Source organism: Amphibalanus amphitrite, unplaced genomic scaffold (genome assembly GCF_019059575.1).
Source record: "Amphibalanus amphitrite isolate SeventyFive unplaced genomic scaffold, NRLGWU_Aamphi_draft 001067F_arrow, whole genome shotgun sequence".
In the NCBI taxonomy this organism is placed as follows: Eukaryota; Metazoa; Arthropoda; class Thecostraca; order Balanomorpha; family Balanidae; genus Amphibalanus; species Amphibalanus amphitrite.
The window spans coordinates 70,253-212,586 of NW_024882561.1; the positions used below are offsets into that span (position 1 = coordinate 70,253).

General features: G+C 50.5%; 7 protein-coding genes, 1 long non-coding RNA gene and 1 other non-coding gene across 15 annotated transcripts in view; 5 read left to right on the forward strand and 4 right to left on the reverse strand.

Moving 5' to 3' along the window:
* The first annotated feature begins 2,159 nt into the window (after window positions 1-2,159).
* LOC122369738 (golgin subfamily A member 6C-like) lies at window positions 2,160-7,936 on the forward strand. The gene is made up of 2 exons (XM_043344698.1): window positions 2,160-2,265; window positions 6,415-7,936. Exon 2 carries the CDS (start codon window positions 6,423-6,425, stop codon window positions 7,770-7,772), a length of 1,350 nt encoding a protein of 449 aa, XP_043200633.1. The 5' UTR covers window positions 2,160-2,265; window positions 6,415-6,422; the 3' UTR covers window positions 7,773-7,936.
* A 2,684-nt stretch (window positions 7,937-10,620) lies between these two features.
* LOC122369739 (rab3 GTPase-activating protein catalytic subunit-like) lies at window positions 10,621-67,071 on the reverse strand. Of its 2 annotated transcripts, none has more exons than XM_043344699.1 (19): window positions 66,917-67,071; window positions 66,555-66,750; window positions 65,887-66,259; window positions 65,326-65,462; window positions 64,971-65,181; window positions 64,446-64,564; window positions 64,128-64,241; window positions 63,610-63,773; window positions 63,264-63,320; window positions 61,603-61,772; window positions 22,344-22,398; window positions 15,805-15,883; window positions 15,370-15,551; window positions 14,949-15,086; window positions 14,593-14,686; window positions 13,140-13,309; window positions 12,811-12,960; window positions 12,367-12,558; window positions 10,621-11,686 (listed from the first exon to the last, which is right to left on the reverse strand). In XM_043344699.1, the coding sequence occupies exons 1-19, from the start codon at window positions 66,929-66,931 to the stop codon at window positions 11,519-11,521; spliced, it is 2,784 nt and encodes a 927-aa protein (XP_043200634.1). In that variant the 5' UTR covers window positions 66,932-67,071; the 3' UTR covers window positions 10,621-11,518. The 2 variants fall into 2 exon arrangements, with proteins under 2 accessions (XP_043200634.1, XP_043200635.1); XM_043344700.1 differs by having other exon boundaries at window positions 63,264-63,317; window positions 66,917-67,048.
* Trnae-cuc lies at window positions 17,102-17,173 on the reverse strand. Its single transcript has one exon. It is a non-coding gene; the product is annotated as a tRNA-Glu (tRNA).
* Window positions 24,926-40,482, forward strand: LOC122369740 (vasorin-like). Of its 2 annotated transcripts, XM_043344702.1 has the most exons (7): window positions 24,945-25,090; window positions 34,182-35,047; window positions 35,815-36,130; window positions 36,641-37,582; window positions 37,809-37,976; window positions 38,466-38,573; window positions 39,000-39,112. In XM_043344702.1, the coding sequence occupies exons 2-6, from the start codon at window positions 34,190-34,192 to the stop codon at window positions 38,546-38,548; spliced, it is 2,367 nt and encodes a 788-aa protein (XP_043200637.1). In that variant the 5' UTR covers window positions 24,945-25,090; window positions 34,182-34,189; the 3' UTR covers window positions 38,549-38,573; window positions 39,000-39,112. The 2 variants fall into 2 exon arrangements, with proteins under 2 accessions (XP_043200636.1, XP_043200637.1); XM_043344701.1 differs by lacking the exon at window positions 38,466-38,573 and having other exon boundaries at window positions 24,926-25,090; window positions 39,000-40,482.
* Window positions 67,072-98,719: 31,648 nt separating the features above from the next.
* On the forward strand, window positions 98,720-109,812 carry LOC122369745 (ganglioside-induced differentiation-associated protein 1-like). The gene is made up of 5 exons (XM_043344712.1): window positions 98,720-98,958; window positions 107,531-107,723; window positions 108,052-108,231; window positions 108,529-108,735; window positions 109,041-109,812. Exons 1-5 carry the CDS (start codon window positions 98,899-98,901, stop codon window positions 109,346-109,348), a joined length of 948 nt encoding a protein of 315 aa, XP_043200647.1. The 5' UTR covers window positions 98,720-98,898; the 3' UTR covers window positions 109,349-109,812.
* Window positions 99,459-101,660, forward strand: LOC122369746. Its single transcript, XR_006254464.1, has 2 exons — window positions 99,459-99,747; window positions 100,722-101,660. It is a non-coding gene; the product is annotated as an uncharacterized LOC122369746 (long non-coding RNA).
* Window positions 109,813-113,273: 3,461 nt separating the features above from the next.
* LOC122369743 lies at window positions 113,274-140,844 on the forward strand. Its single transcript, XM_043344706.1, has 7 exons — window positions 113,274-113,469; window positions 121,385-121,528; window positions 123,712-123,791; window positions 131,875-132,004; window positions 137,684-137,791; window positions 138,470-138,646; window positions 138,960-140,844. The coding sequence occupies exons 1-7, from the start codon at window positions 113,388-113,390 to the stop codon at window positions 139,439-139,441; spliced, it is 1,203 nt and encodes a 400-aa protein (XP_043200641.1). The 5' UTR covers window positions 113,274-113,387; the 3' UTR covers window positions 139,442-140,844.
* On the reverse strand, window positions 128,599-130,632 carry LOC122369741 (carboxypeptidase N subunit 2-like). Its single transcript, XM_043344703.1, has one exon. The coding sequence runs from the start codon at window positions 130,457-130,459 to the stop codon at window positions 128,975-128,977; it is 1,485 nt and encodes a 494-aa protein (XP_043200638.1). The 5' UTR covers window positions 130,460-130,632; the 3' UTR covers window positions 128,599-128,974.
* Window positions 140,776-142,334, reverse strand: part of LOC122369744 (anamorsin homolog) — a 6,056-nt gene continuing 4,497 nt past the window's right edge. For all 5 annotated transcript variants that reach the window (XM_043344709.1, XM_043344711.1, XM_043344710.1 and 2 more), the window contains exon 7: window positions 140,776-141,189. The gene's annotated coding sequence lies outside the window, so the exon portion shown is untranslated. The remainder of the gene's footprint in view (window positions 141,190-142,334) is intronic.

The following is a 142,334-nucleotide window of genomic DNA, read 5'->3' on the forward strand; positions in this document are numbered from 1 at the left end:
AAAATAGGGAGGAAAAAGTCCCAGATTTTTTTCTTTTCGCTACGTTACGTTGAACGGCCCTTGCGACTGTATCTGGTATGCGACGGCCGTATTTGGCACACAAAAATATCTCTAGAATTATCTAGCTAGTGTTAAACCTATAGGCTTATGGAGAATTTTTTCGTGTAGACCGTCAGAAGAGGCGGCTGGCAGTCGAATTGAACTTTGGAGGGCCATCATGTGAAAATTAGGCAATTTTGAGACGAATGGTCTCCGATTGGGTCCTCAACCACCTACGTGTTTCACTGCATAACTCTAAATTTTTGAGGAAAAAACTAATAATACCTTGAAGGACCCCAAGCCCGCCTCTAACGGATCGGGGTCCTAGTAACGGCCGCAAATCTATACATCTAAGGGGTCACGTGGGCCTCGGGATCCACATTTATCAGCTGAGGGCACCAAACCGCATTAGCAGGGCGAACTGATTGACTGAAGCGTTTTCCACTTTTTCTGAGTGAGGATCAGGAGCATCTGCACAGCGGCCCGTCTGAAGGGGGTCCACCAGACCCAATGTGTCCTCCTCATGAGAAGGCTTTGCCCATTGCCCTGCTTAAGCGGGCGTAACATCAATGACTGATTTTACCGGTCAATTTTTCTGTTTAAAATACGTTGTTACATTTCATTGCAAGAAGAACAATTTAATCACCACCGCATTCCTCGCTCCCTGGCACGCCGAATGACTCATAAAACGAGGGAATAACAATTTGAGAAAGGCAGGATTAAACACAAAATTTGATTCCCCCCCCCCCCACCTAAAATGTCTGACGACGCCTATGAACACGTTAGCTCCATACGGGGACCCTTCAATCGGGAGGACCAGAGGCACGTCGAAAGGGTTCGGAGGAAAGACACCGAGCTAGTCGCCACCATCCGAAATCAGCCGTACGAGGAAAGGCAATTCGGATTCTCGACGTGCCGTCTCTTTACCGTCGCCGTCGGCGCGGCGACTGATAACTGTCTATCAGGTGCTGAGGTAGGGGGGATCGATCTCGAGGCGGACAGCTCTTCACGGCGGCAGCGGCAGGCAACAACTGCGGACACCAAGGGAAGCTGTCGAAACCGAGGGCCGTCTCCCGAGTGCATCCCAATGTCTTCTCCGTCTGCGTCACTAACGATTGGAACGCACTACCGCCATCAGTTGTCGACGCCCCCAGCCTGAACGCCCTCAAAGCCAGACTGGACAAACACTGGGCACGCTTGAAATACACACACAACTTACCGTAACGACTAAGTCAGGACACAGCGAGGAGCTCGGTAGGACCGATCCTTGAGGCCAAGTGGTCTTTCGAAATTCCGCACTTAAAGGTATAAGTATAAGCATGGGTGTCGATTTCTGCCGAGTTGCGGGTGTCCGAGCCTCTCCCAATGCCACGCCGGCTTGGCTTTGGAGACGTAACAGATAGCTCGGGTCAAGGTCAACGCTAGGGTCGCGGCGGATTTGTAGTGCTCGTGCACCCGCAACTCAATAGAAATCGACACCCATGAGTCTAAGTATACACTATATGCAAGTATAAGCGAAGAAGGTTGTCATTAGCTGTTTTCACGACGGCCATCTGGTACACATTTGGTGCACATTTGGTGCATATTAGGTGCAGATTTGGTCAAATTAAGTTCAGTGTGTTTCAAGTAGCTATCAGCTAGGGTTGCACTTATTGCTTATATGTCTGCTTTGTCAAATTATCAGACATTATCATCGATTAAAACACTGAAAAAATCATAAAATGAAGATATTTGCTGTAAAAGAGGTTAGGTGCAGATTTGGTCAGATTGGGTGCATTCGCCGGATAGCCCGTCGTGAAAACGGCTATAAGGGGCAGTTGGAGTGACTTAACTCGCTGATGACGGATATAAAAAGACACTCATAGTTTGCCAAAGCAATTGTTTTTGTGGCGTGACGAATTTATTACAAACCATCTAAAGTCGCACAAATGATGCATTCAGGCTACCAAGATAATATAAGCACTATCTACACCAGCTGTAGTATCTTTCAGAAGGCTGTAGAAAATAAAGGACTCACTGTCTACCTCCTACAGAGCGATATGCAATCTGACAGGCCAAGTGCAGTGACAAAGAAGAGTCGATTATTTCTGATTCATGCACTGAAGGCCGTCAAAGATAACCACTTGATAGCGCGATACGACATCTCTGCTCTCCGGAGTGGCGTCAGGTGGCTGCGACCCGGCCTGACCGATCCCCGGCACTCCGGCCGGCCTCAACGTAAAAACGGTGAGTAGACGCAACTGAGCTGCTGCACAGTGTTTTCCCTAGCTAGTGTCGGTGTAAGAGGCCAGGAAGTGGTGTGGTGGCCTAAAAATAGTTGTGTGAGGGCATTGGGTGAGAAAATGATAGGGATCAGAGAGGGAAATGTCATTGGAAAATAGTCGAAGGTTGAGCTTGCAATGTATATTTGTCACGGTTTTAATGTTTCAAATGAATGAACGGATTTTACAACATTTTAAATCCAAATACACAAGTCGTTATGTAACAGACCGGTATTTGTTTGCGGTGTTTTGGCGGCGGGCGGGCGTTTTTTTTTTTTAATAATTCAAAGTTCCAACCTTCGGGCCGCAGCGCTCCTAGGTAACGGAGCGGTAAATCGTCATTGAACCCTATAATACTATGAACTACATACCATAAAGTCGGGATGACACACCGGTGTTTGATATAAATTGTACGTAATGAGTGACTCACTCAAATCGTGATACGTCATATGAAATGTTAGCTGTGAGTGGGCACATCTCTAAACACAAATGTACGTTTGGTAAAAGTTTACCGTGATATTTGATACGAGAGTTTATTTATTGTTTGGATAAATTCGTTGCATTTATTTAAGAAGAAGCATGCACAAGTAAACGAATCGGTTCACAACATAGGTAATTGCTTTAAGTATAACTGATTTCGGTTTGTTAAAATGCTTTTATACATATTTGAACATTTTTTAAATATCAATAAATTATTTTGTAGTCACCTATGACGTATCCATTGATAGTCACATGCCATCATTTGATATCTGATGTCTGATGGAGCTAAAATTGTTGTTCCTGGAAAGTTTTTTGAAACTTACCAATCCACTGACTTGATATCGAGTTGGTATATGTACTGTTTTTTTCGACCGTGTTAATTATTTGGCACGCCACTAACTTGCTAGGAACTAGTCACGGAAGTAGGTAAGTCATAAAAAAACATTCGTATATGGCTTCAGTTTTCAACAACAGTCTAAAATAGTGCAAAAATATAAAATATGAATTCATAAAGCTAATCTAAATCTAATCTAAAATACACATACCAATAAAATCAAGTTATGTAAAACATTAAGCACCAAGTGCACATCTTTCCTTATCGTCATATGCCTTCAGGCCACTGTATCGTCACTACTCGGGAACTGCGACATCTAAGCGATACCCGAGTCCCTTGTTTGCTGCGACAAGCCTATCGTTGAACGAATCAATTTGAATTGCGTGTCATGAATATTATGATGTTAGAAAATGACCTTATGCTCATGATACAATGAAATGATAGTGAAATAGGTCCAAAAAGTATTATAATACTTTTTGGACCTATTTCACTAGGGGAAGTTGGGGCAATGCCGGAGTTGGGGCAAAGCCGAAATTCGAGATATTTCGAAAACTGTACGACATGAATGCCACCTGTCAGTGATGCTCTGAATCTTAAGTGACTACAATTATCGCATGTTTGTTACGAGTCGTCATTCGGAAAACTTCGGCTGTCAGGGCGCCAAGAGCGTTTTCAAGATACGTTTCCCTTGTACTACATGCGCCTTTGAAGCTGCATTTGTTATTCATTATGCTACCGTTTGTCTGGCCAATTCGGTCAAGTAATCTTCAGCATGTCTTTGCATAAGTGTGCTGCCTATTTGAAATTTATACAGCATGTTGAAAAGTAATGGGCCTGCAAATGAAAGTATGGCTGGCTGGGGTAATGCCGAAAACGTGCAATTACGCACGTTAAAGCACGCTACGTGGACTTTACTGCTGTAGAATAGCAACGCGTATTTTTAGCCACACAAATTACACTTTCAACCGACACAACGGCCTGTTACCTATAAGGAATGATTTACCTGGCATTTTCTTATTATATCACACAATTATAACTTCCAGTGTGCACCAAGCGTCCTCAAGATCTTAAACGCGTGTCAGCTTTGATGAATTCTGGATAAAGTTTGAGATAAAATGGCAAAACATCAATGTCGGCATTCCCCGTAGATCATTTTTTCCCATTTTCGGCTTTCCCCGCAGTCCGGGGCAACGCCGAAAAAGTCACTTCTTTGATATTCTTAGTTTGTGTGCTTAACGGTATGCGAATTCATCAAATGCGCCCGGTATGTTTGAAAGGCAAACGACTGGCCTCTCGAATGACGCCAACAAGAATAGCTTATGTTGTCTACGTTGCGTGCTACAGGCGTCAGAAAAAAAGTATTCGGCGTTCCCCCAACTTCCCCTATCATTTTATTGTATCATGAGCATACCTAAAATCATTTTCCAACATCATAATATTCATAATAATGCTCAAACTAGCCATAGCTCACCTTCAACGAATCGAACAAGACTTTGCGTGTCATGAGCCTAATCTTCTTTTTCAACTATATCATGTCGCAAAGTGGAAAGCCATCTGGTAAGTGAAAAGGATATCGGCCTTAGGTACTATTGCCCTCCAATGCCGTTATTTGGTATTTTCAGACGGATGGCCCCGGATCATAAGATTTTAAACGATGAGGAACGGTCTGCCTACCACGCTTGCAGAAGAATTCGCAGTTCAAAAAGTTCCCCCCCCCCCAAAAAAAAAACAAACAAAGAGTTTTGTGATATACAGGGTGTCCCATAAGTTCGTTCTCACATTTTATTTGCATGTGAAACAGAGTACATTGCGTTTTGATATATTCATGACCCCTCAATGTGCTCCCCATTTAATAGGCAAACACATGAACACATGCTGCGGCATGCCAACCGGCATGTTTGGCTGCATAGCAGGCTTAAAGTTAACCCAGACTGACTTGACATGCGCCGTGAACTCCTCGAGGCTGGAACAGCGCTACGCTTCGATGAGCCTAAATTTCAGCATAACCAACAATTTTTTATGAAATTTTGATCCGATCAGGTGCTTGGCATGTGGTCTTGCCACAAACGCCTGTCACAGTCTCCTTGCACCGCTTTTAAGCTTTGCTTGACCTGTGCACTGATGCATTGTCTTGCCTGAAGATGGGCCTACGACCTCTCGGATGCCATTTTCTCCTCTATAAATGTGTTCATACTCGCGTTTCGAGTTCAGCTTGAGGGCTGAAACTCCTCCTAGATTTTCTTGAAAAGGTATCATGCTTCCCAAAGCTGTTTCTGGGACACCAATCGCAACCTGGTCAGCGTCTGGACGCCTATAACCCCACAATACCGTGACCTTGGCCTTTCGCATACGAACATAACGGGACGAAACGGAGGCCTCCTCCTTCGCCCTTATGGGGTTGTTTTCGGGTTTGGACGGGTGTTTCATCTCGAACGTGGACTAGTTAGTCCAGATGACCTGGTTGATGTCCTCAGCCCTTTAGTTTTTTAGCCTCAGGCATAACGAAACTCATGTTTGGCCATTTTAAGACGTTTTTGACTGTTTTGAGCCCTCCGGTAAGCAAAGCTTAAGTCACCTTGAGTTATATACCCCATAAGAACAATTTTAGACAGCTGGTAATCCATCCTGAAAAGTCTGCTTACCAACTTTCTAACCCTTTGACCTTTTTGATGGCCACTTTGGCGCCACACAGTTTTGGCCACATGGCTCACTCCTGAGAGCTGACAAAAAAAAAAGAGGATAAACTTGCAGTGATTGACTCCCGACAAATCATCGGTGTCACTTGCTGACTGTACGTCCAGTTAGCGATGGACATTGTCTACAGACTGGTAGGCCTCAATCACCCTCAATCGTCGCGAATGGTCACGTGCTGACTAAATACCGAGACGTACCCGTATTGGAGACCTCTAAGTTCCGGCGTTAGCCGTCTGTGTAGGAAACGGGCTCTCTAGCAAAAACTATTTTGTCTACAGAAATTAGTTACTGTGGAGCATATTTCTACCAGCCATGGCAACCACGTAAGCTCAGTAACGAGCCAATTTCAGCGTGCCTTTAAGCAAGAGAGCCTAAAAACGTAAAATTTAGGTGAGAACGAACTTATGGGACACCCTGTATGTGTTGTATACAGGCATTCTTTTCCTTCGCCAATACTTAATCATTAGCATATTCTGAATGCAATCTACTGCAATGCAAAGCAAATCTACTAGCAATGCAAATCTACTAGCCACCGCATCAGCCGGTCAGTAGGCGTCGGCTAACAAAAAAGAATACATTTTCCGATCACGCTCCTGTATGTTGCAGACATCACGATGAACTTCCCACCACCTGAAAGATCGCGGAGTGGACAGCAGACACCCAGACAACTCCCTCGCATGTGCAACGACTACAACCGTAGGGGAGGATGTACCCGCGCCAATTGCCAGGAGCTGCACTTGTGCACATACTTCCTTCAAAACAGATGCACCGCCGAGCGATGCAACAAGGCCCACGCCCTGGAGACGCCCAGAAACATCCTGCTGCTAGATGGTCTGGGATGGAGAGGTTCGGACGATCTGGCTCTGGCGCTGGACATCCTGCGCCGGCGGGCTCGAGGTCAGGCAGTCAGCGTCTGCGTCATGTACAACGTGGGCAGTTGTTCTGTCCCCAACTGTGGCCGGCTTCACGTCTGCTACCGTTGTGTAGTGGATGCCTGTCCGCTGGACGACTGTGGCCTCAGTCACGACCTGCTGGACGGCGGGCACAATACCGACCTTCTGGCCAGTGCCGGTCTGACCGATACCCCTGTGACAGAGCTCCTCAGGCGACTGCAGGAGCAGGTGCGCCGCCGGCCGCCCCAGCCGGCGCTCTGCAGAGCTGTGTATGGCCGACAGGGCTGCCAGAGACACTGTCTGAGGCTACACTACTGCGAGGCATTCCTCCACAGTCGCTGCAGGTTCGGAGACAGGTGCTCCAAGAGTCACAGCCTGAAGGAGCCGCACAACCAGCGGGTGCTGGCATTCTTTGGCTGGACGGAAGACCAAGTGCTGAAAGAGCTGAGGAAGGTTCGAGTGAGCAGGTCAGTTTCTCGGCCAGCCAGAGCTCAAACTCCGACAGAACGGGACGACGACAAGGAAAGGTCCGACCGACAGGATCCCGACCTCTGTGAAGAATCGCAGCCGGGCCACAGTGCCGAGACCCGCGTCAAAAGGGTCGACAGCACTGAGGAGGTCGCGAATCATGTGAACGATTCACTTGACTCGTCGAGCAAATATCCAAAGAGACATTACAAGATGTGTGAGCAAACAGCAAGAGTGCGCCCGAAGGCACAAGAAGAAAGCGCCTCGAGCCAGGTGAAGGAGGCAGAGAGACGGAAATGGAAGGAAAAGGTGAGGGAATTGGAGGAAAAGGAGAGAGAATGGAAAAACAAAGAAGCTGAATGGCAGAACAAGGAGACAGAATGGCAGCAAAAGGAGGAAGAGTGGCAAGAAAAGGAAAGGAAGAATGCAAGGGAAACACAACAAAGGGAAAAAGAAATACACAAGACAGAGGAACGAGTGCGGAAAGAATCCGAGGATAAACTAAAAGAAGAAAATGAGCGTGAGAGGCAAAGATATGAGCGGGAAAAAGAGGGCCATTTGAGAGCAATGGCAGAAACAGAATCGCAAAAAAAAAAGAGTTAATGCAAAACTATGCAAAACTGATTATCGATCACGAAAGCAGCGAGAAAACCATAGCCACCATTCAGCAAATGAACGCTGATTACCAACGGCAGATCGCCAGTATGCAGACTCTGGTAAAAGAGCTGAAGGATAAAGATCAAGGGCGAGAGATCAAAGCAAAAACGGAAGAGGAGGACATGAAAAAGAAAATCGAAGAGCTGACAGAACTCCGAGAACTGGTTAGAAAGCAGAAAGAGTACGTGGAATGCAGCGTCTGCCTCGGCACCTTCGTTGAGCCAATGACTCTGGAGTGTGCCCACACATTCTGTAAGAACTGCATAGAAAACACACCGAGACCTGCCGGAGGAATGTACCACTTCGATTACCCGCACCCTCTAAATCGATTTCACTGTCGCCAGTGTCCGCTCTGCCGCCAAGTGTCAAACATACAGGTCCCCAATCTGGCTCTCAAAAACATATCCGGCACCTTTTCTGGCGATCAGCAGCGAGGGGTCGCCAGTGGGTCCAGCGGCGCCGACACTGGAACAGCGGCACGGAGATCAGGACTTGGACAGTATCATCGAGGCGGATGGTCTAGTGTTTACCCGGGGACTGGCAGGGTTTGATAGAGGGCGTTACGACCCTACATAGATGGGAGACGTTTACCATGGACACTGATGGGTAGACATAAGAATGGAATATCTGTCACTGGGTGATTTTATGCTTATTGTTCATACAGGGTGACACAAAAAAGCGGTCATCACCAAAATTCAAATAACTTCGTAAGTTTTATTCAGATCATCACCAAACTTCGGCCACTTTAGGTCACACCTATGTAGCAGACATCCACCAAGTTTCAAGTCTTTACTACGAATACTTTTAGTACAGTGTGTGTTTTACGGACGCTCCACAATGTGCTCCAGGTGAGCGCCCCGGCGCTGCAGGGCGTAGGCACACCTGCATCCGGCGGGCAAAGTTGCCGATAACCCGATAAGAATAACGTTTCAGGGGTAGCACACCCCCTGAGCACTGTCTCCAGAGGCCATTGCACTCTGTATAAAGTGCACAGCCATCGGGTTATCGACAACTTTGCCCGCCGGATGCAAGTGTGCCTACGCCTTGCAGCGCCGTGGCGCTCACCTGGAGCACATTGTGGAGCGTCAGTAAAACACACACTGTACTAAAAGTATTCGTAGTGAAGACTTGAAACTTGGTGGATGTATGCTACATAGGTGTGACCTTAAGTGGCCGAAGTTTGGTTATTCGAAATTTGGTGATGACCGTTTTTTTGTGTCACCCTGTATGTGTGTATTTAGTGAGGTGATGTTGGCTGTGCATATGCATTTCAAAATCATCTGTAGGTACTCTTAAGTTTTAAGCGGCGGATTCAATAAAGTTTACAGAAACAAGTAGGCACGTACTATCAAAATAGGTAGATGATTCATATTCGGCGATTTACAATTACGCTAACAGTCGGCATTCACTACAATTACGTTCAAAATAATCATCCAAGCATTCCTAGAGGCGAGAAAAATTATAGCTTCTGAAAAAACTTTATGCGACGTCAAAAGCCTGGCTAGGTCTGCGTTAACCGCAAGGCTTTCCAATTCCTGATCGTACCCTTTTTCCATAACTTCCATTTCATTTATAATTCCCTTTTAAAACTTCTTTTCACATTTAACCTTCGCCCATGTAGGGGGGGGTTGGTGCAACCCCCCCTAAGGTTTTTCGGAAATAATGCAAAAACGGCGGCGTGCAGCGCCGCCAAATTTTGGGTACCTTATGGGGCAAACCTTGCGCATCTTTTGATAAAAAAAAATTTGACCGGGTCATGTCAGGTCACGGAGTTATGACGTCACAAAGGGAACAGCCTCCGGCCGGATTTTCACAAACTGAGTGCCAACGCCCGAGGTTTCCTGCCGGTGGTACGGACATCGGTTGATGGATCGTGATGAAACTTCCCATGCATGTTGGGGCAAGTATTGGCTATCATATGGTATAAGAAACTTGACCGGGTCAGGTCAGGTCACGGAGCTATGACGTCACAAGAGGAACAGCGTCCGGTACTATTTTTGAAAAGCGCCCGAACCACTATTTTGCTAATTCTTGTCACCTCAATGGGAATATGCAGCAATATTAGCTTCTATAGGGAGCAAATGGACCTCCCAAATCCAAAAATACAATCAGATTTCAAAAATTTAAATTTTGATTTTTCGAATTTCTGCCGCCGACTGTGACCTTGCCGACTTCCGGCGCTCCCAACGCGCCATTTTTAGAGCTAGGGAAACGAAATACATACCAAACGATAGAGAATTGATCAAGGAACACGATAGTGAAGGTTTCAAGTCGATATCTCCCACCGTTTTGCCGCAATCGCCGCGGAAAATTTGAAAAAAGTCTATTTTTCCGAAAATTTGACCTTTGACCGGTCAAAAGTAGGTCAAATGTTGACCTAGGACCAAAAAATATACCACCAATCGCGAGATCTCGGCAAGAGCAATCCGTTGGTCTTTTCCGCTAAGCTCTACGACGCTCCGTTTTCAAACGCCAAGGGGGGGGTCGCACCAACCCCCCCCCTGCATGGGCGAAGGTGGCAGATCGCCGTTTACGGGCGAGGGTTAAGTCGTCAGTCATTTCAAACATCTTTATCTGCGTATTGTAATAACTAACACAAACTTTACCTAGGGTGAGTTTTCAATGAAAAAAAAAAAATATGGGCATGAAAACTTTTCATGCCCATATTTTATTTTACCTGCTAGTGTTTAGCATGGCTTAAAAGACCAAGGACGAAATACAGCTGCCCCTACACTTTATCAATTTTTCGATAATTTTTAATCTCACCTTACCTACGAAAATAAAACAATTGAAGTACGATTAACCTGATTTTAAGTTGCATCCATAGCCACACAAACCACCATGACAGCGCACAAATTAACCAGAAACAACTATCCACAAGACACAGTTCTCACTACGAAACACAGCTTCCAAAGTCGCACATGACGGCATCACTGAAATAACACGAACAATCAGTCACCAGATGACACCCAGCCTTCACCCCAAACGCTGGTAGTTACCGAGCGTACCGTCAGTAGATGCGGCGGCGGCCGCTCGAGCCGGCCTGTCCGGCGCCGCAGCTGCCGGTGGCGGCTAAGGACGGGCCGTGCCGCTCTCGCTCGGTCCGCCCTACACCGCAGGGGACGGACGGACCGAGCCGCTAGCAGCAGAGCTACACTAGCATCAGAGCTACGCTAGCATCAGTGATAGCATAAGGTGCTTCGCTAGCCTATTCAGCACTACGCACTACGCACAAAGCCAACGCTCGATGTCAAGGACGCCAAAGCAGCGGCAAAGCAAAGAAAGCCAATGCACAAAGAGAAAGACATGCTTTCTCCCGAAGCTATTGGATATCACTACCGGAAGACATTTCAGCCCCGGTATCAGCTCGTCCATAGACCTCTGCGTACCGCTATGCCTATCTATTAAATGTGGTCTATGACTGGTCTTTTTCAGTCCGAGGTTCACCCAACACGGGCGTCGCGTCGCGGGGCACAACCACGGGACTGATCCGCTGGGAACAGGTCGTATTTCTCGCATCCCCACAGCTCCTATCCCTGTTCCCCAGAACAACGGTGGGCCCGCGCGACCCGCTCCGTCCCCGTCCCTGATATACCAAACCAATATATAATTCATTTCGCCCACCGCACAGCACTAGCTACCCAAGGCGAGGTCGTCTGGCGCTCTGCGTGGCACCCACCGGACCGGGCCGCTCAGCTGAACACACTGTCCTGACTGAGAGAGGCCGACAGACGGAACGTGTCCTCCGAGACCCGGCAGTGCAGGCGCTGCGGCAGCGGCCGCGACGCCGCGCCCGGCCGCCGGCACGGCACGCGCAGAATGTACTCCTTAGAGGCCGGCGGAGGCAGTCGCTGGTCAGCCTGTGAAGGGGAAACGGGAGATCACATGGAGATCGTTATAGTTAGAGTATGGACATTCGTAATTCGTACTTGCTATTTGTACGAGCGAGCGGTGAGCACCGCTGATCTCCTGGCCTGGAAGCCCGTTAAACCTTTTCTTTTACCTTTTCTTTTACCTTAAACCTCTTTTTTTTAAACCCCTTTCACGCACACTCACCGGTTCCGGACCACAAACAACAACCGACCTCCGGCCGACCGCCGTGTACGGCCGCCGACGCGGCGCGACACGCACACATCACCAGCGGAACAAACAGTACGGATATAGTGTCTCCAGACGAACTGTGCCTTGGGGCGCACTGACTACAGAGCGAGTATACTCCGAAGACAGCCACGCCGCAGCATAACGAAGGGCGCGACGTAGCATCAAAATGTCAAAATTGTTACTCGGGGCAAATCAATCGCGCTGATTTGTAGGGTAACACTATCGACGACCGTTAACCATCGTATTATTTTGTGTGTGTGTGGTGTTGGCTGATTTGTTTATGGCGTTTTTTTCACACAACCTGCGGTCCGGCGATGCCCAGCACTGCCCGACAAAAATACGAGCCCATACTGCGTCCGCCATAACTGTACGCAAGCAAAGGTATTTTCTATCATATCTAGCACCCGATGCATATTTAAGTTGGAGACTAAACTCTCACCTGGTCTCCAGTCAACAGCCTTTCCAGTCGCCTCGCCGCGTCGCCATTAGGGCCTCCGGGCACCGGCACCTCAACGCCACCTATCAGCAGCTGCACGAACTTGTCTTTCTCTGGGACGCCGTCCAGTTTCAGCGCCAGGGAGCGCCGTCGGAGCACGTAGTGTTCACATGTGGCGATAAGCTGACCGACCCCCTGCCGAGGGCACGGAGGGCACGAGGTGAGAGGGGATGGGGAATAGCGATAGCTAAGAGAGTGAGACGAGTACCCCTGCGCACGCGTGGTTGATTTAAACACGGGGCCGAGACCAACCGAGCCCTGCGGTGTGGCTACATAATATCATATCCATGGTGCATAACGTGCCAGCAAAGCTTAAACATTGGTGAATTGGAATCAAGCAATAAATGACTAGAACAAAATATAGCCTGGATTAAAACCACGACTCACATCGTAGGATTTGTCGTCCCAGTCGGCCTTGGCTGCAGAGTGGAGGCGGCGTACGGCCTCCTCCAGCTGCTGTCCAATGGCGGGCAGATCGGCAGGCTCTAGTTCCTCCACCAGTCGATAGATGGCAGCGTGGTAGATCATCGGCGACAGCTGCAACATCGCAAAGCATATCACTCGTAACAGTCAACAGCCCAAGGACTGGGTTCGCTATGCTGAACTTAATGCTAGTGTGGTGAGCGTTACGTCAAGACAGCAGCAGCAGAGACAAACACGTTTTATAAGGTAATGCAAGTATAGCTGAGGACGCCGGGTGTTGTAAAGCCGCTCACCATCTGGACGAGCTGCGCCGGACGCAGCGTCACCAGCTGGTGAAACAGCCGCTCCGCCTCGCGAGTCTCATCGAACAGACGTCGCTGGCGGCGCGCCGGGACCGGCTTGGAGCCGGACCACGCTTCCAGCCAAAGGTTGTCGGCGATCTGCATCCGCGCACTCAGCGACCCTGGCGGACGGCGAGGGAACTATCAGACAGCGAGCCAGCGCACCTGAGCGCTCCTCGCGGACCGATGCAGAACTAGCAGAAAGAATATCGAGCCCGGTATGGCGGGAAAACAGCGTAGCCAAACTGAGTCCAATGGGTAAAACAAGCAATACATGAAATAAGATAAAAATAACCAGTAAAACGCCTTTTGGGCGAAGAACGAGCGAGCGATATAGTGAGCCCTGCACGTGCGGAAGGGCGAGAGAGTACTTCCAACGGGCTTGTGGAAAGCACCCTTCTGACCGGTCGCTAGCGGTGTGCCAAATTTGAACGCAATCGGCCCAGCCGTTCCTGAGATCTGGAAGCGGCATTCTGCACGTGCGCACGTGCAAACGGGGTCCAAACTGACTTTTGCACGGCACCCTATTAACTGGTCCCCAACCGTGTACCAAATTTGAACGCAATCGGCGATCTGCATCCGCGCACTCAGCTATACCCAGCCGTTCCTGAGATCTGGAAGCGCCCCCTGCACGTGCGCACGTGCAGTAGCACCCTAACCGCAACACATGGCAATGCATTGCTTGGTGGGTGCCTACCTGTACGCCAAGTTTCAAGCGAAATCGCCCCAGTAATTACCGAGTTATTGAAATGGGAACAAATTTGGCACGTCTTCTTTTTGTATTTTGCAAGTGCAGTGGGGGTCACTCACATAGATCAAGAGTATCCGACCTTTGGTAGAAGGGATGCAGCTACCCTACAAAAATTACCGCAAGACAATCGCCCAAGCGGCTGCTGAGATATGAGCCTCTCAAAATCACTACTTTTGCAAAACAGCTTGAACACCCTTGACTTTTCACGTGGCACGTGCCACGACGGTCACTGAGATGTATCAAAAGTAGTTACGGGGTAGAAGGAATGGGGCTACCCAGCAAAAAAAGACCGCAGGCCAATCGGTCTAGCGGTTGCTGAGATATAAGCCTCTCAAAAGCGTTACAGGCCGGGCCGGGCCAGGCCGCTCATACTGAGATTTTTCCGTTATATTGAAAAGACTTCGCTTCGCTCACTGCGCTCGCTCGCTCGTAATTAAAGCCCTCAGCGTGTGTTCGTTAATTTCGTGCGTAAATGAACGAATTATGCATACATTATCTAGCAAAGAATGTCAGATGCTGGGGGCGCCACACATCAAAACACATTCCCTCCTTCTTTAGGGGTGCTTACGGGATCCGTCGTGGCCCCTGGGACCTGCCCACCAGTTTGGCTTGTGAGGGTACCGACGGTGGGTGGCAGTGCGGGGCGGCTCTTACCCGATTTACCGGAGTCATCTGACTCCTCCTGGATCCAGTCACGGGGCGAGTACCAGCGGACAAAGTCGCCCAGCGTGCTGCCCGGGTTGGCGGCCTGGAGAGGGAGGGAGGGAGAGGGACGGTCTGTCTGTACTACACTATACACTATACAGCTCTGTGCAGAAAAAAAGCTAAAAGCCTGAATCAGACGACCAGGAAATATAACTATACCAAAATAATCGATATTAAAGCCGCAAACGATCAACATGACCAATTACGTTTAAACTTTTTCATTCTGCATATTCTTTCAATAGCCCTACCATCCTGAAGGCTGAATCTGGTCAGTTAATGTTCCCGCTCCCCGTTGAGCGCCGCACCTTGAACGCCTCCATGTCGGATGTGAGTGACGCGGCCATCATTCGCGCCCGCAGCTGACATCCTTCTGAGTCTGTACCCAGGCTGACGAGAACCTCCGACTGCTCCTGGAGCCGGTCCTCGGTCATCGGCGCCACGTCCTGGCCGGGAGGGCGAGAGGGCGGTTGTATGGAGGGTCAGGCCTGGAACACTGCGTTCAATCGTGCAAAACACGTCTCCGCACCAATACGGTACAGACAGTGGCACACAGCGTCATACAGTCTCAAATAGCGACAGTGGCATGCAAAGGGTAGAAAGTGTCACAGAGACTGAGATACATACAATCTTGGCACATACGAGCAACGCAACGCATCATACAGCGTCGCACAACGTCACAGTCGCACACGGTAGCGGCACCTCACCCGCCGCGGAGGCACTCCCCACCTGAGTGACGGGGATGTAGAGCCGCTCCCCCGTCTCCAGCAGCCGCAGGGAGCCGCACGGCTTCAGACGCCCCTCGGGCTGGTTCCAGGGCAGCCGCTGCTGCCGCGCACAGTCCGCCTCCTCCGACGGGCCCTCGTCGGGAGCGTCGAAAAACTCGTCGTCGTCCTCAGTCTCATCCTCCGCTGACGAGGTCAGATAATGTCAACCAAACAGCACAGAAACGAACATTGAATGTTACCCCGAAACATGTCCCGCTAAATGCGCATTCAAAGCAAAATTTGCATCATCCATTGGCCGCAAGTAGTTTATAATAATTCGTCTTTTCTTATAAATTTTTGCTTTTATACTTATGGCAATGGCATTTACTATGATAATTTGACGGAGCATACAAAATTCAAATAAGAGAGCGCGATCCCAGCGATGTCCTCGAATTACCTTTGGCCTCTCCGCTATCCAGAGCGTCCTGAGAGCTCTTCATTCCCTGAGCACGTTTCTGGATACAGCAGTTGAGCATCTAAAGCAGAACGGACGGAGTCCGGAGGTGAGGTCGGTATGCGGATGAGTCACCACATGCGCACAAACCCGCTAACATTCGCCTCCGCGCCACCATTCCAATTAACGAGCCCCGTAATTCGTTACACTCCCGTGTCCAGTGAATCAGCTAGGTGAGGATGCAGATGTGAGGTGCGGGGAGGTGCACCGCGGCACAGCGGCAGGGGGTCGGGTAGAGGTCAGATCAGCACTGCGCCCAACGACGGTCTGCCGTCGGACGGTACTCATCACTCAAGCAAAGCTCAGCGCCATCCCAAAGTGTCTGCATTGTGACGAGGCAAGTAGGCTTCCCAAAAAGCTTCTGGTAATGATTTGCTGGAATGTATGCAAGGTAGGTTCGAAATCTCCTTTATCATATACCTATCCCCCTTGACCTCATCAGCTAGTACATACAAGTTTCAACAACTTATCCCGCATAGCCAATGTTATTAGCACTCATAAACGCACTCTGCGCACTCATGTGCTAGATACACAGGGCTAGTTTTTGGCCTAGCTTCACCTTCCCTCCCCTCCCCCCCCCCCACACACACACTGATCGCCCATCGGCAGTCTAGTGTGTGTTATCGACACCACATCGGGCTTCCGCCGCCCGATAACCAAACAGGGTCAGCACAGGACGTCTTTTTACATCCGGACACCCCGGCTGGCCCAATTCTACAGCACCCCATACCACTGTCAGCTACCCGGGTCTGCGGGAGAGTGCAGCGGTCACAGCTGTTCGCAGGACAACGACATCCTATACCAACCGCGGTAAAACTCAACGCGACGATTCACCGCCAGGCACGATAGGGTCGTGGACATCTTCAGGGGAATAATTTGTCATGAGTTTCCGTTAATGAATGTCTTTGGAGGCAAGCAACACACGCAACACATACCATGTGCATTAGAGTGCACACCGCACACCGCACACTGCAAAGCACAAGCACGAAGTTAGAACAACGGATGTGGAGAAAATACGGAGGGGAAGAAAGGATGACTGAGGAGAGAGAAAGAGACAGAGGAAATGAGGGAGGGAGGGAGGAATGACTCGGAAAAAAGGTGTGTGGAGCCGGGGCGCATCACCCAAGTTGGCACGTCTGACGTAGGGTTTGCGCCTCGCTTTTACAGCAGCCCGAAGGGTCAGAGTAAGAACAAGGTGCTTACTGCTTACTGAAGAGTGAAGGGGTTGGCACAAAACGTGTTCCCGCACCGGGAATCGAACCCGGGCCTCACGGGTGAGAGCCGTGTATCCTAGCCACTAGACCATGCGGGAGGTTGACGCTCGTCGGCTCGGTCTCGAATTAAGTCAAACAGGACTTGTGGCGGAGGGCATGCTGTGAAAAAAAAAACTGGAATCTCGAAGCATGCATGCATCGTAAGTAAAGACAACGTAACTCATGAGCTATGAAATTGAGCATCCCAAAAAATAAGCCCCCCCCCCCCGAAAAAAACACATGACACACGTTTAACGTGAAATCCTAACCGGCAGGCTCCGCACCCAGAAAATCTTCACAACATTTTGGCAGTCTACAATCGAGTCTGGAGACCAAAAGAGGTAGAAAACAATACACTCTGTGGGACGGCTCTTCTATGGTCGGACTTTTTATTTGTTTGAGTAGAAATCATCGGGACATTATTCAAGCAAAGTCAGTTGCGACAGTGTCCACTTCCAGCAGCCTGCAATCCATCATAAATGACGCGTTATTTTTCTATGCACGATCGAAGTCTCCGTTGTTTACTTGATGATATTTTCCAACCCATCAATGCAGTCTCCGCATTATAAAATGCGTGCGTCGGCGAGGAAGCGCCTGTCTTTCACACTGTGCCGCAGGACATACTGTCCCGCGGTACAGCATAGCGCACCAGGCGGCTGCGCGATAGCGGCGGCCGGATTTATCTCTGGAGACTGCATCGCCCGCGTGATACTAGCACCACACGGGAGGCGCAGGGCAGGTGCGCCATGAACGAATTGATAATGCAAGAGAGAAAGGAACCGGGCTGCGAATCGATCTGACGTGATAATGAGGTTACTTAAAAGCCCATATCAACTAAGAAATAGAAACTTGGTGGCAATTCATCAAACCTGTTGCTTTCTTTGGGTGTATCAAATATTTCACGGTGATTTAAAGGGACAGTATCACCATTTTGATGAAATTTGACATTGCATAGGCCCCACCTTTCTGGTCCGGGAACTGAAGACCGATCCTCGAAGCTCCACACCGTTATCCCGCTATCGCCGCTCAAAGTACGAAAGGTGTACTACACTTTGAATCGTGCTTCACTATCTTCACTGTTTAAATGTTTGCGCCGTTTTGAATTGACCGCCAGTAATAAAACTTTTACCCTGGTCATTTCATCAAATTTTATAAAGCCAAAACGTTTTTCGCACTTATTCATCACCGTTAAATTCATTAAATAGTCGTAGGCAATTTCCGCTGTTTCCTTCGGATTCTAGCGGCTCAACAAAGGAATTCCTCCAGCTTGAATCACAATCTCCCTCCAATGTATGACGTTTATCACGTGATTGTCACGTGATATTTTCTCCCATTGTCAATTGTCACGTCCAATTGTCACTCCCTCCAATTGTCACGTGATATTTTTATAGGCAATACCTAAGGCTACCTCTCCCTAAGGACAACTCAATCAGAAGAACGACCGCGTAAGCGTAGCGTCAATAATGTATTATCTGCGCCAGCTCTGTAGTAATTTTGCATGCTTCCAAACTGGCGGCCATGCTTGTATAGTGGTGGTTCGCTCATGAAAATGAATCATGAAAATGAAATGTGGTTGCAATATTTTTCACCGAGTTCGGTCCTCAAACTATGTTTTTCTGATTCAGAAAAATAAGAAATGCTAGTAAAAAAAAAATCAGCTCCATACATTGATTTTTTTCGATGATACTGTCCCTTTAAAGGAAATAGATCACTTTTTAACATGGGTTTTGAACTGGAATAGCAGTTCCGTAGCTTGCGCTGAGACGAGCATAAATCAGGAGCTTTTACAGCCCAACGATCACCCTAGGCAAAGATATTCTATTTCTCGTCCCGAAAAAGGTGTCTTGCGTTGAGGATGTGTGCCTTGCATATATTTGCATCCAGTATGAAAAGAGCATGGGTACCGAAAATTCTTCAGAAACTAGAGAAATTATCTGCGAGAACTCTAGAGAAATTCTCGTACTGATCAATAAGGACATTCAGGGGAACATTATCGCCCTTGCCAGTAAAACTAGTAAAAGGTAAAAGGGATAACTTTGCATGGTTCTTTAATCTTTAATGCATTATTTCACGCACTGGCGGATCCAGGGTTTCAGCGCGGGGGGGGGGGGCATACCAGGTCACGGAGCCAAACCTACTCCTAGGGTACCCCCAAATCCTGTCTTCTCATCGGATTTAGGCCACTTATTTTTCGTCATAGCCCTGATCAGGGCTGCGGAGTCGATGGATTTTCGGCGACTCCGACTCCGACTCCGACTCCGACTTTAAAAAACCAGCTCCGACTCCGACTCCGGGCAGCATTGTCGACTCCGACCGACTCCAACTCCCGACTCCGACTCTGCAGACCTAGCAGGGCTGCGGAGTCGACAGATTTTCGGTGACTCCGACTCCAACTCCGGCTCGGGTTTCTAAAATCGACTCCGACTCCGACTCCGACTCCGGTCACAACTGTCGACTCCGACCGACTCCGACTCCGACTCCGACTCCGACTCCGCAGCCCTGCCTGATACGATAGTTTTTTTTTCTAAAAAAAAAATGGTAGGCCACCTGGGCCCTGTTTTACCGGTGATAGCAACACGCTGCTATTACACGTGTCAAATTGGGTTTCCATGGAAACATCAACAAACCATAGCGTCGTCAAACTGTGTGATGTCATGAAATATTCATGCTAACATCTTCACGGCCGTGCGATCAAACAAATGTATCAAACGCATTCAACATGGGTGTCGTTTTGTATGTATAGGCCTGGTAGGGCCGGAGCCCTACCAATAATTTAAAAACTTTAACATTATGCCTATGGAGTTGCATGGTAAGAATGGCTTTGAAGTTGCGAAAATTAACATTAGAGCCCTACCAATCATTTTCAGAAAAAGACGCCCCTGGCATTCAACGAGACAGCAACTCTGTTCCAAACGTAGCTATGCAGCGTGCTGCTATCACTGGTGAAACAGGGCCAATACCCCACTGGCAGATCCAGGAGGAGGGGGTTTTTGGGACAAATAACCCGGCAGCGCCAGAAATCGACGGAAATTTACTTTTCGTTTCAGGAATAAGACGAAAACTTAACTTATATTACGAAAAGTTTGCTTTAAAGTGCACAGTAACGCGTAAGGAATACAAATTCGATCAGTTTTTGGAATTTGGAGAGACTTCTTTGAGTGTATGCACTTCCCGCAGCGTCGCCTTTCTGGATCCGCAGTGCCTGGCCCATGTTTTTATATTAGTTTGTTGCCCCCTCACATTGCCCTACTAGACGATTAAACAAATAGAAAATACAAACCTCCAGCCTCAATGCTACCTAGCACAAAATTTCGCGGATGGGGTCTGGGGAGACAGACGGACGGACGAACATACGGAGAGACGGATGGACGGACGGACGGAGAATGGAGAAACGGACGGATGGATGGATGGACGGACTGAGAGACGGAAGGGCGGACGGACGGACGGAGAGACGGACAAAGAGATGGACAGACGGACGGGTAGAGAGAGAGAGAGAGAGAGAGAGAGAGAGAGAGAGAGAGAGAGAGAGAGAGAGAGAGAGAGAGAGAGAGAGAGAGAGAGGGAGGGAGAGACTGAGAGACTGAGAGAGAGAGAGAGAGAGAGAGAGAGAGAGAGAGAGAGAGAGAGAGAGAGAGAGAGAGAGAGAGAGAGAGAGAGAGAGAGAGAGAGAGAGAGACTGAGAGAGAGAGACTGAGAGAGAGAGAGAGGGGGAGAGAGAGAGAGAGAGAGAGAGAGAGAGAGAGAGAGAGAGAGAGAGAGAGAGAGAGAGAGAGAGAGAGAGAGAGAGAGAGAGAGAGAGAGACTGAGAGAGAAAGAGAGACTGAGAGAGAAAGAGAGACTGAGAGAGAGAGAGAGAGAGAGAGAGAGAGAGAGAGAGAGAGAGAGAGAGAGAGAGAGAGAGAGAGAGAGAGAGAGACTGAGAGAGAGAGAGAGAGGGAGAGAGGGAGAGAGAGAGAGAGAGAGAGAGAGAGAGAGAGAGAGAGAGAGAGAGAGAGAGAGAGAGAGAGAGAGAGAGAGAGAGAGAGAGAGAGAGAGAGACTGAGAGAGAAAGAGAGACTGAGAGAGAAAGAGAGACTGAGAGAGAAGAGAGAGAGAGAGAGAGAGAGAGAGAGAGAGAGAGAGAGAGAGAGAGAGAGAGAGAGAGAGAGAGAGAGAGAGAGAGAGAGAGAGAGAGAGCGAAAGAGAGAGGGTGGTGAGAGAAAGGAGGATAAGTATGAAGGAAAAGACTAACAGAGACTTCAGGGAGGACGGCAAGGAGACTGATACCTACAGAGAGGAACAGTAGCGGCGGAACACCTTCAATTAAGGGGGGGGGGCACTGCCAACTTTTGGTCCCATTCTTTCCATGCAACGCCCATAGGGCTAATGTTAAAATGCCAAAATCAAAGGGAGGGACGGTGCCCCGGTGCCCTCCCCGTTCCGCCGCCTATGGAGAGGAAAGATGAGTGAGCAAGGGATTTGAGAGATAGGTAAAGAGACAGGGGAGAAATGAGATTTTATTGCTCCGCTCCTAATAACACTTCCTAAAATAAAATATAATTGGCCGTAATTTTTATCCGCAATATACTAGCACGCGTCCAGACTGACCCGGCGAGCGGTCGGGTCACCGCCGCTCGCCGGGCCAGCGCCGCCCGTGGCGGGCGCCGCAACTACGGATAAGAATCGGAAATTGTCAATTGAACGTCTGATTCGCTTACATCAATCGACAATCCGCCCTATACCATGTTTGACATGTTTGCAGTTTGCACCAAAGCCAGCTTGCAGGCTATAGCCTATACATCGAGGCAGTGGTATATACTATACATCCCGGTGAATTCCTGCATATAGCCGAGACCTCCGGCGGTATTTTCCCACGATCAGCCGGATTTCAAAGTCGTGTATTTTTCGTCCATGGCAGGCGGCCGGCGCAATCTCGGGGAAAGAGGCGCTCCAGTAACAAAAGCACGAGCAGATCGCCCAAATGCCGGTGGCCGCGATAATTTCTCTAGTTTCTGAAGAATTTTCGGGACCCATGCTCTTTTCATACTGGATCGCGTGTGCCTTACAGAAACTGAAAAGTTCTTCCTATATCAAAATATAGAAAATAATCTTTTGTTATAAAAAGGTTTTATTTTCTTTGCTGATCATTTTGAACATAAATAATCATAAATCCCTTGCAAAAAAAATAATTTCGTGAAAGTGAACTATTTCCTTTAAACACATTTACTAGGATAACTTTCGGCAGCTTACCTGAAGCTTCTGATGGAGCAGCGATGTATTGTAGCTCGGACTCCCCTCCTCCACCCTGTAAACGATGAAAATCATCAACAGGGTAAATACGAGTACAAACAATCTACAAGTACACATGACCTGGTGCTTATTGCACACAAACGTAATTCCAATAGTTCTAAATGTCAACAAATTTTCACTTGCGCCCACCGGTCACCGGCCATCATATGCGTTATCAATCCTCGACAACATCAATCTGTCATCGTTTCACGTCATTGTCGCTGAGAGAAATTAAAATTCATTGGAAAAAAAAACAGTTGCTGTAATTCTCGCGCACTGCTCCAGTGCTCCATATTAGTCACGATTTACAAACAAGGCCCTATAGCCTATCCCAATGTCGAATAACTTTGTCACCAACAAAAATGACGAAACTCGAATTCCGCTCTCAGTAGGGGACTGAGGTGAGTAATAGGAAAACGACTCAACATGGGCCTATCAGTCATCGACACAATACAAACTGCGTGACAAAGCATCTGAATTTAACAGACGCCTCCGCACAGGAAACTCAGAGAGCTGAATGAAGCCAGTGTCATAAACCACGCAGCGCCAGCGCGTCTAACCAGCTCTGACTCATCGTTGTTTTTCAATGCACCCCGCCGCTAACGCCGTAAAACCCGACACTACTTTGCATAACAACCATTACGGCGGTGGACCACTCGATGACGTCACTGGCACTACCTGCTTCCCTTCCCCACACAGCCGCCCCCCCCCCCCCCGCTATCTGTCCAGGATAGTGCCCACTGCGTCGTTGGGGCCCCCAGCCCTCGGAGCGTGGTGTTAGCGACCGCCGAGCTGTTTTCTGAGCTCAGTCTCCCCCGGTCTCAGTTCTATGTTAATTACGGTTTCAGAGTATGGGGATGATTCACCTGTCTGGCGCACGTGTGGCGTTCGGATAGAGGGGAGACCCAGCTCTGACCTGAGAGGCCGGCTGGGGAGGTGCAACTCTGGTCAGGGGGCCCAGCTGCAATCTTGGAGACTTGGTCCGGACAGCAGCACAGTCAGAGGAGGGGTGGAGGGGAGAACAGACTAAACAGATCAGCGGCAACACAAACGTATCACGAACAAGACCCGAGGCAATCGCGATGTTCTCCAGACAAAGAAGCTAGCGATGAGGTTAGGGCGCTGCTCCGGAAACACTCGCAGAGCTGTTAGCGTTAGCGCTCATACAACTCACCGTACACTGACCAGGAAAATACGTCATTTAGTGGCGGAACAGTCACCTACAGACAGACTTGACCCTTCGGCGGCGGAATCCGGGTCTACGGTGACCAGAAATTCCCAGTCTCGGGATAGAAACACAAAGAGCGCCGGGGATCACGACCCAACCAACAGTGCAACGAACTAATCACGAAGCGTTGCTTCAGACGCAGTTAAGGAGTCGATGGAGCAATGGTTACACAAGCAAAAACAGACAGCTTTATATCATGAGGAGGAAAACGGAATAAAGAGTTCATGCGTATTCAGTTAAAACACAATAAATCAGATAAGATAGTTAATAGGCAAAGTTTAGTAGACGGACTACCTCTGAGGGGATAATTCGAACTGCAATCCATAGATCGGCACGGTCCAAGGATGATTCTCATTTAAAAAAGCAATACAAACCCAGATTGGCGCCATGTTTGATACTGGGTGCCAACGGCTTTTAATTCGAAAACGTGCACCATGGGAATGCGATTCAGTTGTCTTAACACACATCTCAGCAGATATTTTATTACTTCGGCAAGAGGAGTAACTTCCCATACGCAGCTACAATGAAACAGATCGTAACCATACAGCCCACCAAATTCGGTCATACGAGGCAGCGAGCATCCTTTCCTGTGAACACGGACCGACTGTCCTGCCCATGGCACGCAGCATTGGTCATACCTCAAATGCGAGCACGTGGGGTGATTGGTCATGTCAGAAACGCGAGCACGTGCAGAGGGTCGAGCGCACGCGACATACCGGATGTGTCTGACGACAGGAAACAGCGACCGATCTTCATGCGAGGACGATGCTACTGTTATTTCCAGATATTTGGCAACGGGAAAATTAATGACTAATCAGGTTTCAGCGTGGCAATGCCAAGGTGATGTCGGTGACGTCACAGTTCCACGGAGCAGAGATCATACGGAAAGATGTGTTTTATGAATCTAGAAAGTCTAATAGCAATACGACAACTCGTACGCCATCAAACATAGAATAAATGCAAACATTTAGGAAGGATAAATTGAAGAACCATGAAGAGATAGACTCGAAGTCTGAGAATCACCATCATAAGTACATAGCTGAAGAACGCATTATCCAGTAACTATACCGACACCTTCGTCTCACTTCCCTTCATAGTTCATTGTCATCAGCATTCACCAGCATCACCTCTACGTTTAGAAGAAGCCAACTCCAGAGCATCCCACAGCGTCGCCGTGTGGTGCGGATTCACCATGGCACTCCATCACCTGCCGCTGACGTCACCGACTGACGACATCACCAATGTGACGTCACACGGCGGTGTCGGCCGCCTCCTGGGCAGCGGCGGCGCGGAGGCGGCGGTCGACCTGCCGGCCAGTTTACGGTGAACGGCGCTCAGGTACGGACGGCGCGCGTGGCGACTGGTCAGTGCGGTCACGTGGTCGGTAGGTCATGTGTCAGCAGTGAGAGACGCTCCCGAAGCCGTTAACACAGACACGGAAGTACAGAGAAAGCCCGGAGAGACAGAGGAGCAAAACCAGGTGAGTTCACGGCCAGCGGCCACGGAACACGAGCTACGGGTGGTGCTGACATAAAAATTAAAACTCAAGAAATTGAGCCTGAGAATCGCCTGAGAAACGTGGAGTCACAAATAGCTTCTTCCTCTAGGAGTGAGCCCATCGGGTTTAACCCATGAAGGCCGATGATATAATTCAGGGAAAGCGATCGTCGTACAGAATTAGCATCGCTCCATTCAAGCATAGAATACCAATCGGCAGGTTCAGCCATCCCAGAGAAGCTTCCTATGTCGACCAAAGGCGCACCGATCTCCCCGCTCAGTCACACCAGTATCTCGGAAAAGAGCTGAACGAGCTATCTCAACGACAGTTGCTGCACACGCAGTCTCTGTCAGACTCCAGAAAGCCCAGAGAGATGCATTAGCCCACGGGACAGCCAGATGGCAGGTGGCTGACATTAGCCGTCAGGTCGTAAAGGACTGTCTGTGACCCGAAGGAGATAGTAGCATCGCTCGGGTGTAAGGCCGGAGTCAGACAATAGAGTTAGGAGTCTGGTTGAACACAGACCTAGCAGCAGGAAATGGGCAGCTCTGTCAAATGTCCTCGGTTATGAGTCATAAGTGGAAAGTCAAAAACCCATCGTGAGTCAGGAGTCAAATTCGAGAGAATTACTTCTCTCGAATTTGACTCGAGTGATTTGACTCTCGAGTGAGTTCGCGGCCACGCAACAGGAGAGAGCCAGTGGTGCTGCTAACTTGATAACTTGAGAAGTTAAGAATTTAAGAACATGAACATGAGAACTTAAAGCCCTTGAGAGTCAGAGTCAGGTGTGAGACCTGTAACTTGTGAACTCCGCCGTTGGCCCGTGCCAGCGAAAGGCACCCAGCCCGACCGCGGCGGCGACGCGGACTCGCTGGGTGGTGGGAGGTGCCCGGTGCTGCCGGGTCGTCATGATGTAACCGTGGCCAGCTTTCCAGCGGCAGTGCCGCGCCGACCGTGAGAGCCGAGAAACCGGCACCGATCCCAGCGTCCCGAGCCGGGGCACCTCCCTTCGTGATCACTTATCGCCGAGGTGTCCAATGTTAATAGTATACCATTCTTACAGTTTCGTGGTCAAGAAACAAGGCTAGCGCGGAAAGCTGAAACCACCCAGTCCCTAAATCACCTCAGATCCGAACGAAACGAACCGCCGTCCGAACTCCCTACCGGAAATTATCGGACGTATCTGCCCCGCCGCAGGCCGGGACTATAATAACTGTACACCTGCTGTCAGGAGGACGCTTCGCTCTCCCCTGGGGCCAGACTGCCTCGTGTCCAGCCCCAGCCGCAGGCATGTCGGACCGCAAGGGCCTTCACCTCTGGCCGTATAAAAACACCGCCACACGCCGGAACAGGCGGCGTCCGTGCGGCGGGAGTCGACTGCCTCTCTCCCTCTCCCCCCTCTCTCTCTCTCTCTCTCTCTCTCTCTCTCTCTCTTTCTCTCTCTCTCTCCCTCTCTCTCTCTCCCTCTCTCTCTCTCTCTCCCTCCCTTCCTCCCTTTCCCCCTCTCTCTCTCTCTCTACCATGTCTGTGAAGGCTCACTCATCTCTTCCGATCCGACAAATCGAGACCATTGTCTGATATCCTTTCCGACGTTCTCGTAAACTCGAGTTAGCTAACTCCAGTTACGTTTCTAGTACTCCTTGACATCCGCCAGCAAAGACTGCACTCACCGGGTTCAAAGAGTGATTCGCCGATGTACCGTCAGGTCCACACCGTGAGGTCCGATCACACCGTTCGTGACCGGACAGCGGCGTCTCCTGTGGAGCGGCGTGACAGCGGGAAGTGTCCGGCCCGACCTCTACCCTCCCCTCCTTCCGCCGGTGACCCCTCACTCCGCTGTCATCCTCTGAATCCGGGAGTGAGCGCAGCGCATCCCTCCCCGTCTCCACACGGCACCGTTTCACGACAGCTCATCGACCACCTACGGTCGGCAGAAAAACCATGCAGCCGTCTCCTCGGCGGCGCGTTCCCATCTCCACGCCGGAGTGAGTCGGTCACTGCTCTCGACGGAGCGTCGGCGACGGCGGATATCGGGGACGACAGCACACTGGCAGTGGTTGTGTCGACCGCAGTGACCTGTCCGACTGACCGCGGGTCTCGATAGGTCATCGCTGAGGCGCCGGTCGTTTACCGGAATCGTCACGTGGCTCCGCTGTCTCCGACCGGATGTCTCACCGCGAGCGGTCGGCCAAGTTCGGACGACCTTCCGGTGATCGGCGGTCAATGACTCGGTGATTCGTTGACTCGTTGACTTGGTGACTCGGCGACCCATTTCCGCACCTGAGTCATGCTGATGCGTTCTCACCCACTCTCATTTGATCCGCACACTGCATTAGAGCACTGGGAGGGTGCAGGCTCCACTGCTGCTACCGAATGCAGGTTCACAAACACGGCTATTATTCATACTCCCCACACGCTCATACGGCTTTAAAACCCGGTCGCAATTGCTAGCTTCGTGAAAAGACTTGGCACGATGTTATTACACCTTGAGCGGGTATAGCTAGGCAGGTCATAGTTCAGATTAACAACGGCCTTGTCGGGCAATCGTCAGTAATTGGCATCACTTTCCGGAAGTCAGCTTTCGGAGCGTTTAAGAGCTCGCAGTGTTGCGCAAGAGGCGACCACATCCTCGCGGCTCGACACCGCCAACACCCGCCTGCCGCGCCGCGCTGGTGCGAGTGGTACGGTTCAGGGCAGAGCTGTCTCTCACCGCGACAGAAGAGGAGGCTGCATTCTGCATACCAGGTCGGGCACCGGGACATGGCACCTTGTTCGGATGCTGACGACGCTTAACCCTCGCCCATGTAGGGGGGGGGGGGTTGGTGCAACCCCCCCTGAGGTTTTTCGGAAATAGTGCAAAAACGGCGGCGCGCAGCGCCGCCAAATTTTGGGTACCTTATGGGGCAAACCTTGCGCATCTTTTGATAAAAAAAATTTGACCGGGTCATGTCAGGTCACGGAGTTATGACGTCACAAAGGGAACAGCCTCCGGCCGGATTTTCACAAACTGAGTGCCAACGCCCGAGGTTTCCTGCCGGTGGTACGGAGATCGGTTGATGGATCGTGATGAAACTTCCCATGCATGTTGGGGCAAGTATTGGCTATCATATGGCATAAGAAACTTGACCGGGTCAGGTCAGGTCACGGAGCTATGACGTCACAAGAGGAACAGCGTCCGGTACTATTTTTGAAAAGCGCCCGAACCACTATTTTGCTAATTCTTGTCACCTCAGTGGGAATATGCAGCAATATTAGCTTCTATAGGGAGCAAATGGACCTCCCAAATCCAAAAATACAATCAGATTTCAAAAATTTAAATTTTTATTTTTCGAATTTCTGCCGCCGACTGTGACCTTGCCGACTTCCGGCGCTCCCAACGCGCCATTTTTAGAGCTAGGGAAACGAAATACATACCAAACGATAGAGAATTGATCAAGGAACACGATAGTGAAGGTTTCAAGTCGATATCTCCAACCGTTTCGCCGCAATCGCCGCGGAAAGTTGAAAAAAGTCTATTTTTCCGAAAATTTGACCTTTGACCGGTCAAAAGTAGGTCAAATGTTGACCTAGGACCAAAAAATATACCACCAATCGCGAGATCTCGGCGAGAGCAATCCGTTGGTCTTTTCCGCTAAGCTCTACGACGCTCCGTTTTCAAACGCCAAGGGGGGGGGGGTCGCACCAACCCCCCCCCCCCTGCATGGGCGAAGGTGGCAGATCGCCGTTTACGGGCGAGGGTTAAGTCGCCGATCTTTCGAGGTCAAGGCAGCTGACTGATGGGCACAAGTACCATAGCCAGGGACCATCCCATAAAGCTTTATCCCGCCGAGACAGTGCCGTGTGGGATCGCCAATTCGCCGCTCGGGAGTTAGCACGGTGTTCGACACACACCTTCTCAGCGGTGCCAGCCGACCCGGGGTACGACCTTCGCCGCACCCATCCGACTCCTCTCATTTGGGGGGCCAGGGCTGAGCATCGCCCGCGGCCATCACAGCTCAGCCGTCACTCCGACGCACCCTATTGGCGCCGGCAGTCTGATCGACTTTTTGCACGACCTCTGAGATAAGATCGCTAAGATCGCTCTCAATCGCCGTGCATCTCGTTACTGAAATACCCAGCGCTAAAAGCCGAGCCATAGTCCTGACAATGGTCACGGCCACGGAATAGCATACTCGAGTGTTGCACATGCCTCGGCGGGTGGCAAATGCGGCAGTCATTGACGACAAGTCGTGGTGACCTCTGGTGACCTGAGGTGACCTCTCGGAGCCTCTGGTGACCTCAGGTAACCCCAAGTCAATTACAGTGCACAGAAATCGACAGTCACTGTCCGTCGGAACGCGTCTGCGTGCGTTTCTCAACACGCCGTGCAGCGTTGGTTCGGTCAGCGACCAGCCGGCTGCCGCACGAGCAAATCGGCCCGCAGCGCGCCCGGTCACGACCCGTGTCAGTACAATGCGGCCGGCCTCCAGACGGACCGGGCTCTCTGTGAGGCCGTTCTTCGCCTCGTGGCTGACGCAGCGCGGGTTCGAGGTCGCAAACGGTGCACGGAGATAGACGCTGTGATATTTTCCATGCATTTTCAGCAGGCTTCCATTTCAACTAGGTCACAGTTCGTTCACTTTTGAGACGGCAAGAGGCGGGCAAAACGTTAAGGATTCGGTGGAATCTCGGCCATTCGACGTTCCTCTTACGTCACTGGCAAACGGAGGCCCTGTGTCCCTGCATATATGCTAAACAGCGACAGAGGTCGCCGGCTGGCAGCATACCGGCCGACTCAGTCGGGCGGCTCGCCTAACTGCCAAATAGTGCGATTGTGAGTCGGCTTTTCCATAAAACAGGAGGCTGTTCGGAGCCCCGTTAGTGGCGTAACTGTGTAAAGTCGTGTCATTGTTCGCGGTGTGTCGAAGAGCTGCGACGGAGAAGGCGGCGTTCGGACTGAAAACGGCAGCGGAGGGCTGATGAAGTATTGATGAGAGTTGTTGGGCGGTGGTGGCGGCGGTCGCCGAAACTGAGAGTCTGCTCCTGGCCTCTGCTGGGTGCGTGGGAGGGGCAGAGGGACTCCGTCCAGAGAGAGAGAGAGGGGGGAAGGAGGGAGGGAGGGAGGGAGGCCCGTCAGCTGGCCGCCCGACCAGATGGCGTCAGCGGCGGGTCAGTGACACGGCCCGAGGCGGCCTCGGCCGTGAGCCGGAGCTGCCGGAGACTGCCGCAGCTGCCGGAGACTGCCGCAGCTACCGGAGAATGAGACGGAGGCAGCCGCAGCGCAGCGAGACGAAAAACAGCCGAAAGGGGCAAGGTCATAGACTTATCCGTGATTTTCGGCAGAACATTCATCAGTCAGGAAGCGACTGTTCCAGCGTCTTGCTCAACTCCGTCAGAATATTCAACGAGGCTCTGACTGGTAACAGGAAGAAGCTGCCAGATGTTTGCCAGAAGAGACTGCAACGATACGGTCCAACGAAACTCGAAATTCGACAATCGCTGGCATCACAGCATCTGAATATGCATTGACCATGTGGTCTGTGAAAGTTAAAAACGGCATCCATTTACAAGCAAATTAGACAGCATCCACACACTAAATTTTGCACAGCATCCGTGTCGGTGTCTCCCACGCGTCTCTCGTTCTCCGCCGAGACGGGGACCATTACCGGCATTACTACCCCATAACTCGGCACTGGCGGCTGTCGTTCTCCCATCATTACGCGGCGCCGGCTGACGCTGCTCTGTTGGTCAGCTGTCTCGGCCACACGGGCCTGTCTCGGTCGGTTACCGACCGTGTCAGTCAGAAGACTGAGCGGTCTGGCGGGGCGAGGCCTGGTCTGGCGAGGTGTGGTCTTTGTGGTCTATGAGCTGAAGCTGGAAGCTAGCCAACGTATGAGAGACGCTCGTTACTTCATCATTCATCCAAAGCTAACTAGGTCGGCGCGCCAGAATGTTGCTTGTCAGTCAAATGTGGTGGGTGTTCTTGTTGGTTGGAAAAGAATAGCCCGCCGTCAGTCTGCTAGGTAATCCATCCTTTAGGCCGTTGACGGAAAACGCATCAGTGTTCAGTCAGATGGTTAGTTTGCTCATCATGCCGCATTTGACATAGTCTGCTACATCCTGTCTACCTTACGAAGTTCTCCCATAATCATCCCGGTTCAAAAGACGATGTCATCGCCACCGACACGATCATTTGTCGGCCACATCACATCATCGTCCACTCAGCGTCCATCGGCCATCCAGCCGGCAATCGCCGCACGGTGCGCCGCTTACGGTTCTGTCGGAAGTGGCAATCCCGACGCGCGCGCTTCCGTCGACGTTTGCGGCGCGTCACGACGAGCGCGAGTGACACGCGCCGCTGCGCGTCAGAATCGCCGCTGTGCGTCAGATTCGCCGCCGGCGGCCACCAGACAAATCAGCCCGGGTAGCGGGACAGAGGCAGGAAGCGGCGCCGCATGACGGGCACACACTGACCGAGTGACTGAGGCGCGGAGGAAATTAGCGGGGCTGATCCGACCCAGCTGGGATAGACGGACTGGGTCGCTATGTCCTGAGCTGTTGATAAGATACTCGTGGGTTGGGCAATAAGTTCCAAGTTGTAACATCGGACAGCTCATGATGCTACAATGGTTTTGTAAAAACGTGAAGCAGCGGTTTTTCTTAATCATCTCTCAGGTGGCCTTAAAAAATAACTGTTTTATATAAAAGATCACCCGTGTGACGGGCTATCGGCTGGACGAATGCGGACGGAACTGGCCCAGGATGGATCGGACCGGGCCGACCACAGCCGGCCTCGGGCCAGTAATGGGAGGCTCCATCTCGGCTAACACCTGCCTGTCGGATCTCCGGCGCCTCACATGACCCGGCCCGCTACTTAGTGGTGTGAGGAATGGTGCGCTAACGCGTCACTGACGTCTGGGGTTCATCTAATGGTTTAGGGTGTAAGCGCTTCATATTGGTATGGATTGGTAGCGTCTCGAGTGTGAATGACTCGAGTGTCTTTCGGTAACTTTATCGTCCAATCGAAGCGTTATCAAAGCAAATCGGTCAGTGTTTCAGAAAGCAGATATTCCGGTGTTGTGGCGAACATCTTTATATTCCACATGTTACTCAATTTCCGTTTCCGCAGATTCTACTTCGGTGTGAAACCAAGGTCGTAAATACATAAAAGACAACGAAAACACCAATTGGTGTTCATTGTGCAATAATTAACTTTGCATGTCTCTAATTCCGGTTCCAGGCGCGACGATGCGTTCAACAGAGGGACGCAGAGATGGCTGAAAGGCATCACGTACTCTACATCGTGGGCATAGTGATAGGAACAGATAAGGACGACATGGACAAACGAAAGTGAAAAGAAGATGAGGAAATAGTTCGGGAGATGGGGAAAGTGGACCAGCACTTCTCAAAACTAGTTTGAACTGCTACGTAATACCAAATGTTACAAATCGGACAGACGTGCTTGGAAACCTCAAAAAACACATGACCTTATCAACCAAGTCACGTTCGTTTAGTTATCCATCTAGCTCCAGCTCTCATCCCTTTTTAGCTACCGCACCCGCTCCGCCAGCCAGCCCGAGCCAGTTCTGGCATCTCCGCCGCGGCGGTGGCAGAGGAGGCGGCGGTCGTTGACCGGCCAGCTCGCGCCGCTCCGTCCGTCTGTCCGTACGGGTCCGGTCACACCGCGGGCACCGGGCCGTGACCGGCCAGCGCAGTGGTCGGAGCTAACCGTACTGACGCCGAGGAGCCGAGATACAAAGGTATAAACCGTACCTTCATGTGTGCTGCGTCCGGAGATATGCAGCCCTGGTTCTGGCGGTTTAATTTGGTTTATGATTATTATGATAAGCAGGATAGGAGAAAGAACAGAAACATTTGGATCAAGATTAGGCAGAATGAGATGAGTGCAGGGAAATTGCGCAGTGGTGGGGTAAGCCGAGAAAGGATGTGAAACGACGAGATAAAATAGAAAATGGAATGACCGGAACCAAATGGATAACACACTCGGTGTAAGGAACAAAGTGAATAACGGCTTTCCGTCCGAACAGACCGGAGCTGCTAACAGACGGCAGTCGTCTCAGAGCCGCGCATTCGTCACGATATGAGCCAATCACCGGCCACCATAAAGCCATTCACCGATCCGTCCACAAAGGAAGACTACCAATCCCTTGACATACCGTCGATCAAAGGCATTCGATTTGGCAATTACCGGATAGCGGGCACGTGAGCGGGACCGGGAATGTAACGGGGCCGGCCGTCACAGCGTCGGATAATTGTCTGAATACGGCGGTAACGCTGGACACCGAGCACCCGAGCGTGTCATGGGAAAAAGGCCCTGCGCGGGAGTCAGTGTTGACGGAAGAGATGTGGGCACGATAGCATTGTTCGCGCTGACGGCATGAACCAGCGGCGACAGAATGTTTGGCCGCAAGGTGACGATTTACTTCATGTGAACATAAATATTTAAATCACGTAACTTTTGTAACTGGACGGAATCAATGCATCAGCAGGGTTAATCACTAGTCTTAAAATCGATATAGAAAGAAGATTATATGAAAGGCATCTGAAATAATAATGTCGAGCACAAAACAACCACTTCAGGCCTAGTCATTCGTAAAAACGGCGTCTTCATATCGTTGTCCCGTGCGTGCCATCGTGGGTCATTAGCTGCCTGACCCAATAACCCACTAATTAGGGGCACGGGAGGGTGGCGACAACTGGTCCGGACCCGGTCCCCATCCGGACACCGGTCCAGGTCCTGGTCCTCGGTCCATATGTAGAGACCGGTCCGGTACCGGTGGGGTCATTAGTAAGGTCAATGCAGGATGTGACAAACCGACACGGAACACCGAGGCTAGGGATGCTGCACAGATGATGTGCCATCTTTAGAAACGAACTTCCCCTGCCACAAAACTCCTGATCCATGACTCAACGTGACCCGGAGTACGAATGTGGTTATACTATGAACACTGTGACTAATGATCAATGACTAATGCTCACGGCGGAGTTCGATCTCAGCTCTGTGTCCCAGTCTGTCACGGAATACCGCGGGGTCTCCGGCGCTGCTCCTGACCCGTCTCTCTGTCCGTTTCAGCCGTCACGATGCGGAGACCGGTGATAGCCGCGCTGCTGGTGCTGGCTGCCGCCTCCTCCGGCCGCGCCCAGTGCCCCTGGCCGAGGGATATGGCCGACCTGCACGGCTCCTGCGTGTGCGCGCGGCCCGCCGGAGCCGCTCTCTCCGTGCAGTGCCAGTTCGTCGACTTCAGCCGGCTGCTGGGCGCGCTGCGGGCCGCCGTACCCAACCAGGAGCTGGACCTGCTGTACGTCACCAACAGCACCATCCGCAGTCTGCCCAGCAACGTGTTCGCCAACATCCCCGTGCAGAACATCCAGTTCTCCGACTGCGACCTTGAGGCCATCGCGCCGGGCGCGTTCGCCGGCCTGGAGTCACGGCTGCGCAACCTCAACCTGGCGTCCAACGGTCTGACAGACGTGCCCACCGAAGCACTTCAGAAGCTGAAGCGACTCGAGCTGCTGGACCTATCCAAGAACCGGATCGAGTACGTCGCCGACGGCGCCTTCAAGACGCTCTCGCTGCAGACGTTGAAGTTGGCCGACAACAACCTCACCCTCAGCGGCGGCGCCTTCTCCGGGCTCGACAAGTCGCTGAAGAACCTGAACCTGAAGGGCACCGGACTACGCTCGCTGCCCGAGGGTGTCAACAGCCTCTCCAGCCTCGCCTTCCTGGACCTGGCCCAGAACAGCATCACCCAGCTCCCCACAGCCGCCTTCGCCGGCATGGGATCTCTGACGGCGCTCAACCTGGAGCGGAACCTGATCCAGGTGTTGGAACCGACCGTCTTCCGGGGCGTGAACGACACGCTCAGTTCGCTCAGCCTGCTGAATAACCTGATCGCCGACTTTCCGACCGACGCCATGAGGATCATGGGGCGACTTAGGGTGAGTACTTTTTATGAACGGGGGTTTGGGTACTTATTTGGGGAGCCTACGAAAAAGGTACTCTCTAGCCTACGCAACAGCGTCAAAAGTTGTAAATAAATTGCACAGCAAATACACGTGTAAGACGTTTTGCACATTTCACCAAATAAAGCTCATTTTGGCGCTTAATAGAAAATTGACACAATAAACGAAAAAGAATTTCACCGAAACGGAAACGCGCGTATCTCTAGCAAAGTACGTGAAATACAGAACATATCAAAACTTCGGGTCGAGGCATGCGGCAATGTTTCCTGTGCAGACTCACGACAGAAATGAGAAGCGTCGCGCCATTTTCCTTCTCACACGTCTGGGACGCAGTCACGACTCTAACGCGCAGAAATTCCACCTCTGCGCGCAAAACTCGGCGCGCATGACTGGCCGCTGTCTGCATAACGGATCGGCGTCGGCCGGTGAGCTCTGCAAACCCGATCACCCGTGACGACCGGACGATCGATCAGCCGTAACAGAGACGGCGCTGCTTCAGCGGGCTTCTCGGACCTCGCCCAGTCGCGCCTAGGACTGAAAGCACCGACTGGAACTGTTCCTAAAATCCCAATTCCGGTTGTGATGCATCAGCTATTTACACAAAACAGCCATGAGAGTTCCAATTGGTCATCGTGTTTAGGAATGCTAAATTTTGGCCAAGAAGCACACCACCATCATAATCGCGTCTCTCATCCGTACACCCGCGCTATTACAGCCGAGTCTCATGTCCCACGTCTCGGCAGGTGCTCGACATCGGCTTCAACCTGCTGACCGAGCTGCCGGACAACTGTCTCAAGTCGATGACGTCGCTCACGCTGCTGGCGCTCGACGGGAACCCGCTGGCCACACTGCCGGAGGCGGCGTTCAGCCACCTGCGCTCCACGCTGCGCGGCCTCAGCCTGGGCGGCCGCTTCCTGACGTGCGACTGCCGCGTGCGCTGGATCGCCCAGTGGATCCGCGACGCCGACCTGCAGGTCACCAGCCGCGAGCGGAACCCGCAGTTCTGCGGCAGCCCGCCTGACTTCCGCGACCGGACCTTCTACCAGCTCAACGTCGAAGGTAGGTTTGGACGGGGTAGCTGACGGGATATCTATCTAGGTAGAGGTTTATAAGCATGGTATACGGTGATGAAAGTGGAAAACGACTTGAATGTTCCTTGTTTACCTCTTCTTTGTGCGAGATGTGAACAGAATCGAATGAAAAGCATTTTGTCGTACTTAAATCAGTCCATGCATTTTCGATATTCAATTTTTTTCTTTCAAACTAGATCCATTGCGATTTCCTAAACAAATTAAAATCAATCACTGACGAGCCAGGTGACAGGCATATAACGCTCCAACAGGCCCCAGTGTCACGCTTTGCGGCTCTGATAAACGCAGCCGATAAACCGTGAACGCAACACCGCCACTTGCGGGCTTTTAAATCGTGGGATGCCTATTATGGTCGGGGACGCACCGTTGACTGTGCCGGTCACGGCGCGTCATCCATCAAACAGAATCACCGAGCCGGGACGGCACCCCGGCGTCTGGTCCGTTCGACGTCCTAACCCACTCCGCCCGCTCTCCTCAGAGTTTGTCTGTGTGGCCGAGACCACCACCACCGAGCGCCGACCGCCGTCCACATCTCAGGAGACGACGACCGAGCGTCGGCGAACCACCGAGCGACGTCGCATCGCGCGGCCCCGTCCGCCGGCGCCACGACCCACCGCCGCCCCCGCTGCACCCGTCGACACCACGCCGCAGCCGACGCCGCCGACGCGCCGTCCGACGGCCGAGGTGCAGATCACCCGGCGTCCCGAGGCGACCACCTTCCGGCCGGTGTACACCCAGCCGCCGTACCGGCGCGCGCCCTCCTCCGAGGCGCCCGTAGTGGCGGCCGCCGCGCCCACCGCCCGGCCCAGCCTCATCTTCAAGCCCGAGTCGGCGTTCGGCGGAGCAGCCTCGCGCACCGGCCAGGCAGCCGAGGAGGTGCGGGTGCAGGACGCGTACCGCCGCGGCAGCGCCGTAGTCATACAGTGGGAGTCGGATGTCCCCAACATCCTCGGCTTCCGAGTGGTGTACCGCCTCTTCGGCGACGACGTCTTCAAGCAGGGTCCGCCGCTGGCGCCGTCCGAAAAGGAGTTCAAAATCAAGAACGTGCCGTCACAGGAATGCATCGTCGTGTGCGTTGTGTCTCTGGAGGACATCGACATCTCTCCAGAGACGGTGCCGCAGCGGCAGTGTCGCGAGATCCGCACGGACGCCGCCGCGCCCACGCACATGGACACGTTTGTGATCGCGGCGAGTGCGGCCATCTGCGGCACCATTGTCATCGCCGTCATCGTGTTCATCTGCTGCAACCGACGGCGCGGCCGCGAACGGAAGGATCCACTGCCGGCAGTGCTGGCGAACACGCCGGCGCCGCCTCTGGCCAGCATCGGCACACTGCGCGGCGCCAAGGACTGGGACCAGCTGTCCATGTACAGCCACCGCAGCATCCCCAGGGCCAGGATGTACCATATGGACGGAAAGGGTGAGTGACGAACGGCAGTGAGGGTAAATGGTGGGTGGTAGAGATGTACCTGCGATAGTCAAGGACAGATTTGAAATGTCACCATGTCCTTTTGGAGCGTGTCAAAGTTTTGAACTTCAAGTTCTGTATGTCCAGGCCTCTTAGCACAATACGCAGTCGGTAATACCAAGGCAATACCCACCCTGGCAGACCCCCGAGCTGACCATTTCTCTCTGACGCACCACAGGCACCTCAAACCGGGACTTCTTGCCGGACGACGCGCGCTCGCAGGTCTCGAGGAGCTCGTGGCGGAGGCGCAGCCTGGCCGACGGTCAGTCTCTGCGCAGCTACTCGGCCATGTCGGGCCACTTCTCCACACACGGCGGAGGTCACGGCCTCGCGCTGCCCCGGCCAGGTCAGTGAAGGGGCCAATCACAGGCTGAGGAAACCGGTAGCAGCCGGACGTAACCGCTTTGTGTCATATACTGAGACAATCCAGTTCCACTGGCGAGAAGTATGGTCTGATTGACGTTTGCTAGTTGCAACGTCATCTAGCAATGAGATATAGATATGCTCAAAGAAAATTAAGGCTAGCTTGAAGCTTGAATGCATGAAGCTCAAGAGCAACACCTGAGCTAGCTAATCTTTTGCCCTTGAGAAAAACGTGTGCTCTGTACAGGAGGTTAATCGAAATAATATCCACTAACTCAAAATTAATGATCCGACTCGTTTTGCTTGCATCAAGTGCATCTTATGGTATTTCAAGCAACCATAGTGCGTATGCTTGATTTGCTGAAGAAAAAAATACTATAAAAGAGAAAGCCAAAATTGTCTAACTTGAAGCGCTCGCTTAGCACTGCCATCATCCACTGACGGCCGCCTCTCGTCTGTTCTGTTCTGGTAGGTTCGGTGTGTTCGTCGGGGAGCTTGTGGCAAGATGCCTTACTTAGTGACCTGTACAGCTCTCAGCATGACATTCCCCTGTAGCGCGCCGGGACCGCGCCGGTGATAGGTATGTGACGTCCACCCCACACCCTTGCCTCTCTGTCTGTCTGTCCGTCCGTCTCTCTGATCGTCTGTCCGTCTTTCTATCGTTAGCACGAATCTCCCCGCTACCATCTTGCATGCTGCTTCTTTACCCGGCGCTGCTATGATATTTGTGATATTTGAGTCAAAGACATTTGTAGTCAGAAAGAAGTGTTAACCAAAAACAGCGTTCTAATAATGCAATACGCTACTACGCTTCTAATGCTCTGCTTCAAGTAACATTGTTCGTTTGAAGAGATTCTATATAACAGCGTTATTTCAATGCAACACAATTTTCCTTTGTATTTTCACTATTTTAGTCCACATTTTCACTGCATGTGGTTTTTCACATTATATACTCAATACTGTTTTGTGGTTTGGTTCTAACCCTGTTCCGTCTGTTCCGTTTCAGAGCTGCGAGCCTCGCGCACATCTCTGGCGTCCGGTTTCGGCGGGGGCGGAGGCGGGGGCGGTGGCGGGGGCGGCGACCGGCGCCGCAGCCGGCGGCAGTCCATGTCCCGTGACCGGAGCACGTCCCGGCTCTCCAGTCAGTTCACCGACGACACGGACGGCTGGACCGACCACGACATGGACATCTACATGGCGGCCAACGCCACCGCGCGCAACGGCGGGCACAACCTCGTTCAGCTATGAAGGCCAACCTCGTCCAGCTCTGAGAGCACGATATCGAACATATCCCCGAGATAAAGGCGTCGAACAGGTCTGAGGTCAAGGCGTCCAGCAGGTCTGAGGACACAGCCGCGTCCAGCTATGAGTGAGAGCACAACCTCATCGAGCTGAGAACAGGGCGCAGTCGAGATCTGGGGACTCGGTGTTGGCGAGGTCTAGGACCAGGAGCGATAGCGTCCAGTAACTCTCCGAAGTAGCTGGATGTCTCAGAAATGCCGACACACGAAGAGGTGTTTAATCCCAGCGCCCGTCACCAGAACACACCCTGGCAAGTCATCCCGGGTGGCGTGGTCGGAGTGGTCGATTACACCACAGAAGAAACTCGGAGCTAGTGGCATCGTAGGGGACAGGAACCGCGTGCCTCGAGTGACGAAATCAGATCGGCTGATCGGAGTGTGTCTCAGACAGTCGCTAAGTGCCGGACCGCGCTGGACCGTGATGTGAGTGTGCGAGTGAGCGAGTGAGCGAGTGAGGAGTGCGCGCCCCGCGGGCGGCAGCGGTGGCGGCTGTGTGAGTCGTCCCGTATCTCGCCGCCCGGACAATGCGGGGCAGCACCGGAGTGGCGATCATGCTACAGGCCTCATAAGAATGTCTTAGTGCCGGTCGTTCGTGAGCCCGTCAAACTCCGGTACACTCCATATTCAGAAGCGGCCTAAGGCCTGATACAGCCCCCCCCCCCCCGAGCAGCGAGACAGCGATAAACTGTGACCCTGGGCCAGGGCAGCTCGGTGGTTCTATTTGCAGCCATATTCGGTCATTTCAAACTCGCCGTGTAATGTCCGATCGTCAACAGCGATGCCGTTGTTTTGTATTTATGTTATGTGATTATGCTGTATAAAATGTCGATTGTTTAGGGTAGGTGAACGAATGTGTTGTGCTGTATGATGATTTTGTAAACAAAAATGCTGGATGTTTGGGATAGGTGAGTGAAAGAATGCCGTCCAGGTGCGAGGGATTGGCGAGATAATCTCAGTGATGTGAGGGAGAAGTTGTGGGGTGACATCAGCAGCTGATGTCTGAGAGGGTCGGAACATGCCGGAGCCGACTGTGATGCTAACCGTGTTCCCCGCGTAACGTCACACCCGTGTGACGCTGTCCGGTCCTGTCACGTCACGGCATTGGTCCAGTGACGTGCGATGTTATCATTCTGGTGAAACACACCGGGAAACTGCTCAGCTATGAACCAATAAACGTCCCGTTGTGTGGCCACTGAATTTACGACGAGGATTAGTCGGGACCGGTGGGAATGGCTGGAAGGGACGGGCGGCAGCGAAACGGAACGGTACATCGGGAGATGGCCGAATGATAACGCACGAGTGAACGTCGGAAATAGCGCAGCACAGCGCAAACGGAGCCGCGCACAATGATACTTTCTATGGCACGAGACATGGAAAATTGCGACTGTCACGTCCGCGTGCGAAGACGATACACTGTTAGATATATCGATATAGAAACGCTCAATATATTGGATAGAAAAATACTTTGCTTGATTTATAATCCAGCTCAAGACTTCGTTATTGTAATCAGCTTCACACAAAATGCCCTAGCTAGCCCTTGCCACACATGATCACATAGGGGCAGTCTTGCCCACAATCTATGAACTACCTCACTTAGCCGATATTACATTACGAAACTGGACCATTAAGACCACAGCTCTATTAGATCGGCTCGTTAACCGATACCATCGATGGAGGAGGGCGGGGCACGCCAGATCACCGGGCACCGGGGTCACGACCCGGTCACCTCAGAGGTCACAGGTCAACGAATCAGTGGCCTTGGTGCGTTGCTGGCCGGCGGCAGGCTCAGAAAACTATCAAACAGGTCTGCTATTCATGAGGAGAGCTGGATTGAAACGATTAACCCTTGTGCAGAAACCGTCTCGAGGTATGGAAATGCTGAAACGCGCGATACGCATCTTTGTATCCATCTAACTAACTTCACGATTCTCCTTTCTGTCCAGAACCCAGTGTATTCAATAGACCACCCCGCCTACTACTCCCCATTACTGCCGCGCCAGCCGTCCATGCGCCGGACTCCGTACGGTTATGGGGCGGGGGCGGGGGCGGAGCGGGGCCGGCTCCGTGCAGTGGTCAGTGGCCGGCGTCTGGCCGGCGCCCGCCGCGCCGGTCGGTGGACCGCCCGGTGTTATGAGCAGCTACTGGCGACCACGGCGCCGGGCTGACCACTGGCCTTAGCCGCCGGATGCTCGCCCGACCGGGGTGGGTGTTTTTGTGGCCACCGGATGGACAGAACAGGTGCGGGGCCGGCGCCGACGACGGCGGGCGCGAGGCAGACAGAGGGGGGGGGGGGTAGTGGTGGACCGACGGCGAAGTAAGAGTTGGACACACGCCCAGATCAGATTCAAAAAGCTGCGATGCAGTCAGTAAACTAGAGTGAGAGCCATCCACACGTGCGGTTTGCCGTCAAGCCTACGGGCACATGCGGAAGCGAGAGTAGACTTCCCAAGAGCCGGCGCGCCACCAATAGACGTTTCCGCATATGATCAACTAACAGGCACCAGCAGCCCCAATATAATAACCCGGAAAATTCCGTGAGACCGGCGCGCTCGCTGTCCACCACCATCGACAGAGATTGTGAGATGTCAAAAGCTCTGGTTTGCTCATAACAAATATCCGGTCAGTTTTGCATTGCATTGCACACGATTTCAGCGCTACAAAGACATGAATGAACTTTGGCCACAAAATCGTGCCTGAGCCCTGAACAGTGAATGTAGTCAAAGTCACATTAAATCGCACGGCAAGGGGAGGCAGTCGTGACAAGCCTTACGACATTGTGACTCAGTTTACAACCGTGACTTTGATTTTAGTTTACAGCGCGGTTTATACACACTGGCGATACAAATGTGCTATTAAATATAATTCTGACAGCATGGGGGAAATGTGGCATATTCTACCCTCAATGATTGAAGAATCATCCGAGCTCCATCCATTTTCGTCAAATGTCGTACCCCTATCAAGTACATGGCCATTGGCCAGCGCATAGCTGTCAGGCATATCACAAGCTGTATTCCACTTCACCAATCACCGGAGAGCATCCTGTCATGTAAGTTCCATCGGTCAACCAGTTAGTCTCTCTCTGAGTTTCTAACTTCCACTAGTCACTGGTCACCGTCTGTATCTCGCTCTCCGTGACGGTGGACCAGAGAAAGAAATATCCACGGTGACTATAAATAGAAATATCTTCCCCACGCGCCGCCTGTTCTTCCCGCCTCGGAGCCGGGGACAGCGCGTTCGTGCGTGGCTGTGACCGCTGTCAGTCGGCAGTAAAGCCGGCCGTGACAGCCGCTGGTCTCGTCAAGGGTCATCGGCTCATGAGGTGGACAGCGCGGAGAGAAGTCAGAAGCGGGACGAGAGAAGGTAGAATAGGGCAGCCGTGAAGGTGGCTGAAGCTCTCAGAAAGACGCATCATGCGTGGCAGACGATTGGTGATTTCCTTGAGAAATGGCCGTTATGCTAGTGAGATCGTCCACTGACTTACTTTTCTTGACATGCTTTGCTCGGTAATCCGAATACTTCCGTCTGATAAAAGCCCCATATATCCAAAATTGAAGCTAGTCTATTAACTCTACCTGCATTCAACGCTAAAACAGCACCGAGAAGACCAAGACGTTTAGTGTCCAGCAGGCAGGTGTTCCTCCCCGATGGCTTCGGTCCTGCTATGCTACCCTTCCCATGACCCAGAGCCCCAGGCGACTAAGTCTGAATACGTGTTCTGCAGACCAGTCCAGTCCCTTTCGCACATAAATCCGATCTGTCCTGGCACCGGCGTCCGGCCGTGTGCGGCTGGTCCGCCGTGTGGTCCCTCGGGGGCCGTAGACCCGCACCATCTGCCGTCGGGGCGGCCGGCCGCTTCAGTGGATAACGGGAGACGGTGACGGCACCTGTTGTCCGCCGCCCGCACCGCAAATATGAGGGCTGGGGGAGCGAGTGTGCAGCCTCGGATACCAGCGAGGGTGGCAGAAAACGTCTGGGTTACACTACGAACGGGACAGGCTGACGCGTTATTAAAATTACCTCGCATTACAAATACTAAGAGCATAGGAAGCAAGCCGAGAAAATGTTTGTCCAGCCACATCCAAGAATCCAGTTAGACGTCGAAGCAATATCTTCATCACATTAGCCAGAACGGTAAACAGTCAATTACCCGTCAGTCAGTGATCCATCCCCTGTCCGATCAGACGTAATCGGTCATCACCATTGGACCGGGGAGTCCGACCCAGAAACCCAGAGGCGCAGCGGCGGACGGTCGTCAATATCCGACTAACTGGACGGAACACCGTCGTCCGGACCTCGTAACAGGGTTGTCCTACGATTACCCCACGGACTGGCGCCTGTCGCCTCCGTCCGCTATCCACTGGCAGTACACAGGCGTCCACCGACGGTGGCTCCGAGTCCCACGATTACCAGTCGCGCGAGGCGACGACGGGAGCCGACGCGAGGCAGCGAGAGGCACCAGCGTGACGGAGGTACCGCCGCACCGGCGCGGCGCGGCGCCGCTTCCTCATAGCTCGGTGTGAGATGGACGCGCCGTGGGGCGGAACAGAGCGGCCTGTACGGACCAGAGGCACCAGATTCGGCTCCAAGGCACCCGATTCGGCCCTCGAGGCCAGAGCAGAGTACGGTAATCTGATGAGAGTGATAGCAGCTTGGCCATTCACGGGTGGGTATCGCTTTCCAAGGTAATTTACTTCGTTAATGATGTTGGTTCGTCGGCTTCCAAAATGAGCCAACAGTCGTTCAGCGTTAACGGTTTGTTATCTTTGAGAGAGAATCACTGAAACGCAAGCGCGAAGGGAGTTCTCGAATAAGGAAAGCTATACGGAATCCCACAGATTTCTTGGAACTCCATGGTGACTCGATAGGTGTGGCTCAGTTGAACAGCGGACAGAAGCGGACAGCGGACAGCCCGTAATAGGTGCGCCGCTGGTACTCATACTCGCATAGTTCTCCGTCTGTCAGCAGCCTCGTACACCTCCCTGTCCCACGTCCACCCGCCACCCCTGTCCGGTCAGACATTTACGACAATGTCCGGCGCCACATGTGTTCACGTATCCGCCGAGCACGACTTGGACCGGCGAACAGCTCAGCTCGACACTGTGTGTCATGCAGAAGGAGCAGGCGGCAGCAGCGGACTGAGAAATGCACGAGGAACGCCAACGGTTGGGTGACAAAGAAACCACCGAGTCCGCCCCCAACGGTGGGAACGCGAGACACTAACTCGGCGGCTGATTAATCAGACAAGCTCGTGCGCCGGTAAGTCAATTACGGAGCATGTGAAACCCGCCGAGAGCGCTCATAACGAGACACAGCCGGTCAAAGGCCCGCGTTTCCTGGTGTCGAGAGCGGCGACATAGGAACTAATCGTGCGGCGGTAATGCGAGTCTGAGAAAGGGCTGACAAAGCCCCGCACGACGCCGGTGGGCACAAGTCAATAATGACACGGTAAAAACATTAGTTAGTCACGTAGAGAGCAAAGGTTACCTAATGTGAATGCAGCCACTTTGCTTACGTGACAAAAGAAACAAATTGTTTTGGAGATCGCCAAGTCCCGACAATGACAGTGCATAAGCGTCGGCAAAAGTGCAATGTCTAATCTGCCACATGTTTAACTTTGGGTAAACCCAAGTCAGGGGCATATTTATGATAACAGTCACCATCAGTTTTCGCATCATTACGAGGATTCATGGGGCCCTAAAAGTGGCTATTTGCTCTATTTAAATTCATCACGCTGCTAGAATTGAGTGAGCTACCTCTATCCCCGACCACAAAGCGACAAGGTCTGACCACCAAAGGTCAGCCCTATAGCCTCTGAGGGGCAGGTAGTGACAAGAGAGTACTTACTGTATCACTAGTGGCTGTTGGAGATCGGTTCACCGTCCCGCCACCAACTGCCCAAAGCATTGCTCACTGTTCATTCCAACTCCAGCCATGCGGTACACCTGTTCCCCAGCCCCCTTCCCCCCTCCAGTGACCGGTCGGTGACCCTGGTCTGACCAGGAGGGGGGCGATGACCTCTGCAGCACCCCGATGTTGACATCGGCCGGCTACAAACCCAGTCAACCCTGACGAGACTGCCCGCCTCCCGGCGCAGTCGGCTCGCCGCGCTGGGCCGGCGCTGCAGCTAGGGTAGGTCGCCAGGCACAGCCAGCGGAGGTCAAGGACCCACTCTGGCACCGGGCAGCGGCAGATGGCCGCTCGGCGCACCCCGCGTGCCGCGCATGGAACTGGTGGAGACGGAGCCAGCCACAGACTGGGACGGAACAGATGTCCGCACCGCAGGCTGGGGTCTTCTAACAGCAGGAGTGGTTGTTAGGGAAGCTGAAGAATGCGGTAGATTATTTCACCGGGTTTGCAAAGCCAATAAGTTAGCTAGTTCATCAACACCTTCCAACATTATGAGTCGGAATATAAGGTTGCTGCCCGATGAAATTCCGTCTACTCGCTCTACCAAAGAACTCTCGTACACGACAGCTGGGGTGCCCCCAGCAGTCACCGACACAGCCGCAGACTACGCCAACAGCTGTGTCTACAAACAACCAGCACAAAGCATGAATTCAAATGCTGACCCGTGGTCATGAGACCCTCCGGGAACTCACGAAACCATTAACATCAGCGACTTTCGGCTGAAGCGTGCTAGACGTCCACGCTGCACAGCAGAGTTCACCGTCAACCTTGCCCGCCCTTGACCGTGGCTGACGACAGCAGAGGCGCACAGCCGGCTCCGGAGAGCGAGAGCGATACTATCTCTGCGCCGCTTTACATGAGCGTCATGTATAATACATGCTGAGTGAATCCGGTGGTGACGCAGGCAGGTGCAGCGACATGGGACCAGCTGAGTCGCAGAAGCACGGGATTTTTCACGGATCAGTCGCTTGTGGTGTGAAGCGTTCATCCGCCGAGGTAGAGGAAGTCAGAAAGTTCCACCAGGATTCCTTGTTTGCTAGTGCCGTAAGAAATGCTCGATTACCAGATGCTAATGCAAATTTCGAACACCAAGGTACGCTTTTCCGTCACACGACCGCCGGAAAACTCCCACATCAAACCGTTAAACACATTCACACACGCGCGTCTAATCGCAATCGCGCACGTAACTCTCACGCACACAACACACATGCATCCACCGCTCCACCACCAAACACGCACAAACAATCGCCCACGGCACCCATACTGTCCGGAGGGAGGGGCCGTGGGGCGGTCTCACGGCCCTGCTGAGGTCACGCCGACCGTCTCCGGTCTCCGTGACACCAGTTTACACAGTCCCGCTAGCCGCGCGACTCGCCGGAACCAATTGGCCAAGCTGACTGTTCCGCTGGACGGCTAATAAACAATGGCACCGGCCAGCGAGACGGAGACGGAGACGGAGACGGAGACGAAGACTGAGACGGAGACAGAGATTGAGACGGAGAATGAGACGGGACGGGAGGAAAAACTACCATGCACAGGATCATGTTGCATAAATTCTGATCCGATAGCCCCAGCAAATAATAGCCAAACTACACCCCAACCCACTTACGCCATCAGCAATTGTCAACAGTCAAACAACAGCACCTGCACCGGAGACAGTCCATCACCCAGAACCCGACAACTACAACCAAACAGCAGTCCCTCCAACACCCGCGGCAGTCGGGTCAGTCAACAGCCACAGAACGCCTCCCCCGCGGCAGTGGCGGTGGCCTTGGCTGGGCAGTGGGCAGGACCGGACGTGCTGCGTGTGACACTGGACGCTGGGCACTGGACAATCCCGTCCATTCATAAAGCCGGGGGTGGACGTGAACAACGGCGGGCGGCTCCGACGGGGAGGGCAGAATGGAGGTTAGGAGAGACAGGGAGGGGAAGGGAGGAGGGGAGACGAGGGAGGAGATGGTGTAGAAAAGAGAAAGAAAAAGGTACCTATCGGTGCTGTAAAGAAAAGACATTGAGAGGAGGAAAGACAATAAAAGGATAGATAAATAAGCCATGAGAGAAAGGAAAAGAGAAAAGAGGGAAAGAGCCAGAAAAGGGTAGCCGAAAGAAGAGGTGTGGGGTGGGCTGAGATCACACCAGCACTCGTCATCCAACCGACATGGCCGTAGAACGTCGGTTCCCTGATGATGATGGATGTTTCGGACGACCAATCGCTCCATCTCCGATCCGTCAGCGGATGGACTGGCCTGTGTTGTGACAGCGGACCGTGATAAGGTGATTAGCCACTTTGTTAGCGCGTGAACATAACAGACAGCCAGGGGTGGACAATTGTGCCGAGTTGGGGTAGCACGAGCCTTCCCAATTCCACGCCGGCTGCGCCGGCTTGGCTTTAGAGTCGCACCAGACGGCGGAGGTCAAGGTCACCGCCAGGGCGGCGGCGGATTGGCTGCGCCCGTGCAACCCCAACTCGGCATATTTCTCCACCCCTGCAGACAGCGCCGCTCTTATCGACTAAATGTAGAATGTGTCCAAAATGAGGAATTATTTTCAGTTTTTTTTTTTATAATAAAACGTGTCTGAGATACTCGTGCCGATAGTAAACTTAAAATGACTGTAGAAACACACCAGTTTCCACATCACGGTAGGTGAGAGTAGTTTCCAGGAATACCTCACTCTCCAACTAACTACTATGTACACTGCCCACTAACACTCTCCAACTAACTATGTACACTGCCCACCGTCCGTCGCAAGTATCGAAGTGGATATAAGTCTCCAAAGATAAGTTTCCAAAGCTCCTCCCATGGACACTGGATAAGTGATCGTCAGGCCCACGGTGTCAATAGTAGCCGCGAGCAGAGACCGTCTATCCCAGATTTCCAGGGAAGCCTACCGCCATAACAGCTCGGCATGCCGATAAAGGCCATCTATCGGTAAATAAAACACTTTAGTGTTCCCTTCCTACTAGAGTTGCAAAATTTCCCTACCGCACTACCGGCATGCCGGTAATTTTTCACTACCGCAGGTTTTTTCGTGGTATTTGGCATATCCTGCCGGTAGCATGCCGGTATTTTTGATTTTGCACAAAAATATTATCAGCATATGACTCAAACTTTGGACACTAAGAGGCTATTGATTTATTGAATTGTAATAACAGCAATCTTAGCCACTGCAAAATACATTTTGTGGTAGAAGTTCCATTGCTAAGGGTAATTGTATATATATATGTTGCAGGCACTTTAGAAAATCAGTCATTTTGTAAAATGCCTAGGCATTTTGCAAAATGCCTGATTTTCCAGGCTTTTTGCAAAAAGCCTAGGCATTTTACAAAATGACTGACTCTCCAGTCATTTTGCAAAATGCCTAGGCATTTTACAAAATACCTAGCCATTTTACAAAATGACTGAGCAGCGTGTTGAAGATACGAGTACCTAATTATATACGTTTTGGTAGCGTGTAGGTGGACCGAGGAGTCCAGCATTATGACCAGAGGAGTCCAGCAGTGGGAAGTCCATAGCTACCTCATATATGACAGCTAAGAAGCCTGCTAAGGGTAAGATGTCGCCGGCTGAAGCGGGATCGGCCGACGCGGGAAACGCGGCAATCACAAGTTTGTGTTTACACACTCATAACTCAAGTTGTTACCGGCCGATTTTCCAAATTCTTTGACCATGAGATTGCCTGTACATTTTTTAGTCTTCTCACAAAATTTGACGCGAATCGAAGATAATCAGCGGTAAGGAGCGCCATGTAAAGACGGAACCGTCCCGCCTCGGCACAGTCTACAATTCAGGCGGCGCGTAACGGTTAGCGCCGGCCGCCGCGCCGCCGCGCCGCCGCGGCGGCAGGATGTTTGACTTTACATCGCTATTATAAGAAAAGTTGTGACCCGATTTTCTTATTTCTTGCACGAGAAGATCTGCAGTTCAATTCTGGACAGGTAGCCAAAATTTCACATTAATATCATGCTTGCGGCGCGAGTTATTGGCGAAAAACAGGAGGGGTGGGCGGAATCCGCCCCCCCCCCCCTTCCACTGCGCGTGTTAAAATGTGAGGATGAGAGAGAAGGAGTGGGAAATTATAATTAAATTCGAACGTGTTTTTAATGTCCAAATGCATAATGCAGTTTTGTCCGTAATGGCACAATCAAACAAAGACTACACTTATTCGTTTACATGTAATTGTACATCAACCGGGCCTGTCTATTGACTAGGGCCGGTCTCCGGCTGGTTTTGTTAGGTCTAGTTTCAGGCAGAACATGAACGGCGTTGATGTACTTGGGAGTTTTTACAGCGTTAACTAAACAATGCTTTATGCTACAGCCGAGTTTGCAACTCAACCTGGTCGTTACTCAGCATTGTCGTCATCACAGAGCTTCAAATCGATCAGGTACAGGCTGAACACGTACCTATAGGGTACCTATAGGAAGACGTGCAAAAACTGTTGGCCATAGTATCTGTAGTGGGATCTACGTTCCATGCTGGTCAGGCATTTTGCAAAATGCCTGCAAAATGCCTAGTCATTTTGCAAAATGCCTAGTCATTTTGTAAAATGGCTAGCCATTTTGAAAAAAGCCTGGTTGCGTTCAGCCATTTTTCAAACAGCCGTCTTTTTGTAAAATGCCTAGGCATTTTACAAAATGACTGATTTTCTAAAGTGCCTGCAACATATACATATGAACCTCAGCATTTCACAGGTTTGGCTCTAATAAGAATTGTCAAGAATCTACTGTGGTCTATCAAAGGAAGAATACTCATTCATGTTGCAAATGCACAACCAATTAGTAAGTCTAATGGTAGGTAATAGGTATAATACAATAAAATAAATTAATGTTAATGGCAACATTCCCTAGGCAAAAGGCAGAATCAAAACACAAAACACATTGTTTGGAAACTGGCCTTGAGTCGTGAGATGTGGTCTGAGATACTCTACAAAGAATTTGGCACTGAAAATCCAGCTGAAAAGGCAGGTATTAGCAGTGGCGGATCTACGTTGGGGCAAAATGGGCAATTGCCCCCCCTAAACGGAAAACCTCTGGGCAAACATATCTTTTTGCCCCCCCTAAAAAAACTACAACTTGAATACTAAAAATATGGTGTTTAAAAAGAAAATGTGAAATAAATGGAGGTCTAGAAGGTTGTCATATTCGTGATATTAGATATTAAGTTGTGAGCTGATAAAAAGTCCTCCGCCCCATGAATGTCACTTGTCAGTCCATCATCCATCAGCAGTGCTACTAGTGCTACTGCTACCAAAAAAAAAAAATAACGCGATTTATTGAAACCTTGAACCAAGTAAACAAACCGTCAACAGCAGACCCAAGGCTATAGAACTCAGCAGACCGCCAGACGCCAGTGGGGTCAGGGGTCACCACACTGGTGAGCGGTTGGACAGTGGTGGGTTTGCATGGGTATATAAGAAGTGTTTGCATAATATTTTATTGCTAGATAGCATGGGTGTAGGAGCTGAAAAAATATTGGTGGGTCTAAATATCCATTAGTACCTAGCATTTCCACTGTGGCTACATTAGTGTAGCTGGTGGTAGCTGTAACATGGCAGGCGAGATAGAACTGGTTGAGTGAACGATATGGTTGAGCTACTGCCGCTGTGTCACTCAGTGATGGCCAGAAAGAACGGTGTACTGCGTGCCTTTGAGAACAAGTGCGAGATAGGTTTCTGAGAGGAATAACGTAAAGAAGATTACCAATCGCGGCTTTTTCATGAGCCATACCGTTATCTAACGGGGACAAATACAGGAAGGCTCAGTCAGAGCTTTTGGTTTGCGAGGTGTTGGAGAAGCTCAGTATGTTGTGGGAACTTAACGCTGTTCAGTGTGATTCCGTTGGCTGTTGCGCTGTGGTCTGGTCCTATGTAGTCTGTAGAAGCATCGTTTATCTCCTCTCGAAAGTCGAAAGTAACACTTATTGTATAATTTTGCTAGCTCGCGAACTTTAGTCCCAAAGTTAAGGAATGTTCATTGTAATTGCATCAATAAATGCAGGACCGAAAACAAATGCGCTGTTCTTCGTCTATTTCTTGTTGGGATTCTTAATCGACTGATCTCATTTTCTATTACCGGAAACAACTGTTAATACGTTTAACTACGTGGCAACCCTGACTGCGTAATGCGTATAGTATCGCAGGCATGGGCGTCGAAACCGGGGGGGGGACGGGGGGACGCGTCCCCCCCAGTCGAGGAATCCAGGGGACCAGGGGGGACGTCCCCCACAAAAATATCCCCATGAATGATTTAAAAAGTGACCTACGACATTGGTGTATTGTCGTTTTGGGATGAAATTGCGGATACCTACTCGTATACAAATTGAATCTGCGAATTGCTGACACTGTACCCTTGCTTACAGGGCTGCGGAGTAGATGATTTTGGTAACTCCGACTCCGGCTTTAAAAAAACGCTCGGAGTCCCCACTCCATCTCCGACCACGGCATCCCTCGGCCCGCATCGGAGTGAAAAAAAACATGTGATGTGATGTTTTTGTCTCTTTGAACGTTTCTTGGCACATTAAAAGATAACATTGCCTACGAGGTGCAGCTCTGGACTGTCCGTCCCAGGTCCTCGATAGGGAGCCAAAGCTCCAGTTGTAGGGGCGACCATATCCAACAAGGGCTGAAGATCTGTCCCAAAGTCTCAGAGTGCAGTAGGACAACAGCTTGCAGAGACCATGCATTTTACATAGGATATTCGTAATAGTCAAGACCTTCAGCTCACTCTCAAACGGCCCTCTTCCCGTTCGAGGCCATCCGATAGCAGAAGGTCTCACCATGGCCTTTGAACGCTTGATGCTTGAGGGTGAGAGGACCTCGTCCTGGTCTGAGAGAGCCCAGGAGGACGTAATGCTCAGTATGCCCCTACCTTGGTCTTACCATGACCCCTACAATCACCACAGCCAACAGAATCTCCAGCTCTTATTCGACCCATCCTCGGGGATGACGTTGACTCTGACTTCAGAGTTGAAGTCTGTTACGATTTTGGTGACTCCAACTCCGTATCCGACCAAAACCGTCGACTACGACCGAAGTCGACTTCGACCCCGCAGTCTTGCAGCTACACTGCACAGAAGTTGGAAAAAGCTGTAATGGTTGACAGCAGTTTACAGAGGACCACACGATTTTTTAGAGGCAGGGCTGCTGGACTTGGTGACCAGACCCTAACTGTCCTGGTATCAAACTTATTACGCGGGATGCAAAATTTATGCGTTTTGGGACTGTTTTGCCAAGAGTTTTTGTGAATTTTCGCGGCGCTTCGCGCCGCCAATTCATGCACAGGTAGAAAAGAGTGTGACTAATAACGCCTCCACGCGAGAACATGAGAACATGTGTATTGTGTATGCATTACAAGTAGTGCATAGGCCTGAAATTGTACGGTAAACTAACTAACTTTTGGGTTTTTAGTCAGCCAATCCGTCCCCCCCCCAGTCAAAAATCCGTGGCGACGCCCCTGAATTCGCAGGTACGCTGATGTGGCCTTTGGTCGTGGGCATTTACACATGAACCTGCTGCTGCGACCCTTATCGGTCTCCGGATACAGAAGCCCTTGAGAACCGGCGCGGGCGGACCTTTCGGACGAGGTCTTGCCGAGGTGATGCGGGAGGTAGAGGACGGACCGTCCATAGCGCCGGTGAGCTATTCTCTAACTATCTCCCGGAGTCAGGGTGGCTGCAATTTTTTTGCGCTGCCCTGGCTTGGCCGGACTGACAAAAATGTAAAAAATAAAAAAAATAATTCCCAAAATCCGAGGAGAAAAATAGGGGTAGCTCGTTTTTTTTTTGCTCCTTAGACTGGACGTTTGAAATTCTCGCCGACTTGCCTGGCGGCGCAATGTTTGCCCCCCCTAAACTCAAATCCTAGATCCGCCACTGGGTATTAGGAAGCCCTGAGCCTAACTTTGGTCCCAAAATGAAATGAAAATGAATTAAACTGGCATTTTGTCTTATCTTTACAAGAAAACACAACATGCAGACCAAATGAATACAAAGTGGCGCTATATGATCAGCTCATCAAGCAACCAAGGATTGACTTTTAAGATCCTCTGTCCCCTAAAAAAAGGATGTAAGCTGATGACGTAATATTTATTCATATGCCCTTTTGGTTAAATTACTCAAGAGAAGTGGATTTTCTTGTAGTGAATAACACTCACAGTGTTGATTTTATTGGATTTTAATTTCGTGATGGATTATTTTTATAAAAAAAAATCATTCACGAGGCAGTAGTTTGCAGTCCTAAAACTTTTTTGCAGTGTTTTAATCAGCTGGTTAAAAACTGTGTTATGGCGCATCTGTTTCGATCCTTTATAACCTTGTGTTTGTTCCCGCGTTTGAGATGGGAGAGGATATTATATCGTTTTTATACATATTATTTGGTGACTTCTCAGGACAAGTGAGTTATTAACACATATTTTTACATGATTCGTATCTCACTCACGAGCCAACAAGCCATGGCGGATAGGAAAAAGCAGATGTTGATCTCGCTTCCTCAGTTAGGAACATGGCCAAATCTGTAGTTTTTTTTATATTGTGATTTATGACTAGCCATGGTTCATTTTAGGGCAATGTGGAAAATAAGAACGCTTGTGGTAAATTTGATTGCTGCTCACTGTGCAGTCTTCAGGAACACATTTCAGTAATTCAAGTTCTTTTTGACCTTGCTTTTTTGATGAATGTGTGTAGGCTTTTTGTAGGCAATACCTCTTTGATTACAGGTGATATTTTAACAGCTGTAAACTGGAATTGAGTTTCAAAATTGTGGTATTTGTGGGGCCAACTCAGCCAAAATCAGGCTGCTGGAGTTTTGGTTGGACAATGGGTGGCTGCTGGGTGGGGCGGTAACTGAAATTGCCAAAATGTGGCATCTCATGTAGGGGTAAGCCAGAATCAAGAATGCAGGTTTTTGAGTATGCCGGTAATTTGGCGGTGTTTTTGCTTGGGGCGTGGTAGCATGCCGGTATCCCAGAAAATTTTTGTGGGGCGGGGCGGTGCCGGTAGCAGCCCATAGGGAAAACTTTGCAACTCTACTTCCTACATACGGGTTCACCCCAGCCCACCATCGCTGGCCGGCCCGCGGCATTGTGTCTAACGGTCACCAGTCTCACACCACTCATCTCCCACCACTTCCCCGTCTTTACCGGTCCCCCGAGGGCCTCGGCCGACCCCAGTCTCCGTCTCCAGCCTCCGAGGTCATTCACTGGCCAATCATGCATGACGACACTGGTCCGGAGCCGCGCTGACGCCCCGGCTACAGCTCGACGCCGCTCAGACGCTCTCTGGAGAACCACAGCCTCCTGGCGGCCAGCGCAGCGCGCGCGGCCGACCGTGACTACTCCGGACACGTGACGAGACGTGACCAGACGTGACGTGACGACGCCAGTCGTGCTCACTACAGATTCACGGCCATCGTCTGAGCAGCGGCGGGGGCAGTGGACAGGCAGACCCCACTCCAGAACCCCGATGCCGTTATTCAGACCCCGCGTCAGCCAGCGACGCCACGGCTGCCGGAGCTACTGAAGGACGTTACCCTCTACAGACCGGTCCTCGATTACCGCCAGCACGTGGCGCGGCGGGTGGACAGGAGTGCTGGGCACGCGCAGAGTGACCCCTGAGTGTTCCCGACTTTGATCGGTCGGAGATCGGCGGGTGCAGAGTGCAGACACTGCACTGAGTGCCGAGATGTCTGAAGCTAGCGCGGATGCGGCCGAGAATATGCGTGTGGATGGGTAGCTCTGCAAATCGAACGCATCAGAATTATCGGGAATGTTTAATGCACGACCTGAGTTCTGCTGGAGCAAAGACAGTTCGATTGAATTGCAGCTTCCAATGTATGTATAAACAGAACGATGCATATAAGTTTCCAATGCATACGATGACGGTGAAAATAATGCCTACCACACGTATTCCACAAGACGTACCATTTTATTGACTTAACCCTCGCCCGTATTGGTGTTTTTCCAGCCGCGAACGTATAAGGGGGGGGGGGGGTCCGTTGGACCCCCCCCTTGCCGTTTCGCCCCTGATCGAGCTAGAGCTTCGCGGAAAAAACGAGCGTGTTGCCCGTGACGAGAGGAAGCCGATGATACCTAATTTTAAGGTCCTAGGTCATTGGTTGACCTTGCAGGTCAGGTCAATGACCCAAAAGTCGGGAAAATCGGGACCTGTTAGAACGTCGTAAAGTGTGGCTGCTATGGGGTTTTTCGGGGCACTGATCACGAATATCATGTTAGTTTTGATCACAGATGATGTCTTTATGCATTAAGTCCAGGTCGGGTCAGGTCAGGTCAGGTCAACCAGTAGGGGTCCTGCCGGGTATTCCTAGTAGGTGTCAACCGCCTCTGTCAGCTTCGTAGCATGTTACGAAGGTACCAAAACTACTTCGTAAACGTTCATATGGTTGCTAAATTCGAATTCAGCTCCAAAAACTGGCCTAGAAACATGTAAAATACGAAAAAGTGAACCAAGGTCACCAAAGGTCAATGACCTGACCTGACCTTCAGGTGACCTTGACACCCACCCTAATGCATGGAAGCAACATCATATCACATGTTTGAACGCTTGAAACCACGAAAAGACTGCAAACGCGCGGCTATGCGAGCCGACATACGCCGAATCGCGATTCCGGCCAAATATGGTCTCGAAAAGTAGGTCACAGGTCAAAGGTCATTGGGGTCAGGGTCATGAAATTTTCAGGGTACGTGTAAAATTGATTAACGCGAGGGTATTGAAAGTTTCGTCGCGATCGGCCGCTTTTTGCGCGAGTTATTCGCGAAAAACCATGGGGGGTCCGTTCGACCCCCCCCCCCCCTATACGGGCAGTGTTCTAAAATTGGATTTTGGTTGGGTGTGACGATGATGACCAAAAAATCTAGGATGAGAAAAACCAAGTGAAAACCTATATCACTTTCGCAATAAAGGCGTAACGCTACGCTGGCTGATAATAAAAGAACATACCATTCCTGACTACCAAAACTAACCGAAAAAGACGATGCAAATAGGTAAGGATGATCTACGGCAGAATTATAACTTTAACATCTGATCGCCAAGTGTTTCTAGATCCGTCTCATTTTATCCCAACATTTGTGTTTGATTGAGACTAATGAATTTAAGAATCATCCTTGTCTCTTATACAGCAAAGAATGAATACCTACTTCAACCAGAAAGATTTCATTTTCCTCACAAGTCAAAATGCATTGTCACAATTGAATGACTGTCCAGTGGCCATCCTTCTCCTAGCCTTAAATCAATGCCTTCCTTTCCGTTTCAGATGCAGACAGCAGATATTACCGTCAGCATCTGCTAAGTTCCTACTCATGCTTACTGGCACCGATCCAGGACGGTCCTTCTGCCTGTATATTTCTCCTAAAGAAGATCATCCGCGGACCTCCATCCTCGCGACGCCAGTCGCCATCATGCGAGCGAACTAGGTCTTTAAGAAGCAGAAGATGCAATGATTCTGTTGAAATCTGTTGTCATATCTTAACCAAGGAGGATGGGGGAGGGGCGGGTGAACCTATATGCAGGCTTTGGTACTAGTCACTACTCACTGGTCAAGGTATCTGGTCTGGTGTAGTGTAATTTGCCATGTGGAGAAGTTTTCTTTCTTTTTTAAGCAAAGGAAGTGGCAAGGAACCTGTCGTTGCCGTTGCAAAGGGTATCATTCGGTCGTTCTGTATTATTGATTTAGTGCAGTTGACTCAGACTGTGTAACGCGTGAGGCGTGGTCATCACTGTGACACTGTCAGACATAAAATCTTAGGTATTCATGATACCCTGATGGGCAGTTTGTTGACGTAACTGATCGCTATGAAACCAGAATCCGTATAACTCATGTGTTCTGGCCTCTGGGACGTTTTGCGCCTACAATATGGCAGCACCGCTTCCAAGATTACCTACTGTATATTTGAGATAATATGCGGCAATATAAGTATGTAGTTTTCGTTCGCATCTGACCTGGTAATATTCGTACAGTGTACACAGCATAGCTTTGAGCTTTCCATTTTCAACAGATATGACAATGGCCGGATGATACTGGAAATGGTGCCTTTGCTCTGAGCACACGGAACGGGACGCAGTATTGAGTATGCAATTGCAGTCGCACTATGCAGCATGACATACGCCGGAAATCTCCCGGCCCGAACGCCGGAACGGGCAGCGATAGTCTGTACTCATTACGCATAGTGAAAATGGAAACGGTGTCAGCGCAACTCTCTGAAAGGAACGGTGCACTACATGAGACTAGAAAAAGGGTCACTGATTAGGGCACCCCAAACGGAACGATGTGCACTGCGCAGCATAATACGCAACATCGCAATAAAAAGCGTGCAACTAACCAGGGCATCCGTATCGGAACGGAACGGGATGCAAAAAAAAAAAAACATGATAAAAGGATGTCACCGACCTCATGGCCGGCCACCGAAACGGAGCGGTAGCTACGTATCATGTCACGTGGTAAGTGCTGAGTGAGAGAGCGTCACTGATCAGTGATCAGTGATCAGAGCACCCGCAACAGAACGGAGGGCATCAGTGATCACTGATCAGAGCAACTGCAACGGAACGGAGGGCATCGCTGATCAGGACACCCCAAACGGAAGGGAAAGCGAGAGCGCAACTGACCAGAACACCCGAAACGGAACGGGAGTGAACGGAACGGAACGCATTAGCCGCGTCTAACGCGCGGCTAATGCGAGCAGACATACGCCGAATCGCGATTCCGGCCAAACATGGTCTCAAGAAATAGGTCACAGGTCAAAGGTCATTTGGGTCAGGAATATGAGATTTTCAGAGTAGGTTTCAAATTAATTGACTCGAGGGTCCTGAAAGTTTCGTCACGATCGGCCGCTTTTTACGCGAGTTAATCTAAAAAAAAAAACGAGGGGGTGGTTCGTTCGACCCCCCCCCCTATACGAGCGAGGGATGATTTATTAAAAAGCTAGGGCCTTCTTAATCCCATCTACCAGCTTCAGAACATGTATTGGGCAGATCTGGAAATACCGTATCATAAATTTATCCCTAGAGGTGTGCCAAGGTATCCTTCACTCATCTTGGCTTTCCCTCGGCCGAACGCTTCATGTTTAAAAACCTCTAGAAACTAATTGAAATGAATAATTGGCGGTAAGATCATTGCAAAGGCATGAGAAATTAACGTAAAATACATCATTACCGGTCATATAACCTCATTTCGCGTATGAAACCTGCCAGAGTCCACAGAGTTTCATATTCATCCCTAGGGTGTGCCAGGGTGGCGTGTCAGTCATCTTGAACCCCTGCCCGACCCGACGCCTCGAGTTTTAAAGACACCTAAAAACTAATAACGTAAATAATTTGTGGTGAAATTGATATAATATGATCAGAAAAGAATGCAGAATAAATAAGTATCAGTCTCAAAACATTATTTTGCCCATGAAACCAGCCAGAGCCCGCGGAGTTTTAGATTCATCCCTAGGGTGTGCCCAGGGTGGCTTTTCTCATCTTGGACCTCTACCAGGCGCGACGCCTCGAGCTTTAAAGTCCTCTAGAAGCCATTGACGGACATAATTTGTGGCGAAATTGATGCGATAGAATCAGAAATAAACGCAGAATAAGTTGGTATCGGTCTCAAAACATTATTTTACCTACGAAACCAGCCAGAGCCCGCGGAGTTTTAAATTCATCCCTAGGGTGTGCGCAGGGTGGCTTTTCTCATCTTGGACCTCTGCCAGGCCCGACGCCTCGAGCTTCTAAGTCCTCTAGAGGTCATTGACGGACATAATTTGTGGTGAAATTGGTGCAGTAGAATCAGAAATGAATGTAGAATAAGTTGGTATCTGTCTCATACCCCTATTTTGTAAATAAAAAAAGTTAGAGCCCACCAAGTTTTAAATTCATCCCTAGGGTGTGCACAGGGTGTGCCCAGCTGACTGCGGGTCCAAAGATGAAAATTTTGTAGGCGTATCCTGCGTAACTTAGTCAAAAGCGAATTACAGAGGTAGTGTTTAATTTGCGCAAGCAGCGGCTCATCCGTTTTGCGTTGGCAGCAAACCACTAATCATAGTTGTTATGATTATCCAAAAGCATTTATTCAGAACACAAGCCTGGTTTTTACAAACACTTGAGGTGATCAAGGTCATTCAACGCATATTTGTTATTAACAGCTGGAAGTGTGCAAGGTTATTTTCTTTCGTTGTCAGTCAGGGTGAGTTGTCGGGTTTGTGCCTTGATTTAGCATCTTTTTTTCATGGAAATTATGTATTATGTAGCAAACCTGTAAGTTCTGTCTACATGGTGCTGCTAGGTATATCTGGTAATCTGGCTGTTAATTGTTGAGCAAGCGTTGAGCATTTTTCAAAGATGAAATAATTCAAATTTACCTGGTTTTGGGGATGAAAATATTTTGCCCATTAGGTGTGATTTTCCACCCAAAATTCCCAAAAATGGAACACTGTATACGGGCGAGGGTTAATGCTTCAGAAAATGCGTTCAAATACTTTACTTTTCAAATACAAATGCTTTAAAAGCGCTGTGCTTGACTTCCCACAGCGCTATGTACGCGACTCCATCGCGGAAGCATTCCCAGAGAGTGAGGTTCAGCCATCTCGTCGATTGGACACAGATTTAGTGCCATGTTCACTCGAGCGGCGAAACAACGCCTCAGACTTATCACCTCTGAATGACGGTGCGTACTCGAGCCCCGCACGGCAAGAGTCGCTTACTTCACGGCCGATTAGGCACCGCAATTATTTTCACATTAGGCAGATTGGAAAGTGTTGGAACCTACACTCGCTACGATCAGAGGCCACAGCGGGGTAGTTCAGAGGCCAGAAAGGAAGGTGTGATACTCAGTAAACTGTAGGATGATGCCAGAATCGAATTCGTGCAAACATGCAACAAGCTAATCGGCAGTGTTTGACCCGTACATTTCATCCGTTTGGTATCGTCAACCGTTTGGTGCACTGTTTACCCGTATTATCCGCTGAGACCGTTTAGCCTGCCCACCAGCTGGACACCGGCCCCCGACTTCGTGACCTGCTGACCCGGCGACTGGGTGGGGGAGGGGGGGGGGGCGGTGACCAGTTTTTAACACCTGTCCTGTCCACGCTACCACCAACTGTACCGAGTTAGGCCAACATGACTGGTCGCGTACCAGTTTTATGCACCACCAGTCAGCCGCAAAACAGCGGTCTAGCCCCCGTATCGGAACAGCCCGCATACTTTGTCTATTGATCGGTATCAAGCGCTGCTGGTTTTTGCTTAGGCTTTGTGAAGGTCGCTTTAGTGTAATGAGGGCAGGCGTGAGTAGGAAAATTTCAACAATAAAGAAACACAGGAAGGTGTCACTTTAAGCTCCTACGGTCAGTATTTAAGATCTCATCGATCAATGAAACATGATAATAGCATTACGCTACTTTGCACTGCCCCCGCAGCAGCCCCGGGTAAGCAGCCCGGCAGTTTAGCAGGTTGAGAAATATTGCGATAGCGTAGCCAGAAATAGTCGTTATTCTTGAGAATCTAGGCAAAAAGTAAGTCTACAATATGTAACGGTGAAGTGTAAAAAATATACAACTATAATATACAGACTATATATAAGAACTAATCGGTTTAAAACGGGATCAAACAAACGTTGAAAGAGTGAGATCCGGTGTCACTCTTCCGGTGCCGTGTAAGTCCGTCTAGGCCCGAGTCTCGATAAGTGCCTGAGTTGGTGACTAAAGCAATCACCATTCCTTCGACCGACCCGGGACATAATAAATGCCTGAGTCTTGTTTTCAAATTTTGTAAGTGACGCCATGAATCAGTTACTAAACCTTTTTGCGTTAGCTTTTGACCATTGGGCAAAACATTAATTGTACACATTCGCCATATTAAGGTGGCGCTACAAATGGGCGGTTGGTTACAAAGAATCACCATTGTGCAAAACTATTCGGCGATCTTCCTCTACAACTCGACATTGAACGAATGGTTCAACATTGTGCAAAACAAATCGTCAATGGTCGAAACTATTCGTCATATGCCGAGCTGGCTCCTTCTATGCCGAAGTCTGGCGAACTGTTAAACTGTTTTGCAGATCGCTTATTTCAGTGTTCAATCTGTTTTGCTGAATGGCTGAAATGAAACACACCACGCCGGAATAGTTGTGCTCAATGCCGATTGTCGAAATGGCTCCTAAAACAGTTATGGCGAATGGTTGAATTCAAATGCAAAAAGGTGTACTACCTTTCTGTCCCACCGGTGACTACGACGGTGACTGAGGGAAGGGTGGTAAATAGGCCAGTGACTGAAACACTTACCACAGATACCTGAGCAAGTAAGAGCATCACAAACGGGTCTCATATTGAAGTTAAGTCGTAAGTCCATTTGTAGCGCACATTCACGTTGCTCATATATCTCGGGTGAATGAGTAAGTTGACAGTTCCCCGTGACTGACCCTGGGACGGGCTGGACGGTCTCCCAGTGGCCTCTCAGCTGCTGCAGAAAGCGCTCCCACACCCGGCAGAGCAGCGACGAGGAGCGCGAGCGGGCCAGGAGGCAGACGACGCGCGCCAGCCGCCACAGCAGGTCGCCCGGACGGCTGGACTTGACCTCGGTCAGTTGGGTCTGCGGGAGGGAGGGGGAGGGGGGTCAGATGTGACTTGGTGCGGGGGCAGCGCTGAGAGTGACATGATGGTGGAATGTGGAGACTGGTGGAGATACATGGAGCTACTGGAGCTACAGGCCATTGGAGATAGAATTGTAATTAGTACCTCACATAGGTATGCTGCTTCCTTCGATCGGATTTTTTTCCCAGATCAGAGTATGAAGGAAAAAGACTTAGGACTCAAAAGGCCAACACCAGCCGGTGTAACAAGTTGCACTGCGTGTGAGCTACTGCTCGGAATCTGTGAAGAGAAAGGTCACCAAAACACATCTTAAGGATGCCTATTGGGACTGATCGGCGCGGCGCAAGGATGATTTGAGTTTTAAAAAAAGTAGTTATCTTACAAATCGCTACAGGATTGCACGCTGTGCTGTCACCAATGTAACTTACTGGATCGTACAAAAGTTGACAATCAGCGAGCGATTGAAACTTCATGCATACAAATGAAATATGAGTCGTATATCGACTAACGTAAGCAGCATGTAACAAAATTAACTCTCTCTGCCAGGGCTGCGGAGTCTATGGATTTTCGGCGACTCCGACTCCGACTCCGACTCCGGCTTTCAAAAACCAGCTCCGACTCCGACTCCGACTCCGGGCAGAATTGTCGACTCCGACCGACTCCAACTCCCGACTCCGACTCCGCAGACCTAGCAGGGCTGCGGAGTCGACAGATTTTCGGTGACTCCGACTCCGACTCCGGCTCGGGTTTCTAAAATCGACTCCGACTCCGACTCCGACTTCGGTCACAACTGTCGACTCCGACCGACTCCGACTCCGACTCCGACTCCGACTCCGACTCCGACTCCGACTCCGACTCCGACTCCGACTCCGCAGCCCTGCAGTCTCTGCACATAATCGCTCGTAGTGCAACAGCAAAAGAGATGTTCAAACTGACCATCCATGTCCTGACATGTGCTAGAATACTGATTTGCAAATCAGAAGCATTTCCAGTCACTAGACAAATGAATATGTGACTTTCTTAACATTTCGAAATGTCTTCGATAGTATTGCATGGTATTGCTAAATAAGTCTGATCGGGTTTCAGCTGTTGGAGAGTTGTTCCTGCCTTGCAAGACATGCAACATGTGTGCAATATGCCCATTATCATTGTATAAATAGTCACTGTTCAACAGCGACAAACATGCACTGCATGAGTTGCACACTCGCAAAACAAGGACAGCCACGAGTGCGGAATGGTGCGGGTCATTCACGGTTGCATTATTGTCCAATGGGGCGGAACAAGCCACGACAGTGACAGCACAGAGCTCGGAAATGGACAAGGTCATTCACTGCTCGGCAGAACGGTCAGCAGGGAATGTCGCGACAAAAAGAAATGGACACTCCGACAATTGTAATACAGATTTAACAAAAGCAGCCAGATTCATAAATACGCAACACATTCCCTGATACACATAACGCAGACCTCTGGGAGAATTTCTACTGCTTACCTTGACTGAGCGGGGTAGGCTGGCTGGCACAGCCGGCGGTGGTGGCGCCACCTCCTGCTGGAAAACAGAAACAGTGGTTCAACAATCATCCAACGGTGGACTTGCAGCTGGCCACCGTCCGATAAATCTATTCGCAATGTAACCCGCCATCAAACTATCTAAAATCATTAGCTGAGTGAGAAATAGATCGTCGATAAAGGCTATGGAATGCCAGATACAGAATTTTGAAAACATACAGGGCGTTTCGGCTAATGAAGAACACGACACCCCGACTGCCAAGGTCATTCTCTCGACTCTCGACAATCGACATCGTCATTCTAGCCGCGCTCCTAGTTGAATCACCCACCTCCTGGTTGAAGAGCTGCTCGCACAGCCGGTTCACATACTCGGTGGTATCGTCCAGGTGTCTGTGGCCCGCCTGGTGGTGGGTGGAGCGGCCGGGCACAGCCCCGGCGCGGCCGCCCGGCCCGGTCAGACGGGACAGGGCCGCTGTGACGTCCGGCGCCTGACCTGGTGACGCGCAGAGGGGGCTGTCAACTCGGCCTGTGCGTCAGGTATGGGTGTCAGTCAGTGCTGTATGTGAATTGGAGAAAAATACTGGTGGTAGCCACTGGAATCACGACTCGACAACAAATGGAGGCCAAAACTTACGGAAAAGATCAAGCAGATGTCGATGTAAATACCGTTCCAGTGTGCATCTTCAACATCATTAAGCATTTTCAAATATCTTTGTGACATAAATTATCCCATCAATAAAAAAGAAGCTCCCACAAAAGCTGCACAGTGCACATATTAGGCTGCACAGGTGCACGTCATAAACATGCACACCCACGACCCGTTCAGACTCTCCCGCGGTCCACTAACCCTGCGGTGGTGTGTCGATTATGGCGCGGCCCACGAGATCTTCAAACGTGTCTCTCCGGTGGCAGAACATCCACACGTCCTTCAGGCACAGTCCGAGCAGTCCCACCGCACGAGCTACGGGAAGAGAGCAGAGGTCGGGGCGGAGTTAGAAGACAGTGGTCAGTGGTCGAACTAGGGAACGGCCAGTTTATATCGCTCACTGTAATGGCTGGTTTACTGACTCATCGCATTTTTAATCTTCATCACACCTTACTAGAACATCACTCGCTTCTCCATTGATACTACGCTTACTGGGAACTGCCCCGACACATATCTGACCTGCGGGCCGTGCGCGGACCCTCCAGAGGGGCGCGTGGCGCGGGTTCAGCTGGCTGTAGGAGTCCTCCACCAGCAGTGTCTCGGCCACCTGGTGCCAGCAGGCCATCAGGTCCAGGCCACTGCCGATGAAAAAAGACACGTCAGAGGAGATGATTGCGGCAAGGTTACGTTCGCAGATAGCTCTAGGTTACGTTTGAGAGAAACGGTAGACTCAGAACGGAGCAGCGCGATGCATACTGCGGTCACGTGCAATGCGTGCCGCATACAACAAACCATGGCGGCAGCCACGCTCAAAGACAATTGAAAGAAGGCGAGGAACAAGCGTTTGTGCATTTATGTTAGCCCGCATGTACATACATAATATGTGAATAGGCATAATAATTAAAAGTAAAAGTAAAATCGCAGAAAATTATCATGGGCAGCCAGCTGCATCTGCGGTCTCCTGAGAGGCTGCAAGCCCAGTTAGCCACGTCATTAAGCTAACCCTAAAGCTCTTCATCACCCTACCCAACCCCACCCACTCACGCCAGCGGCTCGAGTCCCTCGGCAGCGTCCAGCGGCAGCGCAGTCTCTCCGTCCAGGTCAGGCAGCACGGCCTCCAGCTCGGCCGGGTCCGCCGCCTCCCCGCAGTAGGTCAGCCCTCCAAAGTCGTCCACCGTGTACTGCAGACGGAGGGAGACCGACACAGCCGGCACCGCGCGGGCAGATAACTTCTGCTTGAACAGGTCCAGCAGGCCTGCAAGGGGATGGAAAGGGAGGGCTGGTCAGGGGAAAACAGAGCGAGGTTTGAGAGAAAGCAGTACGCAAATGTCGCAAATGTTCAGCTTCCTCGGTAGTTCGTGACAGCTTGGTCCATACTAAAATCCCTCGTTCGACTTACCGGACAGGTAATAGAGGTGCGGAGGGGCGCGCTTCAGCAGGATCGTGTAGAACTCCACCAGCACACCTTCTCCCACGCAGGTGCCCATGAAGTACTGCATCGCCAGCCGGTGCACCTGAACGAACATCGGAATGTCCCTGCCGAGCAGAGATCGGTCTCCGGTCAAAAGACGACAAAGTCTTCAAGTCATCAATGTTGCCATTCACTACTTTCCACCGGGCAATTTGTGCCCGCTTATATTTCGCACGAGGATTCTTGCTCGTACTCGTCTCCTAAGCAGCGACAGTTGCGAGAGCATCTTGCTTCCCTCCCTCCCTCCCTAGTGGAGCAGCTGGGGACGAAAGTCGATAGACCGGGCATAATAACGATTGTGAACAATATGCTTTATGATGAAAGAAATTAGCAATTTCACAAAGTATACTACTACACAATTAGTGTGAAAAAAACAATTACGCCTTATCACATACCTTGAGAGTTGAGACAAGGTCCCACACATATGAATCCCTCTGGCTACCCCTCCCTTTACCCTGCCCTCCCCACTCTCCTCGTCCCAACACCCACCAGGCAGCCTCTCGCAGTGCCATGTGCAGGGAGCTCAGCAGGATGCGCGCCTTGCTCTCGCTGTTGACGCCCGGCTCGGCGCTGGGACGCACCGTGATGAACCTCCGGACGCCAAACGCCTCCGCCACCGGGTGCGCCGCCGCGCCGGGCCGGAAGTCGGCGGTGGCTGAGCGCAGTTCGTCCAGCGCCGGCGGCAGACGCTCCGGCTCGTCATCACTGTCCTCTCCGGACCGTGGGGACGCCGGCGGAGCGCCAGAGGGGACGGAGGGGTCGGCAGAGGGGTCCGAGGGATCGGCAGAGGGGGCCGAGGGCACGCTGGAGCGACGCTCCGCTCGGCCGGGAAGGTCGACGAATGTTACGGTGAAGCGGCAACCTGTAAAGCCAGGGGGCGTGGCACGTCAGTGGAGGAAAAATCCTTATTTAAACATTGAAATGTTGGGCTATTATGCCTCTTGAACTCCAAAACTATCATGATTTCTATGAAATAGCCAGGACATCCTCTTCAGAAACATAAATCCTCCAACTTCACATTGTGACAGAATAGTTATGCATCAATCCAAATACAAAAGATGCAGCGCTCAGAAAGTGGATCTTTCTCACCAGTCACCAGTGTCACTTTCACTGTCACCACACAGCAGCATCGTCTCCTGCTCCTAACAGATCCTTACCAGCAAAATCGACCTCAGATTGTTGCAGGATGGGCCGGGAAGGTGTTGCTGCTGGTGCCTCCTTTCCTTCAGGAGCTGTGAGAGGCTCCTTGTCAGCCTTCCACTCATGCAGGAGTTCTGTGACAGAGCCAATGAACCGCTCCCAGTCCGAAGCGGAGGTGAAATCAGTGATTTCAAACACCTCTCCCTCACCATCCTGTGGATGTGATGTGGGTCATGGCATAGAATAAATGCAGGGATGGTAGCAGAAGAGAGATTATTACATGTTCATGTTATGCCAATCATAGACCAAATACCTAAGCAAAAAGTATCCAGCATCTTCCATTTCATACCTACCTACTACTTTCAACTGCTTCACTCACCTCAGCATCACACATTGTAGAAGGCCTTGGAGGTTTTCAGTATTTTATTGTCCTAGATCTCAGGAAATAAGTGGTGCGCAAGCAGGCTTGCTGAAGCTCGTTGTGTCTTGTACTTCTATGATCTATGTCTTTGTTATGATCGGTACCCATCCCAAAAACAACGTCTGTCAAACTAGCAGCGAGCAGCGAGCAGCGAGTCCAGCAGCGAGAAACGGGCCATCCCGATTTAGCTGAAATTTGGCTCACAGAGCCTTCTCAGCACGCTGATTCCGAAAATCATGGTCTTTAGGGTGGAAATATTTACCGTTTTCGAGATAGAACCCTCTAAAGTTCTAACCATCCATGACCGGGCCATCCCGATTTGGCTGAAAATTGGCTCACAGAGCCTTCTCAGCACGCTGATTCCGAAAATCATGGTCTCTAGGGTGGAAATATTGACCGTTCTCGAGATAGAACCCTCTAAAGTTCTAACCATCCATGACCGGGCCATCCCGATTTGGCTGAAAATTGGCTCACAGAGCCTTCTCAGCACGCTGATTCCGAAAATCATGGTCTCTAGGGTGGAAATATTGACCGTTCTCGAGATAGAACCCTCTAAAGTTCTTACCACCCATGACCGGGCCATCCCGATTTGGCTGAAATTTGGCTCACAGAGCCTTCTCAGCACGCTGATTCCGAAAATCATGGTCTCTAGGGTGGAAATATTTACCGTTTTCGAGATAGAACCCTCTAAAGTTCTAACCATCCATGACCGGGCCATCCCGATTTCGCTGAAAATTGGCTCACAGAGCCTTCTCAGCACGCTGATTCCGAAAATCATGGTCTCTAGGGTGGAAATATTGACCGTTCTCGAGATAGAACCCTCTAAAGTTCTAACCATCCATGACCGGGCCATCCCGATTTGGCTGAAAATTGGCTCACAGAGCCTTCTCAGCACGCTGATTCCGAAAATCATGGTCTCTAGGGTGGAAATATTGACCGTTCTCGAGATAGAACCCTCTAAAGTTCTTACCACCCATGACCGGGCCATCCCGATTTGGCTGAAAATTGGCTCACAGAGCCTTCTCAGCACGCTGATTCCGAAAATCATGGTCTCTGGGGTGGAAATATTGACCGTTCACGAGATAGAACCCTCTAAAGTTCTTACCATCCATGACCGAGCCATCCCGATTTGGCTAAAAAATTGGCTCATAGAGCCTTCTTAGCACGCTGATTCCGAAAATCATGGTCTCTAGGGTGGAAATATTGACCGTTCTCGAGATAGAACCCTCGCAGCGAGTCCAGCAGCGAGAAACGGGCCATCCCGATTTAGCTGAAATTTGGCTCACAGAGCCTTCTCAGCACGCTGATTCCGAAAATCATGGTCTCTAGGGTGGAAATCTTGACCGTTCTCGAGATAGAACCCTCGCAGCGAGTCCAGCAGCGAGAAACGGACCATCCTGATTTAGCTGAAATTTGGCTCACAGAGCCTTCTCAGCACGCTGAATCCGAAAATCATGGTCTCTAGGGTGGAAATCTTGACCGTTCTCGAGATAGAACCCTCTAAAGTTCTTACCACCCATGACCGGGCCATCCCGATTTGGCTGAAAATTGGCTCACAGAGCCTTCTCAGCACGGTGATTCAGAAAATCATGGTCTCAAGGGTGGAAATCTTGACCGTTCTCGAGATAGAACCCTCTAAAGTTCTTACCACCCATGACCGGGCCATCCCGATTTGGCTGAAAATTGGCTCACAGAGCCTTCTCAGCACGCTGATTCCGAAAATCATGGTCTCTAGGGCGGAAATATTGACCGTTCTCGAGATAGAACCCTCTAAAGTTCTAACCATCCATGACCGGGCCATCCCGATTTGGCTGAAAATTGGCTCACAGAGCCTTCTCAGCACGCTGATTCCGAAAATCATGGTCTCTAGGGTGGAAATATTGACCGTTCTCGAGATAGAACCCTCTAAGGTTCTTACCACCCATGACCGGGCCATCCTGATTTGGCTGAAAATTGGCTCACAGAGCCTTCTCAGCACGCTGATTCCGAAAATCATGTTCTCTGGGGTGGAAATATTGACCGTTCTCGAGATAGAACCCTCTAAAGTTCTTACCATCCATGACCGGGCCATCCCGATTTGGCTAAAAATTGGCTCACAGAGCCTTCTTAGCACGCTGATTCCGAAAATCATGGTCTCTAGGGTGGAAATATTGACCGTTCTCGAGATAGAACCCTCGCAGCGAGTCCAGCAGCGAGAAACGGGCCATCCCGATTTAGCTGAAATTTGGCTCACAGAGCCTTCTCAGCACGCTGATTCCGAAAATCATGGTCTCTAGGGTGGAAATATTGACCGTTCTCGAGATAGAACCCTCTAAATTTCTAACCATCCATGACCGGGCCATCCCGATTTGGCTGAAAATTGGCTCACAGAGCCTTCTCAGCACGCTGATTCCGAAAATCATGGTCTCTAGGGTGGAAATATTGACCGTTCTCGAGATAGAACCATCTAAAGTTCTTACCACCCATGACCGGGCCATCCCGATTTGGCTGAAAATTGGCTCACAGAGCCTTCTCAGCACGCTGATTCCGAAAATCATGGTCTCTGGGGTGGAAATATTGACCGTTCTCGAGATAGAACCCTCTAAAGTTCTTACCATCCATGACCGGGCCATCCCGATTTGGCTAAAAATTGGCTCACAGAGCCTTCTTAGCACGCTAATTCCGAAAATCATGGTCTCTAGGGTGGAAACATTGACCGTTCTCGAGATAGAACCCTCGCAGCGAGTCCAGCAGCGAGAAACGGGCCATCCCGATTTAGCTGAAATTTGGCTCACAGAGCCTTCTCAGCATGCTGATTCCGAAAATCATGGTCTCTAGGGTGGAAATCTTGACCGTTCTCGAGATAGAACCCTCGCAGCGAGTCCAGCAGCGAGAAACGGACCATCCTGATTTAGCTGAAATTTGGCTCACAGAGCCTTCTCAGCACGCTGAATCCGAAAATCATGGTCTCTAGGGTGGAAATCTTGACCGTTCTCGAGATAGAACCCTCTAAAGTTCTTACCACCCATGACCGGGCCATCCCGATTTGGCTGAAAATTGGCTCACAGAGCCTTCTCAAGCACGGTGATTCAGAAAATCATGGTCTCAAGGGTGGAAATCTTGACCGTTCTCAAAATAGAACCCTCTAAAGTTCTTACCACCCATGACCGGGCCATCCCGATTTGGCTGAAAATTGGCTCACAGAGCCTTCTCAGCACGCTGCTTCCGAAAATCATGGTCTCTAGGGTGGAAATATTGACCGTTCTCGAGATAGAACCCTCTAAAGTTCTAACCATCCATGACCGGGCCATCCCGATTTGGCTGAAAATTGGCTCACAGAGCCTTCTCAGCACGCTGATTCCGAAAATCATGGTCTCAAGGGTGGAAATATTGACCGTTCTCGAGATAGAACCCTCTAAAGTTCTTACCACCCATGACCGGGCCATCCCGATTTGGCTGAAAATTGGCTCACAGAGCCTTCTCAGCACGCTGATTCCGAAAATCATGGTCTCTGGGGTGGAAATATTGACGGTTCTCGAGATAGAACCCTCTAAAGTTCTTACCATCCATGACCGGGCCATCCCGATTTGGCTAAAAATTGGCTCACAGAGCCTTCTCAGCACGCTGATTCCGAAAATCATGGTCTCTAGGGTGGAAATATTGACCGTTCTCGAGATAGAACCCTCGCAGCGAGTCCAGCAGCGAGAAACGGGCCATCCCGATTTAGCTGAAATTTGGCTCACAGAGCCTTCTCAGCACGCTGATTCCGAAAATCATGGTCTCTAGGGTGGAAATCTTGACCGTTCTCGAGATAGAACCCTCGCAGTGAGTCCAGCAGCGAGAAACGGGCCATCCTGATTTAGCTGAAATTTGGCTCACAGAGCCTTCTCAGCACGCTGATTTCGAAAATCATGGTCTCTAGGGTGGAAATCTTGACCGTTCTCGAGATAGAACCCTCTAAAGTTCTTACCACCCATGATCGGGCCATCCCGATTTGGCTGAAAATTGGCTCACAGAGCCTTCTCAGCACGCTGATTCCGAAAATCATGGTCTCTAGGGTGGAAATATTGACCGTTCTCGAGATAGAACCCTCTAAAGTTCTTACCACCCATGACCGGGCCATCCCGATTTGGCTGAAAATTGGCTCACAGAGCCTTCTCAGCACGCTGATTCCGAAAATCATGGTCTGAAGGGTGGAAATATTGACCGTTCTCGAGATAGAACCCTCTAAAGTTCTTACCATCCATGACCGGGCCATCCCGATTTGGCTAAAAATTGGCTCACAGAGCCTTCTTAGCACGCTGATTCCGAAAATCATGGTCTCTAGGGTGGAAATATTGACCGTTCTCGAGATAGAACCCTCGCAGCGAGTCCAGCAGCGAGAAACGGGCCATCCCGATTTAGCTGAAATTTGGCTCACAGAGCCTTCTCAGCACGCTGATTCCGAAAATTATGGTCTCTAGGGTGGAAATCTTGACCGTTCTCGAGATAGAACCCTCGCAGCGAGTCCAGCAGCGAGAAACGGACCATCCTGATTTAGCTGAAATTTGGCTCACAGAGCCTTCTCAGCACGCTGAATCCGAAAATCATGGTCTCTAGGTTGGAAATCTTGACCGTTCTCGAGATAGAACCCTCTAAAGTTCTTACCACCCATGACCGGGCCATCCCGATTTGGCTGAAAATTGGCTCACAGAGCCTTCTCAGCACGGTGATTCAGAAAATCATGGTCTCAAGGGTGGAAATCTTGACCGTTCTCGAGATAGAACCCTCTAAAGTTCTTACCACCCATGACCGGGCCATCCCGATTTGGCTGAAAATTGGCTCACAGAGCCTTCTCAGCACGCTGATTCCGAAAATTATGGTCTCTAGGGTGGAAATATTGACCGTTCTCGAGATAGAACCCTCTAAAGTTCTTACCATCCATGACCGGGCTATCCCGATTTGGCTGAAAATTTGCTCACAGAGCCTTCTCAGCACGCTGATTCCGAAAATCATGGTCTCTAGGGTGGAAATATTTACCGTTCTCGAGATAGAACCCTCTAAAGTTCTTACCACCCATGACCGGGCCATCCCGATTTCGCTGAAAATTGGCTCACAGAGCCTTCTCAGCACGGTGATTCAGAAAATCATGGTCTCAAGGGTGGAAATCTTGACCGTTCTCGAGATAGAATCCTCTAAAGTTCTTACCACCCATGACCGGGCCATCCCGATTTGGCTGAAAGTTGGCTCACAGAGCCTTCTCAGCACGCTGATTCCGAAAATCATGGTCTCTAGGGTGGAAATATTGACTGTTCTCGAGATAGAACCCTCTAAAGTTCTAACCATCCATGACCGGGCCATCCCGATTTGGCTGAAAATTGGCTCACAGAGCCTTCTCAGCACGCTGATTCCGAAAATCATGGTCTCTAGGGTGGAAATATTGACCGTTCTCGAGATAGAACCCTCTAAAGTTCTTATCACCCATGACCGGGCCATCCCGATTTGGCTGAAAATTGGCTCACAGAGCCTTCTCAGCACGCTGATTCCGAAAATCATGGTCTCTAGGGTGGAAATATTGACCGTTCTCGAGATAGAACCCTCTAAAGTTCTTACCACCCATGACCGGGCCATCCCGATTTGGCTGAAAATTGGCTCACAGAGCCTTCTCAGCACGCTGATTCCGAAAATCATGGTCTCTGGGGTGGAAATATTGACCGTTCTCGAGATAGAACCCTCTAAAGTTCTTACCATCCATGACCGGGCCATCCCGATTTGGCTAAAAATTGGCTCACAGAGCCTTCTCAGCACGCTGATTCCGAAAATCATGGTCTCTAGGGTGGAAATATTGACCGTTCTCGAGATAGAACCCTCGCAGCGAGTCCAGCAGCGAGAAACGGGCCATCCCGATTTAGCTGAAATTTGGCTCACAGAGCCTTCTCAGCACGCTGATTCCGAAAATCATGGTCTCTAGGGTGGAAATCTTGACCGTTCTCGAGATAGAACCCTCGCAGCGAGTCCAGCAGCGAGAAACGGGCCATCCTGATTTAGCTGAAATTTGGCTCACAGAGCCTTCTCAGCACGCTGATTTCGAAAATCATGGTCTCTAGGGTGGAAATCTTGACCGTTCTCGAGATAGAACCCTCTAAAGTTCTTACCACCCATGATCGGGCCATCCCGATTTGGCTGAAAATAGGCTCACAGTGCCTTCTCAGCACGGTGATTCAGAAAATCATGGTCTCTAGGGTGGAAATATTGACCGTTCTCGAGATAGAACCCTCTAAAGTTCTTACCACCCATGACCGGGCCATCCCGATTTGGCTGAAAATTGGCTCACAGAGCCTTCTCAGCACGGTGATTCCGAAAATCATGGTCTTAAGGTTGGAAATCTTGACCGTTCTCGAGATAGAACCCTCTGAAGTTCTTACCACCCATGACCGGGCCATCCCGATTAGGCTGAAATTTGGCTCACGGAGCCTTCTCAGCACGCTGATTCCGAAAATCATGGTCTCTAGGGTGGAAATATTGACCGTTCTCGAGATAGAACCCTCTAAAGTTCTAACCATCCATGACCGGGCCATCCCGATTTGGCTGAAAATTGGCTCACAGAGCCTTCTCAGCACGCTGATTCCGAAAATCATGGTCTCTAGGGTGGAAATATTGACCGTTCTCGAGATAGAACCCTCTAAAGTTCTTACCACCCATGACCGGGCCATCCCGATTTGGCTGAAAATTGGCTCACAGAGCCTTCTCAGCACGCTGATTCCGAAAATCATGGTCTCTGGGGTGGAAATATTGACCGTTCTCGAGATAGAACCCTCTAAAGTTCTTACCATCCATGACCGAGCCATCCCGATTTGGCTAAAAAATTGGCTCATAGAGCCTTCTTAGCACGCTGATTCCGAAAATCATGGTCTCTAGGGTGGAAATATTGACCGTTCTCGAGATAGAACCCTCGCAGCGAGTCCAGCAGCGAGAAACGGGCCATCCCGATTTAGCTGAAATTTGGCTCACAGAGCCTTCTCAGCACGCTGATTCCGAAAATCATGGTCTCTAGGGTGGAAATCTTGACCGTTCTCGAGATAGAACCCTCGCAGCGAGTCCAGCAGCGAGAAACGGACCATCCTGATTTAGCTGAAATTTGGCTCACAGAGCCTTCTCAGCACGCTGAATCCGAAAATCATGGTCTCTAGGGTGGAAATCTTGACCGTTCTCGAGATAGAACCCTCTAAATTTCTTACCACCCATGACCGGGCCATCCCGATTTGGCTGAAAATTGGCTCACAGAGCCTTCTCAGCACGGTGATTCAGAAAATCATGGTCTCAAGGGTGGAAATCTTGACCGTTCTCGAGATAGAACCCTCTAAAGTTCTTACCACCCATGACCGGGCCATCCCGATTTGGCTGAAAATTGGCTCACAGAGCCTTCTCAGCACGCTGATTCCGAAAATCATGGTCTCTAGGGCGGAAATATTGACCGTTCTCGAGATAGAACCCTCTAAAGTTCTAACCATCCATGACCGGGCCATCCCGATTTGGCTGAAAATTGGCTCACAGAGCCTTCTCAGCACGCTGATTCCGAAAATCATGGTCTCTAGGGTGGAAATATTGACCGTTCTCGAGATAGAACCCTCTAAGGTTCTTACCACCCATGACCGGGCCATCCTGATTTGGCTGAAAATTGGCTCACAGAGCCTTCTCAGCACGCTGATTCCGAAAATCATGTTCTCTGGGGTGGAAATATTGACCGTTCTCGAGATAGAACCCTCTAAAGTTCTTACCATCCATGACCGGGCCATCCCGATTTGGCTAAAAATTGGCTCACAGAGCCTTCTTAGCACGCTGATTCCGAAAATCATGGTCTCTAGGGTGGAAATATTGACCGTTCTCGAGATAGAACCCTCGCAGCGAGTCCAGCAGCGAGAAACGGGCCATCCCGATTTAGCTGAAATTTGGCTCACAGAGCCTTCTCAGCACGCTGATTCCGAAAATCATGGTCTCTAGGGTGGAAATATTGACCGTTCTCGAGATAGAACCCTCTAAAGTTCTTACCACCCATGATCGGGCCATCCCGATTTGGCTGAAAATTGGCTCACAGAGCCTTCTCAGCACGCTGATTCCGAAAATCATGGTCTCTAGGGTGGAAATATTGACCGTTCTCGAGATAGAACCCTCTAAAGTTCTTACCACCCATGACCGGGCCATCCCGATTTGGCTGAAAATTGGCTCACAGAGCCTTCTCAGCACGCTGATTCCGAAAATCATGGTCTGAAGGGTGGAAATATTGACCGTTCTCGAGATAGAACCCTCTAAAGTTCTTACCATCCATGACCGGGCCATCCCGATTTGGCTAAAAATTGGCTCACAGAGCCTTCTTAGCACGCTGATTCCGAAAATCATGGTCTCTAGGGTGGAAATATTGACCGTTCTCGAGATAGAACCCTCGCAGCGAGTCCAGCAGCGAGAAACGGGCCATCCCGATTTAGCTGAAATTTGGCTCACAGAGCCTTCTCAGCACGCTGATTCCGAAAATTATGGTCTCTAGGGTGGAAATCTTGACCGTTCTCGAGATAGAACCCTCGCAGCGAGTCCAGCAGCGAGAAACGGACCATCCTGATTTAGCTGAAATTTGGCTCACAGAGCCTTCTCAGCACGCTGAATCCGAAAATCATGGTCTCTAGGTTGGAAATCTTGACCGTTCTCGAGATAGAACCCTCTAAAGTTCTTACCACCCATGACCGGGCCATCCCGATTTGGCTGAAAATTGGCTCACAGAGCCTTCTCAGCACGGTGATTCAGAAAATCATGGTCTCAAGGGTGGAAATCTTGACCGTTCTCGAGATAGAACCCTCTAAAGTTCTTACCACCCATGACCGGGCCATCCCGATTTGGCTGAAAATTGGCTCACAGAGCCTTCTCAGCACGCTGATTCCGAAAATTATGGTCTCTAGGGTGGAAATATTGACCGTTCTCGAGATAGAACCCTCTAAAGTTCTTACCATCCATGACCGGGCTATCCCGATTTGGCTGAAAATTTGCTCACAGAGCCTTCTCAGCACGCTGATTCCGAAAATCATGGTCTCTAGGGTGGAAATATTTACCGTTCTCGAGATAGAACCCTCTAAAGTTCTTACCACCCATGACCGGGCCATCCCGATTTCGCTGAAAATTGGCTCACAGAGCCTTCTCAGCACGGTGATTCAGAAAATCATGGTCTCAAGGGTGGAAATCTTGACCGTTCTCGAGATAGAATCCTCTAAAGTTCTTACCACCCATGACCGGGCCATCCCGATTTGGCTGAAAGTTGGCTCACAGAGCCTTCTCAGCACGCTGATTCCGAAAATCATGGTCTCTAGGGTGGAAATATTGACTGTTCTCGAGATAGAACCCTCTAAAGTTCTAACCATCCATGACCGGGCCATCCCGATTTGGCTGAAAATTGGCTCACAGAGCCTTCTCAGCACGCTGATTCCGAAAATCATGGTCTCTAGGGTGGAAATATTGACCGTTCTCGAGATAGAACCCTCTAAAGTTCTTATCACCCATGACCGGGCCATCCCGATTTGGCTGAAAATTGGCTCACAGAGCCTTCTCAGCACGCTGATTCCGAAAATCATGGTCTCTAGGGTGGAAATATTGACCGTTCTCGAGATAGAACCCTCTAAAGTTCTTACCACCCATGACCGGGCCATCCCGATTTGGCTGAAAATTGGCTCACAGAGCCTTCTCAGCACGCTGATTCCGAAAATCATGGTCTCTGGGGTGGAAATATTGACCGTTCTCGAGATAGAACCCTCTAAAGTTCTTACCATCCATGACCGGGCCATCCCGATTTGGCTAAAAATTGGCTCACAGAGCCTTCTCAGCACGCTGATTCCGAAAATCATGGTCTCTAGGGTGGAAATATTGACCGTTCTCGAGATAGAACCCTCGCAGCGAGTCCAGCAGCGAGAAACGGGCCATCCCGATTTAGCTGAAATTTGGCTCACAGAGCCTTCTCAGCACGCTGATTCCGAAAATCATGGTCTCTAGGGTGGAAATCTTGACCGTTCTCGAGATAGAACCCTCGCAGCGAGTCCAGCAGCGAGAAACGGGCCATCCTGATTTAGCTGAAATTTGGCTCACAGAGCCTTCTCAGCACGCTGATTTCGAAAATCATGGTCTCTAGGGTGGAAATCTTGACCGTTCTCGAGATAGAACCCTCTAAAGTTCTTACCACCCATGATCGGGCCATCCCGATTTGGCTGAAAATTGGCTCACAGTGCCTTCTCAGCACGGTGATTCAGAAAATCATGGTCTCTAGGGTGGAAATATTGACCGTTCTCGAGATAGAACCCTCTAAAGTTCTTACCACCCATGACCGGGCCATCCCGATTTGGCTGAAAATTGGCTCACAGAGCCTTCTCAGCACGGTGATTCCGAAAATCATGGTCTTAAGGTTGGAAATCTTGACCGTTCTCGAGATAGAACCCTCTGAAGTTCTTACCACCCATGACCGGGCCATCCCGATTAGGCTGAAATTTGGCTCACGGAGCCTTCTCAGCACGCTGATTCCGAAAATCATGGTCTCTAGGGTGGAAATATTGACCGTTCTCGAGATAGAACCCTCGCAGCGAGTCCAGCAGCGAGGAACGGGCCATCCCGATTTAGCTGAAATTTAACTCATAGAGCCTTCTCAGCACGCTGATTCCGAAAATCATGGTCTCTAGGGTGGAAATCTTGACCGTTCTCGAGATAGAACCCTCGCAGCGAGTTCAGCAGCGAGAAACGGGCCATCCCGATTTAGCTGAAATTTGGCTCACAGAGCCTTCTCAGCACGCTGATTCCGAAAATCATGGTCTCTAGGGTAGAAATCTTGACCGTTCTCGAGATAGAAGTTAGAACCCTCTAAAGTTCTTACCACCCATGACCGGGCCATCCCGATTTGGCTGAAAATTGGCTCACAGAGCCTTCTCAGCACGGTGATTCCGAAAATCATGGTCTCAAGGGTGGAAATCGCGATGGCCCGGTCATGGATGGTAAGAACTTTAGAGGGTTCTATCTCGAGAACGGTCAATATTTCCACCCTAGAGACCATGATTTTCGGAATCAGCGTGCTGAGAAGGCTCTGTGAGCCAATTTTAAGCAAAATCGGGATGGCCCGGTCATGGGTGGTAAGAACTTTAGAGGGTTCTATCTCGAGAACGGTCAATATTTCCACCCTAGAGACCATGATTTTCGGAATCAGCGTGCTGAGAAGGCTCTGTGAGCCAAATTTCAGCTAAATCGGGATGGCCCGTTTCTCGCTGCTGGACTCGCTGCGAGGGTTCTATCTCGAGAACGGTCAAGATTTCCACCCTAGAGACCATGATTTTCGGAATCAGCGTGCTGAGAAGGCTCTGTGAGCCAATTTTCAGCCAAATCGCGATGGCCCGGTCATGGATGGTAAGAACTTTAGAGGGTTCTATCTCGAGAACGGTCAATATTTCCACCCTAGAGACCATGATTTTCGGATACAGCGTGCTGAGAAGGCTCTGTGAGCCAATTTTAAGAAAAATCGGGATGGCCCGGTCATGGGTGGTAAGAACTTTAGAGGGTTCTATCTCGAGAACGGTCAAGATTTCCACCCTAGAGACCATGATTTTCGGAATCAGCGTGCTGAGAAGGCTCTGTGAGCCAAATTTCAGCTAAATCAGGATGGCCCGTTTCTCGCTGCTGGACTCGCTGCGAGAGGACTATCTCGAGAACGGTCAAGATTTCCACCCTAGAGACCATGATTTTCGGAATCAGCGTGCTGAGAAGGCTCTGTGAGCCAAATTTCAGCTAAATCGGGATGGCCCGTTTCTCGCTGCTGGACTCGCTGCGAGGGTTCTATCTCGAGAACGGTCAATATTTCCACCCTAGAGACCATGATTTTCGGAATCAGCGTGCTGAGAAGGCTCTGTGAGCCAATTTTCAGCCAAATCGGGATGGCCCGGTCATGGATGGTAAGAACTTTAGAGGGTTCTATCTCGAGAACGGTCAATATTTCCACCCCAGAGACCATGATTTTCGGAATCAGCGTGCTGAGAAGGCTCTGTGAGCCAAATTTCAGCTAAATCGGGATGGCCCGTTTCTCGCTGCTGGACTCGCTGCGAGGGTTCTATCTCGAGAACGGTCAATATTTCCACCCTAGAGACCATGATTTTCGGAATCAGCGTGCTGAGAAGGCTCTGTGAGCCAATTTTCAGCCAAATGGGGATGGCCCGGTCATGGATGGTTAGAACTTTAGAGGGTTCTATCTCGAGAACGGTCAATATTTCCACCCTAGAGACCATGATTTTCGGAATCAGCGTGCTGAGAAGGCTCTGTGAGCCAATTTTCAGCCAAATCGGGATGGCCCGGTCATGGGTGGTAAGAACTTTAGAGGATTCTATCTCGAGAACGGTCAAGATTTCCACCCTTGAGACCATGATTTTCTGAATCACCGTGCTGAGAAGGCTCTGTGAGCCAATTTTCAGCGAAATCGGGGTGGCCCGGTCATGGGTGGTAAGAACTTTAGAGGGTTCTATCTCGAGAACGGTCAATATTTCCACCCTAGAGACCATGATTTTCGGAATCAGCGTGCTGAGAAGGCTCTGTGAGCAAATTTTCAGCCAAATCGGGATAGCCCGGTCATGGATGGTAAGAACTTTAGAGGGTTCTATCTCGAGAACGGTCAATATTTTCACCCTAGAGACCATGATTTTCGGAATCAGCGTGCTGAGAAGGCTCTGTGAGCCAATTTTCAGCCAAATCGGGATGGCTCGGTCATGGGTGGTAAGAAATTTGGAGGATTCTATCTCGAGAACGGTCAATATTTCCACCCTAGAGACCATGATTTTCGGAATCAGCGTGCTGAGAAGGCTCTGTGAGCCAATTTTCAGCCAAATCGGGATGGCCCGGTCATGGATGGTTAGAACTTTAGAGGGTTCTATCTCGAGAACGGTCAATATTTCCACCCTAGAGGCCATGATTTTCGGAATCAGCGTACTGAGAAGGCTCCGTGAGCCAAATTTCAGCCAAATCGGGATGGCCCGGTCATGGGTGGTAAGAACTTTAGAGGGTTCTATCTCGAGAACGGTCAAGATTTCCACCCTTGAGACCATGATTTTCTGAATCAACGTGCTGAGAAGGCTCTGTGAGCCAATTTTCAGCGAAATCGGGATGGCCCGGTCATGGGTGGTAAGAACTTTAGAGGGTTCTATCTCGAGAACGGTCAATATTTACACCCTAGAGACCATGATTTTCGGAATCAGCGTGCTGAGAAGGCTCTGTGAGCAAATTTTCAGCCAAATCGGGATAGCCCGGTCATGGATGGTAAGAACTTTAGAGGGTCCCAGTAAACATGCCGACGTCGGCCCGACGTCGGGCCGAGGCTCGGCCCGACGTCGGCCCAGCGTCGGGTCAACCTCGGCCCGACATCGGCTGGACGTCGGATATGCCCGCATGTTCCGACGTCCAGCCGAAGTCCAGCCGACGTCGAACCGACGTCGGGCCGAGATCGTTTGCCGAGGTTGACGAGATCGTTTGTCGTTGGACCGACGGGGCCGACGTCGGCATGTTTATTGGGACAACGCGCCAAAAATATCAACCGGCGGCGGGATTCGAGCCCCCCAGTCGCCGACGTCGGCATGTTTACTGGGACAACACGCCAAAAGCATCAGCCGGCGATGGGATTCGAACCCCGTGTCATTCGAATGCGAGGTTAGTGCGCTAACCACTACACCACGCAGCTAGCTAACGAATTTGGTTTGTTTTGTTGGCTTATGTCCTTTCGGTCTGACAAGACCATTTCAGAGCCGGAAGGATCATAGGATGGAGACATTGGTCTTCTTGGCGAGCACCCTGGGTCCAGTTCATATAGAGTCCCTGGTCGCATTGCTGTTACGTGACACTTATTGGAAAGGGCGACCCCACAATGGATTCATATAGCCACTCTTACACACCTGCACCAACGTTTCCCAAAGTGTCCCTTTGATAAGTGGCACTTTGGCAAAGTGACACTTGCCGACTGGCCTTTCTATATGAACTGGGCCCGGCCCTGGTGAGTTGCCGGGGCTGAGCCTGACCAAAGGATAGGCCGAGCAGCCCCCAAGCACTCACCGCACCCGGCTACGGGCGAGCTCGGCTTACGGGCAATCCCAAATGGGATAAAGTTTCCCGTCCAGTCCGGATCAGGGGGTTGCGGCGTGGAGGAAGATTTGAGTTTCCTGAGGATATTTTGAATACAGAAGCTCTTTATGAAACATGAAACATGTACTTTATATTATTATGTACTTTGTATTATATATTATACAAAGTACAAAGTACAACATATAAAGTACATGTACATATAATATACTTATATATATTATATGTACATGTACTTTATTAGAGTTCTTCGCGGCCAGGAGGCCTGCCAAGGACATGTGGAAGGACCTGAGGTCGTACGCCATCAGCAGCACTAAGACCAGCACAAGTGACATCAACCTGGACGCAGCGTCAGCAGACCAATTCAACAAGTACTTCGCGGGAGTCGGCCGCCGTATCGCGGAGGAGCTGGCCGCGCTGCCGGGCGACCCTGCGCCGCCGCGGCCACCGGCTGTCGTCAGCGCTGGATTCCGCGTGCGGCCGATCACGCTGCCGGAGCTCGGCCTCGCCCTGCGCCGGATGTCGAACTCTGCAGCTGTGGGATGTGACGGCGTCTCTCTTAACATCATCCGGCGATGTTTTGCCGTTTTAGCACCTCACATTTTACATGTTGTGAACATGTCCATCGTGACAGGGCTGGTCCCGGCGGACTGGAAGCGCGCGAATGTAGTACCCATTTACAAATCTGGAGACGCAGCACAGCCTAGCAATTTTAGACCAATAAGCGTTCTAAGTGTGGTAGGAAAACTGGCCGAAAAAGTTGTGAGTTTACAGCTATTGGACTACCTGAGTGTCACTCATGCGATGTCGCCCAACCAGTATGCCTACCGCCCGGGCCACTCAACAGAGGACGCTGTCGTGGACGTTGTCAGCGCCATCTCAGACAACCGAGACAGAGGGCACGTGACTGTCATCACCTCATGCGACTTGTCCAAGGCGTTTGACTGTGTGGACCGTCAGGCGCTTCTCAGGAAGCTGGAATGGTATGGGGTGTCGTCACACTGGTTCATCGACTATTTTAGCGGTAGGATGCAATGTGTCAGAGGCAGCTCGATGGAGCATGTAGACTTCGGCGTGATCCAGGGTAGCATTTTAGGACCGATCATGTTCAACGTGCTAACAAATGATCTGTATGCTCACCTCTCTGACCAGTGCAAGGCGGTGTCGTATGCTGACGACACCGTCATCCTGCACAGTGCGCCTCCATCGGATGAGGGACTGACAGCGCTCAAAGCCAGTGTGGAAGGCGATTTGGCCAGCCTCGCCACCTGGTTCAAAAACAACGGGCTCAAAGTCAACCCGAGCAAAACTGAAATGTCATTATTTGGAACACTTCCGGTCACCAAAAAAGCTTCAAATTTCAGTGTGAGCTTCGGAAACGTCTCTTTGACACCAGCAGGACAGATTCGATTTTTGGGAGTCCTGCTTGATCAAAATCTGACCATGGAGAAGCATGCAGCTGCGGTCGTGCGGCGCTGCTTCGGCATATTGGTCACCTTGAAAAAGCTGAGTCAAACTCTGCCAAAAGCAACCCTCAAAACACTCGTACAGGCGCTCGTCTTCCCTCATCTGGTGTATTGCTTACCGGCCTGGGCTCCCCCCACGGTAGCGATGCGCCAACGTATCGACAGGGTCATAAGCTTCGCCGCCCGGGTTGTGTCGGGAAAACGTAAACACGACCACATCTCGGAAACGCGCCGGCAGCTCGGCTGGCTGTCATTTGAGCAGGTGGTTCGAGAGAGGGATTGTCTCCTCGTTCACCGACTGCTGAACAGTGAACAGGCCCCCGCAACCCTCAAATCACTGGTCCAGCATCGGGCTGACGTCTCAGAGCGAGAGACCCTCGCGTCAGGCAGCGCAGTCCTCCACACTCGCCGCTGTAGGCTGGAAGCAACTCGCCGTTCCGTGCCGGTCCGGCCGATCCGGGAGTGGAACGAGCTCCCTGCTGAGCTGCGCCGTGTGGTGGGCAGGAGGGCGTTCACGAGCGGTGTCACGGCCTTCCTCGTCTCTCCGCCGTAGATGACGAGCTGCCACTCGTGCCAACACTTATATTTTTATCTGTCTAGCGCTGAGCGATGCCTTTAATCTTTACAGCTTTTACCTGGAGCCCGATGCATTTTAACAGTAGTGTTTTTGACAGTGTGCACTTATTTGCTTTTCTCATGACCATTGACCATGTCTGTGGATGATTGTGACAATGTATGACTCTGTGGGAGTAAGAGCCAACTGCATGTTGGAACCCACAACGATCCGCAATACATACAATACATACATACATTATTTTAACGGTCAAAACAGCGGCCGATGTCGGTCCGACGTCGCCCCGACGTCGGCCCGACGTCGGCTGGACCTCAGCAATTGATCTCGGTCCGACGTCGGCCCGACGTCGGCTGGACCTCGGCTGGACGTCGGAACATGCGGGCATATCCGACATCCAGCCGACGTCGTGCCGAGGTTGGACCGACGTCGGGCCGACGTCGGCATGCTGATGCCGAGTTGCCGACGTCACCCCGACGTCGGCCGACGTCGGGCCGACGTCGGCATGTTTACTGGGGTTCTATCTCGAGAACGGTCAATATTTCCACCCTAGAGACCATGATTTTCGGAATCAGCGTGCTGAGAAGGCTCTGTGAGCCAATTTTCAGCCAAATCGGGATGGCCCGGTCATGGGTGGTAAGAACTTTAGAGGATTCTATCTCGAGAACGGTCAAGATTTCCACCCTTGAGACCATGATTTTCTGAATCACCGTGCTGAGAAGGCTCTGCGAGCCAATTTTCAGCGAAATCGGGATGGCCCGGTCATGGGTGGTAAGAACTTTAGAGGGTTCTATCTCGAGAACGGTCAATATTTCCACCCTAGAGACCATGATTTTCGGAATCAGCGTGCTGAGAAGGCTCTGTGAGCAAATTTTCAGCCAAATCGGGATAGCCCGGTCATGGATGGTAAGAACTTTAGAGGGTTCTATCTCGAGAACGGTCAATATTTCCACCCCAGAGACCATGATTTTCGGAATCAGCGTGCTGAGAAGGCTCTGTGAGCCAATTTTCAGCCAAATCGGGATGGCCCGGTCATGGGTGGTAAGAACTTTAGAGGATTCTATCTCAAGAACGGTCAATATTTCCACCCTAGAGACCATGATTTTCGGAATCAGCGTGCTGAGAAGGCTCTGTGAGCCAATTTTCAGCCAAATCGGGATGGCCCGGTCATGGATGGTTAGAACTTTAGAGGGTTCTATCTCGAGAACGGTCAATATTTCCACCCTAGAGACCATGATTTTCGGAATCAGCGTACTGAGAAGGCTCCGTGAGCCAAATTTCAGCCAAATCGGGATGGCCCGGTCATGGGTGGTAAGAACTTTAGAGGGTTCTATCTCGAGAACGGTCAAGATTTCCACCCTTGAGATCATGATTTTCTGAATCACTGTGCTGAGAAGGCTCTGTGAGCCAATTTTCAGCGAAATCGGGATGGCCCGGTCATGGGTGGTAAGAACTTTAGAGGGTTCTATCTCGAGAACGGTCAATATTTACACCCTAGAGACCATGATTTTCGGAATCAGCGTGCTGAGAAGGCTCTGTGAGCAAATTTTCAGCCAAATCGGGATGGCCCGGTCATGGATGGTAAGAACTTTAGAGGGTTCTATCTCGAGAACGGTCAATATTTCCACCCCAGAGACCATGATTTTCGGAATCAGCGTGCTGAGAAGGCTCTGTGAGCCAAATTTCAGCTAAATCAGGATGGCCCGTTTCTCGCTGCTGGACTCGCTGCGAGGGTTCTATCTCGAGAACGGTCAATATTTCCACCCTAGAGACCATGATTTTCGGAATCAGCGTGCTGAGAAGGCTCTGTGAGCCAATTTTCAGCCAAATCGGGATGGCCCGGTCATGGATGGTTAGAACTTTAGAGGGTTCTATCTCGAGAACGGTCAATATTTCCACCCTAGAGACCATGATTTTCGGAATCAGCGTACTGAGAAGGCTCCGTGAGCCAATTTTCAGCCAAATCGGGATGGCCCGGTCATGGGTGGTAAGAACTTTAGAGGGTTCTATCTCGAGAACGGTCAAGATTTCCACCCTTGAGATCATGATTTTCTGAATCACTGTGCTGAGAAGGCTCTGTGAGCCAATTTTCAGCGAAATCGGGATGGCCCGGTCATGGGTGGTAAGAACTTTAGAGGGTTCTATCTCGAGAACGGTCAATATTTACACCCTAGAGACCATGATTTTCGGAATCAGCGTGCTGAGAAGGCTCTGTGAGCAAATTTTCAGCCAAATCGGGATGGCCCGGTCATGGATGGTAAGAACTTTAGAGGGTTCTATCTCGAGAACGGTCAATATTTCCACCCCAGAGACCATGATTTTCGGAATCAGCGTGCTGAGAAGGCTCTGTGAGCCAAATTTCAGCTAAATCAGGATGGCCCGTTTCTCGCTGCTGGACTCGCTGCGAGGGTTCTATCTCGAGAACGGTCAATATTTCCACCCTAGAGACCATGATTTTTGGAATCAGCGTGCTGAGAAGGCTCTGTGAGCCAATTTTCAGCCAAATCGGGATGGCCCGGTCATGGATGGTTAGAACTTTAGAGGGTTCTATCTCGAGAACGGTCAATATTTCCACCCTAGAGACCATGATTTTCGGAATCAGCGTGCTGAGAAGGCTCTGTGAGCCAATTTTCAGCCAAATCGGGATGGCCCGGTCATGGGTGGTAAGAACTTTAGAGGATTCTATCTCGAGAACGGTCAAGATTTCCACCCTTGAGACCATGATTTTCTGAATCACCGTGCTGAGAAGGCTCTGTGAGCCAATTTTCAGCGAAATCGGGATGGCCCGGTCATGGGTGGTAAGAACTTTAGAGGGTTCTATCTCGAGAACGGTCAATATTTCCACCCTAGAGACCATGATTTTCGGAATCAGCGTGCTGAGAAGGCTCTGTGAGCAAATTTTCAGCCAAATCGGGATAGCCCGGTCATGGATGGTAAGAACTTTAGAGGGTTCTATCTCGAGAACGGTCAATATTTCCACCCTAGAGACCATGATTTTCGGAATCAGCGTGCTGAGAAGGCTCTGTGAGCCAATTTTCAGCCAAATCGGGATGGCTCGGTCATGGGTGGTAAGAACTTTAGAGGATTCTATCTCGAGAACGGTCAATATTTCCACCCTAGAGACCATGATTTTCGGAATCAGCGTGCTGAGAAGGCTCTGTGAGCCAATTTTCAGCCAAATCGGGATGGCCCGGTCATGGATGGTTAGAACTTTAGAGGGCTCTATCTCGAGAACGGTCAATATTTCCACCCTAGAGACCATGATTTTCGGAATCAGCGTACTGAGAAGGCTCCGTGAGCCAAATTTCAGCCAAATCGGGATGGCCCGGTCATGGGTGGTAAGAACTTTAGAGGGTTCTATCTCGAGAACGGTCAAGATTTCCACCCTTGAGACCATGATTTTCTGAATCACCGTGCTGAGAAGGCTCTGTGAGCCAATTTTCAGCGAAATCGGGATGGCCCGGTCATGGGTGGTAAGAACTTTAGAGGGTTCTATCTCGAGAACGGTCAATATTTACACCCTAGAGACCATGATTTTCGGAATCAGCGTGCTGAGAAGGCTCTGTGAGCAAATTTTCAGCCAAATCGGGATAGCCCGGTCATGGATGGTAAGAACTTTAGAGGGTCCCAGTAAACATGCCGACGTCGGCCCGACGTCGGGCCGAGGCTCGGCCCGACGTCGGCCCAGCGTCGGGTCAACCTCGGCCCGACATCGGCTGGACGTCGGATATGCCCGCATGTTCCGACGTCCAGCCGAAGTCCAGCCGACGTCGAACCGACGTCGGGCCGAGATCGTTTGCCGAGGTTGACGAGATCGTTTGTCGTTGGACCGACGGGGCCGACGTCGGCATGTTTATTGGGACAACGCGCCAAAAATATCAACCGGCGGCGGGATTCGAGCCCCCCAGTCGCCGACGTCGGCATGTTTACTGGGACAACACGCCAAAAGCATCAGCCGGCGATGGGATTCGAACCCCGTGTCATTCGAATGCGAGGTTAGTGCGCTAACCACTACACCACGCAGCCAGCTAACGAATTTGGTTTGTTTTGTTGGCTTATGTCCTTTCGGTCTGACAAGACCATTTCAGAGCCGGAAGGATCATAGGATGGAGACATTGGTCTTCTTGGCGAGCACCCTGGGTCCAGTTCATATAGAGTCCCTGGTCGCATTGCTGTTACGTGACACTTATTGGAAAGGGCGACCCCACAATGGATTCATATAGCCACTCTTACACACCTGCACCAACGTTTCCCAAAGTGTCCCTTTGATAAGTGGCACTTTGGCAAAGTGACACTTGCCGACTGGCCTTTCTATATGAACTGGGCCCGGCCCTGGTGAGTTGCCGGGGCTGAGCCTGACCAAAGGATAGGCCGAGCAGCCCCCAAGCACTCACCGCACCCGGCTACGGGCGAGCTCGGCTTACGGGCAATCCCAAATGGGATAAAGTTTCCCGTCCAGTCCGGATCAGGGGGTTGCGGCGTGGAGGAAGATTTGAGTTTCCTGAGGATATTTTGAATACAGAAGCTCTTTATGAAACATGAAACATGTACTTTATATTATTTTAACGGTCAAAACAGCGGCCGATGTCGGTCCGACGTCGCCCCGACGTCGGCCCGACGTCGGCTGGACCTCAGCAATTGATCTCGGTCCGACGTCGGCCCGACGTCGGCTGGACCTCGGCTGGACGTCGGAACATGCGGGCATATCCGACATCCAGCCGACGTCGTGCCGAGGTTGGACCGACGTCGGGCCGACGTCGGCATGCTGATGCCGAGTTACCGACGTCACCCCGACGTCGGCCGACGTCGGGCCGACGTCGGCATGTTAACTGGGGTTCTATCTCGAGAACGGTCAATATTTCCACCCTAGAGACCATGATTTTCGGAATCAGCGTGCTGAGAAGGCTCTGTGAGCCAATTTTCAGCCAAATCGGGATGGCCCGGTCATGGGTGATAAGAACTTTAGAGGGTTCTATCTCGAGAACGGTCAATATTTCCACCCTAGAGACCATGATTTTCGGAATCAGCGTGCTGAGAAGGCTCTGTGAGCCAATTTTCAGCCAAATCGGGATGGCCCGGTCATGGATGGTTAGAACTTTAGAGGGTTCTATCTCGAGAACAGTCAATATTTCCACCCTAGAGACCATGATTTTCTGAATCAGCGTGCTGAGAAGGCTCTGTGAGCCAATTTTCAGCCAAATCGGGATGGCCCGGTCATGGGTGGTAAGAACTTTAGAGGATTCTATCTCGAGAACGGTCAAGATTTCCACCCTTGAGACCATGATTTTCTGAATCACCGTGCTGAGAAGGCTCTGTGAGCCAATTTTCAGCGAAATCGGGATGGCCCGGTCATGGGTGGTAAGAACTTTAGAGGGTTCTATCTCGAGAACGGTCAATATTTCCACCCTAGAGACCATGATTTTCGGAATCAGCGTGCTGAGAAGGCTCTGTGAGCAAATTTTCAGCCAAATCGGGATAGCCCGGTCATGGATGGTAAGAACTTTAGAGGGTTCTATCTCGAGAACGGTCAATATTTCCACCCTAGAGACCATGATTTTCGGAATCAGCGTGCTGAGAAGGCTCTGTGAGCCAATTTTCAGCCAAATCGGGATGGCCCGGTCATGGGTGATAAGAACTTTAGAGGGTTCTATCTCGAGAACGGTCAATATTTCCACCCTAGAGACCATGATTTTCGGAATCAGCGTGCTGAGAAGGCTCTGTGAGCCAATTTTCAGCCAAATCGGGATGGCCCGGTCATGGATGGTTAGAACTTTAGAGGGTTCTATCTCGAGAACAGTCAATATTTCCACCCTAGAGACCATGATTTTCGGAATCAGCGTGCTGAGAAGGCTCTGTGAGCCAATTTTCAGCCAAATCGGGATGGCCCGGTCATGGGTGGTAAGAACTTTAGAGGATTCTATCTCGAGAACGGTCAAGATTTCCACCCTTGAGACCATGATTTTCTGAATCACCGTGCTGAGAAGGCTCTGTGAGCCAATTTTCAGCGAAATCGGGATGGCCCGGTCATGGGTGGTAAGAACTTTAGAGGGTTCTATCTCGAGAACGGTCAATATTTCCACCCTAGAGACCATGATTTTCGGAATCAGCGTGCTGAGAAGGCTCTGTGAGCAAATTTTCAGCCAAATCGGGATAGCCCGGTCATGGACGGTAAGAACTTTAGAGGGTTCTATCTCGAGAACGGTCAATATTTCCACCCTAGAGACCATGATTTTCGGAATCAGCGTGCTGAGAAGGCTCTGTGAGCCAATTTTCAGCCAAATCGGGATGGCCCGGTCATGGGTGGTAAGAACTTTAGAGGATTCTATCTCGAGAACGGTCAATATTTCCACCCTAGAGACCATGATTTTCGGAATCAGCGTGCTGAGAAGGCTCTGTGAGCCAATTTTCAGCCAAATCGGGATGGCCCGGTCATGGATGGTTAGAACTTTAGAGGGTTCTATCTCGAGAACGGTCAATATTTCCACCCTAGAGACCATGATTTTCGGAATCAGCGTACTGAGAAGGCTCCGTGAGCCAAATTTCAGCCAAATCGGGATGGCCCGGTCATGGGTGGTAAGAACTTTAGAGGGTTCTATCTCGAGAACGGTCAAGATTTCCACCCTTGAGATCATGATTTTCTGAATCACCGTGCTGAGAAGGCTCTGTGAGTCAAATTTTAGCGAAATCGGGATGGCCCGGTCATGGGTGGTAAGAACTTCCCAGTAAACATGACGACGTCGGCCCGACGTCGGGCCGAGGCTCGGCCCGACGTCGGCCCAACGTCGGTTCAGCCTCGGCCCGACATCGGCTGGACGTCGGATATGCCCGCATGTTCCGACGTTCAGCCGAAGTCCAGCCGACGTCGAGCCGACGTCGGGCCGAGATCCGTTTGCCGAGGTTGACGAGATCGTTTGTCGTTGGACCGACGGGGCCGACGCCGGCATGTTTATTGGGACAACGCGCCAAAAATATCAACCGGCGGCGGGATTCGAGCCCCCCAGTCGCCGACGTCGGCATGTTTACTGGGACAACACGCCAAAAGCACCAGCCGGCGATGGGATTCGAACCCCGTGTCATTCGAACGCGAGGGTAGTGCGCTAACCACTACACCACGCGGCCAGCTAACGAATTTGGTTTGTTTTGTTGTGTTATTCCCTTTCGGTCTGACAAGACCATTTCAGAGCCGGAAGGATCATAGGATGGAGACATTGGTCCTCTTGGCGAGCACCCTGGGTCCAGTTCATATAGAGTCCCTGGTCCCATTGGGCTGTTGCGTGACACTTAGGTATTGGAAAGGGCGACCCCACAATGGATTCATATAGCCACTCTTACATACCTGCACCAACGTTTCCCAAAGTGTCCCTTTGATAAGTGGCACTTTGGCAAAGTGACACTTGCCGACTGGCCTTTCTATATGAACTGGGCCCGGCCCTTGTGAGTTGCCGGGGCTGAGCCTGACCAAAGGATAGGCCGAGCAGCCCCCAAGCACTCACCGCACCCGGCTACGGGCGAGCTCGGCTTACGGGCAATCCCAAATGGGATAAAGTTTCCCGTCCAGTCCGGATCAGGGGGTTGCGGCGTGGAGGAAGATTTGAGTTTCCTGAGGATATTTTGAATACAGAAGCTCTTTATGAAACATGAAACATGTATTTTATATTATTTTAACGGTCAAAACAGCGGCCGATGTCGGTCCGACGTCGCCCCGACCTCGGCCCGACGTCGGCTGGACCTCAGCAATTAATCTCGGTCCGACGTCGGCCCGACGTCGGCTGGACCTCGGCTGGACGTCGGAACATGCGGGCATATCCGACATCCAGCCGACGTCGTGCCGAGGTTGGACCGACGTCGGGCCGACGTCGGCATGCCGATGCCGAGTTGCCGACGTCACCCCGACGTCGGCCGACGTCGGGCCGACGTCGGCATGTTTACTGGGTTTAGAGGGTTCTATCTCGAGAACGGTCAATATTTACACCCTAGAGACCATGATTTTCGGAATCAGCGTGCTGAGAAGGCTCTGTGAGCAAATTTTCAGCCAAATCGGGATAGCCCGGTCATGGATGGTAAGAACTTTAGAGGGTTCTATCTCGAGAACGGTCAATATTTCCACCCTAGAGACCATGATTTTCGGAATCAGCGTGCTGAGAAGGCTCTGTGAGCCAATTTTCAGCCAAATCGGGATGGCCCGGTCATGGGTGATAAGAACTTTAGAGGGTTCTATCTCGAGAACGGTCAATATTTCCACCCTTGAGACCATGATTTTCTGAATCACCGTGCTGAGAAGGCTCGGTGAGCCAATTTTCAGCGAAATCGGGATGGCCCGGTCATGGGTGGTAAGAACTTTAGAGGGTTCTATCTCGAGAACGGTCAATATTTCCACCCTAGAGACCATGATTTTCGGAATCAGCGTGCTGAGAAGGCTCTGTGAGCAAATTTTCAGCCAAATCGGGATAGCCCGGTCATGGATGGTAAGAACTTTAGAGGGTTCTATCTCGAGAACGGTCAATATTTCCACCCTAGAGACCATGATTTTCGGAATCAGCGTGCTGAGAAGGCTCTGTGAGCCAATTTTCAGCCAAATCGGGATGGCCCGGTCATGGGTGATAAGAACTTTAGAGAGTTCTATCTCGAGAACGGTCAATATTTCCACCCCAGAGACCATGATTTTCGGAATCAGCGTGCTGAGAAGGCTCTGTGAGCCAATTTTCAGCCAAATCGGGATGGCCCGGTCATGGATGGTTAGAACTTTAGAGGGTTCTATCTCGAGAACGGTAAATATTTCCACCCTAGAGACCATGATTTTCGGAATCAGCGTGCTGAGAAGGCTCTGTGAGCCAAATTTCAGCTAAATCGGGATGGCCCGTTTCTCGCTGCTGGACTCGCTGCTCGCTGCTCGCTGCTAGTTTGACAGACGTCATCAGAAGAGAGATAGCAGAAGCAGAAGAGCAGAAGTAGTAGCAGAAGAGAGATTATTACATGTTCATGTTATGCCAATCATAGACCAAATACCTAAGCAAAAAGTATCCAGCATCTTCCATTTCATACCTACCTACTACTTTCAACTGCTTCACTCACCTCAGCATCACACATTGTAGAAGGCCTTGGAGGTTTTCAGTATTTTATTGTCCTAGATCTCAGGAAATAAGTGGTGCGCAAGCATGTAACGGAAGTTGGCACAGATTCAGCACAGATTCAGCACAGCACAGATTCGGTAGGGGGAAAAAAGGCCCCGGTAGAGGGAAACCTTTATGACCCGTTTTCCCCTAGAAATGACGTCACAAAGAGGTAAAAATGGGTATCAATCGAAAGCTCTCGTTTACCCAGACACAGTCCTGCAGGAAAATTCCACTTTTTTCCCATAGGAAAGTTTTTACGGGAAAATCAAAATTTTGGGTCAATGGGGGGTCCCCCCCGATTTCGTTCAAAATCGGCACACAGGTGCCCCACCACCAGCCGAGAAACTTTCCCCAAAACGGTCCCCGTTGCATTGACGTTTAAGGCCCTTAAAGCCCCGTAAACTCGTAAAAAATCCGTAAATTCGCCCTTGTACGGCCAAAAACGGGGCGCTAGGGTAAAAATGGGTATCAATCGAAAGCTCTCGTTTACCCAGACACAGTCCTGCAGGAAAAGTCCACTTTTTCCCCATAGGAAAGTTTTTACGGGAAAATCAAAATTTCGGGTCAATGGGGGGTCCCCCCCGATTTCGTTCAAAATCGGCACACAGGTGCCCCACCACCAGCCGAGAAACTTTCCCCAAAACGGTCCCCGTTGCATTGACGTTTAAGGCCCGTAAAGCCCCCTAGACTCGTAAAATATCCGTAAAATCGCCTTTGTACGGACAAAAAAGTGGTGCTATGGTAAAAATGGGTATCAATCGAAAGCTCACGTTTACCCAGATACAGTCCTGCAGGAAAATTCCACTTTTTCCCCATAGGAAAGTTTTTACGGGAAAATCAAAATTTTGGGTCAATGGGGGGTCCCCCCCCCCCGATTTCGTTCAAAATCGGCACACAGGTGCCCCACCACCAGCCGAGAAACTTTCCCCAAAACGGTCCCCGTTGCATTGACGTTTAAGGCCCTTAAAGCCCCGTAAACTCGTAAAAAATCCGTAAATTCGCCCTTGTACGGCCAAAAACGGGGCGCTAGGGTAAAAATGGGTATCAATCGAAAGCTCTCGTTTACCCAGACACAGTCCTGCAGGAAAAGTCCACTTTTTCCCCATAGGAAAGTTTTTACGGGAAAATCAAAATTTCGGGTCAATGGGGGGTCCCCCCCGATTTCGTTCAAAATCGGCACACAGGTGCCCCACCACCAGCCGAGAAACTTTCCCCAAAACGGTCCCCGTTGCATTGACGTTTAAGGCCCGTAAAGCCCCCTAGACTCGTAAAATATCCGTAAAATCGCCTTTGTACGGACAAAAAAGTGGTGCTATGGTAAAAATGGGTATCAATCGAAAGCTCTCGTTTACCCAGATACAGTCCTGCAGGAAAGTTCCACTTTTTCCCCATAGGAAAGTTTTTACGGGAAAATCAAAATTTCGGGTCAATGGGGGGTCCCCCCCGATTTCGTTCAAAATCGGCACACAGGTGCCCCACCACCAGCCGAGAAACTTTCCCCAAAACGGTCCCCGTTGCATTGACGTTTAAGGCCCTTAAAGCCCCGTAAACTCGTAAAAAATCCGTAAATTCGCCCTTGTACGGCCAAAAACGGGGCGCTAGGGTAAAAATGGGTATCAATCGAAAGCTCTCGTTTACCCAGACACAGTCCTGCAGGAAAAGTCCACTTTTTCCCCATAGGAAAGTTTTTACGGGAAAATCAAAATTTCGGGTCAATGGGGGGTCCCCCCCGATTTCGTTCAAAATCGGCACACAGGTGCCCCACCACCAGCCGAGAAACTTTCCCCAAAACGGTCCCCGTTGCATTGACGTTTAAGGCCCGTAAAGCCCCCTAGACTCGTAAAATATCCGTAAAATCGCCTTTGTACGGACAAAAAAGTGGTGCTATGGTAAAAATGGGTATCAATCGAAAGCTCACGTTTACCCAGATACAGTCCTGCAGGAAAATTCCACTTTTTCCCCATAGGAAAGTTTTTACGGGAAAATCAAAATTTTGGGTCAATGGGGGGTCCCCCCCCCCCGATTTCGTTCAAAATCGGCACACAGGTGCCCCACCACCAGCCGAGAAACTTTCCCCAAAACGGTCCCCGTTGCATTGACGTTTAAGGCCCTTAAAGCCCCGTAAACTCGTAAAAAATCCGTAAATTCGCCCTTGTACGGCCAAAAACGGGGCGCTAGGGTAAAAATGGGTATCAATCGAAAGCTCTCGTTTACCCAGACACAGTCCTGCAGGAAAAGTCCACTTTTTCCCCATAGGAAAGTTTTTACGGGAAAATCAAAATTTCGGGTCAATGGGGGGTCCCCCCCGATTTCGTTCAAAATCGGCACACAGGTGCCCCACCACCAGCCGAGAAACTTTCCCCAAAACGGTCCCCGTTGCATTGACGTTTAAGGCCCGTAAAGCCCCCTAGACTCGTAAAATATCCGTAAAATCGCCTTTGTACGGACAAAAAAGTGGTGCTATGGTAAAAATGGGTATCAATCGAAAGCTCTCGTTTACCCAGATACAGTCCTGCAGGAAAGTTCCACTTTTTCCCCATAGGAAAGTTTTTACGGGAAAATCAAAATTTCGGGTCAATGGGGGGTCTCCCCCGATTTCGTTCAAAATCGGCACACAGGTGCCCCACCACCAGCCGAGAAACTTTCCCCAAAACGGTCCCCGTTGCATTGACGTTTAAGGCCCTTAAAGCCCCGTAAACTCGTAAAAAATCCGTAAATTCGCCCTTGTACGGCCAAAAACGGGGCGCTAGGGTAAAAATGGGTATCAATCGAAAGCTCTCGTTTACCCAGACACAGTCCTCCAGGAAAAGTCCACTTTTTCTCCATAGGAAAGTTTTTACGGGAAAATCAAAATTTTGGGTCAATGGGGGGTCCCCCCCCCCCGATTTCGTTCAAAATCGGCACACAGGTGCCCCACCACCAGCCGAGAAACTTTCCCCAAAACGGTCCCCGTTGCATTGACGTTTAAGGCCCGTAAAGCCCCCTAGACTCGTAAAATATCCGTAAAATCGCCTTTGTACGGACAAAAAAGTGGTGCTATGGTAAAAATGGGTATCAATCGAAAGCTCACGTTTACCCAGATACAGTCCTGCAGGAAAATTCCACTTTTTCCCCATAGGAAAGTTTTTACGGGAAAATCAAAATTTTGGGTCAATGGGGGGTCCCCCCCCCGATTTCGTTCAAAATCGGCACACAGGTGCCCCACCACCAGCCGAGAAACTTTCCCCAAAACGGTCCCCGTTGCATTGACGTTTAAGGCCCGTAAAGCCCCCTAGACTCGTAAAATATCCGTAAAATCGCCTTTGTACGGACAAAAAAGTGGTGCTATGGTAAAAATGGGTATCAATCGAAAGCTCTCGTTTACCCAGATACAGTCCTGCAGGAAAATTCCACTTTTTTCCCATAGGAAAGTTTTTACGGGAAAATCAAAATTTTGGGTCAATGGGGGGGTCCCCCCGATTTCGTTCAAAATCGGGAAAAAAGTGGAATTTTCCTGCAGGACTGTGTCTGGGTAAACGAGAGCTTTCGATTGATACCCATTTTCACCCTAGCGCCCCGTTTTTGGCCGTACAAGGGCGAATTTACGGATTTTTTACGAGTTTACGGGGCTTTAAGGGCCTTAAACGTCAATGCAACGGGGACCGTTTTGGGGAAAGTTTCTCTGCTGGTGGTGGGGCACCTGTGTGCCGATTTTGAACGAAATCGGGGGGGACCCCCCATTGACCCAAAATTTTGATTTTCCCGTAAAAACTTTCCTATGGGAAAAAAGTGGAATTTTCCTGCAGGACTGTATCTGGGTAAACGAGAGCTTTCGATTGATACCCATTTTTACCCTAGCGCCCCGTTTTTGGCCGTACAAGGGCGAATTTACGGATTTTTTACGAGTTTACGGGGCTTTAAGGGCCTTAAACGTCAATGCAACGGGGACCGTTTTGGGGAAAGTTTCTCGGCTGGTGGTGGGGCACCTGTGTGCCGATTTTGAACGAAATCGGGGGGGGACCCCCCATTGACCCAAAATTTTGATTTTCCCGTAAAAACTTTCCTATGGGGAAAAAGTGGAATTTTCCTGCAGGACTGTATCTGGGTAAACGAGAGCTTTCGATTGATACCCATTTTTACCATAGCACCACTTTTTTGTCCGTACAAAGGCGATTTTACGGATATTTTACGAGTCTAGGGGGCTTTACGGGCCTTAAACGTCAATGCAACGGGGACCGTTTTGGGGAAAGTTTCTCGGCTGGTGGTGGGGCACCTGTGTGCCGATTTTGAACGAAATCGGGGGGACCCCCCATTGACCCGAAATTTTGATTTTCCCGTAAAAACTTTCCTATGGGGAAAAAGTGGAATTTTCCTGCAGGACTGTATCTGGGTAAACGAGAGCTTTCGATTGATACCCATTTTTACCATAGCACCACTTTTTTGTCCGTACAAGGGCGAATTTACGGATATTTTACGAGTCTAGGGGGCTTTACGGGCCTTAAACGTCAATGCAACGGGGACCGTTTTGGGGAAAGTTTCTCGGCTGGTGGTGGGGCACCTGTGTGCCGATTTTGAACGAAATCGGGGGGGACCCCCCATTGACCCGAAATTTTGATTTTCCCGTAAAAACTTTCCTATGGGGAAAAAGTGGAATTTTCCTGCAGGACTGTATCTGGGTAAACGAGAGCTTTCGATTGATACCCATTTTTACCATAGCACCACTTTTTTGTCCGTACAAAGGCGATTTTACGGATATTTTACGAGTCTAGGGGGCTTTACGGGCCTTAAACGGCAATGCAACGGGGACCGTTTTGGGGAAAGTTTCTCGGCTGGTGGTGGGGCACCTGTGTGCCGATTTTGAACGAAATCGGGGGGGATCCCCCATTGACCCGAAATTTTGATTTTCCCGTAAAAACTTTCCTATGGGAAAAAAGTGGAATTTTCCTGCAGGACTGTATCTGGGTAAACGAGAGCTTTCGATTGATACCCATTTTTACCATAGCACCACTTTTTTGTCCGTACAAAGGCGATTTTACGGATATTTTACGAGTCTAGGGATCTTTACGGGCCTTAAACGACAATGCAACGGGGACCGTTTTGGGGAAAGTTTCTCGGCTGGTGGTGGGGCACCTGTGTGCCGATTTTGAACGAAATCGGGGGGGGGACCCCCCATTGACCCGAAATTTTGATTTTCCCGTAAAAACTTTCCTATGGGGAAAAAGTGGACTTTTCCTGCAGGACTGTGTCTGGGTAAACGAGAGCTTTCGATTGATACCCATTTTTACCCTAGCGCCCCGTTTTTGGCCGTACAAGGGCGAATGTACGGATTTTTTACGAGTTTAGGGGGCTTTAAGGGCCTTAAACGTCAATGCAACGGGGACCGTTTTGGGGAAAGTTTCTCGGCTGGTGGTGGGGCACCTGTGTGCCGATTTTGAACGAAATCGGGGGGGACCCCCCATTGACCCAAAATTTTGATTTTCCCGTAAAAACTTTCCTATGGGGAAAAAGTGGAATTTTCCTGCAGGACTGTATCTGGGTAAACGAGAGCTTTCGATTGATACCCATTTTTACCATAGCACCACTTTTTTGTCCGTACAAAGGCGATTTTACGGATATTTTACGAGTCTAGGGGGCTTTACGGGCCTTAAACGTCAATGCAACGGGGACCGTTTTGGGGAAAGTTTCTCGGCTGGTGGTGGGGCACCTGTGTGCCGATTTTGAACGAAATCGGGGGGGACCCCCCATTGACCCGAAATTTTGATTTTCCCGTAAAAACTTTCCTATGGGGAAAAAGTGGACTTTTCCTGCAGGACTGTGTCTGGGTAAACGAGAGCTTTCGATTGATACCCATTTTTACCCTAGCGCCCCGTTTTTGGCCGTACAAGGGCGAATTTACGGATTTTTTACGAGTTTACGGGGCTTTAAGGGCCTTAAACGTCAATGCAACGGGGACCGTTTTGGGGAAAGTTTCTCGGCTGGTGGTGGGGCACCTGTGTGCCGATTTTGAACGAAATCGGGGGGGACCCCCCATTGACCCAAAATTTTGATTTTCCCGTAAAAACTTTCCTATGGGAAAAAAGTGGAATTTTCCTGCAGGACTGTGTCTGGGTAAACGAGAGCTTTCGATTGATACCCATTTTTACCTCTTTGTGACGTCATTTCTAGGGGAAAACGGGTCATAAAGGTTTCCCTCTACCGGGGCCTTTTTTCCCCCTACCGAATCTGTGCTGTGCTGAAGCTGTGCTGAATCTGTGCCAACTTCCGTTACATGTGCGCAAGCAGGCTTGCTGAAGCTCGTTGTGTCTTGTACTTCTATGATCTATGTCTTTGTTATGATCGGTACCCATCCCAAAAACAGATGTTTGATTGCGCCAAGTATGGAACATCTCATCAGAAACTGTCTCAAATCAAGGTGGTTGGTATCAGCCTCTAAAAGAATACCGAGTTTTCATTGGCTTATTTCTGCCATCAATACAAATGACGTCAAAGAAACACAAATACAAGAATCTAATTCGCCAAAATAAATAACGTCATAGAAAAAGCGTATGATTGTTTCTTTCAAGGAATATAAACATCGCTTATGTTTTGCTTTTGTGTCATCACTGAAGCTGTTTTGTGAAGGGGGTTGAGCGGGGGATGGTTTTGTACTTTGTTATTGGCAAATTTAATTAGAAAGACGTGTCCGCTCTTGTTCTAGCTGGGCTACGCTTTATCACAGACTTAAAAATGAATGGAAATGGAACACTCAAGTTATACTATCATCCTTTATCATTCTACTCTCACCGGGTAAGCTAAGAAAATGAATTAACTGATCATTATCAAAAGCTGCTGTATTGCCTAGTGTGAGCGCAGGCTTCACCCAGCAATGATTTCCAATTACCTGTAAAAGATGTTGTATCAATAGGTATACAAAACTAAAAAGGTGTTAGGTATGCGACAATGATCATGAATTCATGAATAAATTCTTCCGAGTTCATATTCATGCTATCAAAGTTGATGTGGCAGCAATGCAATGATCAGGTCTGCATGTGCTTAATCAGTTGGGCAAACTAGGCGGCGGGAATCAAAATATGGAGGCATCAAAATATTGATTCTAGTGGGCGGAGCTTTGACCATATATGGGCATAGAATCAATATTTTGATTCAATTTGGGACATTCCCACCTTCAGACGACCCGTTACGGCGGAAATAACCCCCATGACGGCGAGATTTTTCGACAAATCAATACAAAAAACTTCCCCGCTTCAATTTTTCGCTGCATGGCTATCAGCCGTTTGTCGCGCGTACCTTTACGAATGGCATAAAGTTTTCGCCGCCATAATTCAACAAAAACGTGCTGTTAAAACTTGCTCTGTTTATCATTAACGACGAGCCTTTGTAATTTTTTCATAATTTTGTCTAAAAGAAAATAAAAAAATGCGTTATTTAGTTGTATAATTCATTTATAAGAAATATTCTTTTTCTTTGTATCTAGCCACGATTTCCGGTTCCCGCCATTTCGCGCCGGCGTCGTGGGTGTTTGGATGCAACGTAGTGCTCCCGGTTTTATTTTGTTTAAGCGACCTTTTCTGAAGTGTAAGTAACAATGGATCATATTTTAAGATACTTTGAAGTGTGTTTTTCAATTTCAGGCATGTGATCTTAACGTTTCTTACCGAAAACTCGTTTTAAGAGATGGTTTTAGGAACATGGCGCGGTAGCGACGTCAGCGGCGCGGGACGCCTTCTCACTCTTCTATTGTCTTTTTAAGCTATATTTTTTTTGAAAATGATGTCTAAGGTGTAGTATTTCAGTGAAATATGATGTCCTTTAAAAGTTACGGTATAAATTAGTTACAAGAAGCCTAATGTTTTGTCTCACATGATAGAATTGTTGGGTGGACTCATGAAATGGGGGCAGTGCATGTCCAGTATTTTACATAATTTGGATGTTTCAGCCTCTGCTTGTGTCTCACTCACCCAATCGTTGCTACAACTTTAATTTGTAAGTGTAACAAAAGCAAGTTGCTGAATGGTGTAAGCCATATTTACATTATGCGTGATCTTCAAGAAAATTATGTGTCTAATGTACGTCAGTCCAGGGAATGCTGGATAGTTAATTTTCAGGATTGTCCATGCCAAAGTTAATTTTAGAGGCCAGTTTTATCAACGCAAATAGCTGCCTGCTGGAATTTTTTGCCTGAAGACTGCTTCACATATGGAGCGTTAACATGATGGGCATGTAAACGGATAGGGCTGTACCGTTCATGCTCTGTATGTGAAGTAACTTTAAGACAAAAAAAAATCCAGCAGCCACCTATTTTTCTGTTGGTACAACTGGCCTCAGATCTACTTTTTTGGCAGAATTTATATAACTGCATGAGATGACAGTTGTTGGCGCAACTGGTGGCGTTCAGTGGAAATTTAAGTGACATTAAGTATTTAATTTTTTTATTGAATATATTCTAAAATTAATAGTTGCTGAACAAGTAGAATAATAACACATATAGTTTCCTAATTTATTGTCCACAAATGTCCTAATTATTGTGTTCTGTTGACTGTTTGCTGCAGGTCAACCAAGGATCAAACACTGGTCGTTGCGGGGATCGGCTTCAGAGGGTCAAGGATGGCGTCTTGAATCGCTGTTCAGTCGACAGGCAACTGTATGACAACGCCATCCCTGTCAACCAGAGCGTCGACCGAAGTAGGGCGGCGTTGCGCGGACCTGGCCGCACCCGACCAACCGGTGGAGTACCTGACTCGGGCTGGGCGGAGACTACCTACATCACGACCTTTTGAACTTTGATCTCGTGGCGAGAAACAATATGACGTAAGGAAGTGTGTATGTGGCTGGCGGGGCCGAGGGTGAAATGCGCCACGTGTTTATCCTGCCGGATGACGACAGCGTCACCAACCTGTCAAAGAACGAGCTGGTGCAGCGCGTGATGACTGCTATCTCGTCCCTAGAACCGGAGTAGAAAAACGTGCGCAAAGCCCAAATGAAGCGAACCAAAACACAGACAGGACTGATAGCTTTTCGGTCGAGAATGTTCTGAAGATGCTGATCAGTAGACCATTGGTGACCGTTTTCGGTGGTAATATGGGATCTTGTGGTGTTCCAAAGCAACCTGCTTTGGGTGTGGACGTAAGTGGCTCAACCTGACAGGATTGATGTTTTAGGTAGCCGTGCTAATCATAAACCCTATATTGAGTGTATCTGTACAAATTTTGTTTATCGACAATAAATAATACGTGAAGCGTTTCAGTTTTTTGGAATAACCGCCCAAACCACACCACCTACAGACACGATTCAACCACCAATCGACAGCTCTCGATCGTGGCTATGTGCGCGGCACATTTTTAATCGCATTTGCACCCCCCAAATAGCCAAACTCGGCCCCTCGACTATGTCGCCCGACGCTCCAGAGATGGCGCTGACTGTCTGCGTGACGTCAGCTCACACGACCGGCGATCGCCAATCATAAAACGTGCATGTCGCCGCTGGACAACCAATTCCAGCGTACTGTCTTGCTTTTGCCCTCTTGTTCTGAAAATTTGGTCAAGAAACATGGCGTATAACCTTCATTTAAAACCAAATTTGCTCCCAATCACTTCGCCGTAAAACACCGCAATACGCACCAGACCATGTCATCAAGCCGTGCAGAGTACCAGGGCTTATTCAAAGTAATGACACTTGCGTCCTTGATGGCTCAGCTGGTAGAGTGGTGGACTTCTGGGGTGTGGGTCGCTGGTTCGAATCCAGCTCGGGATGTTTTTAAAACGTACTTCCATCTTTAGTTGCAGTACCCGGCCGCTAGGGTCGCGACCCCGTAGAGGTCGCTGCGGTCCTCACGTGACCGACCGGCCGCAGTCACGGGCCGGCGGCGGCGCAGTGTGGGGCGAGCGGGCGGAGGGGTTGGTGCGGTAACTGCGGTGCCGTCAGAGCGGCCGCTGCCGGACAGCGGGAATGCGGCATGATACAGACATGGGAAGGGTAAATGGTATTTGGATGGTTAAAGAAATGATGGAGGGAGAGGGAAGGGTAAGTGACTAAGTGAGCAAATGATTGAGTCGGTGAGAGAACAAGTACAGAGGATGGAGCCGAAAGACGTTTTTAAAATGCACTTACAGCTTAGTTGCAGCACCCGGCCGCTACGAATACCTACATTACCGATCCTGAGTGGCGGGCGGGGGGGGGGGGGCGAGGTATCCAGATTTGGGATAGGTTGGTTACAGAATTCCACAAAATACTGACAAGATTATCGACTATGTTTAGTGGGGATGGGGAAGGACACAGGGAAGGGCACGGGGACAGGACGGAGACGAAGACGGAGACGGAGATGTAGTGGCCAGCAGGAGCGGGGACGGAGACGGAGACAAAGAGAGCGGGAGCGGGAGCGCGGGAACGGGGACGGAGACGGCGACGGAATCGGAGACCAAACAGAGACAGAGACAGAGACGAGACAGAGACAGAGGCGGAGACGGAGATGAAGCGGTCAGCGGGAGGGAGATGAAGACGGGGACGGAGAAAGAGAGCGGGAGCGGGAGCGGGAATGGGAGCTGGGACGGGAACTGGGACGGAAATTGGGATGGAATCCGAGACGAGACAGATACAGAGACAAAGGCAGAGAGGGAAGACGGAGACGGAAACAGAGCAGGAATAATTATATATTTAGCACTGAGAACATTACCGATCGTGAGTGGTGGGTCCCGGGGGCGGGGGGGGGGGTGCAGAGGGAGGAAGGCGGGGGAGGGTCATTACCGATCTGAGTCACTCAGATTTGGGATAGGTTAGTTACAAAATTCCACAAAATACTGAAAAAGTAGCGATCATGTTTAGTATTACGAGCGTACCAATATACGTATAGCGTCTTGAACTGGGACATAAAAACGTATATGTATCTGCGGCGCGGGCGGGGAAGAAGCCACTAGCCAGTACTTTTTTCAGTACCAAGAGGGGATTGGAGTGGAGGGGAGAGGACAGGAAGGGAGGGAGTGGAGGGAAGGGGAGGAAATCGAGGGAGGGAGGGAGGGAGGGAGGGGGGAGCGAAGAAGTGCGATGAAGGAGACGGGGAGAGGAGGGAGAGAGACGGATGGGGAGGGGTAAGTAAGCATACGATTGGATCAGTGATCGACAAAGTCAGAGAGCGGAGAGGAGAGAGGGAAGAGGGATGGAGGCAGGGAGAGAAAGAGAAAGGGAAAGGAAGAGAGAGAGAGAGAGAGAGAGAGAGAGAGAGAGAGAGAGAGAGAGAGAGAGAGAGAGAGAGAGAGAGAGAGAGAGAGAGAGAGAGAGAGAGAGAGAGAGAGAGAGAGAGAGAGAGAGAGAGAGAGAGAGAGAGAAGCGGGCATTATGGACGGGACGGGCAGGGATTTCTATATATGTAGATGTTCAAACGACGATTAGCGCCGGTAGGCGCGGGAGGGTGACCTTGGACGGGCAGGGATTTCTATATAGATGTTCAAACCACAGTGTATATAAATAGTTCAAACGACGATTAGCGCCGGTAGGCGCGGGAGGGTGACCTAGGACGGGCAGGCATTTCTATATAGATGTTCAAACCACAGTGTATATAAATAGTTCAAACGACGATTAGCGCCGGTAGGCGCGGGAGGGTGACCTAGTAGGTATTTATTTCATGTATTTGGTTCGAAACCGAAAATTGCTCTCAGTAATTAGGCAACATCGAGACGTTGAGGTCATTCTCCAGACGTTTATTTGTTTTTTCTTACCTGTCCACGGTATGTCTTATTGGTTAGGTCTCAGTTTCAAATATTATTAACTGCATGTTTTGCAAATACGTAGCCATATTGAATAAGAGACGTGTCCTAAAAGTGAGTATTGCTTTGCATGGGATGTGAGCATCAACGACAGGGCTTTGTGATGGCAAATATGCGGCAATTGCAGGGATCGTTGTGAAATGTGTTATGAATATCATCGTATTATTTGCGACTGCAAATACATCCGTGTATCATATTTTCATTCAAATTGTGCAATGTGTGCAACGGGCTGAGTGTATAGTTCGGCGAAATATCTCTTACTGTACTCCACAGAAATGGGACGGGATACAGATGCGTAGAAACACATTCATGAACACGTGAAAGACGATATGTTAATTTTTTTTACTCAAAATCAATACTACAAAGCAGGGATGTGGAGCCGTGAAAATGTCAGACGGCTTCGGCTCCGGAGGAAAAAAATCGGCTCCAGCTCCGGCTCCGGCTCCGAGTAAAATGGTCGGGCTTCGGTTCCGGCTCCGACTCAGTACAACCTCTATACAAAGGTCAGCACGGCTCCCTTCACGCATTCCCTCGAAGGCTTGCAGCTTTGAGCAGGGAGCCAGGGTGAGTGCTGAAAATCCCTGGTCCACTGGCGGTCGCAGCCGCTAGCAAAAGGGGGGGGGGGGGGGGCCAAAGTCACACTCGCGGGACATAACATTTGTCATTTATCCGTCACCGAGAGGGGGGGGGGGGTGATCGGCTATTTTTTTTACGTCCACGAGGCGCCGCACAGTTGGCATTACTTTGCTTCATCCATCTCATTCTTGCGTGAAATCTTTGAGCTCAATTTAAGGCAAAATCACCAGTTCCATTTACTAGTGATGTCAATTACTCAAAATCGGAATACCGATACCAAACCAAATACCAAACAAAACCGTGGAGAAATACCAAAACCAAACCAACTTGGAAACATGAGGAAAATACCAACTTTTTACCGATTTCTTAGCCTCTTAAACATAAGCAAGGGTTCATGATACCAACAAAATACCAAACACATTAGGATTGAAATACCAAATACCGAGTTGGTATCGGTTTGGTATCGGTATCCCAAAAAGTTGGTATCCGATTGACATCTCTACCATTTACCGTCTCACGGTGTGCCCACCGGTCGGGCCGCTGCACCATGACGACGGATCGGTGTAGCATAGGTATACTGGAAGGTCAGGCACGCGGATTCATGATCTTACCACTATAAAACAATTCGGAAAAGTACAGATACATACCTCTTGCTAAAAAGTACAGATACCTCTTGCTTTGAACCAGCATGTGAAACCCAGAGAACATTTTTAGACTATGACATTTACCCATATAGGTACCTAGTTGTGTGGCGGCGGGAGAGAGTAGGTACACCGACCTTTGGAGACCCCCACAGGTTCCGAGCTTTCAGAATCGGCATCTGAGGGCCGCGCGCGACTCCTGCGGGGCTTCGCAACGGCTCTGTTGGGGCTCACTCAACCTGCCTAGTCCTACTGCTAAAAAGACTGGCCCTGAGCCCTAAGGACTTCATCAGTCTCTGCCAGCCCCAGGACCCACACCGGCTCATGGGGTCCCGACGTCGAAATATGAGGGAATCAGCGCGGGACCATCAGGACGTAAAGCAATCTCGATCAGGACCAACGTAAGGCTGTGCCGGAGACAGCGTGAGCCCTCTGATCTTCAGAAACCCACCCATGTATGTTTTCATGTAGAGGCCAGTTTAGGGCCCTCAGAGACCAGTACAGGGCCTGCAAACTACAAAGGCCAGTGGTTTGATACCATCAGAGACCGAGTTGGGCTCTCAGAGGCTAATGTGGGTCCTTCCTTACTCATTACAGGCCAACATGGGCCCTCAGAGGTCAGCGTGGGGCCCTAAAAGACCGGCATGAGCCGTCGTTGGACCCCAGAGGCCAGCAGAGGGCCCTCAAAGGCCAAGATGGGCCCTCCTCAGAGGCCAATGCAGACCCTTAGAGGGCCGTATCGGGTCTTCAGCAGCCAGTGCGGGGCCCTTATTGGCACCTAAAGGTTCGTCTTGGGACACCAGAGACAGAAATAAGGCCACCAGAGACCGGTGTGAGACCCTCAGACGCCGGTTGGGACCCCTGAGGCCGGTTAGGGGCCCTCATAGGCCAGATGTGGGGCCTCAGAGGTTGATGTAGGCTCTTAGCGGTCAACGTGGGCGCTTGACCGCCACTGAAGTTCCCTCAGAGGTCAGTGTAGGACGCTCAAAGACCGGTGTGGGAGCTATATTTATAGCTTGGCGTGGTTCTGTTAGCCTCGTGACGATCGAATAATTGCCAGGGCCCCATACACGTATATGGGGGCCAATTGGTTGTTTGGGGGGGGGTCAAATGATATGATGGCCCCCTTTATTGACCTTTGGGGGCATGTCCCTGATGCCCCCCCCCCCCGGCCCCCCGCGAGTCGCGACCGCCACTGTGTACACATTACACACATGCCTCTGAGATTACATACTAGCTCAGGCAAACTCTATGCAGGCCCCGAAGGTCCCACGCTAATCCTTAAGAAACCAAGCCGGCATACGGCATCACCACCGGGCTTCCGAGGTGCACAGCACCAACCCATGAGGTCTTTAGTGTCCTGGAGCCAATCTCCTTTAGCAGGGCCCACCCGCCACTGCCGAAGAGGGTCTCATGCCAGCCATTGCTGAATGCTGGGCCTACGAGAGCCTTAAGTAAACCCACGCTGATATTCCATATAAGATCCGGCCATACTCGTGAATCGGTGCCAGCGACGCTGACCGCCAAATTGACAGAATGCGAAACTGAGCCCACTCATGAGTGAAATTTACGTCCTTTGATGGCGCAAGAAAGAAAATGAAACATACGAAAAGCTTTTCTAGGACTTTTGTTCGATCTGAAAGGTGGGGCCAAAAGATAGTATGGCCCCACCTTTCAGCACCAAAGGGGGGGCCATGGCCCCCGTGGCCCCCCCCCCCCTGCGACCGCCAGTGCGCCTGGTCTACCGTGGGAATAAGGTCTAGAAAAAAATTACACGATCCTGTGCTGATAATATCTTCATGAATTTATTGAATTTGCATTATTTGCACACAAGAAACATTCCATAAATCAATTTGAAGAGTTAAGTACGCCTGCAGAAAGTCAGTTTGCTGAATCAATATATTGATAAACCAGCTGATTTCAGAATCAAAATAATGATTAGCCAGCTGTTTGCGGAATCAAAATATTGATTCTCGCCGGGATTAGCCGCCGTGATGAATCAATATCTTGATTATTTTCAAGACGCTTTCCTTAACTAACCAAAGAGGTTAGGGCTATTGTTTCGTGCCTGGCGGGTAGCTTCAACGTTGCTCTTCATTTTGTGAAGAAGCTATCTTTAAATTATAGCCGGTTGCTGAAGAATTGACGTTTCTGTGATGGTCTGCACGTATGCCCATATATGGTCAAAGAGAATCAATATTTTGATGCCTCCATATTTTGATTCCCACCGCCTAGTTTGCCCAACTGTAATATTTTCTCACAATGACAGCAGGTGCAGTGCAGCTCATCATGACTATGAACAACATAATATCAATTTATGTTATCTCTTCAGTCTTCACCCCTCTGACATCAGTTACTACCTACCTCCCTATGCTGATGCCGCAGGTGCTCTTCACTCTTCTAGAGAAGGGTCTGCACTTCAAGCCTGTGGTTGTTGACTTGATGGCAGCTGAACAGTACCAGCCAGAGTACCTGCGCCTGAACCCCAACGGTGCGGTGCCCACTCTGCAGGATGGTGTCAAGGTGTTCCCCGACTCGTCTCTCATCATGGAGTACTTGGAGGACAACTTCAGTGGAGGTCAGTCACAGCTATGTACAGCCTGGAATATGCCTGGAAGTTTCACTGGGATGGTCAGTTGAAGACTTATGAAGATAAGATGTGATACTTTGCTTTTGGTCAAAAGGGAAAGGGTGGGATACCTTGCATAAAAAATTGACTGATTACCTAATTTATTCCCTCTGAAACACACAACACATGCAATTGCACTGTCATATTTAGGTTAGTTTGCCAATATGTAACGACTGTACCGTTAATAGCTGAAAAGGTCAGCATGGATCATCATATATCGATATATTGTTCGTTGATCACTCGCTAAAAATAATTGACGTCGATCTCGGGTATCCAGGAAAATACCCGCGTCTGATGCCATCCGACAAGAGCTCCGAGATGTACCGCAAGGTACAGGAGTTCACGGAGGCGTTCTCCAGCCTCAACATCCCGGTGTTCAGCTACGGCACGATGCACAACGAGGAGCTGAGGAAGAACGTCCGTCTGCCGCAGCTGGTGCTGCGCGCCCGCGTCCAGGGTGAGCCGGGCGGGAGGGGTGAAGGGGTGAGCCGGAAGGTGATACTGGAGTATTGGTGCGCGGTTGGCTGGATGGTGGGATTGTGATTTATTTTGTCCGAGGTTGTATGAATTACGGATCTACGTGGATGTAATTTGATGATGCGGTCTTGTATTTGAAGAAATAGGAGCTTCCGTTTTACAATGAATTTTCCGACATAAACCAAGAAAGGGTACCCATAAAAACGTTTATAGCGTATGATTTATCATAACCGCACCGGTATCGAATTTCACCCCCGCCCCCACCTGTCTCCGGCAGCCACCTCGTCAATGGACAATCTACAGGCGGTGGTGGACCGCGCCATGTCGGCGGTGCCCGAGGCGCGGCCCGAGCTCGAGAAGAAGCTCGAGTTTTTCGCCGGGTTCACGACCGACATACGGAACCCGGAGCGGTACGGGGAGGCGGTCCGGGGCGTGGAGGTGTACCTGCAGAGGGTTGAGGACGAGCTCATCACACACGTCGGAGGTGAGCCGGGAGAGGGAGAAGAGTCGTGCGAGAGAGGATGTTGGCCCAGTGGAAGGGCTAAGGGATGTTGGATTTAAAAGATTGAAAATGTTAACGTATGTGTGTTATATGTGCTTGGCGAATCCTCGATCAGTAAGTGGGTCGGCAAATGTATTATGTAATTTGTAGCCCTTCTTTTTGTTTATTTATCGATACATCTCTCTCCTTCCTCAGTCGAATGGACATGTGGCATAGGACAAGCGCCAGGCTGGAACATCTGAACCTATGGGTACTCTGTTTGATGGCTAACCCCGCCGTGGTTTCAGACCGTGTCAACTGGTGGCTGTGCGGACCCAGTTTCACTCTGGCCGATATCGACCTGTGCGTGCTGCTGAACCGTATCTGGCTGCTGGGACTGGAGGAGCGGCTTGTGACGCGGTGTCGGCCCCACCTGACCACCTACCTGCGGCGCGCGCAGCAGCGGAAGGCCTTCCAGCGCGTGGCGGCCGTGCCGCTGCGGCTGCGAGCGCTGATGGCGGCCGAGCGGGCGGCCACCTATCTTCCGCTGGCCATTGGCGTGGGCGCCGTCCTGGCGGCCGCCTTCGGAGTCTATAGTGCGCGCCGAGCGTCATAGATGGCAGGCGAGTCGGCTGTAGTTTACGGGAGGGAACGGGTGCGGCGATAAAAGGGAGATGGGGAGTTGAGAATGTCCGTTTGAATGCTAGGTGGGAAGGGCTGGAGAATTCCACTCATCAAGGCTGAAGTTACGTGGGTACCGTGGCCGGGGACTGGTTAGTATAGAATCGTACTAATTTGTTGATAGTTCGTTCTTCAGTTCCCGCTGTATGACGCCAATAAGACTGCTTGTGATACAAGAGCATGCGACTGTGATGACGAGAAGGGCTATGACATAGGAGAAGTGGTCTTCCATCGAATGGTGAGTGCGAGTGTGATCGATGCTTCTTTTCGTCTTCGGCAGATTCCGGTTTCTAGAATCTCTCGAGACTGCTTCCGTGAAGCCGAGCTAGAATAGCGTTGGACTTGTGCGTTTATTTTGCTGCACTGCATCTCTGTGCAATAAATCGATCTATTTTGTGACTCAGTCTTGATTTCTGTCTACGGAGTGTGGGAATTGATCATATGAATTTTGGAAGACTGCGAGAATTGAACGTCTAAGATTGGTGTCGTTTCACTTTACTGACGGAGATTATATGTATGGAAGATTTTATCATGTATTTTTTGCACCTTACTCGTATTGTGTCGTGAGGATCTTGGTTTGCTGAGAAAGTTGATGGGCTTAAGTCATTTTAATAATATTTCCGCGTATTTACTTTCGTTGAAGCCTTCATGAAATTGAAGTCTCAAATGATGTGTCGAATTGCCGTTAAGTGCCTTTCACCTGAGCGTTTGACCATCATCCCGTCATTGAAACATAACCTGCCGAAACTTCACGTCTTCATTGTCCACAGGCTTCTTTGCTGAAAGGCTTCCCAGCTGACGCCTTTGACGCGCTAAAGGCTTCGTTTCTCAGCAGTCTGCTCTCATACCTGTCGGCTCCCACGTCCGCCGGGCGTTGAGTACTCTGTAGAGAGTACTTGCGTTTTATTGTTGGGTGTTGACCCTAATTATATCCCAGCTAAAACCCTACATACACCCAGAAGCTCGTCTGGTACCTTCTGGGAACATGTTAGTGGTATTGACCGGTGATCGGGTGTCCAGACTCGACCAATCTGGTAGAGATAACAACCCTGGGCGCGAGTCGTACCGTACAATGGTCTGAAGGAGCTGTCTTGGTTCATTGACCGCCTTACTTCTTGGCAGTGTATGTGTTGTGTCTCTGACATTACGGTTACAAGCAAGTGTGATTGTAGAATGGATTAGAGAAAATCAAGCTCGCTATCTTTTTCACACGTACTCATTCGTTCTTATTATTGCTTCTCTCCCGGCCTAGTAACCTCGGTTTTATCTCTTCCCTCCTTTCCCTTCCAACCCTCTTTCAGCACCCACTTATCTCTCTCGTCTCCGCGCCGCTGCGTTCCCCCGTCCCCCGCTTGGTCGCAGTGTCGCAGGACAGATCAGCACAGTCAGCGCGCTGCCTGCTGACCGTGAACTGCAGCGCTGAGCGGCATCGGCGCGGTGTCAGCAGGCCCGGAGGGTAGCGGAGCTCTGCCCGCCGGGCCGCCGGAGGTGGCCACTCGGCCAAGGGGTGGCTCTGAGGATTGCCGCAGGCGGTTAGGGTCGATAGCGGGATCACTGGGAATTGAGTGGAGAAGCTGCTCAATGTCCGATGTTCTGAGGTTGGCCTTTCAATTGGTTCGTTCGTGTTCACTTCTGTATGGAACCGTTCAATTTAGTCGCGCTGTTTAGTTAGTACAAACAAAAGTTCGATTTTGGCCTTATGGTCATCACATGTATTGGTGTCAATAAGGGTATTGATTTTATGAAGAAAAAAAAACGAAACTGATTAATACCTCAGATTCTGAGGTATTAATCAGTTGTCTCCGTCTGGTCTTCAGTCAGCCAAACATCGTTCCAACATCATGTGAAGTGTGAACTAAATGAAAACATCAACTCCAGCTGTGTCACTGTGAACCGCCTTGGGGCGGCTCAGACGGCTCTCAGTACACACAGTCCGCCTCACTCAGACACAGTTCGTGATTCACGGCGGCTGGCGACGGCACGCGATCTGCGCTCGGCCGGCCGGCGGTCTCTCGGGCGGCGTCTGCCGACCTTCCGGCTGCTCCGTGGCGTGACCGGTCGGCCGGCAGGCCGGATTTCCGGCCTGGGATGACGACCGAGCCGCCGCCGTATTGATTTCAGGACGGCGACGCGGCTGCTAGAGTCGCTCTCTCAGGCCCGACCGCCGCAGACTTCACGCCGCTTCCGCTGGCTCCCTCGCCGCGAGCATTGTCTCCCTGAGTCGTAGCTCCGATGAATCTATAGTTCCTTTGTTAGCTCCGTGTCGTCTAGTTCCTATGCCAGCAACCAACACCAGCTCTGCGCCTCTATCCTCTCCAGTGCCGCCACAGTCCACAGCGCCTGTCGTACTTTGTAGTGTGCTATGCAGCATCCATACCATCCTAAGAGCTGTTAAGCGGTAACGCACTCGACCAAGGGCCCCTCCCCAAGAAAACATCACTGTGAAGTGTGAGTGTGGCCGCTCTAGTCTTACAGAGACGCAGTTTTCACGGAAACTTTTTTGGCTAGTTACATAACACAGAACATAACTCAGTTGGCCTGGGGCTTGTTGGATGCGCTACGTAGTGTGTATTGTTGTGTAAGCGTATCGTCTTGCTAGGTCATGGTCTACGTCGCATTTTATATGTGGCAGAATATTGCGCGATGTGGGGTAACGACGAACTTCTAACTGACCAGAGACGATGAAGCGGCGGAGTTGAGCCGCCATTGGCCGGAGCCGCGGCTGGCAAGGATTGATTGGGCTGGATTTACGGTCCCCAGTGATTAACTGACGGGTAACGGCCGTAGCCAGGCGAGAACGGTCGTAATGGTGAGCTGTCAATGCGACCGTCTTAGGCCAGTAAAAGTTCGCGAATTAAGGTCACGGCCCTTTATCTTTTTATCGCAGTAATGCAACTTGGGAGGATTCTTGGTTTTCATTTACATAAATGCGTTTGATTGGCTCGCGTTTTTCTCCTCATTAAATGTATATCGCTTAAGTGTAGCGAAAGGATTATTGAGGAGCGTAGTTGAACCGATTTTGCGATTTTATTGAAACGTCTACCCTTTGCCGCCCGTTCTCTCTAATATCCAGCTACATTGGGCTGTTCTCTCGTCTGGGGACTCCACCGACTCAGCCCTTTGTCTTTCATTCGTCTATACGATTTCTCTGCCAGTCTGGAGAGCGGGTCCTATCAGAGCTGGATAGACGTGTTTGCGGCTGACGCCCTTCGCTCGTTATCGAGCTGCGGAGCCCTGACGTGATTGTTTGATGATGTTTGATGGCTGTTCGAGTGAGAGAGACGCCGAGCCGGGCATTCAGTGGATGAAGGGCGCCCCTCTCAGCGCGCTATTGCCGCCGCAGGGCTTCATTTTGACACAACTCGGTGGTGACGAGCGGCTTGTCTCTCTTTGAAGTTGTGCCTTTGTTCATAATGGGCGCCACTTGCGCTATGTGCACCCTGGAACGCCATAATTAATAAGTTTCTATGTTTTTTGTAGCCACGGCCCAGTTCAACCTCATCCTGCCCTAAAAGATAAAGCGAGATTGTTAGAAAAATAAAGCGATATCGTTTCATTCGTATCAGAATTCTGTTGCATTATCCGAGGACATCAAGTGGATCGCCTCTTCAAGATCCACTCAGTTCCTGCAATCTCAGCCGAACTGAAAAACAATGCCAGCGCTGACAAGGCCCGCGGCCCGACCGCCTCTCCGGTCCCCGCACGCGCTGAGCTGTCCCATTTCATTCTACCGCCTCTGGGCGGCTGGTGGGCCGCTCAGCTGACGGGCCGCGGGCGGGGGCGGGGGCGGCCGACGCGCGCCGCCGCCCGGCCGCCGGCGGCCGTCCCCAATCGATACGGGCCCAGTGGAGCTCCGACGGTCGGCTGTGACGCTGAGGCGGGACGGTGCGGGCGGCGCGGGGCGGTGACAGGTGCAGTGGTGCCGCCGGCGTGCTCCGCGGTCGTCACGGGGCCGGTCTCGCCTGCACGTGGAGATGGAGGCGCGGTTACTGGTGCTGGCCGCCGCGGGACTGGCGGCCGGAGTGCCGGGTGCCGCCTCCTTCGTATACAGCAAAGGTGAGACAGTGCGGCCTCCACGGCAGCCCTCCATACATTGGTCATACATCGGTTCGCCCCTATCCGCCCCTGCATGACCTCACCGAGAGTATCCTCGTTGGCCCACTCTGCCCGTGCCCCAGAATGACACACCGTATTGATTTACTGATCCCGTGACAGTGACGCACATCGATGCCAAGCTGCGTGGGGCCGCGCTCTTTGGCAGTACCTGTCGTCTCCTTCCACTACGCGTGGTACGGACCGATGCACGGGCCGACGCTCGGAAACGATGGTTTGTTTTCGGTGCTGCCACCCCTGCCCCTCCCCCGCCCTCTCTCTCGCTCTGTCGCCGGCGCGGGCCGTCTCGCTCTGTTTATCTGAGACCGACCAGGCGGGCCTCGCCGACCGTGTATCCACTCGCTCTCCCGCTCTCTCCCGGTCTCCCCCACTCTGCCCCAGTCGTCACTGGCCTTAGTCCTCTGGAGCAGCCGTCCGGGGATAAGAACTAGGAATGTCGTTGTTTTGACTTTCGACCATGGCCACTGATAAAGTCGAACTAAGTAATGTTTTTCTCATTGTTATCGTCTAGTTCCGTCACCGTGATGTTCTGAGTAATCGGTCGAGTGCATTCGATTCGGGTCGAAAGGCCTTTCTCCATGCCTAAGCTCACATTTCTATGCGAGCATACATATATTTTCGATATTTTCCATCGATTGACCCCGGATTCGTGCGTTCAGTGTTCAATCTCCGTCACCGTCACGGTTATGCACAGAGTTGTATTTATGGTAGTTATTTCGGTCAAACTAATCTTTCGGGTAAATACCGCTGCCCAAGTGGTGATTAGCCTGTCACTCCCTTCACTTTGACGGCATTTTGACAGATGAATGCGAAACACGCTAATTGCTGAACAGATTTATGACGCCGCCCTTGACGTTTCGTAGAAGTAACTCGTAAGATATGCCTATACCTGCAACCTAAGTTTCACAAACCGCTTTGTGGCAGTGGTTCGATCATAGAATATTAATGTTTAGGTCCCAAGTAAAAATCCGCTATTTACGTCTCATGCATCTCATCCCCTTATCAATCGCTTTTTATGTGTTTTAAAACAATCGTTCAGTCTGGGTGGCTAAGGTGAGGATTTTTTTTTAATTGAGGTCACTTTGACCTGGTGACTCGACCTTGGGTTACCTGAGAGTGAAATTTCATATCACAAGGACAAGATGCATGACAAGGTGCACTAAAATTAACGAGACATTTACAGAACAACTGCAGTGGGGCATAAAGCGCCTCTCCTCCACCTATTTGCCACAAGATTTGCCAGACGACGGATGAAAGTGGGTGAAGGGTTTGGACAGCTTGGGCCGCTTCTGCTGTAAAATCAAGTCTGAGCACTGAACAGGCACTGCCCGTGCGTTCCTCGATGACTCGAGGCTATCAAATTATACGGTGACTGAAAACGGAGCGCCCCTGATGGCTCAACCTCAAACGCCGTCCCGTTTACTAGGTCAGCAGCTACGGTTTCTCGAACATTGAGCTGAAGCCACTGGGCTCCTTTCTGCTAAGTTGCCCCTCATGCAGGCCCTTGCACCAACTTTTACACATAAGCTAAGCTGCTGAAGCGCTGAGGCCATTAATATATATTACTGACCGGGCCGACGAAATTATTTGGAAACGAGGTTTGCAAAATTGACGTAGGCCCGAGTGCGAAGCACGAGGGCCGGAGTCAAATTTTGCAAACCGAGTTTCCAAATAATTTCGTACGGCTGAGGTCAGTAAGATTTTTCCTACATGCCGCATACCTGCTAAGTAGTTTCGACAGGTTTTGGTGACACTTTTATACAATTGTTTTGTCCATAATTTCCGAACAGTGATTGCGCTACTGCCGTGGATAAAGCTTTAAAGGAAATTTATAAAAGAAAATGCATCAAAATACCTCACTAGTCACTTCAAAAAGAATCGCGTCTGAAAATATCAACTCAGAATGGCACAACAATTGGATATCCAAAGAACATCATACATGAATAATTTGCCATGACATAAGAACAAGAAGAAGGTAGAAGGTATAATATTCCTAGTGATTAAACGTGAATTTTCCAGTGCTCTTGCAAGAATATTTTCTTTATTTATGTAATCGTACTTTGTTGATGACCTATGGCTAAACTTTCGTGAAATACATTTATATTTTCCATATTTTACATGTTTGTTTTGAGGAAAGGACTAAAACTGTCAAGCCCAAGGTATCAGTGGACATGTCAAACGAAGATAAGAAACAAGCGATAACGGATTTCGATTAATAGAAGCTTGCCATAATTTCGGCTTTGTAACCAATACAAAATATTTCAAACCCCTTGATAAGCAGAACAGATATTTTTTGCCAAAAAATGTTGGTTTTCTAATTTTACGCGGCAAATATCATGCAATAATGATGTCAATTATACATTCCCTATCAATTATACCTCTGGGCTAATGCGATAAACTGTAGTTTAGAGGTCATTGCCCTGGGCAGTAAACCCGGGCAGTAAACTTTTGTTTCCTGCCCGGCCTATCAAATAACATGACATTTTGACACCGACAGTTTCTTGGTCATAGTTTTACTGCCCGGCTCGTGCTGTGCTTAAGACATACCCCGGCATGTAGGAAAGTGCAGCTGTGACTCTAAAACCCTCGTCATTTTGAACGTCATTGTTCAGAAAGCTTGTGCTTACGGATAACTCAAGAAAAATTTTAAATAAGCAAGTGGGGTTTGTCGGTCGTCTGAGTTCTGAGCCAACTGGGGCAGTCCCGTTCCAGGAAGCTATCGCACCGGGCGTCCGGTCGCCGGTCGAGCTATCGCACGGCTTTGCTCAGGATGTCGCCGGTGGGGTTATCGCACGGCTTTGCTCAGGGGTGGCCGTTACAAGTATAACTCCTTATCCACAGTTTGCAGACGGTGCCATGTGTCTGTCTGTGGCTTAGTTTCTTTAGGGCGCGCTTTGAGTCTCGTTCAGTGAATTTTCCGTAGCGACCAGCGTCAGTTTTCATTTGAGGCGCTCCATGGCGCAGGGCTAGCATTATGAGCCGAGATATTAGCTAATCGATCTGACGTCGTTTGATACGGGCTAGTTATGAGCAAGTAACGGGTGAGTGACCTTTGATAGCTTGGCCTTGGGACGGTGACCGCCGGTTATCGCTCTGACTTTGTTTTGCTAAATTATTAAAGAGCTTCCAAAGTTCCAAGGCTGTTGCGAATCTATATGGCACAAACGTGATGCGCATTAGCAAGGAGAATCATTGCACGTTCCTACCACTGTCGTGTGTGGTGTTCAATTGTCCGTTTGAGGGCATTGTCTTCGACTGGTTGCTGTGTCTTCAATTTCATTTATCATATCTTTATATAGCCCGCGCACCTAATAATAGAATTCACCCAAACACTTTCCAGCTAACGAAAGGAAGCTAAAAGTATCTCGCCGCCACTAATTTTTTACGATTTTCGGCGACTGTGAGCGATCGAACAAACAGCTTTTCCTTACCTCTCGACAGACCGGAGACCAGAATAGCACTGTCGCTACCACTGAAATATTTCAAACTTTTTACTTTACCCAGCTACCTGTAAAAGGACAGAGTGAGTCCTATTATGTTCCTTGACACCGCCAAACTTTCTGCATGGCAACGTTAGCGGTATCCCGTCCGGGCCGGAGGAGGAGGAGGCCTTCAACACAAGCGGTGAAACCCGTGGATGCTGCCGTAGCGACAGGGGGGACGGAGGAGACAGTAGTGGTGACGACAGAGGGTCATCAGAATTCCGCACACCCGTGTCGTGCTGTGATCGAACGTCTCTGCAGGCGCGCTCGGCTGGAGAAAACGGTAAAATGGTGTCCGGAAAGCCGGGAAATACCGAACACTGGGCCTGCAGTAGTCTCAGATTGATTTCAGTATAGCGGGTAGGTATTCTCCCAGCACTGGCGAGGCAGTGCATCGCACATGTTTTGCTTCATTGCTTTGACTAGCAGACGGAAGTACGCATGAGCATACATACAGGTTATTCTTTGGATAAGACAATATGTTATTGTTTCGGAGCGAAGTGATACAACAAACAAATCATATCTAAGGAGTATACTTTATGCTTTCGTCAATAATAGGTATGTCGACGCAGCACGAGTCGAAAAGGTTTAGGATTTGGGCTTTAGTTTACAGTTTGTTTAGATTTTTCCGTCAGAAATTGGCACTGTTGCCAGAGATCCATTTATCCTGTCCGGTGCAACTTGGCCGCTCGGCGCACAACTGTTACCACGTCCAATCGCGCGGAGAAGAAACAAAGACCCGTTCCGCCGCGAGCCAAAGTCATCGCTTCTGCCGAGCCTCGCTGGTAATCAATGCGGACCGAGTCGCAGGTCTGGCCGACAGCACGGCGCGCATAACTGACAGCGGCTGCCGGTCTGCCGTTGAGTCATCGTGACACGAAGGGACGGTCCGGAGCGGGCGACTCGGAACGACCGGTCGGCGGGCAGACAGGGATATTGATTATGCCGTGTTTCAGCGGCAGTATTACGACGATGACGTGAGCGAGTTCCCGATAGCAGCACAGCACTGCAAGCTTCAACTGTTGTGGACACTAGAGAGACGCGGTCCGGATTGAGTCTGAGACTCTGAAGACGCAGAGCGGGATGGTTTTCTTAGACGGCATCCTGCGTTGCGTCTTCCTCAAACGTGCTTTGTATGTTAATTAGTGCTACTAACATAGCTCCACCGCAATTCGGGTAAATGGCGGCCGAAATGGCCGCCCGTGTGGCTAATATCTGGAACTGTTTGCTCGACGGAGACTGACGAGGAGCAGGCCACGCCAGCCACGGAGCTGAGAAACAGGTTAACTGGAAAACGCTGCTACGCCGTCTCGGTCTCGCGGTGACAAACAAAGAAGTGGATCAGCCCAGCTGCGCTCGATTTTTCGCCGGAAAAGGTCCCATGGGAGTTGAACTTTGTGTTTCGGATGTATGCGCCATAAATCGGACCTGTCAAGGAGAGGTCCAGAATTTCAATTATCGTGTCTATCAAGCACTCAGTGTGGCACCTCGAGGTTGGTTCAATGGGCATTTTGTGTGATTTATGGTCGCTAATAACACCTGGTGCCGCTATATATGGTGTTGGAAAGACACAGAAACCTCATCGCCCAACTGCGCATTGGACATACATTATAATGATGGTACCTGCCAGCTAATAGGAATACAAACATTGGGTCACAATAGGCAAACATTAATTAATGAAGTTCTAAAGGGCCCTGCTTCAGTGGTTGCTGAAATGGTGCAGTTTTTTTTTGTCAATAGGCTGCATTGAAAATAACCTACGTACAACACGATAAAAAAAAAATTGTCGGGTTTCCCAACCGTCTGTCTGTGTTGGTGCAATAAACCGTGTCACAGCCCTTTTTTATCGTCAATTGTGGACTGTGACGCATTACATGCCTGTGAGGTAGGCTGTGCCGCAGTACATCCCTGATCCTCTGTGATAGGCTGTACCGCAATCCATGCCTGTATGGTAGGCTGTACCGCAATGCATGCCTGTGTGGTAGGCTGTACCGCAATGCATGCCTGTGTGGTAGGCTGTACCGCAATGCATGCCTGTGTGGTAGGCTGTACCGCAATACATGCCTGTGTGGTAGGCTGTGCCGCAATACATGCCTGTATGGTAGGCTGTACCGCAGTATATGCCTTGTGGTAAGCTGTACAATGTACATACCACAATGCATGCCTGTGTGGTAGGCTGTGCCGCAATACATGCCTATGTGGTAGGTTTGTACCGCAATACATGCCTATATGAGGTAGGCTGTGAAGACTGCGCTTATAATCGCATGTCAATGTGTATTATGTATGTCTTTGTGCGACTTTTCAGTCATCCAGGAAAACTTTAAACTCACCCAGCCCAGGCAAGTGTTGACATTTGCCATCATTTTTCTATAACTCCACTTAACTGCGGTCTGCGGCTGCTCCGCGTGCGTCCGCCCTACTCTGTCGTTAGCACGGCGGCCTGTCGACAGCGCTGCGGCAAGGGTGGTCGTTCGCCAAACTCCGACCGCTCCTGACACATCGCGAGGAAATGAATGTCAATACCGCTGTGACACCGCGAGGAAATGAATGTCAATACCGCTGTGACCAGCGTACCGAGTTGGGTGACCCTTGACCTCTCGGTGGCCCATTTTCCGTCGTGTGACACTGCCGGACGGGGCGATGCCGACGCGCCACGGCGCCAGAGACGGATGGAGATGGCCTCAGACGGGATGGGATCACCCGCGCGGGACACGTCAGAAGGACGGGGAACCGGTGTCGGTGTCGGAAGCGGCACGCAGGTGACGTCATCGGTGGAAGAGGTCACAGATGTGATGTCGGTGGAGGAATCAATTTGAGCCAGAGCGAGTTGTTTCGAAAGGTGAAACTTGTGATGATTATAAAAGTACGATGAATATAGTGATTATGATCACCATGTGTTATAACTGTAAGTTCGCCAACACACCAGCGTAAAGTTAGTTGCAGTATTCGAGTGTGACCCTAACTGCATCAACCTACACAAACAGCATGTGTGAGGCTGAAAGTAGATTTAATGCATATTTCACGCCGGGATTAAAGGTGTCTTCAGAAGGGCATTGTGATGCGCATGGTACGCGTTTCACTCACGTGTTTCGGAATTGAAGCCTTGCGGAACGACCGAAGAACACCCACCCTGCCTTCATCACGGCTGACAGCTCCATCAGGCCAAATCACTGGAACAGGATTAGCTCTTAGGAGATCGCGTTTTATGATTCACCATCCATTTCGCACTGAGGCGTACTATTCCATTTGTTGTTTCGCCTGAGAAAATAAATGACGTCCTTTGAAGCTGAACGTAACGTAGGCGGCTACTTTATTCCAAAATAACTAACTCAGACAAAATGCTTTGGTACTCGCAGATCTCGTTTCAAAGTTAAGTGAATTCACAACTGACATGCATTGACGGATTAGGTATACGGATATTTTTTATTCGACGTCAAGCAAATGTTCTTATATGAAGTCCGCAAGTAGTTCGCAAGTAGTTCGCTTGGTTGGGAGCAAACATGATTATTGCATATAGGTACACATGTGTGGCGGAACCTTTATTATAGTACAATCTGCGCATCGTTAGATTTTTGTGTTGTTTGAGTGGTTGTGCAGTTGGGAGGATGAGTGTGAGGAGAGTGGCTGCACCACCGCTATTTTTGTTCGGATGCTTGTTGAATTTGTTTCGTTCGAGTCTTGCAGAACCAAGCTAATTTGGTAGGTACCAAAGCTATTTTTAGTAGCAAAGCTAATTTACCGTGGGTTCATCGAGAGACTGGTTGTATAGTTGCCCACTAAGCACAGTGCAAAATGTACCTATAGATGTTATATAAGTTTTTTACCAGTAATATTTATTTTTTATTTGATCGATTTGATATGCATTTATTTATTTTTATGTTATGTTATTTTATTGATTCAACTCACTGGTCGAACAGCCCGGTCAATGTCTATAATGACATTCCTCCGTCTGTCTCGGACTATGCTTTATTCTTCCGGCGCACCAGAACAGTTCCAATCTGACACGTCGTCGCTCTGATCGGGATATATCCGACTCTTTGTACTGCAAGGGGGCACGGGACTATTGTCAACAACCGAAGCTTTATTTATTGGCAGTATCCGTGTCTCATCCGGTCGTGTCAGGATTATACCGCCTCAGCCAGTTCCGTCCTATCCAGAACAGCATATCTACCTCATTGGCCACCTCTTCCTAACGAGGTAGCAAAGACTCGTCCTACCCATAAGCCACTTTGTACTGCGGGCTATCATTTTAAGCCTCGCACGGCGCACCTGCAAAATAAATAACGCAATATACCACTGCATCCCCCAGCTCTTCACAAGGTCAGCTCATGACTGTGCCGTTTCCTGCGCTCACGCCCGTCTCTCTCCCCCGGCAGTGTACCTGGACGACCCGAGTGTGTGTAACGGCACCATTCACCTGCACGACGGGCTGCCGGCGGTGTTGGTGAGACTCTCACCGGGACAGCTCACCCGGCCGCTCACCTGCTCCGTGCAGATCGAGATCGCCAACAGCCCCATCGGTGAGAAAAAACAACAGCGTGACCGTGGCCCAATGTTTCGAAACAGTCACCATTTTATACAACTCAAGTCATTGTCTAACATCTCATTATCATCACTCATTTGTTTAGATTCGTTTAATGTAGTTATCCTCTTCGGTGTGTCATCATTGCTAGGGTTTGATTGCGTTCTGTTCAGTTGTTATGCAAAATGGCATGAACTAATGCTCAGAATTGCTCATATGTTTTATGTTGGAATAAGAAAATATTAATGAAGCAAAAATGCAAAGCTGCGATGTTAGGTTTATAGAATCTCGAAAATATTTGAAAATGTCCTGCCAGACAAAACATTTAACCCGCGCGGGGCTGGGGTCTCCAGCCGAACGCGCGGGGCTGGGGGTGGGTAAATTTTACCCCCCCCCCTGTTATCTCCCGAACTAATGGTCCGATTTGGAAAATTCAAACGCCAAGCGAAAGATCTCATCACGAACAACTGAAAACATGTACTTAATTTAAAGTTTGAGCCTTGAGGTCAAGGTCAAGGTCAGGTCAAGGGTACAAATTGCAAGTTTCTACAGTATCGGCCTTGGATAATGATGTAAATAATAAACCAATTAATACAAATCAAATATATTCAAAATACACAAAGTTTTCGGCTTAAACAGCCTTGATCACTGTGAGTTGTGGCAATGTATAATCGGTACCGATTATACATTGCCACAACTCACAGTGATCAAGGCTGTTTAACCCTATTAGTGGCAGGCTCCTGGCTACCCCATATTAGTGGCAGGGGGGGGGGGGCTGTTTACGACCCCCCCTTGATATCTCGAGATCTAACCGGCCGATTTTCAAAATTTAAACGGCATTCGATTTGGCTTAACGAGATCTACATTTCTAAAAAAAATGAATTAAAAAATGTCAATAGGGGGGTAGAGGGGGGTAAAAACGGGCAAATTGCAGATACATTTTAGACTGTTTATCACGGCCAGGTTTCTGAACCAATCTTAACGCAACTTTTGCCGATCGATAGAGAATGAACCAGGAATTCACATGGATCCTAAAAATATGCATTTTCAAAAATCATAGGCGGATACAGATCATTGAGATTGGGGGTACACAAAATGTATAGTAAATAAGGTTTTTGTTGGTACTGTTTCTAAAAAGGGTGGCAATGGTCTTGTTATGTTACAAATTTCTTATGAGAGAACGACTAAAATTGTATTGGTCATGCATAGGCGGTGTCAGGGCACCTATGTTGGGAGGTAAAAAATAACCCCCCTTTTTGGACGCCTGGATCCGCCTATTATAGCAAAAACGTGTCAAAAGAGGATGCACAATAACTTTGTATACGTTATCACATGATACCTTTCATTCACTGTTCGTAAAACTGGTGCAGCATCGTGATCTTCGCCCAAATGACTCGCTTCACGAATAGGACCCCCAATTCCCAGTGCTCTGGAGCCGCCCCTGGTAAAGTTATGAACTTGAAATTTTCAGGGAATGTGCCCAATTTAGTTTTAGGAAAAGTCAGAAAATTTCAGCATCGTAACTTCAGCGGTTCCGGAGATATTCCCGAAAAACCTGAGGGGTGGATAAAAACAACCCCCCCCCCTGCCACTAATAGGGTTAAGCCGAAAGCTTTGTGTATTTTGAATATATTTGATTTGTATTAATTGGTTTATTATTTACATCATTATCCAATCTGTCATGGATACTCAACAAGTATCGGCCTTGCACCGTAGTTGCCGAAGAATGGAGTCATGGACTGAGACTGTAAATATTTTTCCAAAAAAGTCAGTTTTTTGAAAAAAATTGGCCCAAATCCAAAATTTTCAAAAAACCGAGATAGCCATTTGATAGACAAAGTAGAATTACGTATCACCTTTTTTGTTACATCTTGATTCCTTTAAAAATGAAGATGTTAGCGGCGTTTGAAATTTTGCCGTTTCTGAGGCGAAAATGGCGAACATGACGTCACTAAAACGTCAATTTCTCAAAAGTTTTCCGACGGATTTTGCTCAAATTTTCAGGGAACGTGTCAAATTGATGTAAGAAAAGGTACTGAAAGTTTGGCGGCGATGCGCGCCGCCGTTTTTGAGTTATTGCAAAAATTACTGAGGGTGGGTAAAATTTACCCCCCAGCCCCGCGCAGGTTAAGGTAAGAGTACATCGTCGTGACTGTGTCTGACACTGGACCGTTGCGACAGCCGGGGGTCTCTCCGCCGTGGTGCAGGAGCTCAGCGTGGGCAAGTTTGACGACCCGAACAACTGCACCAGCTTTCTGAAGGTCAGTGGCACCGGGACGGGCCCGGTGAGTGGGTCGGTCAGGGGCGAGTGGTGGTCGGTCGGACCGGCGACAGGCGTCAATCGGTCGCCAGCTATCGGTCAGCAGTGGTAAAGGGCGCCGCAGTTCGGACGGCCAACAGAAGCCAGCGGGCCACCAGGAACGGTTTCACGGAGTCCTCTCTCCATTAACGTCCTCGATCCCGTGGCACCAGGCCACGAACGACACCGACACCTGACCTTTAGCCATATCGTAATTATAAAACTGGAGCCAATTCGGCCGACGGTGCGGTTTTTATTTATAGAAGCCCGATAGCTGTTCGATGTTCCATGTATAATTGCTCCACATAGCCTACGAGTCCCGTTCTGCAGAGATTCATTCGGTGCTATATATAACCGTACTTACATAACCGCAAAATACAGACGAGATTGGCTTATTTGCCGTCGCCTGTTACTACCATTGGGATTCTTTCGCGGAAAAAAAAAAATAATAGTAATGCGAGGTCTCCGATCGGCAGATATTGGACGGTGCGTGCGTACGCGGAATGCCACTGAGCCCCTATATCAGTGATATTTGTGTACCATGAGCGGATACATCCTGGCATTGGTGACGCCGGTCTGTCAGATGATCTGCGTACATGTACGCATAGGCACATCTGCATAATCGCACATGTCATACCTACATACCTACGTTACATTACAGCCACACGTCATTCGTTGGTAATCTGCACCTTCGTGGTTATTCCCTTCAGGTCACAGAGATTAGCTGCTGTGCCGGCAGTGGCCGGGTTGGAGTAAAACCGTGTCGTGACACTGGGAACTCGGGGATTAGTGTCACAATGAAATTAAACTCTGAGCGGAGCGAGGTTCTGCGAATGTCAAGGGCAGAAAGGAGCATTAGCATTACTTCCATGCTGTGTCAGCGGGTAAATTATTTCACCAAACAACTAGCGATTACTCTAGCCAGGTCATCGGAGCCGTTGGTTTTAACTCTGGTCCATAAATCAGCATATGAGAATTAGCATTAATGTATACGGAATCACAATGCAAGTACAAGGTTGTGATATTGCTCGCAAACGAACTGCTCACTAAGGGCCTTGGATCTCCATTGAAACGGGTTCTGTTATGTTCATTGTTCACTGTCCAGTATTCATTCCACCCTGGGGAATGAACTTGTGTGTATCTTTTTTTTTTCTTTTCTTGTGTAGGTTTTCTTGTGTAGGTATATTGGCGTGTATGCTTGTGATTCAGATTTGATCCTCTGTCTGTTGGTACGTGTGCCGGAGTTACGGAGTCAGCTTTGTGATTCTGAATCATCGAGAAGTCTAAGGCTGGGGGGATCAGCCTTAGTCAAGTTCCCACATCGAGGTCACCATTCCGTTCCATACGATTTCACGCCCCCCCCCCCCCCGTTTCCTCCGAACCCCGAGCTGAGCCCTCCTATATGGCACGCTCCGGCCCGTCCCGCAGCTCGGGCAATCGAGCTGTCGCCGAGCTGCGCGCCGCTCGTTCAGACGAGCTTCCGAGCGTTCCGGGAACGGTGCGACTGTAATCGTGTCGCCATCGTGTCGACAGCCGGCGGCCGGAACGACTCCGCCGCGGCGCCCGCAGCCGGTGTCACGTCCGACCGCGCGCGGGTCGGGGTGTAGAGGTCAAATTTCAGCAGTGAATGTCGGCTGACAGCCGTACGGAGTCGTTCATTAGACGCGGTAGCCGGCTGGCGCGAAGCGGTGACGGCTGGAGTCATTATGCTAACGCCTTTCGTTATTGAATGTATGCGGTCGGTAGGCAGGTCATGGTCGCTTGTTTCGAGGCAGGCTGATGGAATTAGAGCGCTGCAGAGACACCCAAATGAGTCGTTCCGACGATATTAGCGTGGAGTTTGAATAGGCTGTTTCAAAACATTGCATGTTTGAGAGGCACTCCACCTGATCCGTTTGTTATTAGAAGAGCTTATACCAGTTACAGCTGTATATCTGGCGATCTCGGACTGGTAAATAAACGGCCACGGCGGATCTAACGAAGCCTGCTGTGCCGTAGCTCACAGTTGTATTGCGGCACAGCATACCTCACACGAGACATGCGTATCACAAACCCAAGTCTAGAGCGGCGGATGAAAATCGCTGACGTTTAGTGGCCGTTTTCACCCAATATATTACCAACCAGTAAAACGCCTTTTGGGCGAAGAACGAGCGAGCGAGATAGTGAGCCCTGCACGTGCGGAAGGGCGAGAGGGTGCTTCCAACGGGCTTGCGCAAAGCACCCTTCTAACCGGTCGTTAGCGGTGTGCCAAATTTGAACGCAATCGGCCCAGTCATTCCTGAGATCTGGAAGCGGCATTCTGCACGTGCGCACGTGCAAACGGGGTCCAAAATGACTTTTGCACGGCACCCTACCAACTGGTCCCCAACCGTGTACCAAATTTGAGCGCAATCGGCCCAGCCGTTCTCGAGATCTGGAAACGCCCCCTGCACGTGCGCACGTGCAGTAGCACCCTAACCGCAACACATGGGAATGCATTGCCTGGTGGGTGCCTACCTGTATGCCAAGTTTCAGCGAAATCGCCCCAGTAATTACCGAGTTATTAAAATGGGAACAAATTTGACACCTCTCATTGTTGTATTTTGCACGTGCACTGGGGGTGACCCACATGCATCGGGAGTATCCTATTTTTGGTAGAAGGGATGCTGCTACCCTACAAAAATTACCGCAAGTCAATCGCCCAAGCGGCTGCTGAGATATGAGCCTCTCAAAATCACTACTTTTGCAAAACAGCTTGAACACCCTTGACTTTTCACGTGGCACGTGCCACGACGGTCACTGAGGTGTATCAAAAGTAGTCAATTACGGGGTAGAAGGGATGGGGCTACCCAGCAAAAAAGACCGCAGGCCAATCGGTCCAGCGGTTGCTGAGATATAAGCCTCTCAAAAGCGTTACAGGCCGGGCCGGGCCGGGCCGGGCCGGGCCGGGCCGGGCCGCTCATACTGAGATTTTTCCGTTATATTGAAAAGACTCGCTTCGCTCGCTGAGCTCGCTCGCTCGTAATAAGTCAGCTTCACCCTCAGCACCGTGCATATGCGGGCAGCGCCCTCGCTGGCATCAATTACAACTAATAAAGATTAATCGCGACACAGGCTGTAAACTTGGCGGGATTGTTGTTAACTGCCGCAGATTGTGAGCCCTGATTTGAACGAGATGAACGTGCTAGGACACTTGAGTTATGGACTCAGTATAGTTACAGAGACGAAGAACTTAGCGTTCCAATGGCCGGTAATAGGTCCGAGGTCGATTGCTGCGCAGTGCCTTTTTCGTTCCACGTTATGTTTTATTACGGGGCGCCAGTGGGATAATATATCAAGCAGCTTTGAGTTCAGTGAGAACAGCTATTTTTCATGAGAAATATGAAAAACCTTCTATGATCCAGCTATATTTCCCTAGATTGAAATACTGTCACATTCTGCTGATATTTCACCAGAGTAATCGCGAACTACAGTGACGCCCATAGACAGATTGTGGCTCGTTTTCTCTCTTCATCAGTTACGTCCATTGGAATAAAAGATCGGCGGAGTGCAACGCCAAGAGAAGCGTATTATTATACATCGTGTGCAATTTTTTGCTTTTGTCGTCTTTTGTGTCTTTCTGTGAGAGTCCAGCTACACGCTACGAGCTGTTGGTGTTTACTGTTCAGTGTTTACTGCTGTAGGTCACTTCTTCGGTCAAAACAAAACAACTCAGTCGACCGGGGGACTTTCTTTGTCTGGAGACTTCCTGACCGTCCGCCGTGACCTGGCAACTCGCGAGTCGCGGTAGGAAATTGTGTTGGGCAATGTCAGGCGACTGAAACCGCATTTATCTAGTCTAACATCGGAAAAATGTGTCAGACTATGGGGCACTGTATTTCATCTCGCCATATGGAGCGGATCGATGACATGATTGGGAGGTTTGACCCACTTGCTAGCGTGTTTGACGAACCGCGTTGGTAAGCCGACCCGACCCGATGGCCCTCCCTGCTGCGACAAAGACCAGCGAGCCGCCTACAATCCCGGTCAGGGGTCGGACCACCGTCCTCACCGCCCGCGGCGCTGTTTTTCCGCGACCGCCGCCACTCGGGCGCTGCCAAGGACGCTGCGCCGCCCGCCGGTGACGTCACCGACTGGGGCAAACAGCGGCGCGCGCGGCCCGATCGAACCCCGGCGCTGACCGGCGCTCAGCTGACGGACCGACGTGTGACGTCACTGGCGCGTGTGTCACTCCGGTGTCACGAGAGACACTCCGGAGGTCGGGGTCTGTCATATCGGATCGGATTGCGGAGAGTCCGGCAGAGCAGACCAGTTCCGGCAGTTGGCGAACTGATGCGCACCTTTTGGATTAATTAAAATCGAAAGAAGACTGTCCAATCAGGATCGTTAATTGTTCTGAGCTCTCCGCAATAAGATTCTTTTATCCTCACTGAGGATAAAAGAATCTTATTGCGGAGAGTATGGATGCAGGGACTACACGATTACTAAGATACACAAGACTTCGGAGAAAGAACCAAAGGAAAGCATTGACTTTATTGAAAAAATACTTTCCTATCCCTCACATTTCCTCCTAAAACATGCATTGTACAATGGGAGAACGTTACACATAGGTATGCGTTTGTTTGTCATTATACTCCGTCATTAGCGTGCGTGTTGGGATGCGGAAATCCACGCTCTGCGGAACAGTCTAGCTACAGGCGTTTACTACTGCTGCCATCTAGGAACAGATGAAGGAACATGCATCAGGCCGCAGTCATGATGGGCTGATGGCAAAGAAGTGAGATGAGAGGTGGCTTCATGTGTTTCCAGTGAAACATCGATTGACATTTGAAATGTTTATATTCAATAAACTTTCGCATTATTAAATATACCATTTGAACTCATGTTCAGGTGATACCTAATTCGATCAATTTTAATGTTAGGTATCAAGATAATACAAGTTGGGTCTACTTTTCATTTGTCATTCTTTCCGGTATTGAAGGCGATGTACTGTAGCCATGACAGCTGTGACTGCTGCTCTCCTCTACTCATTGCGATATTGATTTTCAAATGTGTTCGCGGCTGATAGGTATCCATTTAATTCACGCCTCTCGGCTCTCTTATAGACACAGATTCAACATTCCAATGACACAATCTCTAAATGACGAGTTCACCCCTCGGTGCTCCTTAGACGCGTCCCTTGATGCTGACCATAGAGCGCCACTGGCCGTCACAGACGTCGTTGAAGGTCATGTTGATCACGTAGCTGCCGCCGAGGTCGCCTGGCCCTCGGCACTTGGGCTGGCGGTCCCACAGCTTGTCGCGGTTCACCTTCAGCCAGTGGGTCAGGTAGAGGATGAAGCAGTCGCAGTGCCACGGATTCTTTCCGAGCTGAACCTGCCGCAGGCGAGGAAGGTTGTCCAGCAGGCCGGTCGCCAGGCTGTGGAACTCATTGCTGTTCAGCTGTAGTCTCTCCAGACTTCCCAGGTCCTTGAACACATTCGCAGGCAGCGTTTTGATGTCATTGTCGTTGAGGAGCAGCCACTTCAGCTGGTGCAGTCCGCGAAACGCACCGTTATCCACCCTTGTCATCGAGTTTCCGAAGAGGAACAGATGCTCGAGGCTGGTGAGCGCCGTGAACGTGCCGTTCTCCAGGTGCTTGATCTTGTTGTAGCCGAGGAACAGGTGTCTGAGGAAGAGCAGGCGCTCGAAGTGGCGGTCGCTGACCCTGCTGAGCCGGTTGGCAGAGAGGTCCAGGTAGGTCACGGAGGTGGTGTTCTGCAGCAGAGGCTCCGACAGGTTCTCCAGCGCGTTCTGATGCAGGTCCAGCGTCACCAGGCGCACGTTTTCGCCGAACGTCATATCGGCCAGCGCCGCGATGCGGTTCTCGCTGAGGTTGAGGATCTGCAGCACCTTGAGGCTGCTGAAGAGAGTCTCGGGTAAAGAGGACAGCCGGTTGCCGGATAGATCCAAGTGCTCCAGACTGCGCAGGTAGCGGAAAGTGTCCGGTCGGAGGGAGACGATGGCGTTGTTACGCAGCGTCAGGTAATTCAGAACGCTCAGAGCCGAGAACTCCTGCTCGTAAATTTCGGTGAGCCGGTTATCGGACAAGTCCAGCACAGTAAGTAAGCGATTGTTCACCAGCAGATCCTTTTCCAGCTCTGTGATACGATTCCCTCGCAGGTTCAAAACACTCAGGTTCTCAAGATCATAGAATAGCTTCGCAGGCAGCACCTCCAGCAGGTTCTCACTCACGTACAGCTCTTTGAGTCGAAACAAACCACGGAACGCGTTCTCGTGAATCGCATCGATGTGAGTGTGCGAGAGATGAAGCACCTCGACGCTGTCGGGGATCACCTGACGTCGAGGGACGCTGTTCAGACCTCTCAGCTGCTGGCAGCTCACCGTGCGACTGTGCCGGCCGCAGTGGCACACGCCCTTGCGGCACTTCTGCCAGGCGACGCTGCCCCCCTCGATCGGCCAGGCAGACTGCTCCAGGTTGCGGACGTGCTTCTTCAGCTGACCGAGCTCCAGTTCGAGACGGAGCAGCGCCTCCGTGAGACATTCGGTCGATTCGCACGATGCACTGGCGGGCGCAGCGCGGCCCAGGCCGGTGAGAAGAGCCGAGGTCACGCAGCAAGTCAGCAGATGCGATAACAGTCCACGAGACATTGCCTCGGTTGAATTCTGAAGATCGTTGGAACGAGAAGCCTCTAGCGGGAGGAGATTACGAGATATTTGAAGCACACTAGATCGACACACTCGCCGTTCTTGAAAAGAACGAAAAGAAGGCTAGACTGTCAGCCTGAGCTGCAAATTGACACTCAGCCACGGGCGAAGCGTCGAGTAGGATCACCGCGTCCAAACTAAGTCCCGGTCGAGTCCGGCCGGTCGGGTCAGCTAACAGGATTGGGAAGCCCGCGGCGCCACGAAGAAGGCTAAAATCGTACCGTGCAGAGACTGACCAGGAAAACATACATGTGCCCCCACCGGTGCTGCATACTGCAAACATATCGTGGACCTCTTTCTTTTGATCACACCTTTGATGCAATCATGACCGAAAACATGGGCGGTAACGCGGAAGACTTTTAGTCCCCACTCTGTCTTATTTATAATGTGAGGTTTGATGGCAATTTAACACGGCGTTTGTTTATTAAGTACTTACATTACACTGCCCATAAAATCACTTCAAAGGCATCTTCCATTATGTTTGTAATACCTCCATGCCATTGAGCAATTAACCTTTGTCATAGACATCGCCATGTTCAACAAGCTACAAAATTGATGGATTTTTGGCCAGAAGAGTTGCTTCAAAAGCACAAATACCATTATTTATGACAAAGTTCTAGTTAGCAGCCAGACGTGTCCGTCCTACCCACCTCCAGTCTCACACATCACCCCATGCTGCCCAGGCGTCCGGGTTTTGTGTGACACACGTGACCAACGTCTCCCGTCCGTCCGTCCGACCGTCTGTTGGTCCGCCGTAGCAACCGGCCGTCTTCCGCGCGCGGCGAGCGGGCGCTCGTCGTCCGGCGATCGATGACGGCCTGCGTCATACCTCCATTTGGAACTGATGCCGCCTCCGGGACTCGGCTGCCGACCATTAGCGTTCTGATTGAGCCGGCGTGCATATTAGTTACTGAGCTGAGCCGACGCTGGATGCCTCCGACTTGGGAGTTCCCGGCTGGGCGAGATGGAGCCCCTGGCCGTCCTTGGCAGTACAAAGAATGATGCTGGGGACTGACCTACTTCCGCGGAACTGGGCTTCGTTCTACATTTAACCCACTGTACTCTGAAATATGGTGCGGTAAAAACGTTAAGTCAGTGAAACTACCGGGTGGCATTGCTCACTCGTGTTGAACGGCGAAAAGTGCAACTTAAGCTGTTCATATTTCTTTAACCCAGCCAATTGCGCTTTATGTGTGATAATACGTTTGCCTCATAGATAATAAGAGCAGCATCTCACTCTCATTACTTCTTCAATATTCGCCCGGCTCACCTGCCACCATATACAGTGACGAATGACCTGACCTAGCGCCCCTTGTCCAGTGTCCACCCTGGTGACCTGACCTTTATCTGACCCTCAGGTGACCACGTTCGGCCGCTCACATCGGTATACGGAGCGTCTCTGTGGGGAATGGCGCTCCTCAGTTCATCACCTGGAGGTCAGGAAGAGCCTGTTCGGAGCCTGCGACCCGACCATGGATGACAAATACGGTAAGGACGACTAAGGCAATGTGGATACTGGATAAACCAACAAACCGCCCTTTAGGCTTATATTTTCGCATCCGTGCAATGATGGCACTAATTTCAAAAGTTGTATGTTTTCTAGACGTGTAATAAGCAGTAGGCTTTGGAGGGAGCATAGTTTCCGCACTTTTGCTGAAGTTGCCTTGCAAGTTGCGGTTGTTTTGCCTTTCCACAGGACAAGCTTGCTCTGCAGATGAACAAAAATAGGCAGCGAATTATCGGCGCCGCTCCAGCCTTCAATGTTTTTCTATTCGGCCGTGGTCACTCATTAGCATAACTCTGTATGTTTATCATGGCCTTTCTGAGCCCAGACTCGGCATCTACTAAATCATCGCCAGCGACCACACCATAATTCTTGGATTCTGGGGACTCTGAACCAGAATATGGCCGCGGGTCGATCCCAAACAGCCAGTGAAGCTGACATTCAATCACAGCGACACGCGTCATGTGCATCTCCTCTCCATTCGTTATTCCCAGCCCACTCCACCGGCCGCATGCCAGTCAAAAAAAAAATCACCCGTTTATCCAAAGAATCGGGATGGTCGCGAATTCGTCACACTCCGACTGACAAATTCGAGCCGGAACGAACCCCGTCACCTCACCCCAGCGGAGACAGATGACGGTGGCGACTGTGCAGTCTCGATCCGGCCGTCCCAGCCGGGGACTCCTGCCAAATCAGTCGGGCCATGTGTCGGCACCACGATTTATGCCCCCGAGTGACAGCCGGCGGGTCGTGCCCCTGGGACGGACGGCGGGGGCGGGGGGGGGGGCTGTCCGTGTTACGGTAGCAGGGATGTGGTGCTATGTTGGAGCGGGACTTGGTAGCCATTCAGAGAGACATGTGAGCGGTCACGTAGTTGTCACTTGTCGGGTATGTGGCACAGGCGTGACGGCTGCACAATCAAACGGCGACAGTAGCACGGGTCACACACCCACAGCTACACAGCCACAGTCGGACACATGCAACTGCATACCCTGACTCAACAAATAATGCCTACCCTGACTGCAAATTTTAACAGATAGACAACCACCAACTCGGTGAACTTCATGAGAAGGTGCCGACGGTTATACAACACTGGACAGAAAATCACAAAGCCAAAACAAAGAGTGACACTCCAACCGCGTTTTTTCTATCCCCTACAGTCCAACAGAGGCTGTCACATAATCTGCCACGGCCACAAAATCCGTCACTCACATTTTACACTCGAAACGGTCTCGACCTGTCACCGCCCCTGGCACTAGCCGCCGTGGAGTCCCCCCTGACTCCTCCCCCCCCCCCCCGGTGGACGGACTCGATACCCTTGAGCCTGGCGCCGACCGATCTGCCAAAATGCCCGCCGATACAGCCGGGATCAAACGGCGAGAGGCTACGGTTCCGGGACTTCGCTAAAGTCTGCATCATAGAGCTTCGTCAGATGTGGTGGGGATAATGAAGCCGGTTCTGAACGAATATGGTCTGTCGACTTGGCCAGCTATGCGACTGATGTCTTTGTTTTTCTTTGTATGAAAAAGAAGGTATAAGAAGTGATGTGGAGGTTTTTGCTCAGTCGATTGTAATATGAGCATATACGTGATACAGCCTCGCGGTATATTATGCAATATCTACATTCTCCGGACGGTTTATTGGTTAGCTTACGTAGTCGGTGGCTGCAAGCTGTCAGGAAGCCATGTCATTCGCATTTCCTGCTGAAGATAACAAACTCTCATCTACCATAATATAGAAGCTTAGAACTGGCCATAGCCGCACAATCTATCCTGAAACAACTTAGCCATATAAATCTCCTTTGTTCGATCGGATCTGGTAGGAATACAGACAATAAACGGAAATCCTATTCAGCCAAATTAAGGACCGGCGCATGGGTTCCAGTTGAGCTGTAAGGTTAGGATCCACTTCATTTGAAACGTCCTATATATGCTTCAAAATAGAACATGATAAAACTATGCAGCGCCCGATATTTAGAGCCCCTATGCACTGCAACGATAGGTCGGCACACAACACACCCGCATGGCTGCATTATTGCTCTGCCGGTGTTTTCAACAACCAGTGTGCGTCATGCAGCGGGGTTCCGTTCTACAGCAGACAAAAGGTTGCTCTTCATACCACCAGTCGTTGAGGTCGATAGGAAGTGGAGGGACCCGACTCTATACCTACCACCCATCCTCGATCCGGGACGGGTTGTCCTACCGTTCCACCGTCGCATTCCCCGTCACATTCACCGTCACATTCACCGTCACGCGCCGTTACCGTTCGGAATGATGGCGTGGGCCTCACGCGGAAACGGATAAATGAATCTGACACACTGCTTTGACAGGCAGTCCGTTCGGATACATTGAGTAGCGCTCTCCCCCCTCCCTGTCCCATGCCGTTGCCGGCGGCTGTGGATGAAATGACGTCATTTGGCCTGCGAAATCCCAAGGTCAGCTGTGCGCCGCTGTCGTTGGGCGTGCGGGGGTGAATGTGGCGCGTGCCGCGGGTCGCCGTAGGGGGGGGGGCACGGGACCGTGTCTCGCAGTGTCAACACCACACACTCCACGGGACACGCAGACGATTGTGTGGCCATTTGCGTCACTGTAGATCAGTTGGAGTGCGGTGTAGATAAAAAGGAGTCGTGACGTGAGGTAACGTCTAAATGTAACGCGATGTGACGTGATCTGATGTGACGCGACACGGACTGATGTGTCACGTCGTCACACTGCCGAAAGCGAGGGAACGTCACGCCACAACACACATGCGACGTCTATAGATTTTGCATTCTAGGCCAATGTTACACTACATTGGCTTGGTTTATAATGCCACCCTCGGGCCTCGAGTGTCACACAAATTTGATATATGTACGAGGCCGAACTAGTTCGTAGAAGAGAGGTCACTTGGTATCACCATTTTCCCAGCTGGAACCAACTGTTCCTCTGCAATTGATTTCAGCCTTCTGTGTTGCCGTCACAAGGCAAAGTGATGTATAGCGCTCGGGTGTCGCTGGCTCCACAGTCCACATTGTCTGAATGTATGACTACCTATTGAGTTCACGGACAGAGTTATTTGGGAGTTGACGTAAGCGCAATGGGTCAAAGAGAATGACGAAATCGCCAACTACCAACCCAATGTCAGGCTAGGTATGTTCGTGGCTGAACTTCTTGCGCTTGAACTTCTAGTTCAGGTGTAACGAGTCTTTATAATGCATGTCGACGACTTTCGTCGAAGTAGATGTCTCTTCAGCACGAACAATTATCGTAGTTGACAAGGCCGCCCGTTAAGATCCGCACATACCTCGTCGGCCAATGACGTCATCACTGTGAAGTTCCCGTGCGTCAGTGTACAAACATACGTCAGCGCACCGAGGCAACGGCATAAACACGGGTGTACGAGCGCCGTGACAGGCCACAAAGAGGTCACGGGCGGCACTCAGTGGTTATCACCCCTCCAGCTGGCGGAACGGGGCGACACTCCACCGAAAACACCGCACCGCGCACGCATCCAGCGGCGTCACCAAAGCGTGAAACTTACAACGACGATAAAGAAGAGCTTCAGAAAGGCTGTGCCATTTGGCAGGCCATTTAGGAGATTTACCCGGTGCCAAAATGTTTGGAAATTCACTGTGGCCGTCGGATTGGAGGCTGCGCGGCGTCGTTTGTGGGGTTCCATCGGCAGTTAGAGGGATCTGGAGGCCTAAGTAGAATGGGTATACTATTACTATTTTCTTTTATCTGTGCTGTTGTGATGCTAAAATAAGCCACCGGCATAGTAAGGCTCATATAGTTATTAAACATCGATGATTAGGATTTTTTAAAAGCAATTCATCCCCAATGAGCATGATGCGAATGGCATTATGGCTAATGGCTATATACGGCCTTGGCATCAGGTACACTCCACGAGCCCATCACAAGACCTTGCTCGCGCACATTTGACCCGTTTCAAATTTTAACGAAATTAAAATAATCGTACCGTATAGATAGGAATGGCAGGGCGTCACTTCTAAAACCGATCGTTAAAACATACCTGAAAGCCAAGAAAATCATTTGTTTATGGGTGTTTCGCGAGCTTGGCATGTGAATGTTATTTTAAGTTTGGTGAATCATGTAAAGTAGTTTCAGACAAAAGGCGTTAGACATGCAAAATGTTTGAAGAACTTACTGCTGTGTACCATCCGGTTACGTAAAGCGTTTACACAACTTGAATGCACCATCGCAGCCACACAGCCAGTTGAGTCGTATAGCATACGCCTATCAAAGAACATCAAAACTAAAAATGACCCCGGCATGCATATCCTCTCAACGCCATTTGACCTCTCCTGCTCATTAGTCGTTCTTCAAAAACAGATCCACAAAACACGACCCTGCTCGACGCTGGATCGCTGCTGGTCCGTTGCCAGAAAGTCGTGTGCACTAATAACGTGCAGCTCAGCGGCGTGAATTATTCCCCCTGTCCCTGTCGCCCGTGTGCTCTGTATGTCCGGTTGCCAGGAGCACGCCGCACGGAACAGGCCAAGCTGTCAGTGAGTGACCCCGCCTGATTGGCCGTAAACCATGCTGAACCGGACAAAGGAGGCTCCTTGCCAAGCTGTTCACCGCCGGAGTTTAAAAGCCGATCGCTGTTAATGGCGTCGGACGGTGTTGGAAGTCACGCGGTGCCCGGGGTTTCACTCTGAAGAGGAGCCTGCCCTGACTGCTGACTAGCGCAGCTGCGGCCAACACTCACTCTGAATGAGAGAGACGGCGGCGCCGCCAGCCTGTCTCTTCTGTGTTACCCTTACTCGCTCTCTCTTCAATCGTCTACAACTCTGGCAATTAGCACAACCGTGCCGGACCGTCGACAGGTCTTAGTAAAAGCCTTGCCATCAATTGCTATCAGCTCTCCGACCATTAGTTACTTCACCAGCCACGTGACCCCAAAAGCCGCCTTTCGGTCAGTGCCCTAGCGGACCATGGAAACCAATCCGAAAATCCCGCTCCGCGCGCGAGCGACCTCGCCGAGGCACCGACGCCGCCTCGAATCCATCTCCATTCGTCGCAGAGTAATCGCGTTAGCAGTCTGTACGTGACCCGTGCGTGGCCTGGCCGGCGGAGAGCGGCGGCGGTTAGCGACGGTACGGCGCAATGCAGACGGCCGGAGCGCGTCTGTGCGAGGGTCAGAGGTCAGGAACGAGCGGGAGATGGGGCGGCTGTCGGCCGTCGTCCGTTGGTGTGTCAGAGTGGTCAGAGGTAATGGCTTTCCGTCGCCTGTCGGTGGCCTGGGGTGATAAGTCGTACGGGGAAGCGACTGGACGTGTTGAGCTGGGGTCGGTGAACCACGGACGAGGGCACATTTATCCGCCGCAAATTTGGATATCATAATTTGCGGCGTTTTGTAGATTCGTTCCCATGGCATGCGGTACAGTATACCTTCAGGCGCAAACTGTAGTGACATCTTGCGGCAGCGGTATACAACATAGGTTTGGACATGTGCGGTACAGCATAACTTCAGGCGCACACAGTAGTGACATCTAGCGGCAGCTATGTAACCTCATACACGTGAACTTCGGTACAGCATAACTTTAAGCACCCAGTCACACAGAACACACTCACAGTGCAGTGGTGGGCATGAATACATGTAGACGCCAATAGGAATGGTAACTAATTGTGGCCTGACCCGATCTGTCCTTCGTCCCACAGGGTATGAGTGCACGGTGCGAGAGATCAACCTGCAGGCGCACGTGCCTCGGGACGCCGTCAGTCTACAGCCATCCTTCGAGGTGGTGGTCACTGCCTATTATAACCGAGGTAAGCATTTAAACCACTCAACATGATGTTACTTTTGGCAGCACGCCTGGCTATCCAGACTTGACACTTGAGCACGATGCGTACAAATTCAACACTTGCCGTTTTAAATAAAGAAAACGCCACAGCCTAGCCGGCAAGCGAGGTGTCAATGCCAGTGGCTGCATCAGCACGCATTTCTGTGGCCCAGTCGTGTTATTGAAGGCCAGCGGCGGACCGCAGCGCGTTGGCAACAGCTTCCGAACGACGGCCGCGAGCTGCCAAGAGCAGCAGGCTGGATGTTTGGAACGTACGCCCGAGTTGCTGCGGTTTGGCTGCCGATTTGAGTCGGCCACGCCTATGCGTCGCGCTCGAGTTGGTCTGAAATCACAGCAGCAAAACGAGACGCGGCCAAAGTATTTAACGCAGATGAATGTATCAGCTGTGCACACAAACTGTCAGCCCTTTGAGCTGTCAGTTGCTTGATAGCCATCAAAGCATCTCGATTGTTACTTACACACATCAAACGAATTGATGCATCATACAGAATTTGATATGGATGCCATGAAGTGCGACCAGCTTCCTCATTATGGAAAAGAGCAGGCTGTGGTTTTCAGGAGTTTGTTTTGTAACTGGAGGGAACAATATCAGCCCAATCTCAGAGTATCACCCCTAACGTTCACTGCCCTCCTGTGCCGACAGAGCTGTTCATGGGCTGCGGTGCGGGCCGGTTTCTATGTCTGAACCGCGACTCGTCTGACCAGACCGAACGCTGCATCAGCCAGCGACTGGTCTGCGACGGCTACCCCAACTGCGGCTTCACGGCCAACCAGGACGAGTACAGTTCCACCTGTAACCAGCACACCGGCACGCTCACAGGTGAGATATGGGTGGTGTGGTGAGCTCGCAGGAAAGATATATGTGGTGGAGTGAGCGCGCAAAGTTGTGATTCGGTGACATAGTGATAATGAGCTTAGAAGTGCAATACGATGAGCGGATGTATCAGACTTGGAGGAGAGAGAAATGGCCTTGTGACCCAATGCTCGTCGGTCGATCGATACGAGCTAGGTTGCCTAACCAGCTGTCTCTATTACATATTTGGCGCCCACGACTGCCGTGTGCTGTTACAACTGTATCATAAGCGAACTGTCGAATCTATCAACCCATAGAGTCCTCCCCTCTCTTTCGCCAGAATCGGACCACTTTTTCGCCACGTGGGCGGGGTTCGCGGTGATCGTCCTGCTGCTGGTGATTGCCGTCAGCTACTTTATCCGCTCGGTGCGCTGGACGGCCGCCAGGGAGCCGGCGGAGCTGCGCGGCCGCGCCGCCCGCCAGCCGCCGCCGCCGCGGCCCGGCGTGCCCGAGCCGCCGCCCTACGAGACCCTCTACCCGCAGGGACCGCCCAGCGGCTTCCTCGAGAAGAAGCGGGAGCGCGCCGGGGCCGAGGAGGCGGCAGCGCCGCCGCCGGCGCCGCTCCGACCGACGGCGGCGCGCAGGGAGCCGGCGCCGGCGCCTCAGCGGCACGTGCTGCATGGCAGCGCGCGCGGCGCCGCCGGCGCGGCCGTCACGCACATTTACGTGGAGCCGGAGGAGGGGTCGCCGGAGGAGCCCCCGCCGTACACAGAGAGGCCTGCGCTGCGGCACAGTGTGCTGCTGGCAGAGGCTGTGCCCTGAACGGGCGGAGCGCGCTGTGACACTCACCGGCACACGACTGGGAAGGGAATGGAGAGCGACGGGCGGAAGCGAAGAGCAGCGCCGCGCTGCCCTGGATAGACGGAAGAATGAAAACTTATGGCTCCGATGGGATTCGAGCGCGCGCGGTGCAAAGTCGCTGGTCCGTGTTGGTTGGATGTGACTGATATGTGACCGGGCGTAATGGGCGCTGAGGTCAAAGGTCAGGATCAGAGGTCAGAGGTCACAGAGGACAGGGATCCCAGCGGACCCGACCGGCCGACCGCGCCCCACTGAGGACCGCCGGTCGGCCCTCGAAGCACCGCAGGGCCAGCCAGCTGGAGGTGCCTGTCAGTGTTCGGTAGCCCGGTATTTTGAAAGGACAGACGAGCTTCGCCGGATTGAGTTTGGACGAACCCACATTACCATTATCAGCTGGCACCAATGTGATCATCGCACTTGAGTTGACAATAGTGTAGTGGCTAGCGGCATATAGCACCGTTACAAGGCTGTTTGGAGCCGTGGGGTATGCACATGTATCGCATTCAACAGACCTCTGACTGAGCCGGCCAGCGACATTAATTGAGCTGGCGGTGTATGCGGCTTACGATGTCGGAAGTTGGTTGGCGTTTATGTCCATGTGGGTCGGCGTGTGTTGGGCGTCGTTGTGCGGCGCATAGAATGGTGGTCTGTAGACGGGGAGACCTTGGAACTTTCGCCCATCTTTCATTAGGTTCTCCGTCTGTTGTCCAGCTGTGCTGTGGGCATTGGAGACGTGCAACCAACGCTTTCACTGGCGATTCGGATCCACAGTTCCATGTAACGCTATTGACTGTAACGCTCTTGATTGTAACACAATCCTGTGCTTAGGTATCACAACTTCAAGGTACCGTACAAAGCAAAACTTACCTTGCTTTCACCTTACTTTCGAATGTTAGCACATCTACGACGATGAAATCAAAACGAACGCTGCTTTGTTGATCAAGGCCAGTTGGCGTGGATGTGTATTGATACCAATGTCTGAACTTCTTTGTTGTATTGGAGGTGTCGTATCGATGTATCCGTTTGCGCATTGGGGGGCGCCATCTACCGCCAGAGTGCATGTTAAAACAAAATATTCGTCAACAGTTTTGCTCGTCGGTTTGTGGGCATACGGCAATGTGTGTGTGTCAGAAAATTGTGATCCTTCGAGAGAGAATGTGCGTAAATGTGCGATTTCTCGCGTGTTCTGACGCGACATTGAGTGTTATGTCGTTTGCCTGATGTGACCAGAGAGAGGCCATGTATCGAGTCCAGACTAGGTTGACCGCGGCGCGGCACTCGCTTCACACATATGATGCCATTCGTTATTTATTATTGTTCTAGGATATGACAAATACAAATGCGTACGCGTTGTGGCTCCTCAATCGTCCATTGATCAACCATGTCCAGTAAAATACGCACAAATTGGTGTACTTTGGACAGAACGTGAATAATTATACCACTTAATTCTCCGGCATCAACCTTAACCACCGGCAGACTAATGAAGTGTGCCACTCACTGCCCCGAGCAATATCATCACTATCACCGTGAAGCATCGTGGTTCGTGTCGGATGTTACCCTCTCATAACAGCGTCTCCACTGACTGAGGAACCCGTTCAACCTCACTGCTTCCCCACGGACCTCGGCCTGACCTCACCAGGCGGTCAGACTCGCTCACTGTATCTTGCCGTTCACACCCAGTTGTGTAGAACAGCCCGAAACTAGCCCCACTGTTGGACGCAACATCTCCTTATCAATGGTACACTCGGGGGCAGATTGATGTTCCACAACTCCTTATCCACCGGGTTCCTATGGCTCAGCATTGGCAGCAGCCGCCTGGTACCGTTAGACTGTGCCGCTTCACTTACTTGTCAAGCGGCACAGCCTACCCACACCGTATGCCACCGGTCTGGGTCGGTGGCTGGAAGGCGATGTGGGCCGCCTGTGACGTCAGCGCAGCGGTGAGGGCCGAGCCCGGAGGCATGGCTCGGGTCGGCGCGGCGCGGCGGCTGGCGAGGACTGGGGAGTGAGGTGGGGTGGGAGCACGGACATCGCGTGGCTGAGCGAGTGTAGTTAACTTTCGCATCTCACGGCGCCAATTATTCTACCTAACAATTGTGCTAAAGCAGTTGTTAAAATGTCCTATCCCCAAGACAGCGCCTATCATCATACTTGCAATGCACATTATGACACACTTAGGCGTGGCAATGGGACAGCCGATAGAATTTATATCACACGTGCATCGAGTTGCGGAGCTACATTGTTTTTAACAGATATGTATTAAGGCCTTGATTGAGCTCATTGGTGTCTATTATTTCGCACAACAATCGTCCAGAGACGTGGGAACTGGGGTTTTTGGATAGCGCGGCGTCCCAAAGCAACTCTTGTGTTCCTCTAATGTGTGGTCGCAGCCACCAATAGCAAACCGTTCCATCTAGGAACAAATAAGTCTCGCACCTGGGATGGTTCGAACCGGGTTTCCCCAACCGGTCACCCCACGACGCTAGCGTGTATCCACTGAGCTGCCGAAACCAGCGACCACCCGCCGCGGTCAAACGCGATCAAATGTCACAATACTGTCATTGGCGGTCAGCGGGTGGATGTCATTTTGTTTTGTGCGGACGAGGACCATTCTCGGTAGCTCAGTGGATGAACGCTCGTGTCGTGAATTGGCCGGTTGAAGAAGCCCGGTTCGAACCCCCCTGAGTGGCCGACTTTTTGGCTCCTAGTTGGAACGGTTTGCTATTGGAGGCTGCGACCACATCTTAGAGCAACAGTAATAATCGCTTTAAAGGTAGTGTGCCACCTTTGAAAGATTTCCCATCTTATTTTTCCTAGGATAAGAAGCTTCTGTTTTTACCTAATATCGCAAAAA

Bases quoted from the DNA above. Each gene is read 5' to 3' on its own strand.
- LOC122369738 (XM_043344698.1), top strand. From the start codon at position 6,423: ATGAACTTCCCACCACCTGAAAGATCGCGGAGTGGACAGCAGACACCC.
- LOC122369740 (XM_043344701.1), top strand. From the start codon at position 34,190: ATGCGGAGACCGGTGATAGCCGCGCTGCTGGTGCTGGCTGCCGCCTCC. The intron at 35,048-35,814 runs GTGAGTACTTTT...ACGTCTCGGCAG, and splicing joins GGATCATGGGGCGACTTAGG to GTGCTCGACATCGGCTTCAA. The intron at 37,977-38,999 runs GTCAGTGAAGGG...GTTCCGTTTCAG, and splicing joins CCTCGCGCTGCCCCGGCCAG to AGCTGCGAGCCTCGCGCACA.
- LOC122369739 (XM_043344699.1), bottom strand. The intron at 66,260-66,554 runs GTAAGGATCTGT...CTGGCTTTACAG, and splicing joins ATCTGAGGTCGATTTTGCTG to GTTGCCGCTTCACCGTAACA. The intron at 13,310-14,592 runs GTAAGAGCCGCC...GCCGTCCGCCAG, and splicing joins AGATGACTCCGGTAAATCGG to GGTCGCTGAGTGCGCGGATG.
- LOC122369745 (XM_043344712.1), top strand. From the start codon at position 98,899: ATGAATGGAAATGGAACACTCAAGTTATACTATCATCCTTTATCATTC. The intron at 98,959-107,530 runs GTAAGCTAAGAA...CTGATGCCGCAG, and splicing joins TATCATTCTACTCTCACCGG to GTGCTCTTCACTCTTCTAGA. The intron at 107,724-108,051 runs GTCAGTCACAGC...TCGGGTATCCAG, and splicing joins GGAGGACAACTTCAGTGGAG to GAAAATACCCGCGTCTGATG.
- LOC122369743 (XM_043344706.1), top strand. From the start codon at position 113,388: ATGGAGGCGCGGTTACTGGTGCTGGCCGCCGCGGGACTGGCGGCCGGA. The intron at 121,529-123,711 runs GTGAGAAAAAAC...CCGTTGCGACAG, and splicing joins GATCGCCAACAGCCCCATCG to CCGGGGGTCTCTCCGCCGTG. The intron at 123,792-131,874 runs GTCAGTGGCACC...TCTGACCCTCAG, and splicing joins ACTGCACCAGCTTTCTGAAG to GTGACCACGTTCGGCCGCTC.
- LOC122369741 (XM_043344703.1), bottom strand. From the start codon at position 130,459: ATGTCTCGTGGACTGTTATCGCATCTGCTGACTTGCTGCGTGACCTCG.